This window comes from Trichoplusia ni, chromosome 13, assembly GCF_003590095.1.
Source record: "Trichoplusia ni isolate ovarian cell line Hi5 chromosome 13, tn1, whole genome shotgun sequence".
Classification (NCBI taxonomy): Eukaryota; Metazoa; Arthropoda; class Insecta; order Lepidoptera; family Noctuidae; genus Trichoplusia; species Trichoplusia ni.
In genome coordinates, this window is record NC_039490.1 from 10057195 (window position 1) to 10201373 (window position 144179).

A 144179-nucleotide genomic window follows, 5' to 3' on the forward strand; every position below is an offset into this window, starting at 1 on the left:
CGATGAATTTTTTGATGCTTTGATTTAATAAATTTAATTATTTTTTATTTTTTGTTTTTTAACTTGTAAATATTTAACTCTATAAAATTGTAAATAAATCATTCTTCCCCAGACAACGTCTATAATAGGTGACTATACATTTTATTTTTGTCATGAATACATTTAAAAATAGTTTCCTTGGTCTATCAATAAAAGCCGCTCATCAAATGTATTTGGTCATACATACTTTTATCTACTAATATGACGTTTCATTTAATTATAAATAATATTGATTCTTTCCTTCTAATAAAAAAATTTTGACATTGACAAAAAATGATTAATAATTGTAATGATGAATGATTAATAAGCCATCTAATACTAAAGCGATTCTTAATTTTAAATGTCTAGATTTCGCTAATTTGCGCCTTGAAGTGATAGACACTTTAAGGCGACTTCTGATTGACGAATAGGATAGGAATCAGTCTTCAAAATGTTAAGTTTAATAAAACATCCTAAAAAATCTTTTAATGATATGTTTTTGACTTTCTTTATTTTTATAATAGTTAAAAAAATGCCTAGATAAATAGGTAGAGGTATTAAAGTTAATTTCGAAGTATCTAAATGAAAAAGATATGAAATAGGTAATTAAGTATGTGAATTAACGAAGAAATATTCTCGCCATATTTAATTAATTTGACGTCAGAATAATAATACTGAAAGCCGACACCGAAATAGTGATTTTTTAAAACCACTTTTCGTATTTAATTACCCCAAATAACTTCGTATCATAAATTATACGAAAACAAAATTATAATTACGAAAAACTGTCAACCAGAGACAAACCCCAAATACTTTCCACTTTTATAACCAAAACACACTTCCGAGAACAGCCAAAAATATTTTTTTCCAATCCAGAGACAAGAAAATGCACATTTTACTAATTAAACCCACCCATTGCTTACAATATGGACGCAAGATTGTCCTATCACAAAAACTCATACAATTAAGACGCGAAAAATCACGATTTCAATACATCGACGAATAAACAGACAGACATTACAATATAATAAACTACCGACTAAATATAATAAAAGCAAGAAAGTATAAATAGGAAAAAAATTACTCCACGCCCCGCCCAGTGGTGGGCTTGGCGAGACCACGCCTCGGAGAGGGGGGCTGCCAGAGCCATTTGCCAGTTCTGTTCGATTCGCGCAAAGAGCCGGCGTACGAAACGTTAAAACCTTTAATGAAAAATTCAATTATCTGTCAAAAATATTTTTAATCTGCATTTTTCGTGAGAGTCGTTTAGGCGCGCGTTTTTGACATTTTTATTAAAGTTTTTTCGTATTTAACGCGTTCGGTTTGTGAGTGCTGTGTGTGTGTTGTTTTTCGGATATATGTATATATATGATATTATGAAGGATTGTTTTCTTGTTTCTAGTGGGATTTTATAGAAACGTAAGTATTTGATTTTTTTTTTCGTAAATTTTAAGTCACGAAAACGACTTTCAAAAAAAAAACCAATGTGATCTAATTTTTTTTTAATTTCATCTTTTACGAAAATAATGCAATAGTTTTTACACAAATATTTAATAAATAAAACAAACCTAAACTAAATATTTCTTGAAAACAAGATTAATGCTCCTTTTGAATACCTCGATAATTCACAGCCGTAACATTCGCCGCGTTAATTAATTTATTGCATTTTAAATATAAACTGTCATATTGTGTGGGAACATGATTTATTATGTTTTTAATTTTGTATTAAATCATGTGTAATGTTCGTCGCAAGATTTAGAATGTATTAAAATATAGCAAAGGTAATATTTTGATTTATTTTCATCATTATTCTTGTAAATGGACGATTCTAAATACTATTTGTAGTGTTTGCGCCCCAGATGATCAAATAAAGCATAAACTGACTATGTTTTATTAAATAACTTATATACCATAAATTATATCCAATTAGCCTCTACGTCCCACATTCGAATATTAAAACAAAAACTATTGTTTATGATACAAACATGGCAGGGTCAAAAAATAAATAATCTAAAAAATAATTAAGATGTATTTTATAGAAAATGCATTTATTTAAAATAAAATGCGAGTTAAAAGGCGTTAAAATATATGTAAAAAATGTATTTATGTATTTTTATTCAAATTAGTTATTTTTGTATTCAACAAAAACCAGTTTTTTTATAGAGATGAGCGCGTGAAATTTATACAGTTAATTGTCGAAATAATATTATTTGTTCTGATCTGTTTTTTTATGTTACCTTTGGTTTTTAATTATTAATTATTCAATGATGAATTAAACGCGGTGTTAACGGCAGTTTACAGATTTTAAAAACACTTATCCCTTGCTAATCCCACGGGAAGTCATATTTTTTCGGAATAAATGTTATACGGTTATTAATAGTATCAGCTATGTCCAGTCAATTAAATCCAAATCGGTACAGCAGTTTAAAAGTTAAGAAATAACAAACGTAGGTACTCTCAAAAAATCGCTTTTTTAATATGTAGTGTGCATTAATCATAGGTCCCGTATTTACGCGACGCTAAATTTAACTTCATGATAACGATTTCTAAATATATGAATTATGTTCGTTACAAGATACTGTAGCCCACTGTTGGGAATAAGCTTTTCCCAATTTCTCCCAAAACACCCGCTTTTTCCGTATATGTCATAAATACTTGTCCTGAGTCTGGGTGTCTTTGTGCATATGACTTGAATGCTTGTGAAAATTTCCGCGGCACAAGATCTAAATTCCTTAGTGCGGGAGTTTAATTTAAGCCGAAAAATGTATTTTATATGTAATAATCTTTCATAATAATTTTGAATGTTTTCTTAATTATTCTAAGGCACCACTGACAAACGGTAAAGGAAAAAATCGTGATGAAAATTAAATTCCAATAAAATAAATCCGGAATAATTTGAAATAAGCTAGCGTGGTGATCAATGGTCAATACTTGTACTTCTTTGTATGAGAAGACGTCTTTGCCCAGCAGTGGGATATATTCCGGCTACATAGTTATATTATTTTTATATTTTAGTTAACTTTAACTAAAGTTTAAATGCCCTTCTGACCGTTTTTCGGTTACAGCAACCTCTTTTAATGGGTGGCTTATTTTGCGGTTGTGCTGTTAGCCTATTTACAACTAAAAAGGGTTTTTCTCAATACCACACGGCTGGTCATAGTTAAAAGGGTTCTAATAGTTGCTAATTATGAAAAAAGCCTGAACATTTTCGGATTTTAACGAACACTTTTTCGGTAACTATTATAGTATATTTCTAAGTAGTTTTTGTCCGCGGCTTTTCCTATATGGGTGTAGCTATCACAGCGAAAAAAGCCTATGTCCTTTCGTAAAGATCAAGCTACCTTCGTTACAAATTGTATCAATATCGGTTCAGTGGTTTTGGAGATAAAAGTGTAACAAGCAGACTATTAGAATTTTATTAAAGCATTTTTGCTTCTGTTATAACCTGAAAATTAATCAACAAATGAACCAGTGAACCAGAACTGATGTTATAAATAAATTATCGCGTCAATTTTAATCTTTATAAATAAAATCGGACAATAAAATTTAAACAATGACCTGTTACATATACAAATACAATAAATAATTATATTAATAAAACATAATAATGTTTTTAAACAATTAATCATTTTAACACAATTATTAATGGTAATCGATCGTCATATTGTATATGTATGTATGTATGTTCAGCTGTTTAAATTGCATGTGTTTATACAGGCTGTTTCAAATGAGAATAGGAACGTCAAAAATAATTATGTCTGACACCTGTCAATTTTAGATCATTTATTTATTTACTATACACATACATTTTTTTAGGTTTTTTGGGGATAGTAGCGCTTATTATTAACAAATTTAATACCTAATAAAATATGATACAATAATTTTAAATTAAAATTATAATACATTTTTCAGTTTTTTATTTGTAATTGCGGAACTGTTTTGATAAAACATTTATTTCATTGTTAAGACATATGGTTTATAAGAAAAAAGTGTTTTAGCTCTTATAATGAATGTTATTTTGTTGTGTTTTTTGTACTTGCGATTCTTTCCGAGTTTTGTCCGCTCCTTGTGGTTATAGCGTGATGTTATATGGCCAATAGTCTTGCTTGATAAATGAATTATCTAAGGCATAATTTCTTGATGCGAACTAGAGTTGATGCGAAGTAGTTCCCGAGCTTAGCGCTTTAAACGAACCGAATAAACGAGTTCTTCGTCTGATTTATAACAGTAGATTATTTTTTCATTTAAGAAGAATGCTTATTACAAAAGCTTTTGAAAACAACATACCTTACTATAAAATCTAATTAAGAATGGTATACGAAACAGTGAAACATACACACAGACATAGTGTGAACACATAACACTTCTTTCTACCAATGTTTAAACATAAACAATACTATTTCTATTTTTTATGACAGCAATGGCGCCAAGACAATCCTATTCTCATTTGAATCGCATTATTCATACATTGTCACTTGTGAAGTAGGGTGTGGCGGCCTGTTGTCGGCCTCAGAATAATTTAATATTTAATGTTACTTACTCATAACTTTGTCTTGTAACTTAATATATTAATCTAGTGTAAATAGATATTGACTGCGGTGTTTATTTAGCGTTTATTTTTCTTAGTATATGAGGCGATGAAAGTCAACTTTATCTAACGGTCTATTACCACGTTTTAAAGCAATATTATTATGAAATGATGTAACGGTTTACTCACGCGTATTTATCGGGGTAGCCCGACTAGTTTCGGACCCAACCGGAGTCCTTAATCATGAGCAGACGCGGCGGGATCGCGAGTCGAACATTTAATAATGAATCAGTCTCACGATAGTTATTATAAAAATTTTATTATGGTTTTTTCTAACCTATAAGATATCAGAGCTTCGAAATCGGAATAAAAATTATCCTATGCGTTAATCCTATTTACAAACTGTCTGTGTACCAAATTTCATCAGAACCCGTTCAGTGGTTTTTGCGTGAAAGAGGAACAAACATCCATACATACAAACTTTCGCGTTTATAATATTAGGAGGATTATTGGGTGTTGAAGACTGTATTAACACTCGTAGAGGGCCAAAGGCATACTTATGTTGCTTCGTGTACTAAGGGCTTAGATCACAAGAACGAATGTGTAATTCTTGTATTTTATTAAAGGAAACAATTAAATTAATTGTTAAAGTATTTGTTATAGAGTAATTATTTCCTTAACTATAGTTATGGAAAGCGTTTAGATAATTACTGAATACTTTTATTATAGAAAACTATAGTTATCTTTATTAATAACAGCTTAAATATGTCTTAAGTGGTGTGGCAAAAACACATACAATCAGACAGGTAGAATTTGTCATATACTTAAATTACATCATATTTTAATGAAGTTAGGGGTATCGTGTCGCCCAGGTAACTGGGTTGAGGAGGTCAGATAGACAGTCGCTCTTTGTAAAACACTGGTACTTAGCTGAAACCGGTTGGACAGGTAGCCGACCCCAACATAGTTGGGAAAAGGCTAGGCCGATGATGATGATTTTAATGAAGTTAGTGTTTTTTTTACTTTGACATTACATTTGAAAGTCTCTTACCCAGGCGTGCGGATAGTTTAAGCATCCTTTAGTATTATTTGATGTGTAATTGTCATGTAATTTTTATAGGTTTTCGTGATTCACCCCATTTTACCAGTTACGAACCGGTCGCGCTGGAGAAATTATGGAGAGGCCTATGTCCAACAGTGGACTGCTATAGGCCGAGATGATGATGATGATGATGATTTTACCAGTTTCCAAAACACATCGGTCCTTATTCGCTATACCTGAATACTTAAACCTGTCTAACTCTTTTAATAGAATAAGTGTAAAATGATATGAAAAAAATCCTTCTCTATATGACAGCAATTTTCATACTGTACTGGCAATGACTAGAAAATGAGATTTTAATACCGTACTGGCGAAAGAACTTGCTTTAAGTTGTTAACTGTACCGCTCTGGGTTATAACTTTGTCTGCTCAAAAAGGGTTTAGTTGTGACATGACGAAGGCCTGTGTGTATAATATCGTGGTTTCCTTGCGGTTCTATGGATGAATTTGTGTGTATAAGGTGCAGATTCGGTCCCAAGGCAGGCAAAGTACATGACTTTTTCAAAGATATATATGTACTTTCTTAATGATTCTTAGACGACACTGAACGGTGAAGGAAAACGTCGTGAGGAAACCTTTATTACAAATATTTATTTATTTTATATTAGAATCTGAAATCGCCCGCAGTGAGCTAGCGTGGTGATCAATGCTCAAACCTTTCCCTATACGGGAAGAGGCCTGAGCCCAGCAGTGGGATGTATGTAGGCTGGTATTATAGACTCAGGTTCGTGGTTTCACTAGATTTTTACCTACTATCTCTAGTTATAAAGACTACGAGACTAATTTCAGACCCAACCGGAGTTATTGATCAAAAGTACTACAATTTCAAAAATTTCGATCGCAATTTGATCAATTGTTTATTACTTTAAGCATAAAGAACAAACATTTAGCATAAAGTATACAAATTTAATTTGTTTTCAACGCTCAAATTGTTAAAGGTGAAGTGAGGGAAGTGACTCATTTCACGTCGCGAATTGCATACAATTGTGTAAGTGCTAAGTGTGCGGTGCCGTTGTGGTTAACTGACCGAGTTATTGTAAAGGATGTAGGTTCAATCCATTTAGCAATATTTTTGTGGATACTTAAAGTGATATTTTTATTTAATTTGATGATTTTATAATGGTATATTTTGTTCATGCACGTTTTGGGATAGCTTAGGATAGAAATAAATGATACAAATTCGATAAAAAATTATAGAAAAACTGCTTTAATTTTCCACAGTTATTTATGCATGTTATATCATAATTATGCTAGATAATTTTGCACTGTTTCGAACATGCGTAGTTTACTCAAAACCTATGTTTGAATGACTTCACTTTTGCCTCTTTTCTTACCGTCATAGCATTTCTCCGCATAAAACTGAAATAATCGATAATATTGAATTTCCAAAATCAATAATAAATATACACGACCGCCGACAAACGTGCATTTTACCCTACTTAAATTTGTTAACACAATTGATTATAATTAAGTGTATAATATTAATGAATATGTCTTTAATTGTAGTCATTAACTTAATTTGGGTCGAATTTTATTTGGTTTCATTAAAGATTTTATCATTTTCATACACTTCTTGACTCATATTTGTAAATACGTTAATTCCTTTTACGAGAGAGACATTCTGTTACTTATCACTTGACTTGCATTGGTCAGTTTTGTATAAATGGATGTCTGGATGTTTGTTCCTCTTTCACGCAAAAACCACTGAACGGATTTAGACTAAACTTGGTAAACAGATAGTTTATACCCAGGATTAACACAAAGGATAGTTTTTATCCCGATTTTAAGTTCCCGTGGGATCATTTTCGATGCATTCCGCGGGCAACAACTAGTCCAATATATTTGAGAGATTTGGTTTACCTATGTTTGTAGAAGTATCACTGTTTTAGAAAACTGATAGGAAATATGAGGTATTAAGTAAGTATGAGAATCAATGCTCGTTCTCTGTATGAAAGGCCTGCAGTGGGACAGTTTCAGGCTGGTGTTATTAACAGCTTCGGTAATGGCGCCCCACCGTGGGACTCACAAGCATGGTGATCAATGGTCGTACTCTGTACAAGAGGCTTGCAATGATACAATTACATTTCTGACATTGCTATTTTAAATTTAATAACAATTTTGTATTGACAAGTCTTTGTTCTTTTAATTTCATTTAATAAAGCAAACGGTTTTATTGATTCAGCTGTTGAATTATATATAAGTGATATATGGGTGTCCTGTGTTGAATGATAAATTGTTTAATTTGCATAAGAATTGACATTAGTCATACCCTGTTATCAATTTAATATTCAATCTGTGTATTTTGATAGTTTTCTGTCAAACAAAAAATGGTTTGGGTCAAATCTTTTACAAGGCGGGCTTTTGGGATGATATCGCAGTTAAAAATGAAATTTTCCGTCGTCAAAAATTATTTTTGAAAACGATATCGCGGCTTTTTTCGTTTCTATAGTTATATTGTTACTGCTAAATACTAAGACTACGTATTTTTTAAGTCACAGTCACATGCTGTGTCTCTCCCTATACGTAATTAGAGACAAATAGAATTTTAAGTCAAATTTGTTTTAAAATTTCGTATGAATTAATCAGGATAACAATTGTGGGGTTATAATATTCATAATAGTGTACTAAACCTTTTAAAATAAATAAAGAAAAAAATATTGGGATTTAGTTCGTAGTTTACAGAGGGCGCTCAATAGATGGCGTTGTAAGCTAAGCGTTCAGTTTATCACAGCATCTTGGGTTGATATACCGAGTCGTGATTTAACACAGTTTAAATAAACGTTGTTCTTGTTTATTATTGTTTAACAATAGTGGGAAAGTATTGGATTTGTTTCTATTAGTAATAGATTATAGGTAGTTAAGTATAAAACCGAACCTGACCGTTTTAAGAGTAACCTTTTGACTGGTCGTAATATTGAACAGAAACGATTAAATTCGAGTCGATCGCTCGAAACCAAGGATTTCCTACAAATCGACTAAAGATAAATAATTTGACATGAACATTGGTTACCTACGCATCATTTTTTTGTCCGGACTTACTGTAGCTTAACCTTGATTTAGCAGAAACAATTCATCTGAGAAAACTTTAACAGTCTAGCTATCACCGATTTTGTACGGAACCCTGACAAAAAAAACCTACACAACTTACATTTAAAGTTGTATAACTATTTCCTAAGTTACATTAACGATTATTTTCATCCAAGTCTAAAATTTTCAAAAACAAAAAAATAATTAAAACCTTTATCCGTTAACATAAAATGGAAAAATCACAAAACGTAGCGTAACGTAAACGTAAACGTAGCCATAGCAACCCAAGATGGCTGCCAAACAGTTGAAATTCTAATTACACGACGAAAACATTCACGATAGCATAAATCAAGTTTTACAAACAATAAACAAACACACGAGATGTTTTTAACTACTTATAAATGTCTGTCTGTTTATCTGGTTCCTAATTTATATATTTTTGTTTGTGTTAAAATGCTTGTGTTGAAGTTATAACATATTTTCAACGGGTTTTTTTATGTTTTCTGACTGTTTCTTCAATTGTAACTAGATTTTTTTTTATCTGTGGAGTTTGTTGCGCTGTTTCTGGTATAGACTGATGATTTAGGAAGCGGTGAAGGTTGAGTTGTTGGGTCCTATCCAGTGTTATCTTGGAGTTCAAAAAGATTCATTTTCTAGAAGGTTTTTGCACAATAAAAACAACTCCCACATTACGTAAGAATACGTAAGAAAATTCTTGTGTCTCGGGGGGATTCGCAAACATTCAAGTCACATGCACAAAGACACCCAGACTCAGGACCCAGAAGCATTCGTAGTTCACACAAACGCTTGTCCTAAGTGGGATCTTATTCGCGACAAGTTTCAAGACATTCGTTCAGTGTGGTGACTTCAACCAATCGGCTATCCGTGTAGTACTTAGTAGCCTATTTTGAATAAATAGATTACATTATGATTTGACGGATTGATATCAAATCAAGACCATTTACACCTTTGTCAATCTGAAATTGTACCAATCATCATTATCAGCCTAGCTTTTTCCCAACTATGTTGGGGTCGGCTTCCAGTCTAACCGGACCCAGCTAAGTAGCAGTGTTTTACAAGGAGCGACTGCCTACGTGACCTCCTCAGCCAGAACAACACGATACCCCTTAGTTAGACTGTCAGACTTTCTAGCTTCTGACTACCTGTAACGACTGTCAAAGATGTATGTATAACAGCCGAGACTCACGATTTAACTTGCCTTGCAAAACACGGAGGATCTCGTTTTGACAAAGATGGTCACCCATCTACGAAAGTAAAATGTATAGAATAGTTTGTCTTTCTTTAAAACACAAGAGACCTGAGTCCATACATAACCAGCCATGCATGTTACTTGCATGAGCCCTCACCCCAATAGACTGTTGTTTTTATAAACTGTTTACAACGTAATATTTAAATATTACATGATATAAAATGCCTCATTGAGCAGGTTAAGAGCCGCGACATTATTTTTGTGGCCCTTTTTAGTTATTCAGAAGTTAATAAATACTTTTTTGTGAAAGGGTAAAAAAATGTGCTTCTGATAGAATGGGTTTTGGAAGACAGATAGGTATTTGTTTTGTGGAAATTAGTGTTTAGTTAAATCTAGGGAGACTGGAATTAAAAACCAAAGTAGCTTGGAAAAGGAGAGCAGAATTTAAATTCCATACAGAGAGGCCTTTTAAAAAAATACACATCAATTAATCACACAAGTAAATTTCGATGAGTTATTCCAGAATATCAGCCACCTCAATATCAAATTCTATCAAAATCAGTCAAGCGATTAAGCGTTCATAAACAACAAACATACAAACACTCACCGTTATATTAGTGACCAAGTTTGCGCCCTTGGCAGTACATTCCAATTAAATCATATTGCTATATTAAAAGCATATCTATCAATATTCCTATTCCTTATATGCCCGCGACTTCGTCCACGTGGGTAGAAGATATAAGTTATGATTTATAGCTGCCCTGTTTTTTTTCACATTTTCCATTGTATCTTCGCTCCTATTAGTCGCAGCGTGATGGTTTATAGCCTTCCTCGATGAATGGTCTATTCAACACAAAAATAATTTTTCAATTTGGACCAGTAGTTCCTGAGATTAGCGCGTTCAAACAAACAAACAAACTCTTCAGCTTTATATATTAGTATATTGATAGATAATAACAATCAGCTATGTAACAACGGTTTATAATTATTTGATTACTGTCAACAATATTGACTAGTTATCTATGATATGAATTGTTTTATGCGGAAATTGTCTTAGTAATTATAAAATACTAGTTTGAAAAGGACTCTTAGTAGTTTCGTTCGCTTGGAGACTTAAAGTTGTCCTCTATCGGAGAGTTTATTTGTCTTGTGTACGAAGGGCCTTAGATTAGGTAGTGTCGAAAAAACAAAAGATCAAAATCAAAAGTCTTTTTTTTTCCCTTGCCTACTGTGTCCCACTGCTGGGCAAAGGCCTCCCCCAAATCCTTCCACGACTCTCTATTCTGGGACTCATGGAACCAGCCTGCGCGGTAAGCGTTGAGGTCGTCTCGCCACCGCTTCCTAGGTCGCCCACGACGACGCCGTCCAAATCAAAAGTCATTTATTCAAATTATTGTACTACGTAGCACTTTTTGAAGGTCTAATTACATTGGACAGCACCCAGTTTCGCCCACCCTTCACCGCTTCCTAAGTGCTCTTGCTGTGAGGGAAGAATCAGCGCAACAAACTCCACAGCAGCACGCTGTCTTTCCGTTTACAATAGTGGGTGAAGACCAAGGCCCTGATCTGGAAACCTTAAGATTTTTTTATCTAGCCCACTGTATCCCAGCTTGGCAACGTTTAGTAAAGGAAACAAATACTGGCGAAGCTTAAGTTATCCAATTATTCCTACTTCGTTATTAAGTTCTTTTTTTCCGGGTGTCGCGGGAGGTTTCACAAACATTCAAGTCACATGCACATATCAATAAGACTCAGGACAAGCATTCGTGGATCACACAAACGCTTATCCTACGCTTAGATCAAACCCGCGACACTTCGCGCAAAGTCACCATGGCAAACCCGCCGTGGTGACCTCAACCAATCGGCATTTAGCATGGCTTAGCACCTATTTAGATAATAAAGATTAGATTTCCCACTTCATTTATTCTTTCAACAGATTAATAATGTAGTTAATCTGAGAGCTAGCTTTGACTACCAGATAACCAGACTTATCGGCGAGAGGACACAGCCAGCCAGGGCCCCGATTCTGCTATTTTACAATGGCCGATGAATGAATGGCAATTGAATTAAATTTGAAATTATTCCTATTCTATCTATCTATCTACTATCAAAATATTCCTATTCTCTTAAGCATTTTGTCAATACAATAATTGGAACTTAATTGTATTGACCTTGAGTTTAGCGTCCACACTGCATTTCCAATTATTGTGCAGAAAAAGGCTTAAGATAAAACGAAAATTGACATTTTAAGCTAAATTTCATTCATTCATCGGCCATTTTAAATAGCAGAATTGGGGCCCTGGTATAAAAACTAACTATAATAAGTTATTACTTTATTAAATGATGCAACTGTTTACTCGCGCGTATTCATCGGGATTGGCCGACTAGTTTCCGATCCACCGCCTCGTCAGCTCATGATTAAAGACTCTGGTTTTTTCTCTAGTATACGGAGTATACCGTTTTTTTTTCTCTAGCCCACTGTGTCCCACTGCTGGGCAAAGGCCAAAATCTCCTCCCCCAAATCCCTCCACGACTCTCTATTCTGGGCCGCATGAGTATACCGTTACATCATTTAATAATAAATCATTCTCACGGTAGTTACTATAAAAAAATGTTAGCAACGTTCACTTAGGACACCCCCTGTGGGGTTCGAACCTCGACTTAGTGCCGTACTACCTTTGTAAGGCAAGCGAGAGTAGCTGGATCTTAACTTAAACTCTAATTGATTCCATTAAAATACAAGTTTGGACTATTAAAGCCAGATGTATTTAGGAAACTAATCGATTCCTGAGACACACACAATTGGGTTGTCAAATGTTCTAGCTTTTGACTACCCTTAATATGAATAACAGCCGGGAGCTACACACATACATGGTCGACCATCCACGGACCGACCGTGTCAAGAGTAGCTTAACTTGTGCAGTTGTAGCTTATTCAACTCATCCTTGCTACAAAACCTAAAAACACACACACCAAGCGCCTTTAATATTTAATAACTAAAAAAACTCTCACACTCAAATAAAAATAAATAGTTTTACAACAAAATGATTCCTTATTGTTAAAGCTTTATTACAGTATAATAAAACTATAAAATCAATACTAATAATATAAATGCGAAAGTAACTCTGTCTGTCTGTCTGCCTGTCTGTCTGTTACGCTTTCACGTCTAAACCACTGAACTGATTTTAATGAAATTTGGTACAGACATAGAGTTGACCTTGAGAAAGAACATAGGATAGTTTTACCCCAGACTTTTGAAGAGTTCTCTTGGAAACGCGATATAACCGACATCGACGCGGGCGAAGCCGCGGGCGAAGAGCTAGTTATATAATAAAATGATTCACAGACTCGATGGTTCAATTAAGAAGTTAAGTTGGTGTGAAAATTTTGATATTTCTTGCATAATTTGTGTTGATACTCATCAGATACGGTTTGTCGTGGACTAACGGGTTAGGAACCGGAATCGTGTGTACAAGGTTGTGGGTTCAAAACCTAGTTATGTGTCTTTTTGTTTTTTGGATTTTATTTTGTTTATAATTACTGATGGGCTGACAAGAAAGGTAGCTAAAGGTAGTCTGGACGTGGAAGGCGGAGGGTGTTGCGGCGCAGCATATAATCATCCTAGCTTTTTCCCAACTATGTTGGGGTCGGCTTCCAGTATAACGGATTCAGCAAAGTACCAGTGTTTGACAAGGAGCGACTGCCTATCTGACCTCCTCAACCCAATTACCTGGGCAACACGATACCCCATAGTTAGACTGGTTCTCAAACTTTGTAGCTTCTGACTACCTGTTACGACTGTCAACGATAATTTAACGTGCCTTCCGAAACACGGAGGAGCTCGAATGACAAAGATGGTCACCCATCTACGGACTAACCCCGTCAAACGTAGCTTAACTTACTGACTTATGCAGTAATAGCTTAGCGATGAGCTCCGCGGCGTAACATAGGGAAGACTTTATCAAGCAGTGGACGTTGGAAAGTTACTGTTGGTCAGTTTTAACCAATTCTTCAGATCAAAGTTATCGAGTGATTAAATTTTAATATCTAAGGGGCGAATTCTCATGTATAAAGAGAGACTGCAGCAGAATTAGGAGAGAAATAGATTACTTTACTGCGTGTATTATTTTTCAAGATCTGGCTTATTAAGTTTTAAGTCACCGTCAAGTATTATGCCGTCTCTGTCCTTTTAAAGTCTAAAGTAGCGACAGATATTTTTATATTTTATTCCAATTAAGATGTGTTTTGGTAGGTATACTATTTCTTACAGTCTATGTTAACAGCTTTAAAAACATATCTATAATTTCGGTATTGCCATCTACTCAACAAAAACAATAGGTGATAGAATTTATTTACACATTGCACAGCAAACAACAAGCTGGTCTTAACTTATATTCAAATCAAGGAGTTTGTACTAAACTATTAGTCAGCAAAATGAATGCCTCAAGATCGAACTGACAGATAAGCATTGACAGAAACAAAAATGGCGGACATAGAAACAATTTTTTGCACATTAAACTTATGGACATACAGCTGATACAGTTTTATTTGCAAAAAAAATCATATTATTATAATTAACGTTCATATACAGACCATGTTTGATAATAATCAACTAGACGTAGGGCTGTATACGAATTCCTTTGCCTGTTTAACGTTTCCACTAAACATTATCGCGGTAAACGGAACGCGGCCGAGCTGACGCGAAAAAAAAGCTAACTGTCAAACTGACGTTTGCATTTTTCCCGCCAATTTAAACGACAGCGGAGGTCATAACAGTTAAGACCATTTTGAGTCGAGGTGTCGTGAAACGCTTATAAATGTTGGTGTGATTAAAATTTATGGTTTTTGACTTTATTTAATGTTTGTTTGCCCTTTTATGTCGAAGTTAATTCTAAGACAAATAAATAAATTCTGTATAAACGTGCTAAGACTTATAAATAAATAACTTTTTTGTTGGTCGACGGGCAAGTATACCTACAGTCTATTCTGTCATATGTACTCGTATAAAACTATTAGTGACGCCCCATAGTGCTACTCGCTCTTTGTTAGATAGTCTGTGCCTTGCTCATTTTTTTATCTAGCCCACTGTGTCCCACTGCTGGGCAAAGGAGTCCGATAAATCCTTCCACGATTCTCTATTCCAGCCGACATGGAACCAGCCTTTCTCACTTTCTCATACCACGGGAAATCATTTTTTTTTTATATCAACTCTAGCCTTTATGATATCCGTCTCAGTGGGAGAAACTGGCATCCAACCGCAGAGACTGGAGAAGCCGTGGAAAAGCCAATGTCTAAGACTTTGAAGCCCGTCGGCTTTCTGAGCTGGATGCCAAACGAGATGAGTTGAAAGCTCGACCACTCGTAGCTATCAACTACAACTTTGTGGCTGGTACCCTGACATGCCCGCAGTGTGCGCGGACTTTTACGCACAAAATTGGTTACTCCAGCCACATGAGAGCACACGCACGCCAATAGAGTCGAAGCAGTCGCCGTTACCGAAATCGGTGTGGAAGATTATTATTATGTTATATATGTAAATTCAGGTAGCTACCCCCGGGATCGTGATAGCTTCCACTGCGTTTAAGTTGTCTCTAGTAATAGGGATGGTTTAAGAACTCCGATGGTTGCCGGTAAGAGTCCCGATACCTCCGTCTTTCCCAGAGCGGAGAAAGGCTATGAGGATTCCCTTGGTTTAAAAAGGATGCCAGCTTCACCCATTCCAAACTGTATCAAAACATTTACAATCGTACATACACATATTATACCATACTTATTAATATGTCTTTAAATATAAGCGTATTTCGACATATTTTTTCTCACACTTTGTTTTCTCTTTCTCACAACAGTTTTCGCAGAAAATGTCAGACAACAAAACAAAGTATTCACTTTAAACAACTTTATAAGTTTCCATAAATAATAAAAACTATTTGTTTCTATTAAAAATTAAACGGTTTACTCAAAGTCTATGTAATATTATGCTTATCTATGCTCTATTTTGTGTAACATTTGTAACTTAGTATACGTATTTTGAAAATTAGTGAAAAACATCCATATTTTATAACCTCACAAGTAAAATTAATATTGTTTTATAAAAACTAGACGAACTGGCAAAGGGTTCCGTAGCAATAATTATAGAAACAGCGAAAAAGTCATGCTAGTATAAATGATGTTAATATTTTATTCTGATTTTAACCAGGAGGACGTTATCAATTCGTCGGTTTTTTTAATAACCCGAACTTTAGGTTGGTTGAACCGATTTTCTCGATTCTTATTTCATTTAACATGAAGTAGCTGTTACTTTATGAAATTATATGGTATATATATTATATGGGACCAATATAAATTTCATCAAGTTTGACTTAGTAGATTCTTTTTAAAGTCATTTATAAGTTTTTGTTGTAAAAAAATATTATTTCGTATTAATTGTTTAAACGGCACCAAAAATCTGTCGAAATGTCAACTTTGACCATCACGTTTTTTTTTACTACAGCTCATTGAAAGCCTTAGAAAAAACGACAACCTTTTAGTGACGGAACCCTAATCGTTAAGGAATAGCGTGTTAAAACACCATTCTGTAATAATGAACATGTTAGTATCGTTTAACAAAAACTGCAAAATGACAGTCGCCATTTTGAAATGTTGAGTGCAAATTATTGGAGTGTCAAGTGCTAATGTGTCAAATGAATAATTACAAGATGGCTACCTGGTTATTGGTTTATTATAATTATCACCTTTAGTTAATAACACTTATGGATTTTATTTATGAAGAAGTTTAACTCCGATTAACTATTACGTAAAGCAGTCAAACGTTAGTCGTTATCGCGTCGCTGGGGTTCCGTACAAAGATAATTTTGAAAATCAAAATAATTGCTATTGGAATAATTGGTAACGGATCAAATTGAAAACCGTATCGCATACCTTTCACCGCTTCCTAAGTTTTCTCGCTGTAAAAAAGAAACAGCGCAACAAACTCTGCAACATATATTATACACTTACACATATGAAAAACATAGGGTGGGGCAAAACTATAAGTATGGTATACTTAATGAACTACCAAGAACCAAATCAGCAGACCGACCAACCACCGCAAGCAGCACCCGTTCACGAGCATGACGCAAGGGTCAGCCATCACCTCCCTCGCCATTACAGAGGGAAGGAGGTGACCCGACCCAAGACGCCACCGCAAGCAGTGGCAACTAAGGGAGCATGACGCAACTGCTGCCAATATTAAAAAAAATATAAAAAGAAAAGAATAATAAATAATAATAAATGCGGACAACATCACATACATTGTTCTGAACCCAAAGTAAGTTGCTAAAGCACTTGTGTTATGGAATTCAGATCCAACGAAGGTACCACAAACACCCAGACCCAAGACAATGTAGAAATAAGAATTTTTACATTGACCCGACCGGGGATCGAACCCGGGACCTCAGAGCTAGCGACACCTTGAAACCGGTGCGTACGCCACTCGACCACGGAGGTCGTCGTAGAAATTGTTGCTAGCTTTCCTGTTTAATTTTCATCATTTGTTGCTATAGTGTCAATTGAAATACATTAGGTATCTGTGAAAGCTTCAAATAAAGCTATCATGGATTATAATATTATTATTTTATTCGTATAAATATGTTAATAACCCAATTTGAAATGAAACTGCACTAAATTGACATGACGCGTATATTTTTGCACTTTTTATCCTGAATCGTAAAAAGAGAGTTCATTCAAACATCTTTATTATTTTTTATTGCATTTTAATATGAATTCGATTTAAATTATTATCGTTATATTGCTCTATTAGAATGTTTAATAATATTGCAGAGCCTTTCTCTTTTATTGAATCCTACTATTATATTATAAACGCGAAAGTTTGTAATTATGGATGGATGTCTGTTATTCTATCGCGCAAAAACCACTGAACGAATTTGGACGAAATTTGGCGCAGAAATAGTTTATAAAGGTATTATAACGAATTTTGGTCTCGTGGGATTATTTTTGAAGTTTAGGGCGTTTAGTCATTGGCCACAGCTAGTAAATTAAATTTGTAATAATGTTACTTATTGTCAGACCTTACATCTTTGATTTGAAATTGCAAAATCCCGGTAGGCCAAGGGTGTGATAAGCACTATAAGCAGACAATGATTAAACCGATAGTCTGTTCCTAATCAATAAAAACTAAACTAGACCACTAAGGATCCGCTGTCAATACGTTTGTTACCACGCTGAATCTCACGAACTAGCTAAACGATTGAAATCTTCACGGATTATGTATTTCTGTGGTGATCTTTTTTTTTTGTTGCATATTTGTCTTAATATAGCCAATTGTACGGAATCGTTAGTGTCGCGAGCCCGACTCGCTCCTGACCGGTTGATTAGACTCACCGGTTACTTAAAATTGACAGACATTTCATTTAGCTATTAGCCGCTAAATGCGAATGGATCTCAAGTATTTACTGGTGAAACATAAAGTTTAACTGTTAATTTATAACTATTACAGTTAACTAAAGTAGTAAATGAAATTAAATTTAACGCTTATTTATTAGAAATTAAATTGATTCTAAATAATTAGTACCTACTTATTGCTCTTCGAATTAGGTATTTAATTTAGGAATTATTGCTAGTGTTATATTTGTTAAAGTTAATCTGTCTATTACGCTGTTACACGAAAACTGCTGAACCAATTTTTTATGAAAGAGACATTTTTACATACATATAAGCTTCTTGTCTGTTTTACACAGATCAACACAGGTGCTAAGACAGTGTACTAAATTTTGATTCCAAAACCTTTCGCTTTAACTGATGTTATAAGTAAAGCTACGTTAATCCGGGTTGTTTTATGGATGGGTCCAACATAAAATCCTTATTATTCGTCTTCATAAGTTTTTGACCAAATAATGTAGGTTGTGGAGGTCAGATAGACAGTCGCTCTCTTGTACGATGAATATACGATGTTTATCTGTATCCGATGAGACTTGAAGCCAACACCAACATAACTTGGGGAAAGAGAGTGGTTGAGGTCACCATACCAAACCCACTGGCCAGATATGACGCGGTTTCGTTCCCGAGTAGGACAAGCATTTGTGTGATCGACGAATGCTTGTTCTGAGTCTGGGTGTCTTCGTGCATGTGACTTGAATGTTTGTGAAACTCACAGCGATATAAGGATCCAATTGCTTACTGCGAGAGTCGTTTCTTTTAAATAAAACGCAAGCTGATAAAATAGCCTATTACCAATCTCCGTATTTTATTTGCAAGTAATATTATGGGTACATATTCTGCGGTTGATTCTCTCTACGTTACCCTAACTTATAATTTTCGAGTTAGGATTAAAACTTTTATACTGATTTTCAATAAACACCTTTAAATTGCGAAGTCGTGGTTCGAAAATAAAAATATAAGACAATTCGCTACACCTTAAGCACGTAATGATTTACAAAAACTTTCTTGCGGTTTACATATACTGTAGTCTTATACAAATAAGGCTTAGAATCGTTTAAATTACGCTCGAGAATAACGTGGTATCGTCTTCTTGTTGTACAAAGATGGTTTTGCGGTCGCGTAAATGCATAATTCAGGTGAAGTCCCCACAGAAGTGGCACGTCTAACCGCAAATGTAACTTTGTGGTCGGATTAAACGAAATATCTGCTCTGCGCATGCGTCGTGTGTGGTCCGGCGACGATGCGATGGGAAAGTGGCTCTACATGAATTTAGTTTGCTGTTTTAGTAGGATATAATTGGACATGTATATTGTATATTTAGTTATTTTTTGTTGATACACTGTTTAATATTAATTTTGTGTAGTTTCACACAAAAGTAGGAGTGTTTAATTTGATTTGTAAATACATTAGCACTTATAGGTGTTCCAGTTAGCTCATTAGTTAAGCGATCAGTTTCTCTTGATTGCAGTTTAGGTTTGATTACCGACGGTTTTTATTAGATTTTCTAGTGTTCTTGTGAATGTTGCTTTATATTTATGTTAATGATTTGTAAATACGGCTATTTTTGTTGAAAATACTTGAATGCTTACCATTTTAGACACAATTACGTTACTTCATTAATTTGAAGGAATTTCAATCTTTCTTATCCAACATTTTTTTGCATTTATTGATATTCTATCTTTCTTTGATATTTTATCGATTCTCTATCGTTTTCGGAACCAATAGGTGTCCCTTATCGTATACCCAACAGTTATTTCTCACTACATAAAAATAACAATACCGCATCCCTAACAATGATTACTATCTACTTCAATTTTTTTTCCAACTGTAATTATTTTAGTAACATACAAAAACACAAGTAGAGCAACTTACCGCCCGCATCGCATTCAGTAACATGCCTGTGTGTGAGCCCCCGTCACAACAGTTAGTCCACCTTTATTTGCGTTAACTGTAGGTTATATAGACAGTAGTTAGTGTTTGATTAGCTAACTATGAACCCATTAAACCCAGTTCAAAATTTAACCCGTTAGTTAGGAATTAACTGGAGTTTAGTTAAATGTTGTTAAGTAGTGCAACTTCGGTTTAGAGGAATTAATTGAAGTAGTATCCTATTTTAGTTAAAAGCTTTCAAAATGAGCGTGGATAAACAAAATCAGACTTTTATAAACTTTTAAAAGCTTGAGATTAAAAAAAAATCTCCCATCAGTTTCCAAACCTCACCAATCGCTGCTTAACTTGTAAGACAACACAAAACGTGAAGCCACCTCACGCAAGCACACTTGTCTCTCATTACATACCATATCACGAGTGTGTTGTTAGCCTGTTAATATAATATTCCTGGTGAATGGAAAACATTCCTTCATAGCTAGAAATAATAACAGAATGTTGTATTTTGAGCAATTTTCTAAAATACCTGAAGAGGCTTACAGTTCGGTCTTAATCTGAGACTTGGGTGGTATGTACTATCTGCCTAGACAAGAGTAGAAAGGAATAGAATATTCTATATTGCACACCACAAAAGTGCTGGATTCCACAACGATAAATGGTTACATGGTGCTACAATGGAAGGTTGACAAATTTCTGCAACCGTTAATGCTCATTGAATTGCTCAAATGCATTTATGAAAAGAAATGTTATTATCATATCCTTAATTCTGGAAATAGGTCGATTTTGTTTAACTCCCATTTTTATAACCTAAAAATATACATTTCCAAAGATACGAGTATACTTATCCTGAAAAGATAAAATAGTTTTGTTTTTTTCGACAGTCATTTTGTTGGACATAGTTTGAACTTTTAACATAATACTGTTTAGCTCAGTGAATAATGATGTAACTATTTTTCAACAGATGGCGTAAACTTCCCAATCCAATATGGCTGCTGTATCGTCAGCCCACCTTCAAAACTCCAGGATTAAGATACAAGAGCACAGCGATGACGAGCCATACTCCCCCAACACCAGAGACACAACCAGTCCTGAGTACCACGATGAGGAGAAGCAGGAAGAAAGACCAGTCCTGTCATCCTCCTTCGCCATACACAACGTCTTAAAGAAGGAGCGAGACAGCCATAGTCCAGAAAACGTCTTCTCAACCGACAAACTCTTACAAAACACACCTCATTATGAAGATCTTAGAGAGGTGAACGAAAATTCGCGCCATTCTGACAATATCGACGATGAAGACGATCGAACGAATGAATCGAGAGCGGAAATAGACGATAACTCCTGCTGTAGCGATGACACGGTCCTCTCAGTCGGGAACGAAGCGCCTCCGAGCTTCGAGGACAAAGGTCCAGAAACGTCACAGAACCTCACCTCATTCAAACACATACAGACGCACCTAAACGCCATATCTCAGTTAAACCAAAACATCAACATGAACCAGCCCCTCCTATTACGACCTAGTCCTATCACCCCAAATCCTTTAATGTTCCTAAACCAACCTTTACTGTTCCAAAACCCTCTAATCAACCAAGTAGATCTAAAATCAGGCCTCCAAAATCGAATGCCTGTCCCACAAAGCAATTTGAACCTAAACTCGCAGCCTTTCGGGCTAAATTTCGGTTTGAGGATGAAATCTCAAAACCAGGACTTGCGAAGAACGGACGAAAATAGGAGAATGAATTATCCATCTCCAAAATCACCGGAAAACGAGTCCGGTCGAGATTTTATAAACCAGAATTGTTTAAAGTTCAGTATTGATAATATTTTAAAGGCTGATTTCGGGAGAAGGATTACTGATCCGCTCAATAAGAGGAAAGTGAAGAGTAGGGTTGAGGCTAAGATGTCGCCAGTGAAGGAGGTGTCTCCTTCCAAGAGTGAGGAGTCGAGGGTCCCGGACGTGAAGCCGGGGGAGAAGAGCGGAGCCATCGATCTGTCGAAAGGAGAGGACAGTGGAAGCAGTCAGAGTTCCGCTACTGGTGAGTAATGGGGTTCAATGCTTTTTAACTTTTACTCATAATACAAGCTTTGCTTAGTTTGAGACTAGATGGCGTTGTCTGAAAGTAGTGCAATATTATCATTTTTATCTCTCTATTATCATGGGATAACTTTATGACAAGAGCCCCATTCCAATTTAAAGCCGTGTACGTTGACATAAGTCCAACATGTAGAGGCCTTATTGAGAACCTTAGTTCTGATAGGGTATCTGTAAGGGCCCAAATTCCGCTATTTACAAATTTGACAATATTCATATTTTAATAAGCTATTAAATTTGTCAACACAATTATTGAAAATTAATTGTATTGACCGTGTGCGTTCCACCCTGAACTGAATTTCCAATTATTGTGTTGGACAAATGCTAAGGAGAATACTAATAGTGTCATTCTAATCCTATTTCTTAAATTCATAAACTTAAAATCATAACCTGGGTATCTCCAATGATGCTTAGATATTAGTTTCGTATTTCATGACCTCTATGTTACAAGTAGTCCATGTTGCAGGCACGACGATGGCAGACGGGGCCATGGTGTGGCCAGCGTGGGTGTACTGCACGCGTTACAGCGATCGACCCAGTTCCGGTGAGTTACCTTTATAAAACCAATAACTTTCTAAGTATTTGTGAGATATAAGGTGAGATAGACTAGGTGTAAGATCGAAGGATTATATAATAATAAATGCGGACAACAACACGTACATTGTTCTGAACCCAAAGTTAGTTGCTAAAGCACTTGTGTTATGGAATTCAGATACAACGAAGGTACCACAAACACCCAGACCCGAGAAAATGTAGAAATGTGAGTTTTTACATTAGCCCGACCGTATATAATATTTTTTGGAAATATGTCTGACGGACTAAACAAATTTTTATTATTAGATTCAGTCAAATACCCTATTACATTAGTGTAAAATCTAAAGAAAATTAAATAAAACTGCTTCTAATCCACAAAACAGTAAGCAAAATCTTAGAAAAAAAAAAATCATGTAGCAAGAAAACCACCCCTCACAATTTTCTTAAAACGAAATGCTTAAACGATTTTTACACTCAGTTAATAAAATTACCCCAATGTTATCCAGTGTTACCCCAACACAGTGTTACCCCTTATCTAAAGCAACATACCCCAGGGGGTACTTATCACATTATTTGATGGTAGTACCAATTTTGCGGTGTGGGGATAAACTGTCAACATTTCGGTAAGCTTATAATGTGGTCGAGATTTGACAGATCATGTTGAATCTGTATTGTTATTATGAGGTAACGTTTGGAGGGCTGTGAGGTTGTGGGGGTAATCTCAAAATCAATTAAACTGAGAATCATGAGTGTTATAATCTATTTATACTAAAAAAAGACCAATTAAAATGATGCAATTGTTTACTTACGGGCATTTCGCGTCTTCGTCGCCGCGTCAGCTCATGATTAAGGAGTCCGGTTGGGGCCGAAACTAGTCCAGGTCAAATGACGATGGCGATGGCTTTGTGAAATACAGTATTTAGTTAAATCCAGAAATACTGGAAGCTTGGGAATAAGTAATAAGTAATTTCATTAAATATAGTCATTATTTAGTTACCAGTAAACAAAATACTATAATTATTTCAAAACATTTGCCTGACTTAATCTAAGAGAGAATAAAACAAACATAAGGGTACAGAAAGTAATAGAATTAGGGTTCATTAAGCATGGTGTAAAACTCCCGATAAATATGTATACGGAACACTTGAGGGGGAAAGCAAAAATTGTTTTTTAGTGATGGGGTCTTGTCGATAAATTGTTTATTTTGCTGTCGACATTTCTTTTTAGATTCCTTTGCAAGTTACACGCATCGCAATGGTTTTTGCAGTTATGTATCGCTAATTTGTTACTGAATAAAAACATTTAAAGTCAATAAGAAAGTAATTTAAAAGAATTTAATGCTTCTACTTTCTTTTCTAAATCTATGTATTTTTGAGAATGAAGAATTTTGTAAAACGATTTCGTCCGTTTGAAGATATTTCATTATCTGTCACATGCAGAGAGAAATCTAGACAGTAAACAAGCATTGGTGAATCATACAATTACATGTCCTACGCAGATATCAAACCCGAGACAATCAAGCACAGTGACTTTGGCTTGGTAGCTCATACCACTCGTCTATCCGTCAGTCTTAAAGTCGAATATTTTGTCTGTTTATGCATATATTGTAACCTAATTGCTATCCAAGACCCTCATAGCAACACTATTATTATCGTCTATACGAATACTCAAATGTCACTTAACTTCAAGCCCTTCTCAAGCCTATTTGACGGTTCAAAGTGACAGGCGCAGTATGACATTTGGTGACTCAAAAGTCAAAATTATGTAAGTAAGTCTTTATGCTAAAAACTTTTTGGTTTTAACTGACAGACACTTTCTCGATTAATACTAAAAAACAATGGTGCTAGAAAGTTTTTGAATAAACTAAAAACATTTCCTTATGACCCCAAGTTACCCGGAGGCAGCAAATTACCTAATCTAATGAATCAGGAAAAAAATATATAAAATAATGTCCATATGACTTGTCTATTAGTTTCAACTAACAAAACAAGCTATTCGATACGGTAATCGATTAAGATACGAATCGATTATTCACACTAAGGATGTGTGTTGTGTTTGGTCGTATCCGAAAGTTTCGGATATTGATAGTAATGTGTATCCGAAACCGATATATTTTGATAATCTAAAAAATTCGCAATAGTCAAAGGTTCGTGTAAAATCAGTCTACATATAATAATCATTAAGTATATTTATTAGAAATTGTTTGCCTTTTAAAACTGCAAGAAAACGAAATCTTTCTAAACCTTCAATAGAAGTATTTTCTAAATGCTGCATTAATTTTAAATTCATATCCGAAACCAGCAAAACACTTCACGTATCCGAATCCGTATCTTAACAACGACATCCCTAGTTCAATTGATTGTATCTCTTATAAATGTTATTGTTTATAATGGGCTTTGTTATTTAATAAAGTAAATACGTGACAATTGGCATGGATGTATCGAACAACGAATTCTTTATGATTCACAAAATAGCCCATACATGCTAGAGTTTTTGTGATAACTTATGATGAACAGAGGAAAGTGCTTGTCAATTTTAGTGGCGAACCTGAAATCGTTTGAACAGACGTTACTTATTATTGATCGGGCCCAGTGTATCATGGTAGAAGCTAGTGCCAAGCACTGGACATCCGCAGGGTGTAAAAATGTTAGTATGTATCAAAATAGGTTTTAATGTCTTGTAGTTATGTAATCTAAGTTTGTCTCTGTTGATTGTCAAATATAGTTCAAGGAAAATATCCAACGTGTTTTAATAAAAATGAGAATAAAAACTTAACACTTTTGACTACGATTTCTTTTATTTATTTCCTTTAGCTGTTACCTTGGACCATTCTTAATTTTTTTGTAGCAGGTAGAGTACAGAATTGTTACAATTTTAAGCAAAAATAGCTCATTAGTTCATAAATACACATGTTTAGCGAATAAACTTCAAACACACTTCTTAATTAATGACAAAAACAGCTAGTGTTATTTCCTTCATTAAAAATACCGAGAAATCTCACCATAATCGACATATAAGGTTTAAATAACAAGCTCAAAACCACATCTTTAAAATCACATAAATTACAAAAAAAGAAACATACGGAACTTGTAATGTTAGCTAGAATTCGCGCTTCACTGATCACGACATTCGAAATTCAAAGTTGAATTCTCAGCTCTATTTTAAACGCATAGAGGTGGGGCCTAATGGTGTTAGTCGATTTTCTAGAGTAAATCGATTGAAAATGTTGCTAATTAGTCGATGTAATTATCTTGACGTTTAATTATATCGTGTAAAGATAATTAGTTGAAGCTTAAGATGTAGGCATGTTTTTACTGATGTTTTTGCTAAGAACTAGGTTTTGTGAGTTCATTAGTTCTAGATTTATTAACTTTGATGCTGGGTACTGATACTAATGTGGTAAATGCGAAAACTGTTTGTAATCTAGCTATTTATAATATAATATGTTCAGAAAAATGTGGATTTTGTTGCATCCATTTATTACACCACTGATTTAACAAGGACTATTTTGCATGTAAAGCAATTTATTATGCTAATAATACCTAATAAAAGCAATAGGCTTTCTAAATGGTAAAATGTAAATTTTATATGAATTAAATTTCTAGAAATATGGCGAAAAAATAGAAAGCAGTAATTGTTTGATATTCGAATTCTATTTTATTTATTTTTTCAATAAAAAATGTAGTTGGTGCATTAAAAAATATACATTTAGTTGAAACGGCATCAACGATTTAAATGAAAATTTTATATGCAGATTTATTTGGTTCGAGAATCTACTCTTTTTATAGAAACTATACTTTTTATTCCTATTTAATGTATTTTATCGCAAAACTTAGTACTTAGAATTAATTAATATGGAAAAACAACATTTGTTAGGTCTGCTAGAAGAACTATAAATATTTTTGATACTTGATTGCAAATCAAGCAACAAAAAATTACAATCGAAAAACATCGATATCTTGTAATCTATTTGTCCCCGCACTATGAACTATCACCCTTAAACATATGTTTTCACGCTCAAACTAAAGATTGCTCTTAACTTATTGACTGTAACTCGCAGCCTCCCCCATCTTATATTGAATTAGTCAAACAAAGGGCTTCTCGAATAAGGGGTCCAACATTTACTGGTTTATTAAATTTGTCTTAAGTATTGTTCATTTGAATGAGTATAGTATAGGCCAGTAGATGGCGGTGTAGAAACATGCATACAACTTGATGACTTAAAGATCACATTTGCTAAATAGGAATGATGAGCGTTTTTTTTCAGTGTCGGTATGTAGTTTAATGCATAATAATGGATAACATAAATTGATCAATTTTCAATAGCAGTAGTTATTACGACAATAAAATTTCGAGTAGTAGGTAGGCAGCGGTGTAGGTGGGGTTGGGTTTTATTCGACAGGTAGTCTACTAATTCAGAAAAAAAAAAATTGACATTAGACTATTTTAGGAATTATGACTTTTGGTCGCCTAAATCGTGAAAATCTACCTATGTTCGCTGCGTCGCTTATTTTATCGTAATAAAAAATAAACGACGTGATGACGGGATAAAAACACATTCAAGTCACTTGCACAGACATCCAGACTCAGAACAAGCATTCGTAGATCACACAAATGCTTGTCCTACGCGGGGATTGAAACCACGATATGTCGCGCTCAGTGGGTTTGGCGTGTTATCCTCAACCACTCGGCTATCCGTTGGGTCCTCTAACTACATTGTAACCACGCCCGTATTAAATGTAGTTATTACAAAATTAAATTAAATGTCCTCGTAATGTCAGCGTATGATAAGCATCATCAAGTTAATGATTTAAATACAGTCCAGGAATGGGCTTTTATAAAAGTACAGTTAAGACAAGAAATATATTGAAGCATAGTTTTATATAATTACTACTTATGCTACTTCGTTTACGTGGAAAGTTGACTTCGGGAATTATTTTTTGGCATTAACAAATTGGCACAGCGTTTTCATTTTTGTGAGACAATCGCAATTGATTGATTAATTGTAATATTTCAAGCAAAGTACCAAGATCAAATATTTGCAGTCAAAATATTGGATCGTAGTGGATTTCTAAAGCTTCTAAGGGTGTTTTGTCAAACAGGGCGTTGCGTTATAAAATCAATGGTCCGTAGGGAAATTGACGTCATAAAATAATTGTATTAGGGAGCAATAATATCTTCCCAAGTGATACTGAAATCAGCGCTAGTGCCAAAAAATAAAAACAAATACGGCCGTCATTTCAATCATCTGTCATAGATCTCAATGATTTGTTAAATTTAATAAGTAGTTATAATTACCGACATTATGTATTTTTTTCATGGGATTAAAATAGATCGAGAGTCAATCCTTTTTTTCGGACCTCCGAAATATAAGCTTTAATTTCCTCATGTCTTATTACTTATACTAACTTAAATTGCCAATCGAATAAATAATTTATCGTTAACAAATATAATTACCAACAAAAACTTTATGCTGCGCAATAGACTCCCCTCTCTAAATTACCCGACTGTATTTATATTTATCGATAGCTAAGTGTCCCAACACTAAACATTATATCCGAAACATTAAGTCGCGATGTCTTTAGATTTTTTTCTTTTCAATTTATCTGCAACAACCGTGAAAATAGTTCGGGAAATCGCTTTTCACACTCCCAGAGTCGAAAGCATCGCTTTTCGTCTAATGCGTTTTTAATGTTTTCGAAGATCCGTTTAAATTGGTTTGTGTGTTGTTGCAACTTGTTTTATGTAAATGAGAACTTTATTTTGTTGTAAGATTTTGTGGGATCTTTAAAGTCCCATATTAAACAACTTTCTCACAACGCCATCTAGTCTTAAACTAAGCAAGGCACTTGACAACTGATAGAAATACTTAAATATTAATTTCTAAATGCATACATTATATAGGTAAATTACACCCAGACACAGATCAAAAGATCGTGCTCATCACACAAACATTTGTCCTGGGTGGGAACAGAACCACGACTCAATCAACCTATACTAATATATAAAGCTGAAGAGTTTGTTTATTTGTTTGAACGCGCTAATCTCAGGAACGAATGATTCAAATTGAAAAATTATTTTTGTGTTGAATAGACCATTTATCAAGGAAGGCTATAGGCTATATACCATCACGCTGCTAATAGGAGCGAAGATACAATGGAAAATATGGCAAAAACGGGGAAAAATATTCATCTTCGAGGGCTTCCGTTCAAAAATTCCTCACTTATCTATCTTCTAACCACGCGGACGAAGTCGGGGCAACAGCTAGTACTTAATATCACATGTCTACCAGTTGTAACATATCTTCAATTAACAAGCTTTTTAATAAGATTATTAGTTCAAAAAGGCCTCTTTTTCACACAATCACTGTGTTATTACAACGAGTGCTAATTAGTGATAATTGTATACTAGTATTAATTAGACGTGCTCAGAGTGATTGTAGTTCATTATCGTAATTGTTGGTTGTTTCGAAGGTGTGAAGTGTGAGCCGACACCTGTATGTACATATATACATACAGGTACTATATATGTATGTATATAAAATGGGAGTGTCTGTTTGTAATGAAGTAACTGTTTATGATACGTAAGTAGCATTTTTTTTTCAATTTTAATTTTTACGTGTTTGTCTAGGCTAATCTCTGTAATGGCTGGATCGATTTCGACGGGACTTTTATTGGCAGGTACTTAGGCTTTTTCACGGACGAAGTCCCGGGTGTAGCTACTCTGAGTATAAATTGTGTATTATTTTGTAGCCTGGCCACATGTAATCATAAAATATATCGTGTCGATAGCTTCAATTGTACAGGAATTATATTCCTTTTCAAAAAGTGATGTGACTTTAATTTCTCAGAAGATTTGAAAAACCATAAGAAAAAAGAAATGAAAAAAAGACTATCTGTTGTCATAATACAAGCTTAGCTAAGTTTGTAACTAGATGGCGTTGTGTGAAAATTGTAGCATATTATTATTATATGTATAATCCAACCCTCTTCTCGTGTATAACACTGACAACTATACCAAATTCTTGGCATCCAATAAAATAAGCCGAAACATTAACATTTCTAATTACTTTCATCGCTTTATTAAGCTCCGGGCGACGTTTGACTGACTCTTAATTGGCAAACTTGCGCCAATTGAAATTTCACAGCGAGGGTGGGTTGAGTAGGGCCATGAAGTTAGCGAGGTGATGTACTGAGCGGGGTTGAAAGAACTGAATCAGTAGGTATGTTGTTCTATGCAATAAAATGAGATAGATAAAACATTTATTCAGTACAAACCCAAGGAAATTAAGAAATAGAAATAGGTGGGTACACAATACAAATTGCCACAACATTCAAAATAAAAACGGAAGGATATTATAAAATTTGCCACGTCGTTCGATCCCCGTGTAGGACAAGTGTGATCCACGCATGCTTGTCCTGAATCTGGGTGTCTTTGTGCATGTGACTTGAATGTTTGTGAAAGTATCGACATAAGGATTAAATTCATTAGCGAGGGAGTCGCTTTGAAAATATTTAGGTAAAATTGTCTAACTACAATTTTTTTGCAAGTAAAGAATAACTATATTTAGTCTCAAACTAACCAAAGCTTGTATACTTATATATTTCTAAACTAGCTGTTGCCCGCGACTTCGTCCCCGTGGGTAGAAGATAAAAGTTATGATATACCTGCCCTGTTTTATTCACATTTTCCATTTTATCTTCGCTCCTATTAGTCGCAGCGTGATGGTTGGTAGCCTAAAGCCTTCCTCGATGAATAGTCTATTCAACATAAGAATTTTTCAATGTGGACCAGTAGTTCCTGAGATTAGCGCGTTCAAACAAACAAACAAACTCTTCAGCTTTATATATTAGTATAGATATGTAAATACTGACACAGAACCAATGATCGTCATCACACAAAAATTTGGCCAGGGTGGGAATCGAACCAACGACCTACAATGTAGCAGTCAGGGTCACTTACCACTAGACCAGTGTGCCAGTCTTAGTAGTATGTCTGCATATTACTCTTTTAATCACAATTGAGTAAAAAGCCTTTTTTAACATTAGCACATACTTTAGTCAAAACATTTAAAAGTCGAAGTTAAAGTCAATCAGTCCCGGTTGTCAACTGTCAAGTAGATTGGCGGGAACTGGCAGAAACTATTTTAATTATTTTTTGGTTTTGTCTGGAGAAGTTTTCGACCGTTACACTTTTAAAAGTTAATTAATGGTTTAATTACTAGATAATCTATAGTAATGTTATAAAGAGGGAACGTATTTTTAGAGGTTAATTCTAATGTATAAAATTCTCGCGTCATGGTGTACGTATTTCAACTCCTCCGAAACGGCACGACCGATTCTCGTGAAATTTCGTGTTTAATATTGGGTAGGTCATTGTTCATTTATTTATGTATTGTTAGAAACAGCATTTTAACGTAGTCGAGACAAGATTATCACATTGCTAATTACAAGTAAAATTATACTTTTTCAAAGTTACCTGTATGTGCTGTTTTAATATTCCAAGATACTAATAAAATGGTGAAGGAAATACATAATATATTAAATAAAACAAATATTGGGAGTATGAAAACTTAAATTCTTGTGAATCATAGACTATTGCTGTGATTTACATATACATGATTATATGGTATTTCCTCTGATGTTATGTACAAATAATACAAAATCCAGGTAAAGGCATGTTTGTCCGGTCAAAACATTGATGGGAGACCATTTTTTTTTCTTTACCCTTTTGTATGGAGCCCTTGAAGTTTCATATTTTAATGCATTTTACCACTATAGTTGCAGGCAAAGTCGCGCTTCCAAGTAAGTTATAAATGATGCAAAATTTCCAGTCAAATCAAGATTTTCCCGCGCATATCATAAACGTTTCGCAACGTTATAATCAGTTAAGTTAACTCGTAGTTAAGTTTGTTAAGTTAACTGCAATGGAGATTGGATCTAACTATCAGATCCGAGTTAATGTGTGGGTGGTTTAGCACAACGTATGGTTACAATGATTCTTTGATTCAAGCCGAAACTATCTTAAGCTGCATTGTATGAAAGGTGATGATGATAAATAATAATAATAATACTTGGTACATACTTTTCCTAACTAGTAAAATAAAGAGGACAAAGAATCGTGGAAGGATTCGGGACAGGCCTTTGCCTATCAACCCCGCGGTCGGTGTATGAAGGATTGCAACGCATTGCCATACACCGACACAAAAACGCGACACACATTATATCTTCGCTCCTATTAGTCGCAGCGTGATGGTTTATAGCCTAAAACCTTCCTCGATGAATGGTCTATTGAAAACAAAAAGAATTTTTCAATTTGGACCAGTAGTTCCTGAGATTAGAGCGTTCAAACAAACAAACTCTTCAGCTTTATATATTCGTATATATATAGATTGTGGAGTTTAAATAAAGTATCTTATCTCCAAAGACAATTGAATCGCAAGTCTTAATTCAATTTGGTTGTTAGTCTTTCATCCACCTAATAATTTAACATTGCATTCGACAGTCAAGATTGATCAGGTTTTGTAATACTGTCGTTAAAGACTGCCTTTTTGAGTTCTATGAAATAGAATAGTATAAAAACAGGTTCTTAGCTAGACAGACAGACAATAACTTAATTTCTAAGGTTTTTTTACATTAAGGAATAGAAATACAGCGTGCTGCTGGGGAGTTTGTTGCTCTGTTTCTTCTCTCGCAGCACAAGCACTTAGGAAGCGGTGAAGGGTGGGCGAAACTGGGTGCTGTCCAATTTAATTTGTCATTCAAAAAGTTCTACTTAAATCACATTCTTATAAAAACCGTACTGGTAAGTGACGTCACACGAGATTTTAAATCACTATATCCTCTTTATTTAGTTTACGAAATAAAAGTCAAAATACGTATCAAATATTTTTTGGAAATCTGTCTGACAGACTACACAGATTGACTATATCTATACTTAATATATAAAGCTGAAGAGTTTGTTTGTTTGTTTGAACGCGCTAATCTCAGGAATTACTGGTTCAAATTGAAAAAATATTTTTGTGTTGAATAGAGCATTTATTGAGAAAGGTTTTAGGCTATAAACCATCACCCTGCGACTAATAGGAGTGCAGATACAATGGAAAATGTTAAAAAAACAGGGCAGGTATAAATCCTAACTTATATCTTCTAACCACGAGGACGAAGTCGCGGGCAACAGCTAGTACAATATAATGTAGTGTGTAACAAAGTATATTCTATTCTATTATACAGTGTCGAAGTGTAAGCTAAGCTTTAGACAATAACTTCATTCGTTTAAGTCGATACTGAAGTAAACAGCGCATAATTAAGGGGTCGCCATCTTTAGCTAACCTTACCGACCGCATTCACACCGTTGTGTAACAGGAGATAGCGGATGTTACTAGCATTTGTATGTATGTATAAAGTTTATTGTTCTTAAGATTATCTTTAATAGTTAAGTGTTGTTGTTTTATAAACTTAGCTTTTGTTCGCGACTTCGTTTGCTAGTATGCTGGTTATAGATGCAAAATACTACTATGTAATATATTTTTTTGAATATGATTGTATAATGTAATGATAATTTTTCTCCTGAAATTTATCTATAAAATATTTATACATCCTTTCGCGGCTCCAATTTTGGCCTATATTTGTTGTTTTTGTTAGTTTATAACAAAAACAATGTTCACCAGTAATGGTAGAATACAAGGTACTCGTTATAATATGTAAAACCGTAATGCACTGTTTTCTAACAAATAAATTTATATTTATCTTTATCTTTATCTTTAAAAATATTGCTCTCCTTTATTGACGTCGGATTAAAGTAGCTTGTGTTGATGTATAGTGGTAGTTATCTCCATTTCAAATTTCAACGAAATCGGTCTAGCGGTTTTGGTGTTACGAGATGACAAACAAACACAAATATAAACACACTAATATACTTTCGCATTTTTAATGTTAGGTTGATATGTTAACTATATGTAATTAAACGGAGAGGTTCTTCTTACTAGTGAACTACTAGTAGTTTTGGTAACGACTAGTATCTACTATACTATAGGTACTTTGGTTTCGATTAGTTTCTGACTAAAAAAGAGTCTTATAATGAACTAAGTAGAGCTGAAAGGAAACACGCGTGAATTACTTAGTTTTAGGAATCGAATCCACGAAAGCTATCACGATACTTACATATTGAGTACTAGCTTTTCGCCCGCGGCTTCGCCCGCGTCGATGTCGGTTATATAGCGTTTCCAAGAGAACTCTTCAAAAGTCCTGGATAAAAACTATCCTATGTTCTTTCTCAGTGTCAACTCTATCTCTGTACCAAATTTCATTTCCAAATCAGTTCAGTGGTTTAGACGTGAAAGCGTAACAGACAGATACAGAGACAGACAGAGTTACTTTCGCATTTATAATATTAGTAGGGATAATAATATGTTCTTTCTGAATAAATAGTCATTGTATTTAATTGCTTGTTTTGATCTCAAGTTATGTGAACTGGTTAAATATCTATTCACTAGATGTATTTTACTTCTTTTATGTAAATTAACACAAGGTGTTTAAATACCTACCTTTCTCCAAAATCAATATTAATTTATTCAGATTAGGTCAATAAGTAACACTTTCTGGAGGTCAAACAAATTAGAATTAACAAACATTATAATTTAAATAACCTAAATCAGGTATTTTCTCTGCTTTGAGAAAATATTAAAATATGTAAGTTATTTAATTTGCTTTCTACGATAGTAAAACTGCAGGATTTCTAGTTTTTCATCTTTCGCCATTCGCTCCATAGATTATACCAATTATTTAAGTACTTTATAACCATTAACAGACACAAAAGCTTACTACAAAGTACATTCAAAAACCACCTGCCCATATTTTCTAGAACGCTAAATGTGCTAAAACAATTGCCTACTCTTTCCCACTCATTCAAACCACATACACCCATCTCGCACCAACAAAAAACGCGCGGCTACAACACAAGATTAAAAGCATTAAGGGATACCATTTACCAAATATATTTCTTCACGTTTATCTCAAAAAGGATAAGGGACAATTTTAATTATTTTAAATACGTTGATACGCGTTATTGTGAAGGTATTCGTCTTAAGACGGTTGACTAATCGCTCCAGTAATTATCTCTGGATATTGGCAAGGGCCGCCGAACCAAGATGGCCGCCTGTCAAATTTGACGTTTACAAGTTTCGCGCCGTTTGCGTTTGTAAGTTTTATCGAGATTATGGTTAACGCGTGTTAAGATTTAACTATATTAGTTTACAAGTTAATATAGTTATGAGAAAATTGTTTGAGACGGGTTCGAAAGGATTATTAAACGGTTTCGTTGCGTTTCGTTTTGATAATTTGCTCAGATTAATATTCAAGTGTCAACTGTTATTATTTTAGACATTTCTCGAATTCTTTAAGATGGAGTTGCATTTTCATAAGTTGACAGATGGCTTCAACAATACATGGCATTGGAATAGAAAACTCCAAATGAATAGGAATGACATGTGCATTGGAATGATTCGTACTAGCCTTTATACATTTTAGCGATAACATTAGCACTTCTAAAACAATCCAACATATTAAATTCTGGTTTAAGTACGTTAATAAACTCCTCCGAAACGGCTCGACCGATTCTCATGAAATTGATTTATACTATTAACAGTAATTTAAGTTCAGTCATACATATATTCTGGAAGCGATACGTGAGCTTGATACGCCATCTCGCTCAAACTCGTTAATTCAAAGGCTTCGAATAGACAAAGGTCATTGTAATATTTATATTAAAATAATTTCATAGTAATTACTGCAATTATTTTACAGAGCGTTAAACTGTGAAAATTTAATAAATTATAATATTTTAACTTCAAGTCTAGTTATTATTAGTACTGCTACGTTTTATTGTTTATTATAAGTTCCTTACATAATATCAACTACATTTAAAAAAAGCGACTTCCAGAATAAGTTTTTAACCCTTGTATTGCGGGGGTTTTTTTAAAATATTCATGTCACACACTCAAAGACACCCAGACTCAGGACAAAAATTCGTGGATCACACAAATGCTTGTCCTACACGGGGATCGATCTCGCGACACGTCGCACTCAGTGGGGTTTTCGCGGTGTCCTCAACCACTCGGCTATCCTTACAGTCAAATAAAAGCATATAAGCACCAAATCAATCCAACCAGTTTCTTCTAAACTTTTACTATTTAATTACGGAACTCCAAAAACCTAAAAAAAAACAACCTCAAAATCTGTACCAAACGAGGTTGTTATAATTAAATCAATTATAAATTAATGAAAGGCGTCTTGACACGACGTCGTGTTAAAATTACTGTCTCTGTAAACCGGTTTCGTATGTGTCGTAGTTTTTATCAAGTAATTAGTTCTTTGTTATAATTATACTTGTAGTGTGAAATGTTGCTTATGACTTATGAGTTATGTATTTTTATTTCTTACTAGCTTTCCGTCCGCGGCTTTGCCCGCGTCGAGATCGGTTATATCGCGTTGCCATGAGAACTCTTCAAAAGTCCGGGATAAAAGCTATCCTATATTCTTTCTCAAGGTCAACTCTATTTCTGTACCAAATTTCATTGAAATCAGTACAGTGGTTTAGACCTTAAAGCGTAACAGACAGACAGATAGAGTTACTTTCGCATTTATAATATTAGTAGGGATGTGTTAGATAGTGATCTGTAACTTGGTACGAGTTTTTAACCCCCGACGCAAAAACGACGGGGTTTATAAGTTTGACGTGTGTGTGTATGTGTCTGTCTGTGGCATCGTAGCTGCCAAACGGGTGATCCGATTTTAATGCAGTTTTTTTGGTTTGAAAGGAACTATTGAGCATGTCTGCTGTTAGGGCTCGAAGATAGGAGACGTAACCCTGGTCTTCCTTTTAGTAAACCCATCGATTTGGGCTCATTGAATTTGTCTTGACTAGTTCTCTGCATGTTTCTAATTTGGGTCGGGGGATTTTAAATTTTTCATGGATCATAGGTTATCAGGAAATCAAAGTCTAACAGCAAAGTCAGCTTGACCTATTGAGGAATTTTAATAAAATAGGCTATGGATAATATATGACACCATGGACTGCTATACTGCAGGTCTTGGGTTCGATTATCACGCATGACAAACGTTTGTGTAATGAGTACGATCATTTGTTCTGTGTTTTTATGAATATATCTATATTATGTATGTATTTAGAAATATTCAAGTATGTTTATCAGTTATCTTGTACTCATAATACAACCTTTGTTTAGATTAAAACTAGATGGCGTTGTGTGATAGCTGTTGTGAAATATTATAGGTATAATTATATTATTTTCAAAATGTTAAGTTCCCGTGGGAGAAACCAAGGAATCACACAAATATTAGAAGACTACAAAGCCAATTTACTGTCTAACATAAATCTGACGCTGATAGGAAAACACAAGTTCTCTCATAAATTATTTACACCGTAAAATTTTCTATTGCTCGGAAGAATTCACACATACTTCGTCTTGCCTCTTACGCAAATCAATACTCATATTAAAGCTGTTTGTTTATTTGAACGCGCTAATCTCAGAACTTACCATACTCATCATCATCCTAGCCTTTTCCCAACTATGTTGGGGTCGGCTTCCAGTCTAACCGGATTCAACTAAGTGCCAGTATTTAACAAGGAGCGACTGCCTATCTGACCTCCTCAACCCAGTTACCTGGGCAACACGATACCCCTTAGACAGACTGGTTGTAAGACTTTCTAGCTTTTGACTACCCATAACGACTGTCAAAGATGTGTTAAAAAAACAGCCATGATACACAATTTACCGTGCCTTTAGAACTTACTAGTCTGATTTCAAACGCCAAATATTGACCATAGATATTAACGAAGGCTATAGGATATATACTATTACGCTATGATAAATAGGAGCAGAGCAGTAATCAAATATGTAACAAAACGTTAAGAAGATTAATCCAATTTAAAAAGTCGCATGCAATAGCTAGTTAATTGAAAACTTGAACAAATAACATCGACTACTTTTATTTCTTTTACTTAAGTCGATCGATTTGGACACCCCTAGTGTTGTAGGTAGGGGTGTGAAAATGTATAATTCATGTGTATACCGTGACTGGGCAATTCGCAAGTGCGTTGCGAAGATACTGTGAATTGCTTTCCGAATCATTACTTAGCAGGGAGTGTAAAAGTTGGAGATAAATTTAATTGTTTGGCTTTATAGAGGTTCTGGTGGTGGGTGGCAGGGTTTAGAAGCAGAATGTGTAGGTTCGATCCCAACGCAGGTGAAGTACTAATGTGACTTTTTCCATGTAAATGTACTGTAATTATTGTCAAATACAACTGATAAACGGTGAAGGAAAACATCGTCAGGAAACCAGGATTGCAAATAGTCTCAGTGAGCTAGTGTGGTGATCAATGCTCAAATCTTCCCTTTATATGAAGAGGCCTGTGCCCAGCAGTGGGACTGGTAGTAGAGAAGGATTTAGAGTTCCGTTCATGTAAGGTAAAAACGGAACCAAATACTAATCTGTCAGTCCGTCCATTTGTCACCAGGCTGTAAATTAAGAACTGTGATGAGACAGCTGAAATTTTTGCAGATGTTTTATTTCTATTATCGCTAAAACAACCAACAACACAAATTGTGGTTAAAAACAGTTGTTATTGTCATAAATTTGTCAGATGGCAAAAAAAATGCGTAACCCCTGAAATTTATTTGTCACCCAACCGATTTATTTTGCTTCATACGTACGGAACCCTAAGTTTCTCGAGACGGACTCGCACATGACCGGGTACAGCAATAACACCCTAGTACAGGTGCAAACAACACGAATCAATATATTTTCTTCAATATTTTAAGTACTCTCCTGCATACTCCTTTGCCGTAGAGTAATTATCATAAACTATCTTTTCTAATAAAACTACAGTTTATTAAAAAAGGGATTTTGAACTGTCTTTTCATCTTACGCGCAACTTGTTCGCACGTTGTTCTACGTGTGAGCGAGAGGGGTGATGTTGGATAGTGTTGTCTCGCTCGCACGCCGCAGTTGGTTTTATTTTAGCTGCCATGGTATCGGATGCGACGGCCACCCAGATGTTGGCTAGGGTTGGCGGTCAGATGTCAAGTATTTGTTTATTTAAAACTATTTTTCTTTTATTTTTTTATTAAAGGGTGAGAAGTGAATTTATTAATGTTTTACTAATATTGATTATGAATCTTAATTTTAACTAGTATTGAACATTTATTTTTGCTACTTATAATCGTGAAAATTATTAGGTATTTTGTTCCTTGTGTATTTTTTTTTATTCATAAAATCTAGTTTTTTTAGTAACGCAACTGAATAAAATTAGTGCTTCGTGCTTTTTCTTCAATATAAGTGAGAAATAAAAATAGTTTTGAGTCGCTTTATTAACGTTTACAATTTAATTCACTCTATACTGACTACTTTTTAATCAAATGCAAATATTGTTTCGTCTACCCGTAATAGGTATTTTTGTAAGTTCGAGGTTCTCAAGTTAATTTAACTTCCTAATAATATTATACTTATAATCATATATTAATAATAATTTCTAAAAATATACTTTACTGCGTAAAACAAAACACATTATGACACTCGTAATTTTAAAATAAATAACACAAAGATTGGACGAGCCAACCCTAGCACAAAATATAATTATCGGTAAACTCTTGCGCAGAATTAATTTGTCAAAACATACGTCGGTTTCATTATTAATAAAACGACTAGAAAGGTCATTGTACATGTTTTATTTTCAACTGTTCGTTATTGTGAGCAAGAGAGTTATATATCGAATCGTAAAAGTCAAGCGCCGCTCACCGAGGATTGGATTTTGATGGGTGAACCTTTATGAGACAATTGAAGTTTATGCTTGAGGGAAAAAAGGATTGTTTGGTTTTTGAAGTTGAGCTACGGTTGTCAAGGTTTGAATATTGATGGCTGATTTTTTGTCGAGACAGTTGTAGTTTTCGCTTATGGGAAATTGTTTTTAAAAATAAGGTGTCTTTTTACTGAGGGAATATGTTTGTTTTAAAGTTAAGCGTTACTTGTTAAGGTTTAGATTTAGATGAGTAAGTGTTAATATGTTGAGATATAGGTAGTTGTGAGTTGAAAAGTTTATCTATTTAACTTAGTGAGTCTGTAACTATACGTATAACTCACTGAGTCTAGTACTATTTTATTTAATTTATTATTATTTATGGGTGACCAATCTATTTGTATAAAGTTTTGTCAAACGCTGTGTTTCGACAACCAGTCTTACTAAATATAATGAGAGCTGGGATCAGTATTATCTAATTTGCGGAAGCAGCAACATACTACCAAAATATGTAGATATTAATTTTGTAACTATGTGCCCCTGCAAATGCTGTTTTGCTATACAAATGAGTTGTAGGAGGGAAAAAGGTTTATGAAAAGTATATGTTGTCCAATTCTCAGATCGCACACTTAATTTCATGAGAATCGGTCAAGCCGTTTGGGAGATCAGTTACGTAGACCGTGACACGAGAATTTTATATATTAGATTTTTATGTAAACAAATTAAATGTATTCCTACGTTTTGTTTACATAAAGCGTAATATTTTGAATTATATCAATTTACGTCATTCTTTTGTTGCTGTGGTCTTTGTCGTGGTTGGCTTGCGGTTTTATGAAAGGATTTTTAAGCGCGTGGTCGCAGGTTCGAAACCGTTGCAGGAAGTTATTGTAAGAAAAAGAATGTTTTTATTTAAGTTATATTATGGAGTTGTTTAAATTCTGACTACACGCATAGACGAATGGTTGAGGTCACTACGACAAACCCATTGCGCGACGTGTTGCAGGTTCAATCTCCGCGTAGGACAAGCGTTTGAGTGATGCCCGAATGTTTGTCCCGAGTCTGCGTTTCTCTGTGTATGTGACTTGAATGTTTGTGAAACTGTGACACAAGGATTAAATACCTTAAAGGGAGAGCTTTTTTATTCAACAAAAATAAGTCTTAAAAATCTAGTATTAAAATAATAAGAACTGTTTGTGTCTGGCGAAACATGCGTGGGTGACCGCAGACTGAGTTTGTATCGGTTTTTAATACAGGGTGTTGTAAATGTGCGGTAATGTTCGATAAAACATGTGACATTGATTTTGGGTGCATGTATGTTAGTTATGTCACACCTCGTAAAGTTGACACGATTTTAAAGGTTGGATTTAACGAGATTTTGAATTGAAATCGAAATTGTAATGATTTTGAATGTTCGTATATTTATAATAGTTGTTTTTTTATATAAGATAGTTTTTATTCTTCTCTTTCTCAGTAGCTATTAGTGGTGTTTGGCTTTGTCAAGATAAAGCTTAATATTTTATGTTACGTGTTCCATTTTTACCATTATTTAGCTAAATAACTCATTGACTGGCCTGTCTAGTGGGTAGTGGCCCTGACTGCTATACCAGAAGTCGTGGATTTGGTTCTCACCGGTCAAATGTTTGTATTATGAGCATGATCATTTGTTATGTGTCCCGCGTAGCAAGAGTCATTACTACAACGTTTGAAAAGTCCCAGGAAAATAACTAAGTTATGAAAATATTTAAACTGTACGTGTGAAAAGGGCAATGATAGTAATGCGTATTATTCCTATTTTAAGAGTAACATGAGCTGATGGTAACTATCGTGAGAATGATTCTTTATTAATTGATGCAACGGTTTACTCACGCGTATTTATCGGGATTGCCCGACTAGTTTCGGACCCAACTGGAGTCCTTAAACTCTGGACCTTGGACTCTAAATGAGTCTTCAGCTCATGATTCGCTCCTCATTAAATTACACAAAAACATCTCGACCTAAATTCAAAATCTTCGATCTCTACATTTAAAATTAAAAAAAAACCACTATCATCACAGCTTCAATCACATAAAACCTCCTTTAATTACTTTTTATTAATTTGACGTAATTCTTGAACAATAATTAAAACATTTGTACACTATAAAGTCTTGTCAACACCCTCTAAAACCAGACACTGGATTGACATCTTATTCTCGACGTGTGAGGTCTATAAAGCCATTAAGGCCACTCCCACTCGTGGGCACAACTCACAAGGCTACACTCAACAAATTCATTTTATACACGCCTGGGAAAAATATCGAGGCTCTATTTTAGAGGATTAAAGGAACACTTTTATGTATTTGTTTAAGTTTATTTTTTTGTATTTTTTTTATGATACATCAATTTTGCATGAGTTGTGTTTAAAAGACAAGTGACGTGAAAATAATAGTTAATTGTATAATTGATTATCTATAGATATCTAATAATATAAATCTGTTTAATCCGTCAGACAGATTTCCAAAAATATATTGTCGTTTTTGCTACATTTTCCATTGTAACTTCGCTCCTATTAGTCGCAGCGTGATGGTATATAGCCTAAAACCTTCTTCGATGAATGGTATATTCAACACAAAAAGAAATTTGGACCAGAAGTTCCTGAGATTAGCGCGTTCAAACAAACAAACAAACTCTTCAGCTTTATATATTAGTATAGATTGAAGGGAAGATCAAAAGTACTTAAAAAAATGAAATGTATGGTAATGAGGGCTAGTAACCTCACTTGCTATTAAACAGTGTACTGGTAAGTGACGTCATAAAAGATTTCAAATCACTGTATCACCTTAATTTTTCTATGTTGTTTATTGATATCTGAAATTGTTTTAAAATTTAGCTTCGGGTAGCGAAATCAACTAGCGAAAAACTAGATACCTTTTTATTTTTTTTAAGATCCGGTAAAAAAGTGTAAATAATGACTAGAGATAGAATAAAACTAGAAAATAATTGTCAAATGTTAATATTAAGGAAATCTATTAAGCAATAAATTAGTATCGGAAGAAAAATGAGCTAAATACGCGACGTTGTTTTGAAGATAACATGAAAACGAATAGGTTTTTAAAATGCATAAGATAAATACAATTTGCTTTTTAAATGTCTTACCCCTATGTTTTTTGTATGGTTCCGTATCATTTTTAATATTATGTGATTCAAAATCACTAAATTTTTAAATAGGTTAAATATGTTTACGAATTTTGACACGAAGCAAGTCATTATTTGATCCCAAAAAAAATAAAAATAATAGTAATAAAATTGATTTTTGACCTTTTTTTTCTGCATTTGCCTTGCAATTATTCGTGGGTGTCAGTTATCACACGTTGATACAGCCGTTCTTGACATCTAAGCTAAGCCTTTTTAAAGTTTTATCCAAATTGGTTCAGTACTTTAGGCGCAAAAGCGCATCAGACAGTTAATTTAAGACTATTTTGCTGCGATACCTGCCATCTAGGCAGACTCGAATACATTGTATATTAACAATTGCCTAGAAAATCAAGTAAGAATATTTTCAATTTCTATCGTTCCAATATTTGCCAAAAGAACCCCAAAACGCATCTCGAAGAGCATTTATCTCTTTAGACTGATATTAATAGCCTGATAATTCATTAAACGTCACTTTTTAAACTTATCAACGAAAACTCCATGTTTTATAGATAAGAAAAAAAATACGTGATTTGTCAATGGTAGCTAAGTAGGCTGACAATTTTTTGCCTTCGCTTCGGAGTAATTAAAAAGTTAATTGGAATAGTTTTTGGTTGGCTGTTCTTTTTTTAATTCTTGATTTTTGATGGCTCTGGAATGTTGTTGGTTGATCGATTAGAGTTGATTGAGGTATTTTTATAACGCTGTAGGTCATTGGTTAGACGTATTGGGTTTTGTACGCGAGGATACAAATATAATTCCGTGTTGCAATTAGTATTGATATTCTTACTTACACTAAGCATTATACATATACGTACTAACTGACCCAGCAAACGTTGTTTTGCGCAATAAATTATTTCTAGTTGTATGTATTTTTAATGCCACATTATAAAAAAATAAAAACAGTAATTTTAGTGTAAGCAACCCTTATCACTTAGGGGTATGAAAAATAGATGTTAGCCGATTCTCAGACCTACTGAATACGCATATGAAATTTGGTAAAAATTGGTAAAGCCGTTTCGGAGGAGTACGGTAACTAACATCGTGACACGAGAATTTTATATATTAGAAGATGTATCAAAAAATGTTAAGTTGTGTTTCTCTTAAGACTAATTTTCAAAGTAATAATTTTAACGACTCCCGCATTAAGGAACTTAATCCCTGTATAGCGGAGGGTTTCACAAACATTCAAGTCACATGCACAAAGACACCCAGACTCAGAACAAGCATTCGTGGATCACACAAATGCTTGTCCTACGCGGGGATCGAAACCGCGACGCGTTGCGCTCAGTGGGTTTGGCGTGATGACCTCAACCACTCGGCTATCCGTGCTTTCAACCAGCAGAAGTAAAGTTAAACTAACTAAGTCCAGTTTGATCATCGTAATGATTAAGTACCTAAGTATTATGTTCAAAACACTTTTTCTAACTTTTTTACGTAACTAAGTACCTACTTACTCGTAATAAAAACTCTTACAAGCTCGAACTACTTAATTTTAACACTTAATTATGTTAGTTAACGAGGCGTGGAGGTGTCGCGGGTTCGATTCTCGGCCGTGGTAAAGTGAAGTCGAATAAAATAAAAGAAATAATGTTTTGTAGAACGGTGAAGTTGTTTAAGTCTGGCTTTCAGCAAAGGCTTTTTTATCCATTCCAAAATAAACTTTCAACTAAATGAGAGATAATAACAGTCTATAAAAATTTCACAGCTGGGCAAAAGGATCTGTTTACATATAGACAAGGATTAAGCTTCGATCACCACACAGCTCACTGCGGCCGATTTCAAAGGCCGATTTCAGATTCTGAAATCCAGGCTTTCAAAGCATTTTCAGTCATTACTTAGTTTAACATAATAAGACAGCCTGCACCAAGTTTGAACCCACAACGTAGTATTTGAAATTGCATTCAAAGAATCGCCAAGCCATCACATACTTTAAAAAATAAACTCTGTTGTTATCATTTTAATCCAAGCAGAGCGACTTTTATATCCAATGATTTTTAACCGACTTTAATGAGAAGGTTCTCAATGCGTCGTAGTTTTTATTTGAAGTCGGATGTATGATTTGGTTAAAAATAATACAGGTACTAAGTACATTGGTTGAATCCCACTCCATATTTGTCCCAGCATCTTATGTTTGAACTAAGCTTCATGCTAAGCGTCCATGTCATGTAACACCCTGAAGCGGCATGACAACGGCAGCCATTAAAATTATCATCACTTAAAACCAAAATCACTAATTTGTCATTAGCCTTAATTATCACGGGCTATCGCCGTCTCCTTCACACAACGATTTGTCGTTTACAGTATTTTAAGACGCATAAATATGTCGCTGGCAACATTAGTTTTGATGTAAAGAGGTTTTATTTAAATTTAGATGCGGTGTTGCCAGTTCTTTGTTTCTGGTCCTTTTGGGCGATTTATGGTTGTGACAAAAATTTTGGTTGGTTTTCTTAGAGTTGTTTTGTTATGTCATTAACAATTAATAAATGAATTTCTGCACAATTATTTAATTAATCGTTGCAATATTTCTAGTTGTAGCATTCGTTATACTTAGTTAATTAGTAAGAAAACAACAATAAATAATAATAAATAAATAATAAATAAATAATAATAAATAAATATTCCACAACTTTCACACAACGCCGTCTAGTCTCAAACTAAGCAGAGCTTGTATTATGAGTACTAGACAACTGATAAACATACTTATATATTTCTAAATACATACATAATATAGATAAATTACACCCAGACACAGAACAAATGATCGTGCTCATCACACATTCATTTGTCCTGGGTGGGAATCGAACCCACGACCTCCGGTATAGCAGTCAGGGTCACTAACCACTAGACCAACAGGCCAGTATATATAACATATATAAAACATAGCTTCCAAAACAGAATATTGTTGGAGAACAAATAATAACTAGGTAATCAAAAAACTCTCACTAATCAAAAAATACTTGTTAATTAATTACTTATAAAGTAGCAGTAGTTATTAATTTTAAACACCAAAATTATACAAGTAAACGTAAGTCAACTTTTGAGGCAAAAAAAGAGTATTTAATAAACAAACACGAAACATTTATTATTCGTTGAACTGGCAACACTAATTTGAAACGACGTGACAGTCAACCAGTGTCACACATGCAGATATGATTTGTGAGGAGACAACGTCGCTATAAATATTATATTAGGTATGTACACCAGTGTAAGACATGCTATAAAAGAATATATAAAATGTACCTAGTTCAAATTGTCATGTATTAATGTTGAAAAGGTTTTTGAAGTGATTTCAATTTCGCAGATTTTAATTGAAAATGTAGGTTTTCCAGACTTATAGCATAGCAGCTCTTCGACATTATAGCATAGCAGAGAACACAGTCATGTGAAGTTTAAGAATAGAAGAAGTTTAATAACTACCTTAATGATAGTGCTTGAAATTTTAAGAAACCTCAGAAATTTGCTTTTTGATAATTTATTGGTTATGAATAACGTCAATAGTTTTCAGAGTATTTAAGCGATTACGAAATTTTTATTTTTGAACTTTCAGTTCAGTCACACGTATTTATCGGGATTGCCCGACTAGTATTGGTCCCAACCGCAGTATTTAATCGAAACCCCTCCGTGTCAGCTCATAATTAAGAACTCACTCCGCTTGTGTTTGAAACTAGTCAGGCTATACTGATGAATCGTGTGAGAAAACCATAAAAAAATGCCCACTAAAATTGTTAAATTGAAGCAGTACTAGTAGGCACATAGCAAGGCCAAATATTCTTAAAACACTATCACACTTTTGCTGAGAACTTTAAAAAAAGGTCTCATGTAATAAACAAAAGCTATAAAATACATCTCATATCTTTCAGTGTACGAATACCTAGGTATAAAAATGTTTTATCTCAATATAATTTAATACGCTGGCCACACACGATACTGCTTCGGATAAATACGTTTTTTAGTGTTAATAGGACTTGAATTAGTCACAATTGTTTTTGACGTGGAATGAAGAGTTTCGTTTGACAGTTTGCGAGTGGTTCTAACTGACAGTGACCTTTTGTTTACTTAAAAAAAATCCCGTATTCAGGGCCGGATCTAGGGCCCAGGGGCCCTGAGGCCTCGAGGCAACAAAGGAGTGGGGGCCCCCTTGATTCAAGTTATTTTCTTTCAGTGAAAAATTTATCGAGCTTTTTTTTTAGATGGCTACTTTGGTGGTGGGCCCCTGGTCATAGTGGGCCCCTAGGCACTAGCCTAAAGTGGCTTTTGGATAATACGACACTGTCCGTATTAAAGTATGTAATCTTTAGGTTGTGAATTATTTTCTAAACATTCAATTGACATGTAGAAGACACCCAGACTCAGAGAAAGTGTTGGTCGTTCACATAAATGCTTGTCCTACACGGGGATAGAACCTAAGACACTTTAATTATACTGGGTTTGGAATTGGAATATATAAATGCGTTGGATTTCAAAAAAAATGGCTGATTTACACGTGTCTGTTTATGGCTGGGTGCTTTCCTATGAGTCGTCATATTACTCAATAAAAAAAAACGTATGAGCGAAAGCAGAAATTAGATTAACAGTAACCATCATACCATACCCAAGCCCAGCCTTTTCCCAACTATGTTGAGGTCGGCTTTTCCAGTCTAACCGGATTCAGCTAAGTACCAGTGTTTTACAAGGAGCGACTGCCTATCTGTCCTCAACCAAGTTTTCTGGCGCCGTTGTCTATCAAAAACATACTCTCGCGCACAAAAACCCTTAGATCATATAACAAACTAGCTGTTGCCCGCGACTTCGTCCCCGTGGGTAGAAGATATAAGTTATAATTTAGGTGTAACTGCCCGGTTTTTTTCACATTTTCCATTGTATCTTCGCTCCTATTATTCGCAGCGTGATGGTTTATAGCCTAAAGCCTTCCTCGATGAATGGTTTATTCAACACAAAAATATTTTTTCAATTTGGACCAGTAGTTCCTGAGATTAGCGCGTTCGTTCAAACAAACAAACAAACAAACTCTTCAGCTTTATATATTAGTATAGATAAACAAAGAAGACATTTACTTCTCGTCAACCAAAGCTACGGCGCATTGTTTTAAAACAAAGGTTTGTAATTATGAAACTGAGCCCAGTTTCGATATAAGCTAGACACATATACAGCCTATTTTGAAACCAGTCTCTTTGTATTTAACGGCTATATTTTGACTCGCAACAATGATTGTTTTATTGACTTATGGAGATAATAAACTTGACAATAGGACTCGTCCGCTGGTCTGTAGGTTATAATGAAAATGTGTGTTTGTTGATATCGTGTTTGTGTACAAATGAACGGTAGTATTAAGGTTCAGTCTGTTTGTGTGTCATCCGGCTGTATCTTATAAACTATGGCAGTTAGGAGGTTTAAATTAACACTGATTATGAAGATATTTTTTTATAAGATATTTCTGTTAGGTACTGCTATTGTTGCTTAAAATAAAGATCGAGGTTTCATTTCATTTGTTAAATGGCAGTTCAATTTGTGGGTACCCACCTTAAAATTTATTTGTTAGCCAACTGATTTGTTTTATTCTATTTGCGTGGAATCCTCGACCATTTCAGCTGATTTTCGCATAACTACCAATCACCAAGATACAACTATAAACTTCTAAAACTCCTAGCTTTGAAGATTCTGCGTGAAATTTTCGACCAGAAACTAGATCACTTTTTAATACAACCAACCTAGAACACAAAAATCTTCAACCCATGCTACCAATAACAAAAAAAATCATCAAATCGAATATTTTAAATACTTTCAGATCTCCAAAGTGTTAAAAAAAGTTAACAGTAGCACGCATGCTCGCTATTAACAACATTATGAACATCCATCATAGACTAAATGCTATTTTGACATCTGTCAAATTACGACAATATGGCCGCGCTCGTTTGACGTCCCGCGTTTGGTGCTACAGATAATAATACGATTCTTAATGGGTTAATGGTGTTGATATGGCTATTGTCTTTCCAGGGATAGGATAGATGGATTAAAAATAAATTTAAAATTGAAAGATTGTGAAATATTTCCTCTTTTGAAGAGTAAAGTTGAATTAAAGTTTATCATGTTTACAATTGGTCAAAAGTTAAGAGATGTCTTTAATGTCTTTAAACTTAATAATGGTCTAAGTATTATTTTTTTTTATTTGACCACAGTTTTTTTTGGATTGTTCCTAGTCATATTTTATCGAAATCGGATCATCCTTTTGCAATATATGGAATCTAGAGGCAGAGGATATTAAACTCGAATCCTCTTTTCAGACCTTACTTAAATTCTTTTAACCTTTACACTTGGATCAAATGTATTCAGTTAGCCGGAGCGGTAACATCAACTGCTTTACCGAACAATAAATTAGTCAAAACCAAAAACAAGACAGTTACTTGTCTTAAACCTAATCAATCATAGACAAAAATACTTTAAAAGATCCGAATCAAGATGATATCAGACTTAAAAAAATATAGAAAAATGTGAATAAAAAATCTCCAAGCCATTTATAATCATCAGTTTAAGATTTATCATTGCGCTATTAATTTAGGGGTAACAGCAAGTGTGAGGATTCCATACATCACGGTATAGAATTACAGGACGAGTACAGGGGCAGACGAGAGACGAATTTTTAGGAATGTCAAATTAGCTGTTAAATTTTGTTTTGAATATCGAAGAGTACATCATTGAAGTTTATTATTATTGAAAAAACGACTCCCACAGTAAGACATCTAATACTTGTGCCGCGCGGGGTTTCTCAAACTTTCTAGCCCCAGGACAAGCATTCGTGAATCACAAAAACGCTTATCTTAGGGATCGAAACCGCGACACATCGCGCGTAGCGTTTTAACGTCTCTAGTGGATTGGACTCAATTATTAATATTACCTATTGATAATTACTCACTCCCATCAAGAAAAGGAAGGAAGATTTTTTACGCAAATTGTAACAATTTCATAGACATTACATAAATATTATTGTCGAATTAATCATGACAGCTCTATTTTTCTAATACCTATCATCATCGGCCTAGCCTTTTCCCAACTATTTTGGGGTCGGCTTCCAGTCCAACCGGTTTCAGCTAAGTAACAGTGTTTTACAAGGAGCGACTGCCTATCTGACCTCCTCAACCCAGTTACCTGGGCAACACGACACCCCTTGGCTAGACTGGTTGTCAGACTTTTCAAGCTTCTGACTTCCTGTAACAACTGTCAAAGATGTAGGAATAACAGCCGGGACCCACAATTTAACGTGCCTTCCGAAACACGGAGGAACTCGTTATGACAAAGTTATTACATAATCAGGAAATACTTTTCAACATGTTTCTTCACAATGGTTTCTTTTATTCACTTACCTAATCCCTTTCTAATCCAAGTTTCATGTGTCGTCAGTATGTCGTTCGGGTGTACAGTGTCCGGTTACCGCTGGTTCTAAAAATTAAGTCATCACTCACAACATTCTGTTAGTCTCTGGTTTTTTTTGTAAATGCCACGACGGACGATGTTATGTGGGATATCAAGATATTAAGTAATTTAATTAGACATTTTTTAAGAAAACTGACGCAAAAAGTGGTGATGTTATAAAAGTTTAATGAACCTGTCTGTTTGTGGCATCATAGCTCCCGAACGGATAGTTCGATTTCGATGTAGTTTGTTTTAGATTAAAGTTAATACTAAGGATGACTTACAATTAAAAAAATCTTACTCTATACCTACTATATTTAATTTAGATTTTAGAATTGTATTTACAGACAGACAAAATTTATTAAGACTAGGGTCGGGTAGGGTAGGTAAAATCAATTCGCAATACATTTTTGCAATTGGCAATATCAAACGGCAATAAATAGTAAGTATTCTATTTATCTATCTATTTTGAATAAGCATGAAAATGATTTATAAACTTAAATTAAGTTATATATCTTTCGATTGTAAGTCCTAATTTTCACTGCAATCCTTCTCATCCAAAAATTTCATACAAAAATCAATCAACTTTAGCATAAACCCATCCAAATGTCTTTTATAATCCTTATTTTGACAGCGAACTCTTCAATGGAGAAAAAAACGAGCGTGTGACCGAGACAACGCTATTTGATAGACAGAGAAAGCACTACCCCACTCTTTGGGTGGTAAAATGACTCACGCGGATGATAGCAAATGGATTATTATTTTCTTTTTTAAACCACGTGTCAGCTTAATGGTCAAGTGGGTAACTAGTGAAAAAGTTGTTTGTGTATGTTAAGTAGCGGCTGCCGAGGTTTAGAAAGGGATGGGTGTGAAGTCATTGTTTGCGTTGTGGTTTTGAGACGATTGTTTGGTTAGTTTTTTGTTGCTAGGTAATGGAGTTTTTGTTGTAAATTATGGTGTCATTCGTATTTATATATTTGATTTAGTAAAAATCTGTTTACTATATAGAAATACTAGCTGACCCAGCAAACGTTGTTTTGCAGATTTTTTTTCTAGTTGTATGTATTTTTAATGCCACATTATAAAAAAATAAAAACTTAATATTTTAACTAATATTTTTTTAGTGTGAGCAACCCTTATCAATTAGGGGTATGAAAAATAGATGTTGTTCTATTCTCAGACCTACTGAATACGCATATAAAATTTGGTAAAAATCGGTTAAGCCGTTTTGGAGGAGTACGGTAACTAACATCGTGACACGGGAATTTTATATAGTAGAAGATACTGTTTTAATAGTAAACTTCCGAATGAAGACCAACATTATTTCTTATAGCTCATTAACACTTGAATAGGAACGTAAGAATTAACTTAAGTGTAATATTTTACTAGAATGTCCACAAATCTGGTCTTCTTGGATACTTAAAATTAAATAGGACACTTAAAATTTACTGAATCATAAACTTTTAACAAGTATAAAGCCCTATATAGAAAGTGTAAGTTGTCACGTCGAGAAAGAGACATATAATATTGCTGTCTCTGTTTGACGAAGTTAGTTGGTGTACTTTGATCTCGTTGCAACAAACTTTTATCTCTTTCTAAACCCAACGCAAAAGGAGGGTGTTATAAGTATGACGTGTCTGTCTGTCCATGGCACCGTAGCTAATGAACGGATTGACTGAATTCAATTTAGTTTATATTGTATTAAAGATGAATTAAGTGCGAGTATTCTTAGATATGCTTGATAAAAATCGGGAGACCCCTTCATAAGTTGTGGGGGATGAAAGTTTCTACTGCTGGTTTTAATTTTATTTTATCTGATCTGTGTCTTTTAAAGCAAGATTATTGTACTGTAGAGGGATGGCGCTCTACACCGCGGATAGCGGTATCACCCTTCCACAACCATTATTATCTTCTTCCTCTTCTTAGATATAGATAGATAGTAACTAGATAGATAGATATATATAAAAATGAATTGCTGTTCGTTAGCTTCGCTAAAACTCGAGAACGGCTGAACCGATTTTGCTTATTTTGGTCTTGAAATATTCGTAAAAGACCAGGACAGGTTCAAACGGTGGTAAACTATGGAAAATTTGCAAAAAAATACTATTTTTGTCTGCATTCTCATCATCGACTGTTAGGCGGTACGTAGTTCGCCGAGATAGCTAGTAAAACATAAAAAAAATCGTGGTAGGTGGGTAATGTGTTTGTAACAGGAAGTAAATCACCAATTTTAGAAATTATAGATAATATAATCTTTAAGCACGCACCGACATCACGTTTCAAACATCAAGCTTTTCAATCGTTATAGTTAAGGGTTTAATTTTATAGTTAAGTGGGTTTTAAACAGGGTTTATGAAAGTTAAGAGATGAAATGTTAATACAAGTTGAACACCTGGGTAAAGATCATTTGTTATGAGTTTTAGTACGACTTGTAATGTCTCGCAATCTATTGTTTTATAATCTTTTGAAGATAAGATTGACACGTCATTTTGAATTAAAATCTTTACCTACACACCATTAGTAATACCTAGTATAGTTGTTAAAAAAAGAATCCCGCATTAAGGAATTAAAGTAGGGGTTTTCCAATCATTCAAGTCACATGCGCAAAGACACCCAGACTCAGAACAAGCATTCGTGGATCACACAAATGCTAGTCATACGCGGGGATTGAAACCGCGACACGTCGCGCTCAGTGGGTTTGCCGTGGTGACCTCAACCTGTCTATCTTCTCGTATAAGGAAGGTTTGAGCATTGATCACCACGCTAGCTCACTGCGGGTTGATGATTTCAGATTACAATCTTCGGTATCCAGGTTGCCTCACGAAGATTACCTTCACCGTTCTTTCAATAGTGTCGCGGAATAATTAGAAAGTAATTTTAAGAAGGTTAGATTGGTACTTTACCTACGTTGGGATTGAACTCGAACCTCGTTCATACAAATCTAGGACCGCTTGCCACCACGACAATAGTTTTCAATTTGAATCGTCTGAATTATCAATATTGTGACTTTAATATAATTATAATATCTTATGCCTCTGAAACGATCAGACCATTTGACTCAAAATCAAAAATATTTTGGTTTTTAGTTTTTGTCGATTAATATTTTGACCGTCTAAAGATTTTTTGAAACACGAGTAAAGCCAGGTAATTAAGTTAGTCATAACATAACAGTGTTGTAGTGAGTCATGTAATAACCTTATATTATATAGCATTTAGTCTGAGGTATCAGTAACTCAGTAGAAATTCTTTTGGTAGTCTGACGACTAATTCCAATTCGATTCACTGTGTGCTTAAATTTGATGATTCAATCTCAGTTCAGGGTACCGTGCATGGTTTTTGGTGAACGTAAAACCTTTTCTGTATTTGTTTTTAAGTTTTAATTAATTGTTTGTGTTTAAATTATGTGATTTTTTGTTGTGGAATCAAATTTTGTTTTCCAAAATTTAGTATTATTATGACACTACTCAGTAATTTAAAAATGGTTATCTGTTTCAACCTTTTTCTAGCCATTTATACCACATAGCCAGTAAATATTTTAAGCTCTATTGTAAAAGAATATCCCTTCTTTTTGGTAAGACGGTAAGCGTATACCTAGACTACGCTAATTTTAAAAAAAATCCGAGAAATTCAAAAGTATGTAATGGCGAAATACACCATCAACGTAACTAATTAACAAAATTCAAAATCTGACTTCATTGTAACCTCCTAGGTACCATCTCAAAATCTTTAAAAATAATGTTGAAATAAAATATCTCTCTGGTAACTGGTTCCGTACGATAAAGTTTTAAAGTCAAGTTAATTAAGCGCCGCTCACGGTATCCAAGTTTATGCATGACTAAACTATTGTTATTAGTGATTTTTTGTCTGTACGTACACCCCGTGACTAATGAACGCAAATTTTTATATTGCTATTAATTTGGCTAGGTTTTTTTTGTCTTTTTGTGTTGCTAACTTCATTATTTGTAATTATAGTGTAAAATATATTTAGATAGAAATATGGTTTTACTATGAGAACATGGAGTTGGGACAGACACTTGGCTACTAGCTCACGGGAACATGAATCGGGAGAAAATAAAACCTGTGATAATCCAAGTTATAAACTATCTGTATACCAAATTTCGTCCAATTCCATTCAGTGGTTTTCCCGTGAAAGAGTAACAACCATACTTACAAACAGACAAAGTATGTATGGTATTTTCATTCCCTGTATTTATCCATACTTATAATAAAGAGACTACAGTTTATGTATTTGTGACATTGTATTTTGCGAAGTTGACTCATAGTACACACCTTGAGCAAAATTGATGAAAAACGGTCTAGTAGTTTAGGAGTCCGCCGGGGACAAACAACGAGACGCGTAATTTTTTATTTAGTAAAATAATTAAACAAGCAAAACTAGATGTTTTGTTTATATTTTATTGTATTTTTTTCCTTATACACTCTCTGCTCTTTATTGACATTTTGAATTATTTGTAAACGGTTTTTTACGCAATAAGGAATGTGGGAAGCTATTTTTATAATAGTTGTAGTTTTATAATTACTGATATTTTGTGTTTATAGTCTCCCATCTATATTGGAGTTACTTATGGAGTTTCTTGCCGGTTCTACTCTATAAGAATGAAATTTTGGAACTGAACAACTAGAGTCGTTGAAATGAAATAATTTATTCTGTCAATAGAATATATCTCTATACATCTATATCTATATTACTAATATATAAAGCTGAAGAGTTTGTTTGTTTGAACGCGCTAATCTCAGTAACTACTGGTCCAAATTGAAAAATTCTTTTTGTGTTGAATAGACCATTCATCGAGGAAGGCTTTAGGCTATAAGCCATCACGCTGCGACTAATAGGAGCTAAGATACAATGGAAAATGTGAAAAAAACCGGTCAGTTATACCTAAATCATAACTTATATCTTCTACCCACGGGGACGAAGTAGCGGGCAACAGCTAGTCACTTATACACGTCTTTTTTGAGAACTCTTGAGTCGACATTTCCTATCTGAATATTATTGTAACGGTTTTAAGGCGCCTGGAAATCGGCCCACGTGAAATAAAAGCTTTGAATTTTAGGCCTCTAAGTGTGTTGCCTAACTTGGACTACTAATGTGCTCATTATTATCTTGTTGTTTAACGCATTTGTTAAAAGTCATGGTCTCCCATCTGTATTTTAGGCCTCGATGTTTATTGCTTATCGTTCACTATTAATACTCTAATCATTATCTTGGAGATTAAGACCTTGAGAACGAGAAATTGAGAGGTTGAGTAAACGATGAATTTCTGTCAAGAAATTAGATCATTTCTTTTTTCTCCTTCTTTTTCCAAACGCCTCTGTCTTTTACAATTTTCAATTTTGGTATGTAGGTAGTTGACACCTTGGATTAATTAACACATACGCTTTATTTTATCCGACTGCATTAAATGGTAATATTGTTAAAGCTAGGTATAACCTATGTACACGCGAACGAAGCCGTGAGAAAGAGCTAGTTACAAATATACAAAATAATATAATTAAAAGCTGTTCCAGCAATCGTTGTTTTGCCATACAGGGCAATTTCCGATTCCCAGGACTACCGTATACGTTGGTACACAAAATTTCATAAAAATCGGTTTAGTCGTTTCGGAGAAGTTCAATTTCGTACACAATGATACGGGAATTTTATTTATTTATGCTATTCAATTACTATTACTTCAACACCTTCTTACCCAGTAGTTAAATCAATGGGAATCGAACTTAGGACACGCAATCACAAAGGTCATTGGTTGCTAAGGTTAAGTAGAGACAGGTTGACCAACCTACACACAGACACACAAACAGACAGACAGACAAAAAGAAAACGGCGGAAGATATCTCAATTAGTTCTCACAAACATCTTCAAATAGATAACCTATTAACAAGCGAAAATATACCTTAAATCCCACGTCATAAGATACGAAACCTAATAAAGCAAGCCCACATATTAAAGCCAAGAATAAAATCCTTTCAAATCCCTCAAAAATAAAAATAAACTTTAACATCTTTCGAATAAAGTTGAAATTTGCTTGTACGGATTAACATAAAGAAGGCCCAGTAATATGTTATGCAAATACATGACTTATTAACATAGGAATAAAGTGTGTTTTGCCTTGTAATGATGCAAGTACGCGGGCAGTCGGGCTTGAAATGTTTTGGTGACATGAGCGAACGGCGATGGAACAGAAAGCTATGGAGACGTGTGATTTATTTTGGATACCTTATAAAATTCAAATATAGGGAAGGAAAGTGATCGTATTTTTTTTAAATAATTTTGAGTGGGTTATATTTATTAAGAGTTGTCTGTTAAGAGTACTTTTGTGTTTAAATATATTTAATGTAAGAAACGAGAACGAGCTTTATAAGAACACACTAACACATTTTTTTGTGATGACGAAATAATAATATGTTGCTTACTTTAAACGAAATTGCGCGTTTATTATGAAATACTAACACAGTCACCAAAAAAAAATCGCAAAAAGTTAATATTTGTGACACCTTTATACCTCACTTCCAAACTAGATCAAACTACTTATGATAATGATTTCTAATAATTTACAACTTTAAAACATTAAAATAAAATAAAACATCATAGCTACCTATCCAATAAACAACCCCGTCAAGAATTAACTTACTTTACTCATAGCTAAAAAAAGATTCAAATTTTTACACAAAAAAAAAATACCTTCCAGAATATTTAGCCCTATCACGTCTCCTTACCACCATCCCGTGGGTGGTCGGCCACCCAACGACTAGTGCTTTCGCGTTGTTTGTAAGCGCTTCAAATTAGGCGCTGCCATTCCTTATACCTAATTCTGGTAACATTCAAGCTAGTTAGAAAAGGAGGTGGGCAGACTAGGTGGTTAAGTGTAACTTAGATTTGAGTAGCCGTCACACTTCACAGCCTTCACTTATGAAGAGATATGAGAAGAAGTAAAATTAGTAGCCATCACTTAAGAAGAGATATTAATTAAAATTATTTCTTCATTGTCGTAAGATACCAGTGAAAAACGGTGAAGGAAAACATCGTGAGGAAACCTGGACTACAAATATTGGAATCTGAAATCGCCCGCAGTGAGCTAGCGTGGTGATCTATGCTCAGACCTTCCATATACGGGAAGAGGCCTATGCCCAGCAGTGGGACGTCTAATATAAAAGCCTGGTATTGAACTCAACGTCACACAATTTTATATTACATCATTCTTATTACCGATTTGACAGCCTCTCTAGCTGAATTTCATTTCTACAATCTAAAAATTAGATAACCCTCAAATATATGGAAATTGACATTAGTTTTCAATAAGTCACGCGACCTTGACCTGTCATATCCATACATACGAAATGTCACCTGTATCTAGAGAGATGTCATGATCATAACTTTCCAAAATCATCGTTATATGTTCAACAATTAACGCAGAATTGTTAAACAAACGCACACATATTGCAGTTAATAAGAGGGATATTTTAATAAGAGTATTGTACTATTTTTAACGGACCGCACCCAAAGCGGAAAGAGCTGAGTTTATTTTTAGAACCGTAAATTAATAACTATTGGTTTAACTGGCATAATTAAAAACAATATGCGTAGATTAAAATACTGTCATTTCAATTTACTGATCAATGCTCGTTCTCTGTATGAGAGGCCTGCAGTGGGACAGTTACAGGCTGGTTATTAACAGTTTCGGTAATGGCGCCCCACCGTGGGGCAGCTCACAAGCGTGGTGATCAATGCTCGTTTTCTGTATAACGTACACGGGTCAGATTAAGACTTTATAATTTTAACTTTATAGTTTACTTTAATATAAGCTTCCTAATGATCTGATATAGTGGTGAATTTCAAAAGTAAAATTTTTGCCATGCCTTTGTTAAAACAACATTTTTGTTAATTAAATAATTATTTAAAAACGGTACGGTATTGACTTTATTGGTACTGCACCTGGATTACTTGATTACTTTAATTTATTTAATTGCTTTTGTCGAAAGATGATAATTGGGGTTTTTACCTTATCGAAAATGAAGGACTAGCTCTTGCATGTGACTTCGTTTGCAAAGAATATATAGTAAAATAAATCATCGATAAATTTCGTAGACTATTTGTGTACTTACTACTTGAAAGATCTACATAACTATCACTATCATTGAAAAATAAGAAGACGCATCAGAATCGGTTCATGCGTTTAGTCACTACACAAGACATGGACACGAAAAACTCACAATAACCGTTTTTTCGCTCGAAATTAATGAGCACAATTTAAAATTTCATAAAAATGTTGCAGAAATAATCTTTGATTTAAACAAAAGCGGTCTTCATTACATTTTAAAGTTGTATAAATTCTTTCAAAACAAGTTTATTGTACAGTTTAATCGCAATATTCACGACTTTTAAATTTATTAGGGCGGCTTGTATTGCCGTGTAATTAAACAATATAACTTATTTATTAAAACGTTTTGGATACAAAGACTTTTTTGCGACGTTTATTGTAAGATGTTTTAATTTGGTATATTAAGGAAATATATTGTAGTTTTATTTAATATTTTTGAAAATGAATTGCTGTTCGTTAGTCTCGCTAAAACTCTAAAACGGCTAAACCGATTTGGTTTATTTTAGTCTTGAAATATTCGTGGAAATCCAGGGAAGAATTAAGTGCAACTTTTCCATATTTATAAAATATGGAAAAGTTGCAAAGAAAATGTATTTTGTTCTGCATGATTATCATCGACTGTTAGGCGGTACGTATTTAATAAATATTTCGAGTAAATGATGCAACGGTTCATGATTAAGGACTCCGGTTGGGTCCGAAACTAGTCGGGCAATCCCGATAAATACGCGTGAGTAAACCATTGCCTCATTAAGCAATCATTGTGTAAACTTAGCTGTTATAAAGCTCGCACAAATAACACCACTACCCTCCATTTCCTGCTTTTTTATAACATCCTTTAATTCTAACCTCTTTGCCTTAAATTGTATAAAACTCAAAAATGTAACTTAATCCAAATTAACATAATGAGTGAATAAGAAATAAAATTATTAATTGGTATAAAAAATCCAAAATGGCGACGTTTGATGAAGCAATTACTGTCAGTTCGTATAATTTATGATTACTCTGTTTTATAACATTTGCATATGGATGTGTTTTGATGTGTGGGATGTGTATGGTATGTTAGTATGGTAAACAGATTTGTTGGATGACGAAACGAATTATAAATGCTAAAGGTCTGTAGTGTTTGTATGTATGTTGCTCTTTTGCGCTGAACAAGTTGACCGAATTTGATGAAATTTGGTATGGAGGTAGATGAGACTGTCGATTTAAGGTTTTGAAAGTAGCTTATAAAATGACATCATATGAATGTCTGGTTCGGCACAGGCCTCTTGTTATAAAAATAAGAATACTATCAACAAACCCACAGCCCGCAATGTGTAGCACCTTCGACCCCGTGCAGGACAATCATTTGTGTGATCCACGAATGCTTGTTCTGAGTCTCGGTGTCTTTGTGCATGTGACTTGAACGTTTGTGAAACTCCAGCGACACAAGGATTTAATTCCTTAGTGCGGGAGTCGTTTTTCTTATATTGGGCAACATAGTTCCCTATTTCCTCTCTTCAACCAAGTATCCAAGAATGGTTTCTCATCAAACCAAGCTTTTCCCGCCACCATTTAGTTCTCCATTCCGTTTGTCTGTATGTCACACCTACTATTTAACCGAAATTCATCAAAATCAGCATAAAGTCGCCATTAAAGAGGCTAATTAAAATTTTATAGTTTTAAATGTTCTACCGGCTCTGTCATTGGTCGCATATTTAACATTTTTTTACTAATTATAATGTACAATGTGGATATACGAAGATAGATTATAATGATGGAATAGTTTGCATATTAATTAAGAATTTTAATTACTTATTTTATAATTTTTGGCCTATTTTTAAGATTTTTTTATCATAAGAATTGAATTGAATAAGAAATGAAGGTATCACTTAGTTTTTCAGCAACCCAATATTTAAATTCTTGCTAACTGGCGTCTTAAAGATTTAAATAGGCTGAAAAGCTCAATACTCAATTATTTATTGCGTTCCACAATGTACATCAAAGCCTTAAAATCTAATAATACAGAACCATTATCGACCCTGTCGACCACACCAATATCTTAGCTTCAAAATATTTGAATAATAACAATAAATAGATCCGTATTAGAATAAAATGATTGGAACCAAAAGAACCGATAAAATAATATTAGCATTTATCATCCCACTGTTGGGCAAAGGCCTCTTCTCCTACAGGAACAAACTTAGTCCACCATATGAACTAACTAAACGCGATTTAAATATTAACTTTTCCTCTACAATTTGTCACAAATCAAAAACCGCAATAAATAACTATACCAATTAATCGAAATTATTAATTACAATACAAAAGCATATTTGACGAACAATGAAAGGGCTTCCAACCTAAAAATCAAACGAAAAAAATCTACTGAACCACATATTGTGACCCCTACTGGGTTCTTAACATGCCGCCACCAACGTTGACTTGTAATTAAGACATTTTGTTCAATAAAATGTTGCTTACTGTATTATCAATGATAAACAACCTTGTTTGATTGAGCAAACTAAATTAGACCTTAATTACTTAAATTTAAGACTTTTATTTGGTTTTTGCACAGATTTTTTTGGAACGAAAATTAAAGTATAAGATAATTAGTGCATTAATAAAATCAAATGAATGCTAATATATAAAAATTGTTTCTTTGTTTGTCTTTTAAGGGCTTAAATGTTTGATCAGTGCGTTTAGGCAACCACTCAAATGTATTGAACTGACAAGTCAAAGTCACGTCACTTGTCGAAGAGGAATTTCATTCACATACATTTTGAAGTTTTCTATTCTAATGCAATTTTCTTTTGTAATGTAATGTACGGAAACTCCAAATAAGTACATGGAATTAAATACAATAAATATCAAAATTGAATATTTCAATTAAACTATTTTTTATTAGTGTAAAACGAAAATCTACATGGGATTTTAAAGTTACAAAACGTGTTAAATTATGTCATTTATCGCTAAAGCAACAGAAAATACTTCATCTTTTTACATTACTACTGTCATTCGCGGTTCATGATAAACAGTCCGGTATCAGACAAACAAACAGACAGGACAGCGAAGTTCGAACATTATCCTAATTTAACTATTAGATACCTCAACCTTCAACGATACAACACACCAAACCAATAAACGCTTAATCAAGAAAATAATTGTCATATAAAAAGTTAACGGATAAACTTGAAGATTATTCGCGTCTTGAGAGATATCACGAGATTAACGATCGACAATAATTTGATGTCTTAATTAAAGCATAAAGACAGCCTGGGTGGCCACATCCGCTGCGAACGAAACATATACCTAAACGACTTATAAAAAGACAGATGTTTCTAAAAATACATCAACTTTAATCGTATTTATTTTAAATGTATATTTAATTAACAATTTTTATTGCAGTAATTGGTAATTGCAGTTTCGAGTTGATTTTTGTTAAGTAATTGAATTTATCGTAATTTTTTGTTTGTTCAATTTTTTTCTGCAGTTTTATTCGTTGGTTTAATGAGTGGTTATTATAAATTAATGTCGCTTTTGTTAGTTTTACAGTATAATTACTTTCAATATAACGACATTAATTTTTTGGTTTAAGAACAGATTACGGTCGTATTCTTATCGGTACGGCCCGACTAGCAGTGGCTCTACTCGCGAGTTATTGCTAGTCGCATAACTGGGTTGAGGAGGTCAGAGGCAGTCGCTCCTTGTAAAACACTGGTGCTAAACTGCATCTGATTAGACTGGAAGCCGATGCCAACATAGTTGGGAAAAGAAATGGATGATGATCATTAAAATTATAACTATAAATACGGGTGAATAAGATTCACAATCCCATTGATATAATTTCTTAATTCACCGCCAAATTGGCAACGGATGACACGCAAAAATGAACAAATCCTGTTTACCAAATTGCCTTTGTATACACCATACGATACAAAACAAGAATGTCAACAATTATATTAAAACTCATTGTCAATGTAATTGCAGTAACCAATTGTGTTCTGCAGAAATTGCAGTGAATAATTGAACCAATTATGGATTCGGATCCTACACATGAATATGTAACCAACCTTTAAAATGGTCTGTAGTGTATTTGTTGCTGAGAAGAGAGATATCATGAGAGTTGATGAAGACTTTTTGACGTTTCAGTATTGATTACACGGATAGTCGAGTGTCGTGCCGTGTGGATTTGATCCCCGCGTGGGAAAAGCATTTGTGTGATCCACGAATGTTCGTTCTAAGTCTAAAGTATGTGAAACTCCCCGAGAAAGAATTACACTCCATTAGAGCAAAAGTCGGTTAAAAATATCGATATTGGTGTTCAAAAAGTGCCACTTGGTACTTGGTAGCCAAAAGTTGAATAACTACAACATTTCTTTCCGAAACGACCCTTGAATTTTTTAAACGACGTTTCCTCTACTCATTACTACATTTTTTGTTTATTTCCGATATGGCTTTTTTCTTGCTATATTCGAAATATCGTCGGAATATAAACACGTAACAAATATAGTCAAAAACTAAACAAAACGCCGCTTTCCTTAGTAACTCAAAAAACAATAAAGTGTGACGCGTGATCAACATCCCAAGTACTTGCAAATAGAACTTATACTAATTAGTAATGCTTAACTGAACTAATTACTTATATTCCACTTAATTATGCGTTCGAATTGCTTAGTTAATGAGACAAGCGTTTTGTTTAATTACCCTAAGAAAGCTATGGGATAATGAGATTGATGGATTGGAGAATAAGTGGCTCAAGATTGCCTTTTTTCTTGTGTAAGGAGAATCTTCTTGGTGCTAACCTCTTTTGGCGAGGAAATGGGTAGTGTCAGACTCTTAATTTTTTTACGACTCCCGCGGAAAGGATTTTGCTCCTTGTGTCGCGGGGGTTTTACAAACATACAAATCACATGCACAAAGACACCCAGACTTAGAACAAGCATTCGTCGATCACACAAATGCTTGTCTTATGCGGGGATCGATCCCGCGCCACGTCGCGTACGGTTTGGGTTTGGCGTGGTGACCTTAACCACTCGTCTATCCATGCCGACTTACTGATTAAACATGAACCGATATTATGGTTGATCGTGGCAACGCATAGCATATTCATCATGCACAAATAATAGTCAAGATCTTTCACCACCAATGACTAGGATTTGATGTAAAATAAGTAAGGCTGCCGCTGTACGTTCATCTGTCACAAGGCTTTATGAACTGAGATAGCTAGATAATTCAAATTTTCACGAATGCATTTCGGTTGTATAGTACTTATAAGGCAAGCAACAATCAAAATCAAGGGTTCTCTTTTTTTTACAAATTTGTTTTTTTTTGTCCCACTTGTGCGAAAGTGTCGCGAGAATACATAAATATAGATTGTTTTTTTATTTTGCAGCTAAATTGATTAAATATTAATATCCCATACTGGTCGATAATGTTTATTGTAATATCAAATATTGTTTATTTATTTTTGCATTTAATATGTGTTTGTATTAATTATGCTTTTTCTTTTGTTTTAGGAAGAAGTAAGTACGGGACCCGCTCACGGCAACCACGTGAGAAAATTCCATTTATTTTTATAAAAAAAAACAATATTTTTCATATATTATATTATTTTCGTATTATTCAAGCAAAGTTTAATTACAGAAAAAAAGAATGTAAACTTATTGCCACGATTCTACAACAAATAAAATTATTAAATAGGTATTGAAAATAATATATTTATCTCAATTTTATTAATTTCATTATATTATAAATGTTTAATATAAAAAACGAAAGCACGAAAAAGTATTCAAGTTACGCAAATTAAGGACATACCTAATACGGTAATATTTCTTGTGTATTATAAATTAACAGCTTATTTCATTAATCTAAAATAATAGGTTGACCAACAGTTTCATCACCTGTATTTCATTATTTTCTTGAATAATATATTAATTTCGGTCACTTAATTTCTACTCCATCTTGGTTAGACACGATAGTACTATTTGACGGCCGACTATAGATCAAAAATTAAAACCAAAAAAACAGATCAAAGCCAGTATCTTAATAAGCCCATTCTAATAATTTTAGTCGCAAACTCTACATAGATAATTATTTTTTGTCGTGATAATTTAAATTAATTCTTTCTTGTATCCGCTAACGAAAGTTATATTGTAATAAAGTTTAGCGTAATAAGAACAGGTTGTCGGCTAACTTTCTATGGAGAAAACGGTTGATTACTTTAAAATGACGTTAATATATCATCTACATAATACCACGTTTAGAATAAAACTATGGCTGATGTGGAAGCGAGATAGTGCACTTCACATAGAACGCTGTCTCTTTCACAACTTTGAATGCACGGATAGCCGAGTGGTCGAAGTCATCTCGACAAAACCGCTGTGCATGATGTGTCGCGAGTTCAATCCCCGCGTACTATACTTAGTTATTTCTAAATACATACATAATGTAGATAAATTACACCCAGGCACAGAACAAATATGATTCGCAATTATGATCGCACAAACATTTGTGGTTGGGACCACTAGACCAACATCCAACATCATCATAGTATTCTATTTGGCTTTCACAAAGACTGATGCAGATTTAGAAAAGAGACAGTCATCAGTGCCGTATTATCCATAAGGCACTCTAGGCCAGTGCCTAGCAGCCCACTATGACCAGGGGCCCACCACCAGAGAAGGTATCTTAAAAAAAGCTCGATAAATTTCACTTAATGAACGACAACACTTTAACTTGAACCAAGGGGGCTCCCACTCCCTTATTGCCTCAGGGCCCCGGGCCTCTAGATCCAGCCCTGACAGTCATATGCTGTGTAGTACGCTATCTTGCTTTCACAACTCCAAGATTATTACTTCAAGAGATGTTGATTCTCTGTCTTACGTGCCGAATAAACGGTTGGTTGAATAGTTACTTTAGAATGTAAAAAGGTAAAAATCTTAATTTGATTGTCACCGACCGATTGTAAAAACGAAAAAAAATGTGTAAGAAGCCATCGATTTTTGTTAACTACGAAAAAACAACAAAAAATCTAAGTCGTGACGGTTTTAAATTGATTATTTACGCGTAAATTACGAATACGTGAGGTTGTATTCGTATTTTAGTTTAAAATAGACCTATTGTTAATACTAATAGGTAATTGTGAGGCCTACGTTCAAGAATTTCGTTTTTTATTGATTAAACTGTCAAAGTAAAGTTTAATTTGCAGTTTTTTTGAGATAGTGGTCAATATAACGCAAATTACCCCAAATACCATCTCTAGTTCATTTTGGGGTAAGAATAGTAAAAATATAATTTTAGTCCGCTGGTGTGAGGAAAAAGTAGTCATCGGCCTAGCCTTTTCCCAACTATGTTGGGGTCGGCTACCAGTCCAACCAGTTTCAGCTAAGTACCAGTGTTTAACAAGGAGCGACTGCCTATCTGACCTCCTCAACCCAGTTACCTGGGCAACACGACACCCCTTGGTTAGACTGGCTGTCAGACTTTTAAGCTTCTGACTACCTGTAACGACTGTCAAAGATGTAGGAATAATAGCCGGGACCCACAATTTAACGTGCCTTCCGAAACACGAAGGAACTCGCTATGACAAAGATGGTCACCCATCTACGGACCTACCGCGTCAAGCATAGCTTAACCTGTGATCGAATCGCCTTTGCGGTTATAGCTTAGCCACGAGCTCCACCCTAGTGAGGGAAAAATAGTATAGGTATATAAAGGCTTTTTAAAAAAGGGTTCTCTTAGGTACAACTGACGATTAAAACTTGGATATTAATTAAATGCATGTATACTCGCACATATTGGTTGAAACGTAACTGCTATTATAATAAATTAACTTGTTTTGTTTAAAAGCGTTTAATCTCTGAAATATTGACCTTTAACTTGGACAAAATGGAATGACATCGCTTGTCAAACGTTGTTTCTGCCCAGGAAGATAGAAAGGTTAGTAGGTTACTTACAGAATTGAAAAAAACACCTCCGCTGATCAAATTAAGTACGGATTGTTTTCTTTTGGACAGTATTTTTTAATTTGGCAGAAGCAATGTTTCATATATAGCCAAGTTTTTCCACATTATATTTCAGATATTATACGCCTGCATGCTCATTTTATTTTCTAACAATGTTATGTTTTTTAGCAAAATTACCCCAATTTTTTAAAAGCTGATCGTTGCAAAAATTCTTTGTCTATTAAATAGTCTGTGTGTTAGCCTTATGGTTATTATACAATTACAGGTAGATAAGCTGATTTGACAACAGGTCATATAGATCAACTTTCTAGAAATCTGGGGTAATTCGTGTTTTTGTGTGTATTACGCATGTTTTAAACTATTTGTTGTTAATAACTATAGTCACATCATTTGTAAGTTTTTATGATGGCTTGTAATTTTTTTAAAGAATAAGACATTTTTTTAATTTCATTCAGTGCAATAGATTTTCTTAGATGACAAAATAGATACAGCTAAGAAATAGCTTAGATTTTTTTTGTTTTTATCAAAAACTGTTTATCTTAGAAATCAAAACTTCGGATTGGATGAACCGATTTTGTTGTTTTTTTATGGACCCATAAGAATTTTCATACACTTTAGCTCAGTTGTTTATATTTAAAATCGGTAATATGTTTTTTGTTGTTAAAACAATATTATTATAGTTTTCCGTTTAGTTTATTTTTAACTATTATTTTCACAATCTTTCAATATTTTGACTTCTATCAGCGCCAGTTAGCGATCACTAGGCCAGCATAAAACAGAGGTTATGCTGAATAACAGCTTTTAAAGTAAGTCTGTAACAGTTGTGGGAGAGAGACAGCTCATTACACGGCCTAAAGCGATATTATCTCTTTCTTACAACTGTAAATAAAATTGAGTTTTTTCCTAGTTTTTAAGCATATTACAGTTTTACCAGAAGACATCAAGTTTGAGTGCAGTTTGAAGACAAACCCGTCAGGCGGTCGGTGAAATATTTTGACCAATTTTATATATATGAGGTTCTATGCTCGGTTGAGTAAAAACTGAATTGGTTAAGATATTGCATCGTCTGCTTGATCCGGGAATCTCATCGGGGGAACAGAAGCTTGTCTTGCAACATGTTTGTTTGTCTGTGTGTGTTTGTGCTTGTCTTGTGTTGTGTTTTTGTGTTTGTTTGATTGTAAAATGCGTTGCGTTTCAACTGATATGTAGCTTTAGGTATAACTAAAGAAAAAAATATGCAGCAAAGGTTGTTTTGCCACATAAATGAGCTCTAGGGAAAAATAAAGGGTATGAAAATATATGTTTTCCAATTATCGGACCAGCTAGCTCATACGTCTAATACGCACACGAAATTTCATGAGTAATTCAGTTTTCGGAGGAATTCAGTTACGTACACTGTTATGCGAGAATTTTATATATTAGATAAGAAAGGCAAATTGAATCAGAAATAAAACGGCAAAAATGAAGAGCATTTAAAACGCATTAGACACAAAATTAAAACAATTTATGTACTTTGAAATCAAAATAAAGCTATTTCTATACGGTATAATAATTAAAATTTCTAATACCACATTTAATAAACCTTGGTTAACGATCTCTATATAAAAGAACTACAACCAATTCTGTCATAAAATGCGCAAAAAGTATACAATTATTTGTGCAGAAAATTAAAGTTATTGAAATCATGATTAGTGCTAAACTTTATGAACGTTTAAAGCTGTTATTTATCTGTTAATTAAGTTTATGATTTTATTAGTTTGAGACAGGATTTCCTCAAATCAACTACTTTACTTAATTCTAGTGTAAGTTAATTGAAATTAAACCGTTAGGCCGCGGTGAAATCAAAGACATAATAATAAACTATCTTCTTCCTACCGTATGACTGTAAAACCTTGTGACAGAGTTTAAACCATCCATAGACCTCTACAAATCTATACTTATATATGAAGCTGAAGAGTTTGTTTGAACGCGCTAATCTCAGGAACTACTGGTTCAAATTGAAAAAATATTTTTGTATTGAATAGACCATTCGTCGAGGAAAGTTTTAGGCTATATACCATCACGTATACGTACGAGCGAAGATAAAATGGAAAATGTGGAAAAAATAGGGCAGATAACAATCATAACTTATATCTTCTAACCACGCGGACGAAGTCGCGGGCAACAACTAGTAAAAAATAAAGTGAAAATGTGTATAAGACACATGCAGAAACAATAGATATTACATAATTATAGTAATAGCTAACATGGAATATTAATGGAAAACATAATAGGGATGATGACTGGGTATAAAAAGAAAAAATCTCATTAGTCCCTCAGTTAGATAATTGAGAAAAACTAGAATTGACAAAGAGAATCTGCTTTAAAGTTTAGGAGAGGGGGCTTGTGACGTAACGATAGAGTAAAATTTATACTCAATCGTGACGTCACGCGTAAGTTACATTCACTGTAATTTGGTCAATTTATGTTTGCGGGACAAATTAAAAAATACGTATCCATTATTATACAAAAAACTACAAGACGGACACTGCAAACAAAAAATTGTCGTCATCCCTATTGTGCTTTTGTTTTCATTGATTATAACAAACCCTATGATACTTTTAAGCCCTCAAATAAAATGTTTTGCAAAGTTTGATAACGATCGGTTCAGTATTTTTGGCGTGAAAGCGTAACAAACAAACTTACAATCTCATTAATATATTACTAGAATACTATTTTACAATATTACTAGGTTTCAAATCCTTGCTTATAGGTGGACTTCCAAAAGAAGAATAGGTTTTATTCTCCCTCTTCTTACTCTATCTAGATATAAGTCCTCCATTTTAGTATGTTTGTGACCAGGTCCCAGAACGAGGCGCCCCAAGAAGCCGCCGGGGGAGGCCAGCGTGCCGGATGAGAAGAGACCTCGCACCGCCTTCTCTGGACCACAACTAGCCAGGCTCAAGGTACTAAAGCATCTTCTAGGATAATCTAGAAGTTTACTTTAGCCTTAGACGAAAATTTAGACGTTAATTTCGATATAAAATATTTTAGATTTTCAGTTAGTAAACACAGTTCCACATCTTAATCATTATTTATTTCCCCAGACCTTATTAAAGCTGTGTAACAATCATTCTCCTCCTAAAATAACTTGATATATCGGATAGAAATAATATTTTCTTACACATGGACTTTGATCGAAAGTAACCAACCAATTACAGTGACATTCATGTAACCCTTAGCATCTCATCAATACAAGTTCATAGCAAGACTCGCTTATCAATGTACTTGTCTCCCTCTAGCACGAGTTCGCGGAGAACCGCTACCTGACGGAGCGGCGGCGCCAGAGCCTGGCCGCGGAGCTGGGGCTGGCCGAGGCCCAGATCAAGATCTGGTTCCAGAACAAGCGGGCCAAGATCAAGAAGGCGTCGGGCCAGAGGAACCCGCTGGCGCTGCAGCTCATGGCGCAGGGACTCTACAACCACAGCACGGTACCATTAACGAAGGAGGAAGAGGAATTGGAAATGAAGGCTAGGGAGAGAGAGCAGCAGTTACAGAATAGAGTGTAAGAGAAGATAAGAGAACTTCTTTCTTAGATCTTGAAGGGACACTTACAAGTTAGATCAGGGATGACGGCTGGATATGACAGGCAAAAACCTTGCAAGCCCGTCAGAAGAAGAAAAAATATGAAATACGTAGATATTTTTGCCAATAAAATTTGACAAAGATAAATTGATTTAAAGTTCAGGAGACGGAGCTTGTGATGTAACGATTTTGTATGTAAACGCAATCGTGACGTCATGAATAAGTTCCATTTGATAGAATTTTATAAATTTATTTTTGAGAGACAAAAGAAAAATACGTATCTATTATTGTGTATTAAACTATAAGATGGACATTGAAAAAGGAAAATAGTCATCATCCCTATTCCTGACTGTCAGCGATTAATTCTTTGTTCAGGTACAAGTTACATATAATTTCAAGTAACTTTCATAAGCATATTAATTATACTTAAATGATGCAACGGTTGACCTCCGGTTGGACCTGAAACTAGTCGGGCAATCTCGAACTCGCGGAGTAAACCTTTGTATCATTTAAGTCACATTTTTCAGCGTTTACACTAACGAATCACTCAAATGTATTGAACTGACAAGTCAAAGTCACGTCACTTGTCGAAGAGGAATGTCATTCCGTACATTTGAAGTTTTTTGTCTAATACGATATTGCATTGTAAAGGACTTTTGATCGTACTTGGGAAGGATAGAAATGTATTCCAACAGATGGTTAATTATCTTTATTGTTTAAAGAAGCTCTTATAGAAGCACAAGTATTAGAACCAATGATTAATATCAATGGTAATAACATAATAGGATTTGAAAACTTAAGTTTCATCAGTTGTCAGTACTTATAATAAAAGCTTTGCTAAGTTTGAGACTAGACGGCAATGTGTGAAAGTAATTAGTTTGCCATTTTCATACACCTTTAATAAGATGATGGGCTGATGATGATGGACATCATCATCATCGTCAGCCCATATTCGTCCACTGCTGGACATAGGCCTCTCCAATTGCACGCATGAGAAGATGATATATTCTTTTAATACCTTTTCTTTCTCCTTCTTTAATAATTTCATTTTATCTTCATCTGTTATAAGTGTCATTTAAAGCTAAATGCGGACAACATCACATATATTGTTCTGAACCCAAAGTAAGTTGCTAAAGCACTTGTGTTACGGAATTCAGATACAACGAAGGTATCACAAACACCCAGACCCGAGACAATGTAGAAAATGTGAATTTTTACATTGACCCGACCGGGGATCGAACCCGGGACCTCAGAGCTCGCGACACCTTGAAACCGGTGCGTACGCCACTCGACCACGGAGGTCTATATCTGGATACTATACCTCTACAAAAGAATAATGTTTGTGGAAGCGTAACAGAGCATTACACGGGGTAGAGCGTCGTCTCTCTCCCACACTTAATATAATAGAAAGTGACGACCGACCCCTTACGTCGCACGCATATAATTGCTATTTCTTCACTTGAAAAGAATGTCAAATTACCATTTTAAAAGCTTTTTTACGAAGTCAAAAACTGTGTTTAATTAAAAAATACCTCGTCTCACTTTTTTTTTCAATTAATTTGAGTAGTTACAGAGAGGTGAATAATTTAAAAGGAGCTCTTTTTGTCTCTTTCTTTCATTGATAAATGTTGCTAGAGGGAAAAGGTTAGCGGTCATAAAATTATTTTTAGGAGTTATAGTGTTTTTTTACTTACTTTCTTGTAGTATTTTCCAAAATATTTCTTTTGATTTTTACACAACCCCTAGTCTGAAACTAAGGACAGCTTGCATTATTGAAATCAAACATTTTAAACGTCATAATAATGTCTCTAGGTTCACGGTTTCAAAGTGCCATTCTTATGGAGAAGAACCGGCAAGAATCTCCATAAACTACTCTTTTACAAATATAATATTATAGTAACAATGTAAGTTTTCTATACAAAAGCTGTCAAAACGTTAAACATATTCGTCAGATAAAAGTTATCTGGCGGATCGCACCTTAATGAAAAAGAAAGAGAAAACTACTAACACTGGAATCTTTGTTGTTATTCATATTAAAACATGGATTTCACTCTAAACCCTGAGGTCACTTATGTTGTTCATTTAAAGGTACGATGGTCAAACCGTTTGACTAAAACACTAAGGTTTGATTCAGTCTAAAATGTTGGCTTTGTTGGTCTGACTCAAAACATTTACGTGTAAGATCCAAGCTGTTTGTTTGAGTCAAACTTGCATTTGAATGATCAAACAGTTTGATCGAATTAAGGGTTCTTTACAATGTTAATATCATAGTCAGTAACTAAAAACTTTGCATTTCTATCTGTACAGTAGTAACTACGAAAATGAATCTCATGCCCTTGTTATAAAGTCGCTTTTAATTTAAAAGTAACACTTTGTTTGACTGTCCAATGTAAAAATCTAAAATTAAGTACAATGTTATTAAATCGTGTTTCAAAATGGCTGATACATTTACCTTATATTTCTAAATACATGCATAATATATATAAATTACAATCAGACACAGAAAAAATGATAATGCTTATCACACAAACATCTGTCTTGGTTGGGAATCGAACCCACGACCTCCGGTATAGCAGTCAAAGTTAGTAACCACTAGACCAACAGGCCAGCCAATATGCATAAATTCTTTCTCTGGTTAAAATAACTGAAATCTAAATTGCCTTTAGTTTTTCACATCAACATTAATAACATAACGCATAAACATAATGTACAGATTAAAAATGTTTGAATTAAAAAAAAGTGTTTTGTAAAAATCTTAGTCGTAAATTGCCCACTTGATATGTAAATTTAAAAAGAAAAGTGTAAATAAAACTATTTTTAAGGACTTTAATTAACAAATTAATGTTAAGTTATTTATTGTGCAATGTAGCAGTATTAGTTATTGGTTATATTTTGACAACACTTTGACAGATTGGCACGACAAGTGCTGTCAAAATGGTTTCACTCAAAATTTTTAGTTTTCTCCCTCAAATTGTTGTTGAAATATAAATGTATGAAAAGTAGCGATTTATAGACAAATCTTATTAAAAGAAGTTAAATTAATTTGGTTGTTTTTTTAATTCTGTATACCAATCATCATCATCATCAGCCCATATTCCTCCTCTGCTGGACATAGGCCTCCCCAATTGCACGCCATCGAGATCTATCTTCGGCTGCTCGCATCCAGCTCCTGTCATCCTGCGCAGACCATCACCCATTTTCTTATACGATTGAAATGTATGAGAGATTATTCAGTAATCTATTCTAAATCATGAGGCATGGCAGTGAGGTGGAACGAGATATTGAAATGGTAAGCATTTTTAAGAAACGACGCAAAATAGCGGTTTTGTAAGTTTTACCTGATGATTTGATGAGTGAACTGATTTCGCAGTTCCTAATCGTAGTTTTTTATTTTAGCCTAGTTTCAGGTATTAACCTATCAAAACTTAGTACTTTAGATTAAAGTGTGATATCAGACGTATTTTTTAAAAAGCACATACACAAGACAATTTGTGTCTCAAAACCAATTGTCAAATTGAAAATGACTGTGGTTTTTTGACTATTAACAAACACAGCATTTAGCAACTCTGGTTCGCATATTTTTATATTGATTAGCATTATTAAAGTCATTAAGATACTTAAGAATCGCATTTCCTCAGCTATGTTCAAGACAACAAAGCTTTGATACAATTACCTTCCCTCCAACACAGACGTGTTAAAGAAAAAAAACATTTAATCCAAAAAAAATAACATTACTCTACTCAAGCGAGGGAGTTAAAAATGCAATAAAAAAGACAACCGAAATTAAAGTTCAGAGCTCGGAATCGAACCCGCATTCCCGATTCGTCCTGCCGCAAGTATTTCAATAAAATCAACCCCTGACAGTTGATTCAGAAGACAGCAAATTAAAGGGGTGAGTTTAAGAAGTGTGGGGTGAGTGATAAAAAGGGGATGAAAAATATTTGTTTGCTATTGTTCTTGAACTGACTTTTTAAAAGAAGGAATTTGGTAAATATTATTGGAAAGATAAGCCTATATTTTAGACAATTTTCAATTGCTTCTTTCTTCTTCTTTGTTTTACAATCTTTGAGAAAATTAGAAAATGTTTTGGTGAATATTCAATTGTTATTTTATTGGCTTTTAAAAGAAGATTCATTTTTAATTTGCTATTAGATTAGATAGATAGATTAATTAAACCTTTGGGAAAATTACACTCCCGATAAATACGCGTGAGTAAACCGTTGCATCATTTAGTAAAACACCATTGTATTGTTCAAAATGTAATCTTTCATTGACCTACTTTATTCCTCAAAATCTTTACAGCTGCAAATAATATTTTTATTAGGTAACTACTGATAATCTGCGACACAAGTTTTACCTGAAAGAAACACCAGTCTCTATCTGTTACTCAATAAGTTTTTTGTATAATAATGGATACGTATTTTTTAATTTGTCCCGCAAACATAAATGGACCAAATTACAGTGAATGAAACTTACGCGTGACGTCACGATTGAGTATAAATTTTACTCTATCGTTACGTCACAAGCCCCCTCTCTTAAACTTTAAAGCAGTTAATCTTTGTTTATTCTAGTTTTTCTGAAAAAGGAAAAAATACGTGTCTCATACTTTTCAATTATCTAACTGAGGGACTAATGAGATTTTTTCTTTTTATACCCAGTTGTCATCCCTATTGAGTAACAAGTACCCAAAACACTAAGCGTTTACCTATATTTCTGATAGAAACGGCTTTAGGTAGCTATGTCATCAATTTTCATCATATTTGTTCTGCATCCTGCAATAAAGATGATTTACATTTTCGTTTTGGAGAATGGGCTTTAAAAGGATAAGTAAGGAAAGTATCTATGCAAGATTAACAGATCATGTTCATGTCTCAAAAAATATCTTTACCTTAGTTAAGCGAAACAATCAAAGTCTAAGCGCAGACCAATTCCATGCCAGCGGGATAGGAAGGGTTACCGTGCCCCGGTACACCAATGGCTAAGCAAGGAACATTGATGGGTTTCAGGCAGTAAAGCCTGACACTACCGCTCAACCCAAAGCGGGTAAGGTGATTAGATAATACAAGGTATGTATAAACATTACAACAACACTTTTTTCCAGTTCAAAGGTAGCCTATGTCCCAGGTATGGGAAAGGTCCCAGGCTCTATCTAGACTATCTATGGACCAAAGTTGATTTCAACCAGTTCAGTAGTTTTGGCGTGAAAAGGAGACAGACATCATTTATAATATCAGTATCTATAGATTTGATGACATATGATCCAAAAAAAATCGACTAACTGCACTGTTTTCACTTTATAAACATCGATTACACTGACAATAGTATTACACATCAACTTAATGCAAAACTCTATAATCGATTCTCTACAAGTTGAACAATGTTTGATAAAAAAGAAGTTAATTTTGGACACGCGTGCCTTTGAATAACGGTAGGCTCACATGGAGAAGAAAGGAATATAAAAAAGTACATCGAAAAAATAATAAGTATCTTGCAATTTACAGTAGATAATAGGTTTTGACGAATGGCCGTTTGATTGTCGAAATAGAGGACAGATGAAAAACTATAACATTTTTAGTTTTTAAGCGACTTGTTTTTTTTTCCGGGGTGTAATTTTGATTCGGCTTTCAATTATGCGTTTCAAAGATGAAATTATCAAAGACATTTTTCAATCGCAAGCTAGTTAGTTAATTTTAACGTCACAACGTCATCGCCTCTGTCTTTATGTAATACATAGAATTCTACTATACGTACGTGAAATGTGAACTCTACAGTACGTTTGTCACTGAATTACTCCTAAACGGCTGGACTAATTTGAATGATTTTTTATTTTCGTTAAGTTGACGCACTGGATGGGTTAGATACACAAAAAAATAGCTTCCAAATTAAAATACTCTCTGCTCCTCATTACACAGGAGAACATCTGCCAGACCCAATACTATTACTATAAATAAATTACACTCTCTCACACAAACTCTATTTCATCTCGTCTCCATACAACCCAACCCTTACCAGGGTGTTTCGATTCTCCACAGTTTGGGGGGGGGGGAGGCACCCCATCCTACTCATGATAACAGTCGCCAGTTCATTTTTAACAACACCCCTCTTTTTATACTGTCGGTACACTGTGATATGTCTTATTGAGAATGTTGAAGAGTCGACTTGAAAAGTAGTCAAGTGTGAGTCAGACTTGCGAGGCTGAGGGTTCCGTTAAAGAGGGTTTTTATTCGACAGAATTATAAATGTGTCAAATTAATATTGGTAAGTATTCAAGAGGTAATAATAATACTAGCCTAGACATAGGCCTCTTCTTATATAGGAATCCAGGTTTAATTAGGTACCATTTTTTCCTTTACCCTTGGCTAGTGGTGGCAAAGCATAATCAAAAAAATCATAGAACTTTGAAAACGACACTTGCCAGCGCTGGAATCGAAACAACACCTCGTGCATAGAAACTCATTCATAAAACTGCAAGCACCACAATCATATTAACAGTATTCAACATCAGTCTATAAATAGGGATGATGACTGGGTATAAAGAAAAAATCTCATTAGTCCCTCAGTTAGGTAATTGAAAAGTATGAGACACGTATTTTTTCCTTTTTCAGAAAAACTAGAATTGACAAAGATTAACTGCTTTAAAGTTTAGGAGAGGGGGCTTGTGACGTAACGATAGAGTAAAATTTATACTCAATCGTGACGTCACGCGTAAGTTTCATTCACTGTAATTTGGTCAATTTATGTTTGCGGGAGAAATTAAAAAATACGTATCCATTATTATACAGAAAACTACAAGACGGACACTGCAAAAAAACTTGTCATCATCCCTATTCCAATAAAAAATAATGCACAGTTTTCTACGATATGAAAAAAACAAACTGATTATTATGCTAAAGTAATTTAAATGCACTAAAAACTATAATATTCTTCATGTTTTAAACTCAAAATAAAAACAAAATATGACAAAGCAAGTTATGGTTAAATTATGTAACGATTTTACGTAAATCATAAATTTTTGACCTGAATACCTATTACCTCATATTACTGTTGAAGTTTTTTTTATTGCGTTAAAAATACTTAATTATCTGGTACTCAACTCAATAGTCTATCTTAATATATATAAATGTTGTGTCACGATGTTTGTCCTCAATGGACTCCTAAACCACTTAACCGATTATAATAAAATTCGCACACCATGTGCAGTTCGATCCAACTTGAGAGATAGGATAGTTTAAATCTCAAGTTAAAGTCGCAATTTCTTCTAACCACGCGGACGAAGTCGCGGGCAACAGCTAGTTTAAATATAATTTTGAATATCTAGCTATTGAAACAGCCCCGGCAGAATACAACTGGCTGTCAACACAATACGTAAACCTACACAATTAAAAAAAAAGTAAAGGTTTATAACCTAAAATATGTCAAAGTGTAACATTATATTCAAATACACATAATAACTCGGTTTTCTACCTCAAACAACTAATTAAACTATCAATTTGTCAATGTTAAAACAGCTATTTATCAAATAAAAAACGAAACGACAAAAAAACTCGAAAATATCACACACAGGTGTCAAAATTTAATCGGACGGAGTTCAATGACCTTTTGACGTCAGTATAAAAATTACAGACCACCCACGGCGAACGCATTGCACTAAGCCACTTCGCGACATTATTTTCCATCTCGCTCTTACGCAGAACATTTGTGCCATCAACCAGTAGAAGGGAAAGAGATGGCACAAGTTTCACACTTCGGTATTGCGTTCGAATGTCGTTCGAAAATATCAAACGTAAGTTGAGCTGTCTTAGTGAACAATTATTTAAGTATATGGGGTCTTTAATTTTGGTTATTGTCTAGTATAACTTGATCTATGTTCTTGAGTGTTGTTAAGGCTAGTAGGAGTCTTTATAAATGGAAACAATCCATTATAACTTGAGCTGAGAGTTAGATCAATCAACAAGAGACGAAAGGTCTTGTTATTTGGTTCCTTATGCAAATTGATTTGCTTGGCTATCTTTCTTTCCTTATAACTTGTAGGATTGTATTCAAGCTATCGAATAGTCCTGGATTCGATTTCGGATTGAATAATCGATCGATTTGAAAGGAATTTGTTATTTATATCGATTTCAAATTGATGTCTTATGTCAAAATAGGCTGTTTAAGAAACTATTCAGATATTATAAAATGAGGCAGAAAATAGGTGACAAATATCATTGGACTGGTCTTTCCCTTTAAAAAATTTATTTCAGTTGAATACAATCTCAAACGATTTTTTACCGAGTAAATTTTTCTTATTTCTGGGGTATTTTGGCTTTTTTAATAAATAATTTCTCCATAATATTATGAAAAACTTCGATTTAACTATTATCAAGTCTATTTCCAAAAATTCTATACCAAAGTTTAATAGCAGGATAGTAATACTGTAAGGAGGAAGACCAATCTCCGAAAAAGCTGGAACGATATTCATTCATTTTTACAAATTTATAGACCTAAAATTTTAAACTTACTAAAAATCCAAAAATAACAGGACATCGACTTATTTAATAATCTCCTATAATAATTATTATCGTAGTAGATCAAGTAATATTACATACATTTATAAAATTATTTAATTTTATGCTAAATAAGTGTGGGAAAATACTATTGTAAATATATATGATAATAAATTATTAAGACTTGCACTATCAATGCAAAGAATTTTTGTAAAAGCGATACTCAAGCGCCAATCAACGGTTAGGGTTGCCACTTAACAAAAATTTTTTGTTCTATGTTGGTTTTTAAACCCCAGACGCAAAAGGAGTGTGTTATAAGTATGACGTGTCTTCCTGTCTGTGGCATTATAGGTCCCGTACGGATTGAGTATTTAAATTTAGTTAGTTTTGTATTAAAAATGCTTGATAAGGAACGGTCAAGCCATATAAAAGTTGTGGGAGCGAAAGTTTTTAATTTCGAGATTTTCTAGAATCCTATCTTGTTTCAAACAATGTAGCATAAGTTTTAATCCAAGGTATTAGCTACCTCCATACCAAATTTCATAAAAATCGATCCAGTTGACATGACAATGATCACGACGATCGATGTGAAGATCTAACAAACAAACAAACACACACATTTACAATATTAATGTCATTGAGTACCTACATACCTACAAATTGTGGTTTGACAAATACTACACACCACTGCAAAACGAAAGGACAAAAGTTACTAAAAACATTTGCACCGAACAAAATAATATTCGGAATAAATTCGTGCCAACCCTACTGGACCGACCAATCAGCTTCACGGGTCCCGATCTATCACCGCGCGCGGCGCACGCGCAACCAAAATAAAAGCAAACGGCGCGCGGTCTGGGTGGCCCACAACTTATATATCAATTCTGTATGCTTGTTTTAATCAGACGAACGTACAGACGCGTAAATTAATGTAATGATTAAAAATAACGTCTTTCTCAAGGTTTTTTTTTAGTAACTGTTAAGGTTAAGCTACGCTTGTTGCGGTCGGTTCTTGGATGGGTGATAATCTATGTCTAGATAGAGGTTATTGACGGTTAAGTTGGCTATGGGTTTTGTGAGTTGGTTAAGCAACGCTTGGTTAGGTCGGTCCGTGGATTTGTGATGGGTGATATATGTCGTAAAATTTTTTTGATGGAAATAACGTATTACTCCTATTTATTGACAGTTATTTGAGGGAGGACGAAGCAACACTTGGTACGGTCAGTCCGTGGATTGGATCATTTATGTCAAAAAAAAAACGTGTATCGAAAGACAGGACTAAATGTAGGTCTAGACTCATTTCCGTACCTCTTTGACAGTCGTTACGGGTAGTCAGAAGCTAGAAAGTCTGACAACTATACTAAGTATTGTGTTGCCCAGGTTGTTGAGGAGGTCAGATGGACAGTCGCCCCTTGTAAAACACTGGTACTTAGCTGCATCCAGTTAGACTGGAAGCCGACCTCAACATAGTTGGTAAAACGAAGTCGCCGCGTCAGTTCATGATTAAGGACTCCGGTTGGGTCCGAAACTAGTCGGGCTAACCCGATAAATACGCGTGAGTAAACCGTTGCATCATTTAACAACAATTTGCTATGTCGTGTTACTTAAATCTGTAGATTAAAGTTAAACCTATGTTTTTATGTTTTTTAAGATGTCTTCCTTCATTTAGGGACTTAATCTTGTGTCCAGGAATTTCACGAACATTCAAGTCACATGCAAAAAGACACCCAGACTCATTACAAGCAGTTGTGGACCACACAAAAATTATATTATATTTCATAGTTTTAAAAAAAGAGAAATGTCTAAGAATCGGCAACAATTGAGAAAACGTGACAACGCCATGCACGGCGGCATCTGTTTTCCACGCAGGTGATAAAAAAGTCCACCGTACTCAAGTCAAACTTTTTCTAAAATTTCTGCTACAAATCATTAATTTTTAACAAATTCAACACAATCCCAGTTACATTCCATTCTTGGATATAAACACCTATATCTGAGGTTAATCAATAAATATTTACAAGCACAAGGATTGCCATAGAATATGAGTTCTTTATAAAGCAAACGAGCAGGCTTAAATAGAACATTTCTGACCATTCAATGGTACAAGGCGATGTTACACTGTCAGATATACTATATATCTTAATAGGTTTTCGCCCGCGGCTTCGCCCGCGTCGAGGTCGGTTATATCGCGTTTCCAAGAGAACTCTTCAAAAGTCCGGGATAAAAACTATCCTATATTCTTTCTCAAGGTCGACTCTATTTCTGTACGAATTTCATTAAAATCAGCTCAGTGGTTTAGGAAGCGTAACAGACAGACAGACAGAGTTACTCTCACATTTATAATATTAATATTAGTAAGAAAGTAAAGATTAGCTAGTTGAACAGTGCAAGAGCAAAGCATTCGTGGATCACACAAAAGTTGTCTTACGCGGGGATCGAACCCGTGACACGTCGTGGTAAAATCAACCACTCGGCTATCCGTGTAGTCCATCAAGATTGCATGTAGTGGTATCTTTTAATAATAAAGAAAGTATTTACACATATTGGTACTCGCTTACCATAAGGTACAACAAACACCTAGACCCGAGACAATGTAGAAATGTGAATTTTTGCATTGACCCGACCGGGGATCGAACCCGGGACCTCAGATTTAGCGACACCTTGAAACCGGTGCGTACGCCACTCGACCTCGGGGTCGTCGATAAAAAAGCTTCAAGTTTTTCAAAAGCTATTTTTATAGCTTCATATATCTATAGCTTAGCTCTCACTGCCATCACAACCCAACCCAAGATCTTATCACCACTTCAGATCAATTAGATCGATACCACCACATTTGACAGCCGCCATATTTGACAGTTTTGACAGTTCTGACAAGTTTGACAAGTGTCGTGACAAGCGCGCGTGAGCATGTAAGCAATTAATGTTGGATGTTTTGTATCTTTATCTGATGGTAAGTGACTGTTTCTAAGGCTTGGATTTAGATTGGTGACCGGGTTAAGTTAATGTTACGATTTAAATTTGATGGTAATTCTATGTACATATAAACATGGTTTATAAAGATTATTCAAACTTACATGCATAACTTGTACAGGAAGGTATTAATTTCGTTTGTTTGCTAACTCAAATGTGAATTAAAAATAATTTGGGGAATTACTATTAAGATTCATCAAACAGTTTTGGATACCCAAAAATTTTGCCCATAAGTGGGCAAACGTGGCAATTAATGCTCATCCTCTGTAAGAGAAGCCTTTGTGTGTCCTATGTGAAAACTGACCTCTTGACAAAATATAAGACCGTATAACATAACAGGCATGGCTTTGATCGAGCAAAATGTGTTAGACAGTCTGGACTCCTTTTATATGAAACTCCAATCTGAACCGATTTCGATGGCGAGCAATTTTGGAGGTATATTATCTAGCAGTGGAAGAATATGGCTGATGATGATGATGGTAAAAACAGAACCCTGTTACTAAGGTTTTGCTGTCTATCCGTCTGTGTTTCATGAACCGTGGTACCCAGACAGCTCAATTTTTATTGGTGAAACGCTCGTATTTTTCTTGCCGATACTATAAATTGTTTTCTATTAAATGGCTTTTTAAATTAATTTAGTGTTAATAAACGGTGTTAAAGAATGTTGTTTTTTTTGCTTTTATCAATACTTTTAATTAAATTCCCATTGTCAAGTTACGACTAAACATTATTAATTGATAAAATATTTATGAAAAAAATTGTGTGTGTGAAATGCAGATTTCAAGAAGAATCTTGATTTCTGTGTTAATATTGAAATATTGAATATTGTCAGAACTTTTTTACTGAATAAAATAATGCTCTAAATTTTGTGTCAAGAAAATTCGCCACTACGGAATCGTATCACGAGAGAAAAAGACAAAAAAACTTTCTTCTTAATAAGAAAGGGACGGCAAATCGCAGAGGTCATAGGTGGACGCGTGAGATAGCAACATGGGAGTTTAATTGGTGTGAAAAGGATGGAATCGCATTGGAAATGATCGTGAAAATGCAAAGAGTATTTCACGACAGACTGGATTTGGTTCAGTTAGCATTTTTGGATTATTTCAGTGAGACTGTGGTAATTTGTATTCTTGTTTCACGTATTATTAAACGATTTTAAAAATTAGGAGGTTCTTAATTCGTCTGTATTTTTCTTTTTATCTTTACTAACTCCGAAATTCGGATTGGATGAATCAATTTTGTTGATATTTTTTTACTGAACGTAAAAAAGCTGGCGAGCAATCTCATCACGTTTTGTTTAATATTTTTTTATTTGTTGTAGGTTTTTGTTGGTAAAATAATAATATTTAGTCTCTGTATATATATTTTAGTCAACATGTCCGAGTATCTATACTATTTATTTATTCATGGTATTCAATTACAATGATTAACTACTCAAATCTTTCATTTACTGGAAGAGGTACGTGCCCAGCAGTGGGACGTATATAGGTAGGTACAAATCTATTGTTTATTAATTAATATTAAAATCAAACCAATAATTTGAAATACAAAATAATGGCAGGCTTCAAGGGTCGCTTTACTCTACTAAGAAAACTAATGACTGCTAAAAAATATTATTTTTCTAACTAGACTACTAATCGCAGAGATAGGCACCCTAAAGCAAATAATTTTCTAACGTTTTCATAAAGAATCGATTCTCAATTCGGCTGCCATATTATGCAAATTAAAAAATACAGCAACTTTACTTAAGACATTAAGATCAAAATCGAAACTATAATCCAAATAATATTCACATTACAAGAAAAAAAAAACATTAAAAAAATTCTAATTACTAATCTCAAGATTGCACAAATTAGCGGATCTCATTCTTAATAATCTGTGGTAGCCGAACTTCACGACAGAGCGAGATGGCAATATACGAGAATGCTGATGTAAGAGCGAGAGAGTGCACGAGTTTAGACCACCCAAGTCGTTGCTTGGCATTCAACAAACTATTTAGCTTGGATGGAATAGTCTTGATACTTGCTTTTTGTATTTTTTTCGTGTTTGTGTATTTTGATTTGCAATTATAGTCCGATTTTTAATTCGAGGCAGTAAAATGACATTTCCAGTGTGGCAGGTTTTTAATTCCAAATAAATAGTGATGTGTTAGAATCGACTTATTACAAACAAAAGTTAGTCGAGCTTACATTTTTTATTCAGATATCAAATTAGCTCTGTATAAAAAAATATATTTACGACAATTAGTCAAAAGATAATATTATGCACGGTGACTGTTTTTAAATGTAAAAAAAAAATATTAATTTAAATTTATAAAATTAAAGCCAAATGCGGTGCTGGTATAAGATGAAGCACCTTACCATGCAAGAAAAGTCGAGCGCATCCAACTCCAAACTGGATGAATTCTAACATTATGCAGTGGTTGGATGAAAAACAAATTTAACATCAACTTACAATTATAAAAGCTCAATTAATAGAAATAGTAATTTTTGATACATAATAAAATAAAGCATGACTAAATGTCATCGTCGTAGTAAGATTTCCAAACATCACTATTGTAGCGGGTCACCCTTTTTTGTATAAATGACAGTTGCAATTGTCATTTTACTGCCTCGAATTAAAAATCGGACTATAGTAGTTAACGAGTATGTTTAGGTTAATTAGAGTTATTATAAGAATTGCAATGTATTTTATTGATTGTTTACAAAGTTTTGTACTAAAATAAGATAGTTTTAGTTATTTTCCCAACACTTTTAGAGGTCGTTCTATTGGTTTTACCTAATTTAAGTGAATATGCGACATATGACAATCTGACCTCCTTAAACCATATAAGTCTTTAACACAGTTTCCCATGGTTAGATTATAATGGTTTGATTGTCAAAGATCGTAGCGATCGATCGTAATTTTATGACAGTTGGGAAAAATTATCAAAAAGTCATTATGTATTGTACTAATGGTCACCCATCTTCCGACTAACCGCGTCTAGAGTTGCTTAACTATAACTCTAGTGTAACATTTAGCCACGACTCCATACGACTCCACGAATATACATATAAAATAATAATAATAATAATAATAATGTCATAGTTCTCCGAATCATTTTAAGGAACTGGTCCACTTAACATGTCTCATTTATATAATAGCCTATTTAGTTTTACATACATATTGCAATAGTTTTGCATCTACTTTGGATTCTTCATCTCTGTTCTCCCATAGAGCGGAGGTGAATTATCCCTAGTAGATGCCCCATCACATTGTATATTAAAGTTCTCAAGAAGGCCTCTGTGCGTTGGACCTGTGTCCCCGTTCAAGCCTTTAAAAAGGACCGGGTCTCTTCTCATGAAGTTAGCCCGTGAATGAAAAGAGATACAAATAATAATAATATCATGGGACAACTCACACACGGTTATCTGATCCCAAGCTAAGCAGAGCTTGTGTTATGGTAACCAGACAACTGATAAACTTACTTATATATTTCTAAATACATACATATTATAGATAAATTACACCCAGACACCAGAACAAATGATCATGCTCATCACACAACATTTGTCCTGGGCGGGAATCGAACCCACGACCTCCGGTATAGCAGTCAGAGTCACTAACCACTAGACCAACAGGCCCGTCAATCAATTATTTCGATTATAAATTTAAATTAATCACGAGTCAAATAGATTACCTAACTCCATTTGACGAATAAATTATTTTAATAATATTTTAAATCAAGTATCAAAACGGTTCAGTCGCAGTAAGCTGATTGTAATAGTCCAGAGGTTTGCACCAATACGTTTTTTGATCTCAACGAATGATTGTGCTTGTACAGAACGATTTAGTATGGAAACACACGGGTTTGATTCCTGGGCTGGCCAGGGACCTATTAGTAATCGTAACAGAGGCTGTTGTACTTGTGGAAAAGAGATGACGCTTTGTATTGGGATGTTGGCGTCTTGCTTTCACACAATGATTGGGATTTTTTTTTTAATATTTAGTATTTTGTTGTTTAAAATAAATGTTTAGTTTAATAACGTGTTTGAAATAATGTCAATTAAACAGAAATTAAACTACATTTACTTTTTTATCAATAATAAGAAGCAATATTTTGTAAACGAAGTTAAAATACGTAACAATTAGTTTTAATAATAATTCGAAAAGCGTTCTCAACAAAGACATGTAAAAGTTATGATACATCTTAATTACAGAATAAATGATTTCATATCACAATTTTTTAACATTAATATTATATTCAACAACGACATTATTTAGATACATATATAATATAATCTCAAAAACAAAACGCCAGCGTTTCAACCGCCGCGTTCGCGCCGCCAACCAAAGCCCATACATTCCTAACCTCAATGTTTGCTTAGCGCCTCTTCAAAACATTTTTAATCGTGACTACATCGATAAGTGATTGATGTGGCGATCTATTAGTAATTATAATACGTTAACATCCGCCAAACACACAAACAAACGAACAAGCACGTTAAAAAACACACAAACATACTTAAAACTTCAGAAGAAAGAATTTCGTGTTTAAGTGGCTACCGTTTGTTGTTAAGCGGCGCTTGATGAGGTCTATTTATAGATGGGTGACCGCTGCAAACGGTATGCGGTGTTGTTAAGGTTATTTATGATTGAAGTTTAATATGAATGAGGTTTTTTTGAAGATTGACTGTTCAGGAGTTATTAATAAGGATATTTTTATGAGTTACCACAAAATTTGAGAAGCTCGTGGTTACATTAAACTGCGCACGTTGGTCGATCACAGGTTAAGCTACACTTGACACGGTCAGTTTTTTGATGGGTGGCCATCTATATCATAACGAGTTCCTCTGTGCTTCGCAAGGCACGTTAAATTGTGGGACCCAGCTGTTATTTATACATCTTTGAGAATCCTTACGGGTTAAGGGGTGTTGCCTAGGTAACTGGGTTGAGGAGGTCAGATAGAGCTGCGTCCAGGTAGACTGGAATATATTTGGGAAACGGCTAGGGTAATGATGATGACCGCTCGGAAACCGAGAGACTCGTGTGGTGAAACATTTCTAGAAAATTTCAGCTCTATCTCAGCAGACCGGGAAGTGGGTCACATTTATGGGATTTTCTATTAATTGCTGTGTAAAGTTTATAAAATCCAATCTTGATCGATTAGAATCCGCGACACAAAATGTAACGTAAAAATTAAATATAACATGCTCAAAAAAAGAAATTTGCAACAAAAATATACATGATCTTCTTTGTGGCCGTAGCATCCGTTGCTTTACCTTTATGTTCGCTTTCATTTGTTGTTATAGCGGCAACAGTACAAAGACATCATCTGTGAAAACATCAACTGTGTAGCTATCACGATTCTTGAGATAAAGCCTGGTATTAAACAGTGGTACAGCAGTAGTAAGGTCCTATTTCCCGTTTAGGTATGGAACCCCAAAAAACGATTCTTCAATACACACGAAGTACTTCAATCAATCGGCTAGCTGACTGCACTGAGTGGTTGAGGTCACCACGCCAAACCCACTGAGCGCGACGTGTCGCGAGATCGATCCCCACGGCCAAGCATTTCTGTGATCCACGAATGCTTGTCCTGAGTCTGGGTGTCTTTGTGCATGTGACTTGAATGTTTGTGAAACGAAATACAAGGATTTAATTCCCTAGTTCGTTAGTCGTTGAAAAGCTAACGGTAGTTTTGTACAAGTCGTAGAAGTCTAATTTTATTTTTATGAGAGGTAAATAGTTTCTTTGAAGATTATACCTAGTTAATTATATGAAAGTTAACTTAAATACTAAACTGGTTGTTACATTGTAACACTAATAGTTCCAGTAAAGTCACTTGGCTTAGCGAGGCAAAATTGTAGCTAAAATTACACTTTTAGTACCCTTTGAAGGACCTGTCGATTAGTAAGAACATTTACTCGAAATTAATGGCCACCTATCTATTTCTAGTGTTTGGCAAAGGCGGTTTAACCTGTAAATAACTTTATGTTTTCATGTTTTAGTTACAATAATGTGTATTTTTTAGTTTAATTTATTATGTGATTTATGTACTTGGCTTCAACCCGTGTAAATTATTAAATAAATTGACTCAGAACACACATACTATTCATAACCATTACAAAACAATAGTAAATGGTAACCTATCCTTTTCTAAGCTTCAATAATGACAACTTACCATCACTTAAAAACAACCACAGCACCAAATTATTTCATCGCCTCCCACCCATCCAAATCCAAACCTCAACATAAGTTGCTTAACTTCAAAAACACAACTTCACACAATCACCAATCAGTTACCATTCACTCCGAACTTAAAACCATCTAATAATCTCACCTACCTCCCACCCATCCAAATCCAAACCTCAACAACAGTCACTTAACTTCAAAACCCAACTTCACACAATCACCAATCAGTTCATTGAGAAAGCTCTCGAAAGCTCTTAATCCGTTAATCACCAACTAATCACCGGCTGGTGATTAATCCCGGGAGGCAGTAGGTATAATGTGTCCGTCCGTTGTGTAGACTTTATTATTGTTATTAATACTGTTCGTTTATTGCTCCTGGACTATGAAGGCGGAGGCACGTACGTGAGGTGATGTGGATATGACCGGGATTCAAAATGAAATTATTATTTTAAGTTTGATTTTTTTCATTTTTGTTTGAAGAAATTGTTGAAAGTCAATGTTTTTTTTTGCTTCGAGTAATGTTTGGACATATTTTTTATGGATTTTGTCCTTTTTCTTTGCGATAAGGATTGGGAGTTGTATTAGCTATTAGCAAAGACAATTTATCCTTGCAAAATTGATAGCCAAATTAATCATTTAAAACTAAAAAAATCACCTATAGAGATATTATGTTGAAAGGTTGAAATTAAGAAGATATCAAATGTTGTTGATTGGTCTTGATTTAAGAAAATGAGTATAGTATCAGTTTTAGTTTCGTATGCCATTTTTTCCCATATTTCTTCAGCAAAACAATATTGAACCCTATTTTATAATATATAAACAAATCAATTCAAACATTTCAATGTACCACCAATTTCAATACCGATATAATCTTCAAAGATTTTTAACACAACTATCATTAGAGGACAACACATGATTGCATATTTTTTTATAACTTAATACTTGAAAGGTATAAATACTAATATAATAAATTTAACAATTTGGCATGAAAGAGGAACTATAGCGCACTTTAAACCGAAGTCGCTTTCTACAGCAAGTATAAAATAAAAAGGTTTTAACACCTTTCCTCAATAATTAATAATAATAATATATAATAATAAAAAATGTTTATTTCTCATTATCACACAATGTTACAATACTTATTAACTTAAAAGTTACGATAATACATGCATGTCTTATCCACGTTTCGCTTTCGCAGTACCGGCGCGCGCGGCGGGCGCGACGTGTGTGGTCTGACGCGGTATGCAACATGCTCTACCAAGATATAAGTTTTCCATAGAATTTCTATATTTGGGAAAAATTATGTTATTCTTGTAGGAGTCTTGTTGGAAATTATATTTGTTTTAGATCTAAAGGACGTATAGATGTAGTTTACTATTTTTATTTTTGTTTCTTAGTTTTTTTTAATACGTTTTTTTAATTATTTAATCAGACTGTGTTGTGACATTTAGAATTTTTAACAAATGTCTTAATGAGTCGATATTATAATTTCTCTACGTATTATATAAAAAATTTCTTCTTAATTCCCACTCTAAAGTATTTTAATAATTTGTACTCATACAAATACATACGGGTTTGATACATAAACCTCTTTTATGCTTCGCCTGAGTTGGGTTAGACGAATTGGTAAGAAGAATTGAATAAAGTATAATAAATATTAATATTATAAACGTGTACACTTGGTTTAGATGGTTACTCTTTCACGCAAAAACCACTGAACGGATTTTGACGAAATTTAGTACACAGATAGTTTGTTACCTAGATTAACACGTATGATAGTTTTTATCCCGATTTCATATTCCCGTGGGATTATTTTTTTTGATTTGCAGCGGGCGGAGAAGCTGACAACAGCAAGTATTAAAAATCTAATACTAATTATTATTTTTAATGCTTAAATAACTTATATTGTCTGTGACTATATTAAACTACCTTAAAAAAGGCTAAAAAACCCGTTGACCAAAATTGACAGGATGTCAAAATATAATTTTGCAATATAATACGCAAGGAGCTTGTATGGTTTGACAAAAAATGAGTTTTGGTTTCGATGTATTTATATCGTCAATGTAATTAGTAATAGAGTGTGTTGGTTGCGTTCCTGAGTTGGGTTTGATTCTAGATTGATGAAGGATAACTATAAGATTTTTTTTTTTGTGTTAAACAGTAGAAATTTTGATTTTTGGTAAAAGAGAGGTTGTTATGACAAATGTAATAACATCGTTTTTTGTGTCAGACTTATGGTCTATAAAACGAATTGGTGACCCATAATTTTTTTTATTTGTCTAGCAAACATAAATTGTCCAATTTATAGAGAATAAAACTTACGCGTGACGTCACGATTGAGTAAATTTTGACTTGACTTTGAGTAAACTCCTAAACTTTGACGCAGATAATCTTTGTCATTTTAAATTTTCTAAAAAAGGAAATAAACCGTTTCTAATACTTTTCAATTATCTAACTGAGGGACTAATCTATACTAATATATAAAGCTGAAGAGTTTGTTTGTTTGTTTGAACGCGCTAATCTCAGGAACTACTGGTCCAAATTGAAAAAATATTTTTGTCTTGAATAGCCCATTCATCAAGGAAGGCTTTAGGCTATAAACCATCACGCTGCGACTAATAGAAGCAAAGATACAATGGAAAATGTGAAGAAAACAGGGCAGGTATAAATCATAGCATATATTTTCTACCCACGGGGACGAAGTCGCGGGCAACAGCTAGTTAGATTTATTTTTATACCCAGTCATCATCCTTATTCCATATTACATGCCAGGTTACATTCAGCGAAACGTATGCGGCCACCTCCTAAACTAATTAAAAAAAAAGAAATCTTTACATTTAAACATTTAAAATTATTTCTATATTTATCGGAAGTTAGCATAATTAAACGTTCTCACGTCGCTTTTGAAAGGAAATACCCACAAAAGTAATAAAGATTTCAGACAGATAATGAGATTAGATTTAGAAAATATTTCTATGTGAAAATTAATTGTGAATAATTTTTATTAGCGGCCATATATTTTGTCACTTCCGAAATAGACTTAATCTTATGTATCGGTTGTTCTCACAAGGGATCGGTAATTACGAAGACTTAATATAATGTAGTGATAGCCGAGTGGTATACAGTTGGACTGCCAAACCAAAGGCTTTAAGATCAAATCCCAGTAAAAGGTGTTAGACTGTTATTCCTACATCTCTGACAGTCGTTACAGGTAGTCAGAAGCTTGAAAGTCTGACAACCAGTCTAACTAAGGGGTATCGTGTTGCCCAGGCAACTGGGTTGAGGAGGTCAGATAGGCAGTCGCTCCTTGTAATACACTGGTACTTAGCTGAATCTGGTTGGACTGGAAGCCGACCCCAACATAGTTGGGAAAAGGCTAGGCTGATGATGAAATCTCAGTAAACAGCATTGTCTTTTTTAATTTATCACATTCATCATCATCTTAGCCTTTTCCTAACTATGTTGGAGACGGCGTTCAGCCAGTTTCAGTGTTTAGATAACTCATTAGATTAATCTCAAGAACTGCTGAACCGTATTTGAAAATTCTTGCAAATTAAAAGCTTCGTTATTTAATTTTGTGAGTGTCATGGGTTATTAAAATAGAAAATACGGTCCAAATAAATTTGATTGCGTGACCTAGTGTAACATAAAAATGATCTAAATAACGTTATAAATAGTAGTATACCTACACTAAAAATAAATATCAAACATCCCTTTCTAATAAGCACTCCTTAGGAAAGGTATTCCTATTATTTTTTAATAGCAATAATTAAAAAACAAACCAGCATTGCTACAGTTTCACAATTAACACCAATTTATAATTGTTTGCCGATGAAAGCCGATGTTTGCCGAAGGCACCCGATGTTTGCCGAGCGCGCCCGAAGTTTAACGATCATGATCGACTTAAGAAACAGTTTCAATATTTACGCATTTCATGTTTATCATCCGACAAAGTTATGTTTACAGTTTGACTTCGAACAAAATGTTCTGTGTGTAGAACAAAAGCAACCGCAAATTTAAGTTTGTATTTTTGTATGACGGGTACAAAGTTATACTTGCAGTTGGGTTAAGTACTTTCGCTAATAAAATGTATGGTGGTTGTAGTTTTTGGACCGCAAAGTTATCTTTGTTTTGTGTATTCCTGTCCCAATATTGGGATTTGTTATCACCACGCATTGTAGTGGTGATTATGGTCCTTAGGAAGAGAAAACGTGAGACAATATTTGGGTTATACTTTTTTGAATTTTGTTCACGATGTGTTCTACAAATCAGGAGCAAAGGCAAATATTATACTGCCTTAACTGTCAAAATTAAAAAATAATAATCGAAAATTAGGTTTTTCCTGATGTTTTCCCAACCAGTAACTTTTCTCTAAAAGACACCTTAGAAAGTCAAATGGCACTTATTACAGCCAGGACAAAACATTCTTTTATCCCTTGGAAAATCATAACCACTCACGTCTCACCCGTCCAAAGACCAAACTTTAAAAACACAGCTTAACTTTACACAATCATAGCCGCAAAATATTCACAAATAAAACTAAAAAGACCTCAAACATACATTTTATTGTCTTAACTATTATTTAAGTACACAAATCTAATACATGCGCACGCGCAGCAAATAGTGAATCATAAATATCTTCGCGCTCTCCGCATGACAGATGGGTTGGACTGACAGATTTACACTCGTAGTACATCATCAAATCGTTTTATAATATATACTAGTCTTTTTTCTCGGTTTTACTTGAGTTTTTTTGTCATTTTGTGGATGAAAACTAAAATCCTTGTAACACTAATTAATAAGTTTGTCTTGTAATATAATAATTTATGATGTTATTTGATATTTTTCCGTGAGATTTTATTTATGTGTAATAAAAATAAATGGTTTAAAATTCTTCAAGCAAATTACATTATTGGAATATCTTTAGAATAAGATAGAGTTTGTTGGTGTCAGCTTGAAAAAGATTCTCGTTCTTTGGTAAGAACCAGAGAACGTCGTGGTGGTCTTTTGGTCCTAGTAACTAACTTTTAAGCAGGTAGTTACAGGTTCCAATCCAGAGCAGACAAGTAACTGTAAAAGTTATACGTTAGATTTTTTTCTAGATTTATTTTCTGAGGTAATCTGAATTCTGAACATAAGAATCTGTATTCACCCGCAGTGAGCTGTGACCAATGTTCAAAAGTTGCAAAGATTTGCCAAGGAATGGGATGATTAGCCTGGGATAAGTCTTATTTGAATAGAAAGAGTAGTTGAGAAGAAAGTTAATTATTTACGACTTCAACTGTCGCGTAACATACGCGAGCGACATTTGCAGGCAACATTTAGAAAAGTATTCCCACTACACTGTTTGTAAGTTTGTGAGAACATTTATTTTCAAAATTTACAGACGGACAAACCAACAATATTAATATTAGTGAAAAGGAATAACGGAATGTATTTTTAATACATTATTTTAGTGGTCGCATCGACAGAACGTTTCAGACGCGTGTCTCGTGACGGTTTATTTTTAAATCAATTACTCATGAATATGTTTTAAAAGGGAGTTTTTAAAGGGGTGGTTTTTGAAGCCGCATTTTTAAATCATCGTTTTTAAGAGTCTATGTATATTGTATCTTAGTGGTGGTATGGATGTTTTTGTCTAAACGAGATTTGCAGGTTTGCACCTAGGCAAGTAGGTATCAATCTAAAAAAACTGGAATAAAGTTAGTAGTATTTTCCTAGCTGTGGGGTAATGAGAAGTCTGGGCCCCAATTCCGCATTTTACAATGGCCGATGAATAAATGGCTTCATCATCCTAGCCTTTTCCCAACTATGTTGTGGTCGGATTCTAGTCTAACCGGATTCAGCCAAGTACCAGTGTTTTACAAGGAGCAACTGTCTATCTGACCTCCTCAACCTAGTTACCTGGGCAACACGATACCCATTAATCAGAGTGGTTGTCAAACATTCTAGATTCTGCTTACTCGTAACGACTGTCAAAAATGTTGGAATAACAGCCGGGATCAACAATTTAACGTGCCTGCCGAAATCCAAAGAACTCGTTAAGACATAGAATCTAAGTCATAACGAGTTCTTTGGGTCTTCAACTATGTCATAGATGGTCACCCATCCAGGGACAAGCGTAGCTTAACCTGTGATCGATCAACTTGTGCAGTTATAGCTTAGCCACGAGCTCCTACACATTTTAACCGTCGGTAAAGATGAAATAACTATGACTCGCACTAATTGGGCACAGTCTAATTGCCGGTTATTAGACACAAGTACAGACCGTTTAAGGATACCGCTGTGATGGCGTTTTGATTAAGATTTACTTATTTATTAGCGTAAACAAGATTGTGCAATGTTTTACGTACAGAGAGTATTATTTTTAAAGTAAAATTCTTGCTTTTATGAAGGTGAGATGAGGGTGTATATCGTGTAGTGCGCTGTCGCATTCACATAGTCAGTTTCTTCTTAAAGTGTTATACTCTGGGTTTTAGTCGGTTAAAGGCCGAGAGTCCCTCTCAACCCAAAGCTCGAGGAGTCATTTGACGATTTACTAACTTCTTACTAGACATATAAAAAAAATTGCTCTTCGTTAGTCTCGCTAAAACTCGAGAACGGCTGAATCGATTTGGCTTATTTTAGTCTTGAAATATTCGTGAAGGTCCAGGTAAATTTTGATAGTAATAAGGTCCAGGTAAAGTTTAAACAGTGATAAAATATGGAAACATTGCTAAAAAGTATATTTTTGTCTGCATTTTTATCGTTGACTCTTAGGCAGTAGGTACATAGTTCGCCGGGACATCAACCAATGTGCAATGTGTTCCATCCTCGCATATAACAAGCATTTGTATGATCCTCAAATACTTGTGCTGTCTGTGTGTCTTTGTGCATGTGAATTGAATGTTTGTGAAAACCGCCGCGACACGAGGATTAAATTCTACACTCACAGTGTAGTCAGATTTTAGCTGCAAAATTGCCACCCTTTAAATGATTCGGATCTAATTAGCCTGTGGAATCGTAAGTCACTAATTTGAATAAATAATTATTTGCCTTAGGCACTAAGTCTTTTTAATATTAAAATACTTATATTAAATATTAATATAAAACAGTTTTGTAACATCTTTTTAATATTAGTTTGCAAATAAACTTTTTGAATTTGACTGACACTTTTAAAAACTCATACTAGGCACAGACGGTCCATAATGAACAATATCTAAACTTTCTAAACAATATTCTCACACCCAATAACAAGCAAAAAGACACAAATTAGCCCTCATACATACAAATAAAGATTCTATTCCTGTCTCCAAAGATGTGAACGCAACATTTGCGGGTACTTATTAGTGACAAATGGTCGAATACCACACTAATTGGGGGCCAATTTCGTGTGTCATAGCATTTGATGAACGACCATTTAGTAGCTAAACTAATGTTGGTCTCTTCTCATGTTTCGATGTAACATTTCTGTGATTCTGTCATTTGTAAGATTTGAGTAGTCTGTTTTTGAAGTTTTGGATTTTTGATCTTTTTATTGGCGTGTTTTTTGTTGAGTTTTTATTTCGTTTTGTTATTTAAATACTAGGTTAAGTGCTAGACGCAGAAAAGATTCTGTACAATAAGTATAAGTCGATGGTTATTTTCTTTTGCTCAAAATCAAAATATTTTATTCAAATTAGGCTATAACAATAAAATTTTCAAATCGATGGTGACAAAATGGCATCGACCGTTCAGGTTAAAAGATTTAAATATGAAAAGGCTGCATTGCCCGCCTGGATATGTTAACTATGAGTATATCCAAGATGTCAGTTAGCTCGATACCACATTTCATCGAAATCGCTCCAGTAGTTGAAGTGCTAAGAGGAAAAAAACATACAAACACATGGCGCATTTATAAAGTTAAGGTCCCATTTTTTAATTATCAGTTAACTTCTATGAGGAATAATTATGGCTGTTTGACATATTTTCTATACAAAGGCTGTCAAAACGTCAAACATATTCGTCAAATAAAAGTTATCTGGCGATTGAAAACTCGGCTCTTAAGTATGATGAAATTTTTACACCGCCAAACCAACTTATACCCAAAAGTTAACTTGTACCAAATAACTGAACTACGCATATCAAAGTCTCGAGAAAAGATCAAAGTTAACATCTAAAGGTTCAGCGGTTAACAATTAGCGAGACATCCGCGGTTCGATTCCCGGTACAGGACATTTAAATCATACAGTTAGCAGTATTTCATTTTCCTTTTGATTTATGTGTATTAGTTTATTTTGTCCTTTTCATGACTCTGTATCAAAATGGCGTCACTTTCGCGGTATTTTAATGGAGGACGCGGTATTGTTTTTGCTATTTCTGTTAATTCAATAAATTATTATGTTGTTTTAGGAATTATGGTTGTATTTGTAGCAGATCAATTGCAATCAATTTTTATTTAAATTACGGTTAAGTACGAGTTGAAATCAAATTATTTAATGCGATGGGTTCTGTAGTAGGTAATTGTAGTTGTTTATACTTTTTTAAGCAAAGGTTTAAAAAGGGAATCTTTTTACTGTAGTACCGCTGTCTGTCTGTAAGTGCGTCTATCACTTGCATGTATCTCCTGAACTTAGCTAACATAGATGGCAGTCGAAATTTTTACCGATGTTGTAATAATTAAAATTAAGTGTGATGGGTAAATATTTTCTTTGTAATTGGTTTTCCTTTAGCCCATTTTACGGAACCCTTAGGATTTCGAGTCCAACTAACACTTAACGAGTTTCTTAACTTGATTGTGTTTAATAAATATTGTGATCTCTTTGCTTTTCACTTATTCGCTGATTTTCCTATCAATTTATGTGTATTATTAAATAAAAAACCATTGACCTTTATTTTTCCACTCAATACTTACCATTTCATGTACTCCTACACGATGGACCAAAATCAAAAGTCATTCATTCAAATTAGGCTACTAAGTAGCACTCTTTGAAGGTCAGATTATTGGACATATCATTACCATCATATCATTGGACAGCACCCAGTTTCGCCCACCCTTCACCGCTTCCTAAGTGCTTTTCTTGTGAGAGAAGAAACAGAGCAACAAACTCCCCAGCAGAAACCGATCGATGACCAACAGATTACCTAAATAGGCAACTAGCTTTGACTAGGTAGGCAGAGGACCAGGTGTTGAGGCGCAATTTTGAGAGGTCTATGCCCAACAGCAGCGGAGGCCTCACCCATTGCGAGGCTCCGGGCGGAAGGTCTTAACAAAATTATTTGCGTACTTGCTACTTCCCGAAGCGAATCGAACTTCGAAAAAAGTAATCAAGCTTTTTTTAGATAGTCTTAGTTAAGTAACTTTATTTTAATTTGCCGATACAAGTGTTAAATAAAATATAGTTCAAAAATTTTAGGGGCGCGAGGCCAGTGCAAGAGCGAGGCCCCGACTATTGCCCCGTTCGCCACCCCCTAAGGCCGCCACTGCCCAACAGTGGACTTATAGAAGGTTAGTTTATCAATTAATTGAATAAAAAAAAGAAATATAACTTTATAAACGTAATATAATTTATTTTATCATCTATAATTACATTAAAACACTAGCACAGTCACAAAAACTACCCGAATAATTAAATTTCTATAAATATTTACAAAAATAAAACAAAAGAAAAATGGAAGAAACGAAATGACTAAAAGACAGTTTTTTTTTCTAAAAATTAAATAAGAAATACCGAATTTATATTTACAGAACACATAAATAAATTATTATGCAATTAAGATTATTTATTTATACAATTATTATTTTACAATTTAATTTAATTGTGTAATAAAATGCCTTGTGTATACGAAATAATGCCCTTGAATGTAAACTTAGGGCATTATTTTGTATGAAACAAAATGCCTTGAAGCCTCTTTAATATGTTTTCTTAGGGCATTTTTTGTCTATCGCATTTCAGATACACGTTAAAGTCTAGACTATTTTCTTGTACAATGCCTCACCGAATTATTATATTATGAATAAAACTTATCAACTATTTGGTTACTATATCGCATCTAATAATCATTACTATTTATTTTAGAGAGAAGATTTGACAGGACGAATTTTAAATACTTTGTAAAAACTTGGACAAAATTATTTTAGGAAAAAAATGACTTCAAATTTAGTAAAACTATTGTTTTCAGTAGTATTTTTAGGTTTTTAAAATAACGACATTAAAATCTTAGCTAAAAAAGTACGGCAATATAAATCGGCGTGTCTGAAAACAGTCACAAGATATCGCCATCTCTTTCCAACCTTTGTGAAATATATTGGCATCGCTGTTTAATTTACCTTTTTTTTCTTTACTATAATTTAGCTGCCTTTAATGTCACTCAGACTGTCAACTGTCAGGTGCTCAAAAGAAAATATTTTTGATGGTATTTTTTTTAATAAAATAGTGGAAGCGAGACGGTACAGTACAAGTCGTAGAGCATTTTCTCTCTTACACAAATGCAACCTTCTTCAACTGATCAAGATGAAGTCAAAACCAACTTAATATGACTACAATTAACTCTCTCAAACTAATCGGCAATAAATACACTAATTTCTATATTTATAAGACTATCAGGAACATTTTTTTATTAATAAAATATTATACACCTAAACTATTATGTATTATTTACATTTGCACCGAAATACCAATTGCCAAAACCTTAAAAAAGGTTTTAAATCTGAGCGGATTTGATGATCATTTATTGTAAGAAATTGATTATGGAGAGTTCTAATCGTATGTGCGCGCGGCGCTATGTGTGCGTGCGATTGACAGCGACTGTTTACTATAGAAGCTTTAATGTGTGTGACAGTGACACATAAATGAAAGCTGTGTTAGTACACAACGTCACTGTGTGTCACAAGGGTTACACACACATGGGGCCGCGAGTAAAGATGAGTTAAACGAACGATTCCTTGTGCAAAATGAATCGAATTATTTCACATAACAACGCATTCTATCAACTATTTGATTTATTAGTAGTAATAGTTTAGTCTCAAAATGGCCTTAAAATTCATTTAACATATTCAGACTAATTAGACGCATTTTTCAAACATATTTACAAAGTCCTTTATGGCAAAGAACCAATTATTCGACTCAAAAAGTCAAGTTACTATTATACATACGGAAACATACTGTCTATGTTTCAAATTGACTTCTTACAAAGCACATTCTTCATTTACCATCACTTGTATTGTCCAAACCTCCTTAAAAGCATATCTAATATAATGCCCTTAAGATTCATCACTACTCGAAACAATCACTTAAATCGACCTCACAGGGCATTATGAAACATAACGCCTCCTTCTAATTCCTTCAATTCTAACAGCCGAAACCAGAAGGCATATTGACAACATATGCCCTATATTTTTATACAGGGCATTTTGAAACAGAATGCCCTATACTTATGTGACATTAATTTCCTCTTCTTCATCGCTCTCGTTAACAGTGCTGTGGTTGTAGAGTCCCTGCGCCATGAGCTGCAGCGCCAGCGGGTTCCTCTGGCCCGACGCCTTCTTGATCTTGGCCCGCTTGTTCTGGAACCAGATCTTGATCTGGGCCTCGGCCAGCCCCAGCTCCGCAGCCAGGCTCTGGCGCCGCCGCTCCGTCAGGTAGCGGTTCTCCGCGAACTCGTGCTGAGAGGAGGAAATAAATAGGTTAGAATATGGGTTGGAGAATGTAGTTTGAAAGATTTGAAGTCTTTTTTTAAATGATTTAATAATAAAATATTTACAAAGATTTTTTTTAATTAAAAGCAGAGTTGAAATGGTATATATTAAGATCGATCAACCTTCTTGGATTCATTAAACGATGCAACAAAAAACAGTTTATTAGTCGACACTCATTTTTCTCTCAATGAGGCTTTTATAATAGCCATTGTATCACTCTATAAAGAAACTCAATACTCAATACTCAATCATTTATTGCATTCCATATGTTACAGAGATGGTAGAAAATAAATAGCAGTTCAATATGGACCCTGTTGGGCACGCAAAAAATTTAGGAGAGAGGAAGAGGGCAGAATAATTGTATAATATTAATAATAGTTATTACTCTATATCTCAATAGTTGTTACTATCGTTATCTATCTTCTAACATTCAAGTCATAAAATTCAACTATATTATTGACAACATCCTATACAAATGTAAATACTTTTAAACAGCATCTTAACTTCAAAATTATGAAAAAGGTAACTGACATAAGAATGAAAAATTCTATCCCTACTAATATTATAAATGCCAAAGTAACTCTGTCTGTCTGTTACGCTTTCACGTCTAAATCACTGAACGGATTTTAATGAAATTTGGTACAGAGATAGAGTTGACCTTGAGAAAGAACATAGGATAGTTTTTATCCCGGACTTTTGAAGGGTTTTCTTGGAAACGCGATATAACCGACCTCGAAGCGGGCGAAGCCGCGGGCGAAAAGCTAGTCTAGTCTATAAATGTTTCTGAATTACCTTTAGTCTAGCAAGCTGGGCCGCGCTGAAGGCAGTTCTAGGTCTCTTTTCTTCTGGAGTGGCTCTCTTCTTCATCCTTCTACTTCTTGGACCTGTTGACAAGAGAAAGAGATCTTTAATAGCTGTCAATTTACCAACCATTATGGATTTTTAAGTAAAGAGTTATTGAAGAAAAACGGTCGGATTATTTTCTTTATCGTGTATTTTTTTACTTGCATCCACAAATCAATTTTTATGTTGGTTATAAAATAAAAATACTTTTTTAATTTTACGATTTGATTAAAAATATATATGTACTAGCTGTTGCTCGCGACTTCGCCCGCGTGGTTAGAAGATATAAGTTAGGAATTTTTAAACGGAAGCCCTCGAAGTTGAATATTTTCCCCCGTTTTTGCCACATTTTCCATTATATCTTCGCTCTTACTAGTCGCAGCGTGATGGTTTATAGCCTAAAACCTTCCTCGATGAATGATCTATTGAACACAAAAATATTTTTTCAATTTGAACCAGTAATTCCGGAGATTAGCGCGTTCAAACAAACAAACAAGGACTGAACTTTAACTTTTTAATCCAGTTAAAACGAATTTAAAGAGTAGTAACTGTAAAAATAACCCTAAATTCTAACTAAATTATCAATTTAACTAATAAATATCTGTCATAAGACCACCAAGTCACAAATTCAATACATTACTATTGTAATAAACCCACATATACCGAAATCATAAATAGAATAAAATTGGGCGTGGCAAGTTACCCCTTTCGTTGTACGCTTTTAATGAACCGTAATAATAGGGCTGGGCAATATTGTTTATCGATAAATAGTGATGTGACATTATAGTTACGGTTTTTTAATGTCACGTAATGAGGTTCTGTTTTCATAATTAAAAATGTAATTAGAGGTTATTATTGAATATTGTTTGGTTGTAATGGTTTAATAGTTATGAAAAATGTTTTAATAAGTTGTAATATGGGTACTTAAGATTAATAAAAAATATCCTTTTGTATTTTAAGCACGCCTTAACTTAAAAACATAATTTAAAAGACTAGGTGCCTTGTGCACGTGAAATAAAAGTTTTTGTAAATTCCTTAGTGCGGGAGTCGTTTAAAAAAAAGAAAAGATTTGAATTTGTCTAAAATAATTAGAACACCATTTCATAACTTCTCAAAAACATATCACTATAAAAGGGCTAACCATTCCAATTCCAACCCTTTAATACATTGGCTTAACTTTAACCACAGCACAACAATTGAAAATTCCTTAAAAATGATTTCCATAAACTAATTTCGTTCTTTATAAATTAACTGGCAAATCCAAGATGGCGTTGGAAGTGTTAACTGGGAATGTTTAACTGGCATTAACTGGCACTGGCGTCGACTGGCATGCCAGGCTATGATTTATATGCCAGTATTGTGCTACTTCGTAATTGGCAGAAAAATGCATATTTTAATTAGGTACTTTTACGACTGTATTGCTGGTTTTTCTTTTTTGGGATTGTTTTTGCATTATTTGCACGCTTAATGACAAAATTCTAAAAAGAATACTTTATTTTGGTAAAGAAAATTTTTAAAAATAGGTAATATAATTTTAGTATCAAAACGATTCATCATTCTATAAAAGAGTTAAACATTTAATATTATTATAAAATTTTGAATTATTATTAATCTAAATCTAAAATAAAAACAATTTAAAACATAACCTAAAAAACAAACAAAGGAAAACAAATACAATTACACACCCACGGCCATTTTAAAAAGACTCGCCATTTTGCCTTTTGGCTTACCAGCGTAAACTCGGCAATTCAGGCTGTACACTAAATTCCTTTGCCTAGCGTAAAAAACAGGAAGGCGACGAAGTGTTTATGGCTCCTGCCGCGATAGCACGGAATGTAATGGCGGACTACAGATCTATGATTGTAGATTTTATTCACTTTAAATAGTAATGAAGTGTTGATGCATTCTGCTGGCGAGGTTTAAATAAAGGGTTGGTTATTTACTTGGTGGCAATTGTTTTTTAATGGCCGCTACGTTATTGCGTTACGTATTTTTTAGGTTTGTATAGTAAACCCGTTTTTTTAATGGTTTTGTGTTTTTCTGTAGGTATTTCTTCATTCAGTTTTGAATTCCACCACAAAATAGTTGAGAAAGGCTAGGATGATGATGATTTCTACATTCAGTATAATTATGTCAAATGTTTTGTTTTTACTAACATACAGACAATTTTTTTGTTTTTACAAATTCTTATTAATAAAACAGTTCAAAGCAGCCATTTATAGACCAAACTGTTTTTTATGATCAAAAAACATTGTCGTGAATCAGTCATAAAAATCATTCTGAATTCAAAATTATGAAAATATTGACAATTTATTATTTCACACTACTTGGAATGTTGCCAGCGTTACAAATTAAATTTGCCTATTTTATTTATTTATTTAGTTCAAAGGCAAGCTTACAAAAATAATTTAATCGGTTCATTTATTTAATTTTTATGTGCGCAAATGTTCTAATCGTAAACAATAATAATATTATTATTTATTGAATGTTAAATGTATCGTCATGCTTGTTATTTAAAATAAACATGGCAACATTGTTGGCACTAACATGACTAGTTAGTGCCTTGCGGTTTCACTCGCCGAGATAAACTCAAAAGAATCGTAAAGTAATGAATGCCAGTAACTTAACATTTAAAACCTCTCAAAACTTTCCGAATAGGCTTTATAGTTCCAGAGATCAATGGGTACAAACGAAAAAGAATAGGCTTTACATATTGATAACTTAATATATGTAAGATTTATGCTTCTGTAATTTAAAGAATGTTTAAACTAAACAAGTCATAAGTTACGCAAACATATCACAGAACGAATCCACAACACCCGAAAAATCAAAAGAAAAAATCACTCAAATCGAAACAATAACACAGCAATCAAAATTGAATTTTATCGTCCTTAAAATAGAACCGGAAATCGTTAAACGGTAGTCTTCTAAAAGAATACAATTCTCAAACCACTGGAAAATGGGTTTAACTACTTAGAAAACAGAGTTTATTTTCGTTTTACAATTTAAAGGGCAATACATCAGGGCAATAAACGGTGCAAGTAAAATTTTTATTCGTATTTTTAATTAAACAACACAAAATGTTTTACATTTTCTGGTGCAGGCGAGACGCGGGAAAATTGCCGGTCACTTTAAAATACGGCGGCCATGTTTTATCTGGATATTATTGCATTTGCTAAATGTGTTGCGGTTTTATGTGGTCTGGCAATATTTTAGGTGAGTTTTATAGTTACTTAGTTTCGGCGTAGTTTCGTTTGTATTTACTAAGGTTTTTTTTTGCACTAGCTTTTGCTATCGGATTTACTCGTGGGAGAATAATAAAATCAGAATTGAAGCCTGTGTGCAATTTGGTCAGTTGCTATTCATCCAAAAGTGTTTAGGGGTTTACGTATAAAAGTACAAAATACAAACAGATTTCTTTTGTTAAGCGTAAGTAACTTTAGAATATACCCATACTTAAACAATTGTCAACCTTTATCTGTAAAACAAACAAAAATACATAATATTTATTGACAACCCCAAAAACTCAACCTCTTTTTCAACAATTGGTTAAAAATAACCCATTAGTTGACATATGAATAAATAGTACCGTTTGTCTTTGCTGTCGTGAAGGGTTGAGAGGCATTTTAATCACCCCCAACTTGTCTGGTACCATTGAAAGCCATCAGGGGGTCACAAATAATGTCTTTTAAGTACTTTATGTTAAATTGCAACACTTAGGGTTGATCTATGAGGTTGAAACGGGATGAAATCGGGTTTAAAGGGTTGAAATTGTCGTATCTACAAGAGTTTTAGTAATTGCGGTTGTAATTATTGTGTTTTGGTGAACTAACGATGTGTTTAAGTGTGGTTTGAATTAAGTGGTGCACTTGGTTAAGTATATAGGTGATGAATTGGTAAAATGAACCTTATGTGCTTATTATTATTATGTAATAAAAATATCTGCCTATACAGTCCAACCCACTGCTGGGCACAGGTCTCTTCCTGTATAAGGAAGGTTTGAGCATTGATCACCACGCTAGCTCACTGCGGGCCATTTCGGATTCCAATATTTGTAATGCAGGTTTCCTCACGATGTTTTTTTTCACCGTTAGTAGTGTCCTAGATATAGTTTTCAAAAAGTCAAATTTGTATTGTGCAAAAGAGCGTGGGAATCAGAACTAGATGCTTTTGCCCAGCAGTGGGATTTACAATTATGTTATTGTTTTATATTCGAAATAAGTTTTCAAACGCTATTCATCTTAATTAAGTTATTTATAAACTTGAACGGTTAAACAAGATAGTTAATAAACGTTGTCCAACCGGTTTTGTAAGAATGAAGTTAACTTAATCTTGGTCCTTGTTAAATACTTAACTGTGTATTTAAATAATGGTTATAATTAACACTAGCCTGTAACTGTCCCACTGCAGGCCTCTCATAAGGAGAATGAGCATTGATCACCACGCTTGTGAGATGCCCCACGGTGGGGCGCCATTATCGAAGCTGTTAATAACACCAGCCTGTAACTGTCCCACTGCAGGACTCTCATACAGAGAACGAGTATTGATAAAAAAAACTGCAGATTGGCGATTTAAGAAACAAATATATTTCGTCATATCTTCAATTCAATGTTTCTAAGACTAGTCAAAAGAGGGAAATCATTTTTTTCTTAGTTTTACTTTTAAAATAGTCCCTACCACAGAATATACATTTTGTTATTTGCTATATTGTAACTCTGCCCGCCCTCTGTGTGAATAAAGATTGAACATAGCATTTTAAATTCAGAACAGCATAGGGTAAGCATGGAGATTGATTTTTTAACATGGAGTAAAGATTTTTGGATGCGGCATTAATAGTTGAATGGAGGAACTATACGTGGGTAAATGACTTATTCAAATATCATTTTGTCTCTTCATTTTACTTGAAAATGATAAAGAAAACTTAATCAATACCAAAGAACAATATTATAATTTATTTGTGCGTCTGCTTAGCGTTGATCTTGATAGTGGCTGTCATTTTGCTGCATGATAAAAAAAAGTTGATGTTTACAAAGATTTTCAATTTATTAAACTCAAAAGTTATGATAGAGTGAGCATATCCGACTGCGACAAAACGAGATTATTGTGTTTACAATCTGGGGCCTGATTTTACCTTATAATGTATGGAGATATATATATTTTTTCTCGGTAATAATGTAACACAGTGTGTTATACATTCGTTTTAACACAGGTAATACTTAAAAATACAACTATTAATAATATTACTCGATTGCTTCAAAAAGAAGGTATTTATTTTCTTTAAACAATATGAAAACTATCTTATCCATTTCAATTCACACATCTCTGTTCCTATTACATATTCAATGCACGAGCTTAAACTGAACAAAGTACTGAGACCTTATTACAATGACATAAGAACTATTATTGCTTGTACGATTTTATCGCTTATTCTCCTCAAATGATTTTCGATCTTAGACTCATAGGTATAAAGTTGACTTTCCTTTAATATTTTTATAGATTTTTTTTGCTTTGATTTTTATAGGGGTGGTTTTAAGGGGTGTTGTATTACATAGTGACCTTTTAAAACACCCTCTAGGAAAAGGAAAAGATTGCGGATATTGTAAAAGGAAGCTTTCTTTTAAAAGAAAGGTATATTTTAAAATAAAAGGTTCGATTTCTAAGTGTTGCTTCTCGGATTTACATAAATTAAAAAGTCTTCTGTTAATCTCTATTTAAACAAGTGAAAGTGGTTGTTATTCTGATACCTACTAAACGACTGAACTGATTTTGATTAAATTAGATAAGTACGGATAAACTTTACTGAGAAGGAAAGCAATCATGCCTTAAGTTTAGTATTTAAAATATTTTGTTAAAAGTCTATTAAGTAAAGAACATAAAAATAGATATTAATTGACATAAAATACTATTTACATCTTTACTTAATGGCTAAAGCCCATTATCATAAATTTGCGTAAAAGTTTTTTCAATTTTGAATACCAGAAAAGATTACCAATTAAAAAAAAAAACAACATAGTTAGGTAAAAAATTCGTCAACTCAGAATCGAACCCCAATCCGCAATTACTAGCCATCTAACATTTCAACGCAACGATTACTTCTGCCTACTCGCAAAAGTTTATCCAGAACAATTCGTCTTTAAACGGTAGAAATCAAGTTATTAAGGAATTCTTGTGTTTCACAAAAACTCCTGCGCACGGTGGGCCGTTCTCGGTAACTAGGGATGGGATGATACAACAATGTATCGATCTATCGATATATTTTAGTGATGGGACATGTTGTTCGATAAAATATTGGTACATCACTAAATTGTTATGGTCTTAACGCAAGGTAAATTTTAGCGAATTTCAAATTAAATTGCTTTTTAGAACAGAGTATTTTTAGATAAATTTTATATGGCCTCATTCTAACATTAAACAAAAAGATATTTTGTCGATATAGCAAATGTATCTCTAAAGAATGCTAGTTCGAATTAATTAAACCTCCCCGCAATGTAAGAAACTATCCTTTTTAATTAGAAGCAAGTGAAACCACAGGATATTATAATTAACTAGCTGTTGCCCGCGACTTCGTCCCCTTGGGTAGAAGATATAAGATATGATTTAAGTACACCTGCCCGATTTTTTTCACACTTTCCATTATATCTTAGCTCCTATTAGTCGCAGCGTGATGGTTTATAGCCTAAAGCCTTCCTCGATTAATGGTCTCTTCAATACAAAAATAATTTTTCAATTTGGACCAGTAGTTCCTGGGATTAGCGCGTTCAAACAAACAAACTCTTCAGCTTTATATATTAGTATAGATTAGTATAGATTAGAAAGCAGAGCAGAGCCCAGTAAGAAAATTGAACTACCCACAAAACGAAAAGGCGTTAAGTAAACTCAGTGTTACCACAAACAACACATTAATTAACAAACCAATCGTAATTTATCGGTTTTCATACCCAAATTAGTAAAGAATACCGATTTTTTTTTACCTCAAAATGTAACCAAACCCGTAGCTCTTAAACTAGTCTAAAAAAATATTCAATACTCATTCTTAAGGCTGGCATTTGTTATTACCCCATAGAATACCGTAAAGGGTTGCCATTAAAAATAAAGACGTATTGTTGACTAGTGATGTGATTGGGTGTCGATAAGATTATATCGATGTTTTTCAATGGTCACTTATTTATTCATATTTTGTGTTTAGTGTGGTATTTTAAAGTTTAAATAAGTTTGTAATGTAAAATCTCGCTTCCACAAATGAAGTCTTTTGAAAATTGATTTAAACAGTAATTACATTTGTTTTGATTTCACGATAAATAAAGCAAATATCCAAATGTGCGAAACGTGTCGCAGGTTCAATCCTCCCGTAGCACAAGCATTTGTGTGATCCACGAATGCTTGTTCTGAGTCTGGGTGTCTTTGTGCATGTGACTTGAATGTTTGCGAAACCCCTGCGACACAAGGACATAATACTTTAAAAATCGTTACTGTAATAAAAAACATGTCTATATGAATAAGAAATAGAGAAGTGTGGAAGAGTAAGGGGGAGGCCTTTGCCCAGCAGTGGGATCTAAAACAGGCTACATAAAAAAAAAAATATGAATAAGAACTGAAAACATTACGTTTATTTTCAGTCATGTGAAAAAGCCATTCAAATGAACAAAAATAACTTACTCAAGAAAATAAACGGTCTCCTATGTAATTTGATATAAGCACTTGGAAACACAGTTTACAGAAAATTACAGTTTTGCTTCAAAAGATACTTTTGTTATTAAATAGTTAAACAAAACTACGTAATTGTATTATTAAGCAATTTCGTGATTAACTGTTGGGAATAATAGTTAAATATTAAGTTAATTTTACGGTTTGGTATGTAATAAAAATAATACTAGCTTAGCATAACTCTCTTTCAGTGCCAGAGCATTGATCACCACGCTTGCGAGCTCCCCACGGTGGGGCGCCATTAACGCTTAATACAACGATCTTGTAAGTATTCTTCTGCCTCATAAAGAAAACTAGCATTGTTATCAACTTATAACACGCAATATATTATGACCAAAAAAGCAAAATTTTCATTTCTCAAAATTAAAATTATATTTTTCGGTAAGTGCAAGGTTGTGCTCGGAATTTATCGATATATCGATATTGATAGTTGAGCACATCACTGGTTTCCTTGTAATGCCAATTGTCACAGTAGCGGGAAGACTGGACTAATTAACAGAGATGGGTGGTAGTTAGTTAAGCAGTACAATCGGGTGATAAAGTTGTTAATCATTAATTCAATATTTTTAAAGAGAAAAATTAAAAAGAAACTAAAGAGTTTTATGTTAAGTTTAGGATGGAAGTATGCACCAGCAGAACTTGGGTACAAGCTATGATATAACACAGTTCTTTTGCACAGCATTTCAATTGAAAAAGTCGATACTTGTTCCCTTCATCATCATCGGCCTAGCCTTTCCCCAAATATCCAACATATTCGGTCGGCTCCCAGTCTAACCGAATTCAGCTAAGTACCAGTGTATTACAAGGAGCGACTGCCTATCTGCATTGGGCGTTAATGCGGTTTTTAATAATAAAAGTCTCAAAGCTAAATAATATTTATCATTGCCACGAAAATTCAAGACACACCCAGACTTAGAACAAGCATTTTTGCATAACACAAAAGCTTGGTCTAGACGAGTTTCGAACCCGCGATGCGTATTCTCTGCGCGTTTGTTAGGTGACGGGACTCACAAATAACGTGGCTTTTTATTCATAAATTACTTTCCAAAATATTTTTAGTAGTTACTCAGCTTATCCCTACACCAGCCGCGGTAGCTTCAATAGGAGACTGACCGACAGACTGACACTACATTTTAATATTGTTTATATGTAAATTGTTTGACGTTCTAAAGTGCCATATACTGGTGTAATAGAAATAAATAATTTGACTATGACCAGCACAAACTACCAAACTTTACCTCCTTATAATAAAGTTTAGATTATTTTTGTAAACACTTGTGTGTATAATTGTACCGTCATTTTTGACATATTGAACTCAAATTGGAGTATAAGTGAATACAATCTGAGTTTTTGTAGTTTGATCCGATGGGGCAACACCTTGGATATTACCACGCTTCTTATGGTTCGAGGTTTGGCAGAGTTATACAATTAAGACTAGGTTTGAAACCAGTATAGGCAGAATGTAAGGTTGTTGTACTTAGTTCGTAAAATAAATCTAAAGGCCCACGTTTTAATATCACGCCATTCAAATTTATCAAAATCGGTCCACCCCTACTCTAATTTCTAATTGAAAATTGCATTGTCATCGGGTTTGAAGCTACTCTGAAAATTTCAGCCTGTTACCTTATCGGGAAATGCCTCAAAATTGAGTTACAAAAATCCAACCGGAACGACAGAAAAAAACGGGGGAAAAAAATAAAAAAAGCATAAGTATTTAATTTTGATTGCATTCAGTTACTAGACTTTAAAACAATAAAAAAGTATTCATAAGTAAAAATGTAAAAAATTGGTCCAGAGCGAGGCGGTCTTTGTTAACACTCAAAGTATTTGCAAAATATACTGGTCACCTATCAAATGTTTGACTGTACCAACAGTTGCTTAACCCCGATATTGTTTGTTTTTTTGATGTCGCAACAACAAAAAAACATTATATGTCTAATTGTTTTTTATCAAAAAGAACTTGTATAAACATATAAAAATCATACAACGTTTTATCCCAGCGTATCCCATCCTATCCCATCCCAGCCTATTAAACCAATCCCATACAAACCCAACCTGTCTTTGTTCGTTCATACGCTATTATCCAGAAAACTAAAGGTTATTAAGTGGCAACACTGGTAGAATGAGTTCGTTACCGATTTGGGCATAGACAACGGTTATGGTTCAATGGGTAATTATAATTAACTCGCTTTTCGCAGTTAACGATTTTAGAGTTCCGCAAAAAGTTTATAAAACCATTCTGTTACATACCTTTTATTTTTTTAGCTGTATCAGTAAATTTTAGGAAGTACATCGTTCTCTTTTTAATTTCAATTATAATTTGTCAAAGTCTAATTATTTGTAGAACCCTATGACCAGGAGTGTGCAATAAACTGAGATAAAAAATAAAATTTTATTATATATGCAATCTGAATTTTTGATGGTTTGATATGTTTTTTTTTGTATATAGCAAATGATTGTACTGTAAATACTTAACTCTGTAAAATTGTAAATAAATTATGTAAAATAACAGCAAAGAATAAGTTACGAACTAATCCACTGAACATTTCTTTGCCATATAAATTAAACTTAAGAGCACAAAAACAGACATACAAACATCAAATAGACACATAATCGTAATTCCCAAAAACAAAACATTATTTTTTAACTAACCAAAATAGTTTCCAACAAAACATTCATTTCTCCACTGAAAAATATCGTTTATATTCAGACAAAGTCGTCCATAATGAAAAATAATTACTTAAATATTATACGGAACCTTACATTTACCAGGCGATCACGCCCATCAGTATCGCAAACAATACTCGATACACGTTTGAATGATTTCTAAGAAAACTAAACGAAACGCAAAAACCATTGCGTTGTGTGTTAATTGATTAATTGCTCCCGTGTGTGTATATGTGCTTGTCTGCTTGTCTGTGTGTGTTTAAGGTGAGTATTCACTATGAACGTAATAGAAAGATTAAAAAAAGACTCCCACATTAAGGAATTCAATTCACGTGTCCTGTGTCGCAGTGTGCTTCACAAACATTCAAGTCACATGCACAAAGACACCCAGACTCAGGACAAGCATTCGTAAATCACACAAAATATGTTTGTCCTACACGGGAATCAAACTTGCGACACGAGTCTTTTCAATGACTATAATCAGATAGTAACACCCGACGCAAAAAGGAACGGTGGTATACGTTTCACGTGTCTATCTGTGGCATCATAGCTCCCGAACTAATTGAATTAAAGTTGAATTATGTGCGAGTATTCCCAGACATGTTGGATAAAAATCGGTCTAGCCATTAAAAGCTTTCAAAGTTTTCTATTCTATCTTGTTATCACACCTATAACTGCTTACACCAAGACCCCATTATTCCAATCCCATTAATCTTTCATCCAATTTCGCAGAAAAAAAAAACCATAAATACTTTAACATTTTCAATGCATAAATAATCCGCACAATTCACACCTTTACGTAAGTAAAAATCAATTTACCAAAGCCATATTTAAAAAAAATAATTGCATTCGGAATCGGGCCTTAACCGCTACTGGGCGTGCCGCTGTACTTATTGCAAGATGGCCGCTTCAAAAAAAATAATAATTGCACTAAATAATTGTTTCATTACCTACTTCACCTGCTAATCAACAAAGTTAAATCAACAGCTAGTTTAAAACTATCAATCGATTCTCTATCTTGTTACGACATATTAAGAGTTAATTTCATCGCTCCCCTTTTCAATAACTGTAAATATAAAATTGTCTAGGTTTAAAAGTCGGTGCGAATGTGTTAAGGGTCCGCGATTCGCGACGTAATTGCGAAAATACACTTTATCATTCAAATAATAAAGTGAATAATCGGGAAATCGTTGTTTTTTTGTAATCGTTCAACTGTAATTATGTTGTCTTGGGATTTTTTGAAATAATGAGCTTTTAGTAGCGGGCGATGAAAGAATAAGACCGGTTCACTTGTATAGCTAAGGCGAGTGATTATTAAATTTTTCTACAATTTTTTCGCGGCCATTAAAACGTAGTACGACATATCTCTGGTTGGCAAGATGGCCGCTGTGACGGGCTAATGATCTTAATGACTTTTATTTATATTTTCGAGATTTTCAGCTAGAGGTATTTTTACTAAGAAGCCTTGTAGAAAAAAAATGTCTTCTTCAATCTTATAGATTTCTTGTTCATCAGATTCTAATGTGATAAGTTTTCTTCTTGCAAATCTGCATCTAATAGGAAAAAATATTGTTTTCTAATCACATTTTCCTTAATCTGTCATTGTAATAAGAATTTAAATGACTAATTGCAATTAAACCTTTTTACTGTTTAACACTAGTTACGATAAAATTGGTCTGATAAGATAAAATGTCCGACGGAAGAAAAAAAAATATCTTGCGTCTCTTAACTCGTAAAAAAACAAATAGTGGACAGAATACCACTTAGCTCGTGGCTAAGCTATAACCGCGTAATTGATTCGATCACAGGTTAAGCTATGCTTGACGCGGTTGGTCCGTAGATGGGTGACCATCTTTGTCATAACGAGTTCCTCTGTGTTTCGGAAGGCACGTTAAATTGTTGGTCCCAGCTGTTATTTCTACATCTTTGACAGTCGTTACAGGTAGTCAGAAGCTTGAAAAAGTCTGACAGCCAGTCTAACCAAGGGGTATCGTGTTGCCCAGGTAACTGGGTTGAGGAGGTCAGATAGGCAGTCGCTCCTTGTAAAACACTGGTACTTAGCTGAAACCGGTTGGACTGGTAGCCGAGCCCAACATAGTTGGGAAAAGGCTAGGCCAATGATGAAAAAATGATAGCACTACTCTTAATAGCATTAGTATTATCATTAAGTATTTTCGTATTCAATTTCGTGAGGAATTCATACTTACATGAATTTTCTTGAGTATGATCCGTACTTAAATAATACAACGGTTTACTCACGCGTACCTATCGGAGTCGCCCGAATAGTTACGGAACCAAAAAGCTCATGATTAAGGACTCCGGTGTGGTCCGTAACTAGTCGGACGATCCCGTTGCATATGATTATTTTTGTAATCATTAAGTTCATAAATTAAGAAAGTATTTAACCACCTTCAAACTTACTTATAAGACTGCCTATTAAAATCTTAAAACCAATTTACATTTAACAGAAAAAGAACAGCATAAACGCATTAAAAACTAACACAATGTCTATTACTATTGTCGTCTACATTATAAAACCTACATTTGTAAATCCCGCATCATTTTCCCGCGCTACCAGCTGTCAACGTGACAGCTGTAACGCCGCCATTTGCTGACATCTAATGTCAGCGCTTCATTGTGTAGTATTCACAATAAATTGCCGTTTTCCTTGAAATAAGTAAATAATGAGTTGATGTCGTCAAGTGTGCTTTGATTTGAAATGTTTGTTTTTAATTTAGTATTATTTTTGTTTTTGCAAGCGTTAGTTTTGCTCTGCGACCAAGAGGAAAATGGTATAGGATGGGATAGAATGACATGCAAGTACTTAAGAAAATGGCGTTTAAAAACAAATAATCAATCTGACAACTTGGCAAAAAAGGTTACCAATAATTATACTTATATGAATCTTCGTAGCTAATTGTAAATGTGTTTAATTGGAATCTATTAAGAACTAGCTGTTGCCCGCGACTTCGTCCCCGTGGGTAGAAGATATAAGTTATGATTTATACCTGCCCTGTTTTTTTACACATTTGCCATTTAATCTTCGCTCCTATTAGTCGCAGCTTGACGGTTTATAGCCTAAAGCCTTCCTCGATGAATGGTCTATTCAACACAAACGGAATTTTTCAATTCGGACCAGTAGTTTCTGAGATTAGCGCGTTCAAACAAACAATCAAACAAACAAACTCTTCAGCTTTATATATTAGTATCGATATAGATTTAATCATTTACCTAATATCTTTGATTCTTCAAGGAATCCGGATAATGTATATATTATGCCTTTTTCATTATAATATTTTAATTTATTTTTTACTATCTGTTACCTTTTGACCCGCCCGCTACGAATCGGTTGAAAAATAATCCCACGGGAGCATAAAATCAGGCTAAAAACTATTCCATGCATTAATCCTAGTTACAAACTATATGTTTACCAAGTTTCATCTAAATCTGTTCAGTGGTTTGTGAGTGAAAATGGAACAAACATCCATACATAAAAACTTTCACGTTTGTAACATGAAGTGGGATTCCGCGACCTCTTAAATTATGTCCTATACTTGCAATAACATTGTCCTACATTCTAAAATAAATACTCAATACATCCCCACTTTTAAACAAGCGAAACCTAATATAAATTCATAAAATTTACATACAATAACAACAAAAACAATGTGTGTTAAACACGGCGACACACGCTGACAATGTTTGAATATATTAGCGAGAAATATTAATACATACTTATTTAAAAAGAAAATTTACACACCTCATATTTTGTCTAAGTACGTACTGAGAAATGAAACTTTACACTTAGGTTATATTCTTGACAGAGTGTAGAAAATAGTTATGGTAAATGACCGGTAGCGGTATTAAATCAAAGCTAAGGCAAATATGACGATAGCGCGGAGAAAATAGTCAGTGTTCTAAGTTTTAAGTAAAGATAATGTTTTGTCTTCTGTGAGTTAGATTATTTGATTATTTTCTATAATCCTGTCAGTCACATTTAAAAATTCTTGGTCTATTCCTAATAATTTTGGTGTATTTCTATACCTTTTGTACTTATTTTTGTGTTCTATGCAAACAGCCTTATAAGTCAGTTTTTAATCGTTTCATTTGACTAATTAGCCTCCAGCCTAGATATGTTTTAATTAATATTCAAATTTTGATAAGCTGTCAATGATGTACACCTATTCCCTAACTCCTCTCTCACTCAAAAAATAACATTAGTAACACTAGTATTTTAAGTCGTATACCTCTTGAAGAACAAACTCGATATCTAAGTTCAAAAACCTCATTCAAAACATTAAGTAATATAATACCTAAAAAAACAAAAATCACTGTCATTTAAAACTGTCAGATTTCAAAGAGAATTATTTTCGTCAATGTTTCAACAAGTTTAAATTTGACCTAACAAGTCAAGGGTCATGTGCACATATTGTTAGGGAAACGGAATATTATGAAATATTGAAATTTTAAAAGATTTCTTTTTAAGTCTTGAAGCTTTTTTGCAGTCGTCATTGTAACATAATAACGTAAAGAAAAAAAGAAAATTTAATCTTAAAATGGAACTCTTTAAAAAAGCAATATATGCGTAGATCAAAAGAAATTATAGTAATCATAATGTATCTAATCATATCCTAGTGATGTAGGCCTAAAAGGGTGCGACTGAAAAAATATTAATTGTAATAAAAAACAAACTCAAATAAAAAAGGACAAAATCTCTGTTATAAGCCATATTTTCTTTATTATATGTGTCAACTATTATTCAACATAATCTATGTTAAATAGCACTCTTTAATTATTTATCTAAAAGCCAAATAATGAACAGTAATTAATATTAAAACGTTTTATATTTCTATCTTTCACACCTTCTCGCTTTAAGAGAGAGACAGCATGAGATATAACGACAACTTATAACTGAATGACGTTTCCGTATCGTAGTATAGAACCTCATTTTGTAGTCAAAACAGGTTTTATTTATTCCTAAATCTCTTTATTTCTAAATGGCCTATCAAAAGTATAATTATCAAATTCCAAAATTTAAGATAAGTTGTACTTTAAAACCAATCTTTAAAACAAACAAAAATAAAATTTTAAAACGAAACGAGGCATTAATAAAGATGTGTCATTTTAAAAGGAGGCCGCATATTCAGAATTAATTCAAAAACAAAAAAAAAGTATCCTAGTAGAAACATTTGTTCCGAAGTGTCAACATCTTGTGACATGGTCTAGTTCATTTTATATTCAAAGAAACACAGCACAGTGGGATCATTGTCAAAATGTTTATGTATGTCACTTTTTGTTCCAAAAGAATATTTATGAAGACTTGTTTTAAAAGAATCGCTTTACATCTGATACAACGTAAGTCTAAAAAGGTTTACACAAAAAATCAATCATAATATTACCAATGAGATCTAAAACAAACAAATAAATACTTATCAAAGCTACCGCTTAAAGAAACCAGTTTCCGATAAAAAAAAAAAACAAAAAAAAAACTGTCTTACCGGAACTGGGTCGATCGCTGTATCTGGTGCAATACACCCACGCGGGCCAAAGCTGGCCGTTCCCAGACTGGCTATTGGTGTCAGTACTTCCACATGTCGATAGCGCCCCACTTGAGGTCGAGGAGACCACAGAACTGGCAGAATCAGGCCTCTTTTGGGCCTCAATCACCTTCGGCAGCTCCCGTTCTTTAGCCACTTGAGAAACAGTCTCTCCAATTTGGGATACCGTTTGCCTCAGCCCTCCTAGAGGCGGCATAGATGTAAATTCAGACTCTTTCGACTTTAAATAGTCGAAACTGTATTTTTGGTAGTCATTTTGAGGCTTAGATAGGTCATAAGGTTTGTAGAGAATACTGTGGTTCGGGCCTACTGGTTTCGGACCCTCAATTTTGCTAGTTTTCCTGATCGCGTTCAAACCAAATTCTGGATGCAGGATGTTGCTTATCGAGAATGCTATGGGTACCGACGGCTGTGCTCTCTGGTTTCTTAGTTTGTCTTCGAATCTGTCTTCTGGGTTTATTTGAGGTTTCACATCTGGAGTTTCAGGTCTAAAGTAGTTCTGGAAGTTGTCCATTTCTTGGTGCCCTGGGCTTGGAGGTGGCGAGTTTGGTTGCACTTTGATTATCGTCATGTTTGGAGAACTCCTCTCGTACCTGGATTCTATGGTGGTGCAGGTGTACTGGCTTTGTGGGGTATAGTTCATGGGGCTGTCAGGATGTGGGGCTGGTACTCTGCCAGCGACTGGACCAGGACTGTTCGCCTGGTTCGGACTGCAACGATCTTCAAACGCCATCTCACTGTTCACTTCACAAAGTTCGAGTCAATTCACGTTAAGCACCGATTGGCATGTTTTTTGTCTTGTTAGTACGACACGGCTGTCAGATTGAAATGTCAAGAGAGGTTGACGCGGGCACTGCTCCCGACGGCGGTGGCCGAGCGACTGCGCCTCGCCTCGTCTCGAGACCACGCCTCCGGACAAACAAGCTTTTTCACCCTTCCCCGTTCGTTTAGTAGGCGTTAACCGGCCGCTTTTCATTGCTAAACAACATCTTTTGTAGACTCCATCTCTGTTTAACTTAGGGGGATTGTGGGTGTCGGAGAGAGATGGTAGTATGACAATTGATTTGACCCTTGTGTGTATTTAGTCGCGGCCAGATTTGTAATTCAGTTGTAAATTGCCCGTATGGCTCTTTTGCACGATCATAATGTATCAATACCGGCATTCTCTTTGTGTGGAATTTCAATTAAACTTTGACAGAATTATTATATTGATAGATATCCGCCATGTTGAATTATTGATCGAGTATCGCCGTAGTGGGATTTTTTTAAGAAATTATAACATAATATGTTTGTAATTAAGTTGTAGTTTTAATAAGATTGATAAGATCTACTATTGTTGCTGTTTTATTGTTGTATTTAATTATTTGTTAGGGTTCCGTAGATAGATTTTTGCAAATATTACTTTTGAGAACTTTTTTCGAGATGAAATTTTGTCGTAAATTAAAATGAAGAATAGTGTAATTTTCTTTATTGTTCACAAATTATAAATATGTTCCATTTTTTTTATTTAATCATGATGCAATAAAACTAGAATTATTAATATAATGCATCCTTGCTAAAATAAGATACCGACGGCATTTTTCGAAATTTCACCCTTATATTCTGTACAAAAGAATTCATATTTTACTTAAAAATAAGCCTCTACTATTTCTACGAGAAATGTTTATTAATATCAAATATTCAGACATTTGTAAAAAAAAGACCTTCCATGTTAAATCAAAATTCCGCGATTTTTATACATTCTATGGAAAAAAAATATTTTCTCCTTCCTTTAAATTGTCTACTATTCCTATTTATAATTATGACGTAAATGTTAAAAAAAAGAAGACATTATTAGACGTGATAGCATGCAGTTCAATGTATAGATTCGTTTACGAGAGGTGCCAGTTCGATGCCGTCGCATGCAAATACCTTTGTGACCTTCTCAAAGTTATGTGTACTTTTTTAATTATTCTAAGACACCACTGACAAACGGTGAAGGAAAACATCGTGAGGAAACCTGGACTACAAATATTGGAATCTGAAATTGCCCGCAGTGAGCTAGCGTGGACGCGAGTTGTGATAAATGCTCCTATCTTCCGTATGTATTGGAAGAGGCCTATGCTCAACAGTGGGCCTTGGCTGTTTTTATATCATTAGCTGTTGCCCGCGACTTCGTCCGCGTGGTTAGAAGATATAAGATTTATACCTGCCCTATTTTCTTTCCACATTTTCCATTGTATCTTCGCTCCTATTAGTCGCAACGTTATGGTGTATAGCCTATAACCTTCCTCGATGAATGTTCTATTCAACACAATAATTTTTCAATTCGAACCAGTAGTTCCTGAGATTAGCGCGTTCAAACAAACAAACTCTTCAGCTTTATATATTAGTCTATATACGGAACAAAAACTAATAAACAACGATCACAATTCACTTTAAGGTTACGTAGAAAACTAATTTCATTTTATATTTGAAGTAATTTAATTATTTTTAATGCCTTATTTCACACTAAGTTTTACGATTTTCAATTACCAAAGATCATTAAAAGTAGGTATGCTTAATAACCGTGACAATTTGACAAACTTAATAATTATTATTTTTAATTATGATTACGATTGCTGGCAATAGTTTAAATTATTTAATAATTTTTCTCTTTTTCAATTAAACGTTTATCAGTCTTTAATTAGCGAATAATTTTGTTACGTTGATTAAGTGCGTTTTAATTGGTTTTCTAACACTTTTTTCTTAATTAATTTGTAATGATTTATAGGATGTAACAAATTATATTGTGTAGTAATCATTTACTCGTAAGATACTGGATTAATAAGATTTAGGGCACTTTTTTTCTATTACACCACTTTGTGGTTCACTAGACAAAATATAATTGTTCTTTTTGTTTTCAATATATACTTAAATGCCAAATATTGAAACTACAATTGCTAAGACTCCGTTGTCTATCCGTCTGTTCCCCTGTCTGACACACACTATAAGCTGTATAGTTTTTTTTTTACAGATGATATACAAAATCGTGTCTATGACATCAAATATTAAAAACATTTTCTTAAGAGTTGCTTTCAGCCTATATTTTGAACAGGTCCTTTAATAACGCGAGTCTGACTCGCTCTTGTCCGGATTATTTGGGTTATATACCTAGATTATCTGTCTTGTATTTTTAAAGATCTCTACCTAGAGGATCTGACTGTCTGTTCTTTTCTCCTTAGAACTTTTTCTCTTTAAGAAGTATTTTTGGTACTGTTCGAAGCGACTTTCAAAGTGGGTCGCTAAAATAATTAGCTAGTACGAATAGTGAGTTGATTTATCGACTGAAATCCATTTATCAGCTACAACTTCCTAAGGTGCTCCTGAAATTCCTGGAAGTCTGGGTTTTAAGGAAATACAAAAATAGTTTTTGTGAAGTTTTTTGGTACTTTTTATTATGCATCTTTTATAACTAAACCAATTTTAAAATTAGTACCTTTAACACATTTAATTAATTTCGAAATTATTAGTAATTACTTACTTTACAATATGATAGTTTTATTCAATTTTGATATGACGCTGTATATCTGTCTATTAACAGGCTGTATCCCTGAAACGTGATAGCTATTGCAATCGTCGAAAGGAGTTATCAAGCGTAGTCATCAATGCAAGTAGTAATAGTAGAACATTTACGGGCTGGTTATTATAATAGTGACAATACTCCTTCTGCGGTCGGTGTATGAAGGATTACAACGCATTGCTATACACCGACACAAAAACGCGGATGACGTAGCACGGCGGTTCAGGTGTAGACAGTAAGAGTCTGACACTACTCATTTCCTAGCCCGAGGGAGTGGGTATCCATGAGGATTCCTCCGCTTTAACAAAAAAAGGGACAATACCTACTCCTGAAATTATCGTTTTCAGTTTTAACAATAATTAAAGAACACATTTCTTTCAACATAGTCATCATTCTAACTCCATAGTGTATTTTTTTTTACAAAAAAGTTTTTCCCAAATCACTTTTCCATGTTTTTTATGAATACAAAATAAGCGAATAAATCATAATTTTCTAAAATAAACCAGTATGGATCATAACATGAAGTTTAGTGGCGTCTCGCGTCTGTTTCCTCAACGTGTGTGGTCCGAGTATGCGCCGGCGCAGTTAAGGGGAAGTTGTATAGAGAGGTGTATTTTTAGGTTGACTTTTTATGTTGCTGTTTTTTTTTATTTTTATTATTGTAGTTGGAAGATTAGTGTTTCAGTCATTTGATGTGATAGTGATTTTCTAAATTTAATTAAAGCTCTTCAGCGTAGGATACTTATATTTTGTGCATTGTTAGATATTTTTCATATAACTCGCGACGTCATTGCACTTAATAAGCTTCCTCTCCTAAAACTTCTTATTTGCTGTGCCCGACATGATGTAATGATGAGAGTAATGTAAAAAACTCCATGTAATGATCTAAGTATTACCACCTAAGAATACATATGGAATGCAATAAAAGTATTGAGTATTGACATCTCATTGTTTAAAAAGGCATGGATTTCATGGATAGCCGAGTGGTTGAGGTTACCACGTTAAACCAACTATGCGCGACGTGTCGCTGGTTTGACCCCTTGAGTCTTGAATCTGATTATCTTTGTGCATGTGACGAGTATGTCTGTAAAACCTCCAGCGACACAAGGATTAAATTATTTAGTGCGGGAGTTTCTTTTAAAAAAAGAAATGTAATATTAACACTCTGAAAGGAGACAGGCAATACTAAAAATATTCAGATTATAGATTCATAGCTTTAAAATGAAACGCGTCACGTCAAAAAATCATTCCCAACCGTCGATTGCAATATTAGAATCGGCTTACAGTTATTCCACTCACATTTAAGATACCTAATACATGAACAAATTTTAATGAATCCTAATTATTTAATGATACACAAACCGTAACAAAATACTGTCGAACAAAGTTTACAAAACACTAAAAAAAACAGTAAAAATTATACTCGAACGCAACTTCCCCTTAAACGAACGCGCTCTTACAAACAGCCTGTATCGTGTTCACGGCTACTATACGCCGGTGATATAATACTGTCAATAGCCGCCAATAGCCGGTCATAGCCGATAGCCGGCCGTAGCCGATAGCCAGTCTGAATAGCCGACACAAAACATACCTTTTGTTGATGACCTCGTTGGTGATAAAAAAACGTTTGGATGAATAGAAATGCCTATGCCTTGCAGATACTTTAAAAAAGTGTTAACTGACTGGGTATAGGAGGAAATTCTATTACTTAACATTTTGTGAACTGGCTTGTTGGTCCAGTGGTAAATAGTTCTGACTGATATACCAGGTCGTGGGTTTGATTCCCACCCAGGATAAATGTTTGTGTGTTGAGCACGATCATTTGTACTGTGTCTGGGTGTTATTTATCTATATTATGTATTTATTTAGAAATATATAAATATGTTTATCAGTTGTCTAGTACTCATAATACAAGCTTCGCTTAGTTTGAGACTAGATGGCGTTGTGTGAAAGTTGTGGAATATTATTTAAATTTTTCTTCTGTTTGCTGGTCCAGCGAGGCTCAGAATAATTAGTTGGTAGTAAATTTTCGAAGTTTTAGAAAAGACGTGGCCAGCAGTGAGACTATACTGCACAGTGTATGCAGGAAAGAAGCTAGGATAATAACCGGTCAAGCGCGAGCCGGAATCGCAAATGTGATTATTCGGAAAGAAAAGCAAATCATATTTTCACCGTAACAATCGTTGCTTAACCCCTATCTTACTAATATATAAAGCTGAAGAGTTTGTTTGAACGCGCTAATCTCAGGAACTACTGGTTCGAAAATTATTTTTGTGTTGAATAGACCATTCATGGAGGAAGGGTTTAGAATATATAACATCACGCTGCGACTAATAGGAGCGAAGATACAATGGAAAATGTGAAAAAAACAGAGCAGGTATAAATCATAACGTATATCTCTAACCATGCGGACGAAGTGGCGGGGAAACAGCTAGTTAGGTATAAATTGTTTTAGTTGTAACAGAAATACTTCAACTGCCAAGCTATCTCGGTTCACGAAATACAGCCTAGTGGTGCACAGGCAGACAGACAGACAAAGTTGCCTTATTAATAGTGTTTAATTTCCATCCTTTGGGTAATAAACATAAAAGTGCGCACACGCATGTGTACTATAACACTGTATTATACATAGTCCCGTGAAGCTTGATGGGGACGTTGGGGTCTAGCTTCAGCTATCATGGCCGAAAATCAGTCTAGACATTATATGGTAGTATTTAGTACTAGCTGTTGCCCGCAAGCCTGCCCGCGATAAATTGAAAATGATCCCACGGTAACATAACATCGGGATAAAAACTATCCTATGTATTAATCCAAGTTTTAAATTATCTGTATACCAAGTTTCGTCTAAATCCGTTCAGTGGTTTTTGCGTGAGAGTCACAAACATCCATACATACAAACTTTCGCGTTTATAATATTAGTAGGATTATGTTGAAAGCCTTATAAAAAATACTTATAACCGATTATGTATTACACAAAATCGTAAATATTTCTCTTTGATATCAAGGCCTTATATTTAATTTAAACGTTTTCTTAGTATTCGTAAATAATGTCACAAGGTCCACACGTTGTCACAACAAGGAATCGAACTTGAATTATTAAGTCGTATCGATGTAGCTACTCAACTAGGGTGGCTATGATTTATGGAATACTAATTTTAAAAATTCATACCCACTCTTAGTCATTTGACATTGACTTGTCAAGCGCTTTCATTTGATGCTTAACCTCGTTCTTGTTGAAAACTTAACTACAAACATTTCAACATATTTTTTCACAAAATGACTTAATGTTTTAAAGCTGAAAGCCGCTGAAAAACGACGCACAAGAAAATGTGGTCAAGAGCTACCTGAAATAGAATATAGAAATATAGTAAAACACAAAATAGAGCTTCACTTAGCTCAGTTTTTTTTTTGTTTTGAAAATACTCCTTCAGTTAGGTCAGTAATTCCTACCTTATATCGCGAGGGATTTCAAGAACATACTTATCATATGCACAAGGACTCAGCACAAGCATTCGTGGATCACACAAATGCTTGTCCTTAGCGGGGATCGAACCCGCGACACGTCGCGCTTAGCGCAGACGAAGTAAGTTAACATTATTCAGTATCCCATAGTAAGACAGGCTGTCATTTTAATGACTTAACGACTGTCAAAGATCTACACATATCAATCGAAAACAATAGAGGCAAATGTTTGTCTTTAATTGTCACCCATCAACAATCTAACCGTGAGAAACGCAACTCATCTTTCACTTTAAAGTATCTACTATCTTCAAAAAATAATATCAAAATGAATAATTCTGTTCAAAATACATGGTTACCATACAAAATGACATGTTACGGCTGTGAATCGTTGAAAGCACTTAAGAGTAATGGCAAAGTTAATAAAACAAAGCTGGTTAACTCGCTAAATGGTGCTGAGCTAACTGCCAGTTAGGCAGTGTTGTAGCCAACTTATATGTATGGACTAGCTGTTGCCCGCGACTTCGTCCCCGTGGGTAGAAGAGATAAGTTATGATTTATACCTGCCCTGCTTTTTTCACATTTTCCATTGTATCTCGCTCCTATTAGTTGCAGCGTGATGGTATATAGCCTAAAGCCTTCCTCGAATGGTCTATTCAACACAAAAAGAATTTTTCAATTTGGACCAGTAGTTCCTGAGATTAGCGCGTTCAAACAAACAAACTCTTCAGCTTTATATATTAGTATGATAACTAGCTGTTGTCCCCGACTTCGCTTGCGTTAATATCCGTTCAACTGCAACAATATAACCGTCCTTAAATTAGGATAAAAGTATCCTAATGGCAACACATACACCGACACAAAAACGCGGATGACGTAGCACGGGGGTTCAGGTTTAGTCAATAACAGTCTGACACTACCCATTTCCTCCCCCGATGGAGCGGTTCTCCATGAGGATTCCCCCGCCTTACCAAAAAACAAAAAAATGATAAAAGTAGCCTATATGTTAATCCAAGATATCAGCTACCACCATACCAAATATCATCGAACTCGGTCCAGCTGTTTAGGCGTGAAGCGGTAACAAGCGTACACACGCACAAACACAACTATAAAAACAGCTGGGCCTATTTCGATAGAATTTGAATGGTGTGACAATTAAATTATCTTAATATATATAAATCTCGTGTCAGAATGTTTGTTGTTAAACCACTTAACCGATTATAATAAAATTCGCACACCATGTGCAGTTCGATCCAACTTGAGAGATAGGATAGTTTAAATCTCAAGTTATAGTCGCAATTTCTTCTAATCACGCGGACGAAGTCGCGGGCAACAGCTAGTCTATTATATAAAATTCGCGTGTCACGATGTTAGTTACCGTACTCCTCCGAAACGACTTAACCGATTTTTTCCCAATTTTATATGCGTATTCAGTAGGTCTGAGAATCGACTAACATCTATTTTTCATACCCCTAAATGATAATGGTTGAAAACACTAAAAAAAATATTTTATTTTTTGGACAAGATTGTTTGTTTTTCTTTTATAATGTGGCACTAAAAATACATACAACTAGAAAAAAAATATAGGCAAAACAACGTTTGCTGGGTCAGCTAGTAGAATATAAAAATCACTAGCTACTCCAAAATATTATGCAACTCGTTGAAACTAGAAAATAACCTACTATAACAGAACTAGAAAAGTTACCCAGAAGAATAAATTTGACCGCGAAGAATTGTATTTATCTATCGTCATACCAATTATAGAGGTTCTATCATTATCATCCTAGCCTTTTCCCAACTATGTTAGGGTCGGCTTCCAGTCTAACCTCATTCAGCTAAGTACCAGTTTACAAGGAGCGACTGCCTATCTGACCTCCTCAACACGATACCTCTTAGTTAGACTGGTTGTCAGAGATATAGAGGTTCCACCATCCGAGGATATAGGAGACAAGAGTTGTGTTGTGTATAAACAGCCTAACAATATCGTATCGACGCGTCAAAAGGTACTTAATTCACACTTCGTTTTAACTGTTTGAGTGACAGATAAACAAATATTTAAAGTTAAGTGCGAGTTAGAATTATGGTGAGGTTCTGTAGTTTATTGTAACTGCTTTAATGAACTTCTGCCTTTTATTACTAGTTGTTTCCCGCGACTCCGTCTGCGTGTACTTCAGTTTACAGCGTTCAGTGGTCCCCGTTTCCATGGAAATAGACCTCCATAGTGATCTTATAGCTTTTACACGCCTTTTCAATTTTCCCTCGGGAACTATTTCGAAAATCGGGATAAAAGGTAGCCCATGTTCTTTTCCATATCAATGGCTATACCTATGCATAATTTAATCCAAATAAACGTTCAAACATCCACACCTTCACATTTATAATGTTAGTAGGGATGAATGCACATTATGTTTATAGCCCAATATAATAGTGGCTTAGTACAATTTTATCATAAATAGGTTATTCATTCACATACTAGCTGTAGCCCGGGGCCCTGGAACAAAAAATCGCGATACAAACGATCGCTAATCCTGGTTATAAACTATTTGTGTACCAAATTTCGTCTAAATCCGTTCAGTGGTTTTTGCGTGAAAGAGGAACAAACATCGATGCACACAAACTTTCGCGTTTAAATTATTAGAAGGAAGTAGCATAAACTAAGTTTGAAATTAAAAAGAAGATTAACATTTCTACTATCATAGAAACATTGTAAAAAAACTGTTTGATCTAAAACTACATCTTTCACATTCACATTCAAGGCTCCAATATTTTCCAACGGTACCCAAAACCATCACTTAACTCACTCTCATCAAATGTCAAACTTGTCATTCATATTGAAAAGAGATGACACGACATAGATTGTATAGCTCTATCTCTTTCGCACTTACATGTCGGGTTAACACTTTGAATGACATTTGACCTGATAATTACAATTTCTTGTTAGTCGTTTCTATTTGTATGTGTGTGTGTATGTTATTTAAATATGTTTATATTTATTTTTTTATAGTATGAAATGGAAAGTGATGACGGACATATTGGTGTGAAAGGTTTTTGAGTAGATAAATAGATGGATGGATTATTTAAAATTGGTTTGTTAGTAATTTTTATTTTAATTCCGTATCTCGCATACGTTTAAAAACTTAACCTTCTTGGTAAGGCTCTTTCTTTTTTCCGTCCTTCCGACTGGGACCAGGCTGTTTCTCATAAACAGTAACAGTAGAAATTTTTGCAGATAACGAACTTTGTTACTGGCAAAACAAAATCTACGGAAAAAAAATTAAGTTGAGATGACGATAATTAATACGAAGAAAAACAAATACAAATACAAATCCACTTTATTGCACATCAAAAGAAAACATTTGATACAGTAAATAACATGTAAAATGTACAAATAACCGTTTTTTTCTTTAGACGCCATCGATCCGGTGAGGATCTATTAATGTTAATAGATTTCGTGTAAAAGACTGTATTCAGCTGAATTTGGTAACTTTAAAAACCTTCAGATTACTGTAAAATTTGTTGTTGTCCAAAAAAGACATTGATCAACTTTCCTCAAACCGCCATATTTCTTTACAACATGAAGCTTAGGTATAGAAACCAAGAAAAAAATCAAGACTTACCTACTTAATATTATAAAGCAACTCACTCAAAAACCATAAATAACGTTCCAATTTCAAAACCCTTTTACCATAAAGTAGACTCACTAAAACATGGCGATTCGCCGACAGTTGTCAGTTTTCCCGCGCTTCGGGCAATCATTTTCAATTTTCGAACCACTGGGTTTTCTGTAAATAGACGAAAGGTTACTAGGGGTGGGGTGATATCGCGTTTTGTTGTAATATCGAATTTTATCGATTATAATTTTTCATGTATTTTTAGGAGATTATTGCGCTGCTTCTTTTTTTACACGCAAGAAAATCTTGGAACGATGAATGAAATTTTGCACACGCTCTGAGTTCTGATGACAATAGACAATAGACAGAGAAACGTCTGAATGTAAGGGTTTGGTATCAGGAATACGAAAAAAATAGTCAAGGCCTGTTTTTTAGTTCTTTAAATTATTTAATTTTTATTAAGTATTAGGTTAGGTGGGGCATAGATTACTAGGTATAGATATAGATTTTTAGGTAACTATTTCTAATTTCATTTTAATTTGGACTTCATTCTAAATCTATGAGTTTTGAAGGCCCAATCAATTAGTATTGTCAAATCTCGTCACGACTGTAATTGATTAATTGCTAGATTTACAACTAATCACAGAGCTCAGCAGGAAACATGACAGACGTTAAATGAATTTTTAGCCTACGGGCGTTTAAAAACCAGGAAAAAGTAAATACTTTAATAGAAGAATTAAAATAAATTTGAGGTATTATTTTGCCATTTTGCTATTTTACCCCGTTCTTGCTCATTTTTCTATAAATACTGTATAAATGTATACTCACTTTTAAAAGAGTAACTCATGTAATTAATTGCCGATTATTCTCCATAGGACATGGTATGACATGACATTTTGAAACTGTGCACCTAGAGCCAGCACTGTAATAAAAAACAGCCTACTTAAAATTAAATCTTTTGCCTTTAATAACTCAATAATAGGTAAATCTCAAATAATCTCCAAATTTAATTATTTTTTGAGTTTATCGATTATAAATCACTCGATTGAAAACTCTCAAATCGCAACCCTATTTTGTCCTAAGCAGACTTACCTCTATACCTTTTGATAATAGACCTGCTTTGTTCCGAACACAAATATCATTCTAAATACAAACATTAGAACGTAACGTCATATGTGCCCTTAACATCAACACAAAGAGAACTTTAATGCTATGCTTTAAGATTGAATATTGAATAGCAATAGTCGAGTGTTAAAATGTTTCAGAATTTTGTAGAAAGATTTTGCGTGATTTACATTGTTGGTTCATTTTTGGCTAGTTAATGGAAAGGGCATAGACAAAAATTATTAATGTTTCAAACAAAATTGTGTTATTTTTTACTTAAAATGTATATAAAATTGTAATAGGATTTAGGATTTAGGACATTTGACATTTTAAAGTTAATTAAACCATTCTATATTAGTATTGATAAATTATTACTACTATTTACTACAAATATTGATTGAGGAGTAAGAACTAAATTATTACAGTACAGGCAGGCACAGAGTTAATATTAATCTAGTTAATGGGTTGAGTACTGCCCTCCTAGATAGGCTACAAAATAGCCTGTGTTTAGAAAAGACAGTAGTTAGTTAATTAGTTAGTAGTAATTAGTTCATTATTTTTTAAAAGAGTACCTAACTTATGGAGCTTTTGCGAGTTCTTCTCTATAGAAAAGAAATAATAGGACCGTGCAACTAGAAATTTAAAAAAGCTCGAAAGAGGGCATGACGCTTTCAATTTTAATTTTGAAAAAGGAAAACTTCAGTAATCCATGCCGCGCCAGCTAAGCACAGTCGCATATGATAACGAAGACTACACCAAGATGACTATAACTACTAAAAATCAAAAAATATTTCTAATTGGTAAATAACTTCGTAAAAAATATTCGCTACAACTTTATCGCGTTTTTTACCTATAATACCTATTTTAGCCTCAGACAGAATCCTCACCACTAACAAAATGAATAAACATTTTTAATTAGTTCGGAACAACATTTATACGTCATATAACAAATACATAAAGGTTCTGATGTCAATAAATAACGCGCACAAAGCGACCGCGGCCGGGAGGCGTAGCGCAGCGCGCTATTGTGGGCACACCTGGCTTCTCCCAGTAGTAGGGGCGCCATGAGGTGGGAGGCACTCGGATAAATATTGTGTAAATGTGTAAAAGTGTAATAAATGCTATAGAAAAAAGATATAGATTTAAAATAAACATTGGACAGGTATTTTCGTATTTTGCAAGGCAACATTATGAAGAACACTAGCTGTTACCCGCGACTTCGTCCCCGTGGATAGAAGATATAACTTATGATTTATACCTGCCCTGTTTTTTTCCCATTTTCCATTGTACCTATCTTCGCTCCTATTAGTCGCAGCGTGATGGTTTATAGCCTAAAGCCTTCCTTGATGAAAGGTCTCTTCATGAGATTAGCGCGTTCAAACAAACAAACTCTTCAGCTTTATATATTAGTATAGATATAGATTATAATACAGGTTTCTATAATATAGGTATATTGAGATTATTTTCAGTCAAGCAGGTTAGACCTGAGTGTCAATCATGGGAACACTTTGCTGTAATTTTCAAACTGAATGTGCTTGCTGTACAGCTTTATTTGTTCGTACAACTGTAATATCTATTGTTAAGACTTAAATAAATACGCAAAAGTTTGTTTATAAACACATTTTATAAATATTCTATCCTCCTAGTCTTTTCCCAACTATGTCGGGGTCGGCTTCCAGTCTAACCGGATTCAACTAAGTGCCAGTATTTTACAAGGAGCGACTGCCTATCTGACCTCCTCAACCCAGTTACCTGGGCAAAACGATACCCCTTAGTTAGACTGGTTGTCAGACTTTCTAGCTTCTGACTACCTGTAACGATTCTCAAAGATGTATGAATAACAGCCGGGACCTACAATACGTGTCCTCCGAAACACAGAGGAACTCGACATGACAAAGGTTGTCCCCATCTATGAACTGACCGCGTCAAGCGTAGCGTAACTTGTGATCTACCAACTTATGCAGTAATAGCTTATCCACGAGCTCCTCCGAATATTAATAAATATTGAATTCAATAATTGTATCAATCATGGCCACCCTACATCACCCCAAAATGGCGGAATCATATTCTGTAATCTGTTGAACATTTTTCTTAATCTATTTCCATCGGGTTTTGGGCGCGGTTCTAATGGCTATCATTATGTGTGTAGTCCATGTTTCCTATTCAACACACGCTAGTTTTTTTGATTTTAAGTGCACAGACAAAATTACTGGTTATAATAATATAAAGTTGTCTGTTCTATTTTTATTTTACACCTTTGTATTGATCCGCCATTTTTAAAAGAAAATTTCATATGGATTGAAAAGTCAATCAGTTTAAATTAAGTAGCATGTTGCTTTTGTTACTTTAGGGTGTAAGTTATTAGGTTGTTGCAGATACTACTTCAAAATTGTATCGAAATTTGAGGAAAAGGCTCTACTATGATAATTTCGCTTAAACTATTATTTCAGCTTTCTCGACTTTATATATCTCGACGGTATATTGAATAGATAATATTCAATATTAATAGGTAGGCAAAATGTTTTTAACATGACGATTGCGTTCGAAATAATTATTTAAATAATTTTCAATTAAAGCTTATATCAATTTTACATTGATTGTACTTGAAATCATGATACACCTGAATAAAATGCTCATTAAAAAATCCAATTAGTAAAATGGCGGCTAAAATCGGCCAATGTTCACAAATTCACATGTATTCAGAATACCTATGTACTTAAGTATTTTATCACTACCGTTTCCCTCCAAAATCAACGCCGCATAAACCGATTATCACCGAAATTACCAAAACATATTATTATAAACGAAAATATTATAATTTTCAACCGAAAACATAAAAAATATACTTAAAATTTGAGCATAAACAACATATCAGAGAAAAATATGAGTCGATTAATAAATACATTAAGCATTGATGCGGTTTGTCTCTTTCTAACATGTAGCTTCATCTCTTTTTAAGGTCATTTCGAAAATCGAACGCGGCATGAGTGCTTGGAATTAGTGCCCCTCTGTGTTTCCCGCCGCGTCGGATTTGAATTTTTATATTATTTTTTTTATTGGAAGGACGACGCCATGTTGGTTGTTTTTTTTTTAAATTATCAAATGCTCTGAAACATACGTTTTGGGTTTTTATGTAGAAGTCGGTAGTGTCATTTGGGGCTGATTGCTGTATCTACAGGGGGTTGTATTTTTGACGTATGATAACTCATTTTATTAACCGAGTTTTACCTAAAATTTAGAGAATTTTGTTATTGAAGCAGAATTTTACGAGATAGATTTTGAAGTTATAATTATTAGTATCTAATTTTCAAACAACTGTATTTTATACATACATCACGTTACTCGTAAGGGCACAGCGAACGTATGTACGCTATAGCTTACAGCTTGGAGTTATATAAGACCTTAATGCCTAACTCTACAATTATTAATATTCTCAGAAAACCAAACACACACACATCCAAACTAACTCCATCAAATACTTAAATTGTTTGCCAAATAGGTAGCACGATGCTTTAATAAATCAAGATAGCAAATTTTTATTTATTTTTTAAAATGAATTTACTTCTACAAATAATCTTGTAAAACGCAACACCCTGTATCTAAACCATAACGATTCAAAAAATCCTCTTTCCTCCAGAATGTTGTTATTAAGTTTTTCTAGTTTGAAATTCGACAGATGGTTGCCATGTTTTTTTCCTAGTTCTAGAGTATTAATTACTCTCTGCCCAACCATAGATTCAAATCTTTATTTTTATAGATTTTTAATACGTTTTCTAGTTTGTTTAGTGATTAAATTTTAAAGCTTTTATGTGAAGATGCAGCTGCTGTTGCTTATTTAACTTTGGCTAATAGAATCTTAATTATATTTACAAAAAACAAATTGAAATTAAAAACGAATTATGTATTCTTTAATTATGAATAAAAATTTACGTCATTATTTGTATCAAAAACGGAAGTCTGAAATAACAAGTCAACTTATCTTGTAATTATTTCAAGAGCGATCTAACTATACTTAGATACTGTTTAGACTTTGCCTAAGCTATGTCTGTGGATTTCAGTCTATTTCGTATAATATAAACCGACTGCCCGGACCTTCACAATTAACTTCACTTGGTGTCATTGTGTTACTCAGTCAATCCAGGATAATAATTAACCCATTCGCTGCCGATCTAAAGAGTAACAATATTACCCAGTTGCCGCCATACTGTACTATGCAGCCCGCCCATCGGCGGTCCCGGCATCTTAATTATGTATTTTTGCCCGCCCATTGGCGTTTTCGGCATGAAGCTGCAGATTCCGACATGAATCGTTTGATATCGCATCCAAAAAAATCCTAGAAAATGCTATTAATTTGACTTAAGATAACGCGAACGCATAATATATGCCTTCATTGCTTTTATCAGCCAGCCCTTTGTTTTGGCCCGGCCGACCGGCAGAAGTGCCGGCCGGCTGTCTGGGACGTTTTAGGCCAAAATAAACCCTGCCGAAGGGTTTTTTTTAAGTAAGAGGCGTTCCAAATGTTTTTTCTTAGTATTTTTTCACAACTTAATCAGAACTTTCTGTTGATCAATGTTTCGAAGGTTTTACACCTTTATGTGAAATAGATGATAACACTTTATTTTTATACACGAAATTCATGCTTAAGAAGTAGCGAGCAGAGAAGTTTTTACATAACTTAATAATAGCCGTTAGTCGTACTAAAATTTACAAAAGTTTAGGACCTCTGATATAAAATCTTGCCTTTTTTCAAAACTTCAAATATCAGCAGGCCATTTGAGTTGCAAATCAATATTAATAAAACAAATCATTACACATTATCTCATTACTTTCTGACGTTATTTCGTAAAGTTATTGCAGTTTAAAATCAAACCGCCCATGGGCGGTCTCGGCGTGAAAGTTAAAAAAATTTGCCCGCCGATGGGCGGGCTCGGCACTGAATGGGTTAAGTAAATAAACTTACTAACAAGTATTAATAATATAAACAAATGTAGAAGTAACCGTCGTTTACGCTTAATAACCTAAACTACTCAACCGATTTCGCTAAAATTCTCCATAGCGATAGATGGTACTCCAAAATAGATGCACACGTTATATTTCCCATTAAAACACAGACAAAACCGCGTACAAAGACTACTACTAAAAATACATATCACAACGACCACATTCAAAAGCCATTTAGTCCCTAAAACAAGCTAACGACGAAAGAAATTAAGTTTTTAAACCACCTCAAACCAAGATGGCGTCGTCGAATGAAACCTTTTTTGTTAACACCTTAATTGTAGGAGGCTTGGCTGATAGGCGTGCATATACAGGATTCAAAAAACTTGGCTTTCAATTTTGATTTTGATTTTAAGGTTTAAGAAGTTTTGTAGAGTCTTAGTAGACTCTATGTGGTGTTTGGTTTCTAATCTATACTTCTATACTAACATATAAAGCTGAAGAGTTTGTTTGTTTGTTTGAACGGGCTAATCTCAGGAACTACTGGTCCAAATTGAAAAATTCTGAAGTTAATTCTGAAAAATTCTCTGTGTTGAATAGACCATTTATCGAGGAACGCTTTAGGCTATAAACCATCACGCTGCGACTAATAGGAGCGAAGATACAATGGAAAATGTGGCAAAAAACGGGGAAAAATATTCAACTTCGAGGGCTTTCGTTAATACCTTATATCTTCTAACCACGCGGGCGAAGTCGCGGGCAACAGCTAGTTTTTATTATAAACGAAAGAAATAATCTGAGAAACTTATATTAAGAACTAAACTAGGGTATTTTGCTGTAGAATATTCTAAAGCTTACAAATATATAATATATTATAAACGCGAAAGTTTGTTAATCATTCACGCAAAAACCACTGGACGGATTTAGACAGAATTTGATACATGATAGTACACAGACTTTTATTGTCAGGTAGCTGATATAATAAGGAGTTACTAAGGATACTTTTATTTAAGAAAAATAAAGTAATTTCTGTCAAATTCCACGCAAACGAAGCCGCGGGTACAGCTAGTTAAGTATAAACTTATTTCATGAATTTGACTGATTGTGTTAACGTCGAAATCGTCTCGCTGTCACATTTAAAATGTATCTCATAATTTTAAAACATTATTAAGATGAAACACCTAAAATCTTCAAACAAAAAACTAAGAAATAAAACTAGAAAAACATAAAAGAGCATAAATAAAAAAATAAAACGAGTTTTTATTGAAATTCTCTGCTCTATTTCAAGAATGAGGGCGAATTCATTAAAATTTATTTCTTGGCAACCCTGCTTATGTTTAAAGATGTATTGTTTGTTTGTGTGTGTTTATACGTGTTTGGTTCCGTATAGTTTAGATAATATATTATTTATTTATAACAAATATACTTGGTAATGTGGAGATTGTTGCGCTGTTTCTTCTCCACAACTTCTTTAGCGGTGTAGAGTCGGCGAATTTGGGTGATTTCTTTACTTTGCCATTCACAAAGTGCTATTTGATAAAATAACTAAATAAAAGCCCTTATTTATGGGAAGGTGGGGTAAGACGGGGTAGCGAGGTAAGATGGGGACCCTCCAAAAATATATAATACAGTATTAATTGAAAAGTTATTTTGACGCCATCTAGTCGTATTTATCAGTACTTGTTAGAGTCGCAAAAAGTTTGTTCGAAGGAGCGCACGATTCTTCATGGTAAGTACATTTTTAAAATTTGAAGTGGTTTTATCTAATTATTGAAGCATATAAAGTGCATGACTGTTATAATGTATGATAAACATAATGTGTGACATATTTTTTTTGTTAATTTGTATTTATTTTACTATTGTAAACTCATTAATTCATGCCGGTTTCTTTTGATTTATAACCTCTAAAAATTCAATACAACTTTTAAGTCCAGTTTGGGAAAGATGGGACACTTATGTGGGGCAAGACGGGGTAGGTACCCGATCTTATCCGCTGAGTTGTTATTCAGTTTGTATTGAGATTGCATTCAACATTAACTATTTTTTTATAGTACAGTTCCAAAAACAGTAATGTTGTCATTTCCTGATGCTTAAATGGCTACACCGCCGTAAATCATTTAGCAAACTCTCCACCTCCACCAACTGCTTCAACCTCATGTCTCAAGCAGGCAACAGTAAATGATTATATAGATAATGATGCATTCCATCTGGTTAGCCCGAAAAAGTTAATGCCTTATTCGCGATTCGCCGAAAAAAGACCAAGACAAGTTCGAAGAAGGGGAAAAGCAGCTATTATTACTGCTTTTCTATATAAAAAAGAATGAGAGGAAAACTAAAATAGGTAGAAACTAAAACCACATGTAACAAACAAAAAGTAAATGACAAAAATAACAATAAAGAGAACTTGAAAAACCGAAAAAGCGAAAAGGCACAGAAGAAGAAGATACAGAATGTCTATACTGTCGCGGCTTGTATTCCGATTATCATACTTGTATCACTTATCGTACTTGAGGCAAGTGAGCGCATTGTGTCTGTGCAGGAGTGGAAGACAGCGATGACGAAGCTGAACATATCTGCCCGGTTTGTGAAGATGACGGCGCTTAAATAGTCTATACCCCATCTTACCCCAGGGGTATACCCCATCTTACCCTATAGGTGGGGTAAGATGGGGTGATTCAGTTATTTTTTAAAAGTTTATATTTTTATGAGAAGAACTTATTTTTTTTTGTTTTGACTGATTGTTATTAAAAGAAGAAAGACTGATTATTTAATTAATAAAAGTTCCTACGTTGTGCAATTAAAAAAGATGGGTTTTATTTATGAAATACCTTAAGGTCCCCGTCTTACCCCACCTTCCCCTAGACCTCTTCTAGGGCATGAAATTCCTCTCTATCACAAGATTTTCTCATCTAAAGTTGTCTAGCCACTTGCACTTTATTGTCTCTACTATTTGACAACTTAATTTAAATAAATGACTTTAGAATTTGATTTGACATTACAATTATGTAGATGACAATTTAACTCCATATTTTTGTGTATTTGTCTATAAGTCTATTACTTTTCCACTAGTAAACCGTTAGTCAAATTCTAAGGAAATCTAATAAAGATACAACTTAAATACCACGAAAGGATAGAGGTTAGTTTTTGTCGCGAAAGCCACGGAATTACACCTAGTTAAATAAAAAAACATTATCTGATAACTCAGTGTGTTTATAAAGGTTTTTATTAATGATTTAAGAGAATTCTTTAGCCTTATTTCGGTTTAAAATTATATAGTCGGCTGCTAATTTGATACCAAATTCTATTTAAATACATATGTTATTAGTAGTAAGTATTTACTTAACGACTTCTCTATATTTTACACGGACTTACCGTTTCATACACTTTAGCTAATTTTTGATCTAAGGAACCGATGTCAGCTGTGAATCCAACAATTAATAAAAATATTCATTGCTATAGAAAACAGGAGCTCGTGGCTAAGCTATAACTGCAGAAGTTGATCGATCACAGGTTAAGCTACGCATGATACGGTCGGTACGTCGACGTCATATCGAGTTCCTCCGTGTTTCGGAAGGCACGTTAAATTGTGTGTCCCGGCTGTTATGCATATATCTTTGACAGTCCGTACGGGTAGTCAGAAGCTAGAATGTTTGGCCACCATTCTGATTAAGGGGTATCGTGTTGCCCAGGTAATTGGGTTGAGGAGGTCAGATAGGCAGTCGCTCCTTGTGAAACACTGGTACTTAGCTGCATTCAGTTAGATTGGTAGCTAGAAATTCTGAATATCAGTCTTATCTGGTACTTAGCTACATCCGCTTAGACTTTGCCGAGCCGAACATAGTTAGAAAAAGGCTAGGACAATGATGATTATCATAGAAAGAGGGGACGGGAAAGCTAGACTGAACTTCAGTCAACCTGGATAATATTAAATCGCATCAGAATAGAAAACTTCAAATGTATAGAATGGCATTCCTCTTCGACAAGTGACGTGACTTTGACTTGTCTGTTCAATACATTTGAGTGATTCGTCAGCGTTAGCGAGAGGAGTCATGTAACTTGTCAACAAGATCTGTAATAGTATTTATATTTATATTACAGAAGTAATTTTTTTTATAAAAATAAGAATAATACTATGTATATAATAGTTTCGCTCTGCAATTTATTTCCAATTTCTCTTATCAAAAGCCATAAAGCATTACCAACCCAATTTAAAATTTATAGAAAAAGTTCAAATAGAACATGGTGTAGAAGGTGTTAAATACAAAATACTATTATAAAGGCGAAAATTTGTAAGTATGGATGTATGGATGTTTGTTACTCTTTCACGTAAAAACTACTGAATGGATTTGAATGAAACTTTACCACAATATAGCTTATACCTACATCAGAATAACACATAGGCTAACAATTTTTGAGGTTTCTAATGTGTCCTGAAGTCCACGCGAACAAAGTCGCGGGCAAAAGCTAGTAATGAATATTTGTAAAAAGGTTTTATTTCCCAGAAAATCGTTAAAAGCAAATAGAATTCATTATACATGCTGATTAGTTCAGCTATTAGGTAATACCAAGAAAACTAGCTTTTAAGGTTATACGACGTTTTCAATTGAATTAAAAATACAACCTCTAACTAACCATCAATTTGATTTTAAAAATCAAAATGTGTATGGTCTAAAAAAATCCTACCTCTGATTTGAATTTTAATACGTTGCTAGTACCTATAATGATAAATAATATCAGCTCGAAATGTCCCACTGCTGGGCACAAGTCTCGTCCCGTATAGGGAAGGTTTGAGCATTGCTCACCGCGCTAGCTCACTGCGGGCGATTTCAGATTCCAATATTTGTAATCCAGGTTTCCTCACGATGTTTTTTTTTCTTTGCTGCCAGTATTCAAGTGTATTATAGTTTTTTTTTATTGAGTCTACTTTTTTATGTAGTGGTCTATACATCCAAAAAAAAAAACAATAATTTAACGTTACTGAATTATTTATATCAATAAACCAAATAATATTTAAAGAAAACAGAGATGTAATCTGTGCACGTAATATTATAAAGATTATAATTAAAATCTGAATCTTATCTAAAAGAATACATTAAAATTCTAGGTTAAATACCGTATAATGTTATTTGTTAATTGAGTCATAACTAAAAATTCTATTTAGCATTGCAACGAAGAATAATATTGAAATGATAATATCAAAAACAGCAGCGAATAAGTAAGATGTTATGTGATGAATAAATACATAAATAAATAAAAATAAGTTGTACAAACTGATTTATAATTGTAATTTGTATATTTTGTATTTCAGACTTTATTAGATCATGAAAGTATTTTAAATAACATTTCATGAAACCAAAAACCGTTTAGATGCGAGTGAACCCTAAATTTTACCAATTCCCTATAATCAAAGCCAGTGATTAAAAAAACAAATCCCCGCGCATAAATTAATAACGTCCTCCCGTCCGTAATATTCATTACCTTTAAAAATAGAACGATCCTTAAACAAAGACAGGAACACTCGATCGATCTACCGCTTACGGCGTTCTAACGCGTCAGAAAGAGACGACAATACTTCTCGTGGTTGTATAAGAATAGAGCAGGTTACGCGTCATTGGTTGATATTTCCCGCGCGCAGGGCGTCACCGTTTTCCCGCCATAAATTGAGTTGTTGACACATCGATAATGAGGTTATGTTTTAATATTAAGCTTGTTTTTTTGGTTGACGCGAAATTGTAAACTGGGGGGAAATGATTATTGTTACGATTCGTATTTTAATGAGCTACGTGTGTGGTCCGAGTTCAGGTTGCTTGCAAGTAATTAAAGTGGCTCGCTTTGCCTGCCATATAAAAGTCGGTACTATTGGACGCTTAGAAGCTTTTCTGAATTTTATTTGCGCGGCAAAATAACTATTCACATCCAGTTTGTTGTATGTTTTGTGTCAACATTTTGTTTAAATGCGTTTACGATGATTGTGTAGGCTTTAGTGGGTATTAAAAAGTTGAGTTTGTCGGTCTATGGGCTGTTGGTCTCTCTTTGAAATATTGAAAAGAGGCCGCTGTTCAGTTAAGTTCATGTAATTTACAGTTTGTTAAAAATATAGATTATTTTTAAATGTTTTAAACAAACTACTAGTACCTAGGTATCTAATAATTGTTACTGAATGTGTAAACTATATCTAGTCTATTAAGGTAATATTGTGTGTTTTTGCTAACACCTCCTAAACCGCTTAATGATTTTTGATACGGTTTACGGATACAAATTAGCGCGTGATAAAGAAGCTTGTAATCATGTTTATTTAAAGATTTTAGACTATTTATTAAAAAATATATCCGATTACGAAATAATTATTGCATCAACAAAATTCGTATTAAAGGGGATGTTGCTTTTAGGCTGCGATTCCACCAGAGATATGCGACAGAAGCGTGTCGTGAGAGAATGTCCGCTGTGTCGTGTCCACCAGAGCTGTGCTGACCGAGGCGAGGTGAATGAAGCGATTCTATTGGTTCTATACAAACACATCTCTTGCTACGCATCCTCGCACATCTCTGGTGGAAACGCAGCCTTATTCGTGACGCTAGACCTTTATTAGACTAGAAAGAGACACGGCTCATTATCTCAAAAAAAATATTTTCGAAAATTTTTACATTTGCCTACTATTAAATGATGTAGGTAACGGTTTACTCACACGTATTTATCGGGGTAGCCCGACTTTCGGACCCAACCGGAGTCCTTAATCATGAGCAGACGCGGCGGGATCGCGGGTCGAACTGGCGAGTCGAGCGAGCTACATCATTTAATAATGAATCAGTCTCACGATAGTTATTTGCCTACTAATAAATAGCGTGATGTCTTTTTGTATGTAGATTTACTGTACTAATACTTTTTACTAAAATTACCAACGTTAAAAGCCATAGAAAGCATCACCCTCCCTAAAGCAAACCTCAAAGGCAAAAAAAAAAACAAATCTGAATCTGAATCGGAAAACAGGAGCCAAGCTTAACGCAAAACAATAAGTCCGATAGGAAATATGAATCCATGTATAATTTTCATTATTACAATTGTAAAATGAACAGCAGAAATCAAGAACACGTTACAGCAAAAGCAACCTTAAAACCTTGGTTTAAGAGCGTTTTTCGTAAAAATTTGTGAGTTTCAAAGTGTTTTCCTGACTTGATTTTCGGTGAAGCATGAAATAAATAACCTTTCAAACCACTTGATAACTATAATATCGGCTTACGTTAGATTTTATTGCTTTTCGCTTTGCATTTGTTATTGTACGGAGTTAAAAACGTGGCGGTTTTGTACAGGGGCGGATTTGGTAGTTTAACTGAGCGGGTTACGGAAGAATAAAGCGTCATACTCGTTGTAAAGGATCAATAAGTGGTTAAGCTGAGTTAAATTTCCGATATTGAGGGTCTCGTGTAAATAGGCTGAAAAAGACAAATCGTTGGGAGAAAAGTTGTTGATAGCAAATTGCGGAGTTGGTATCTCAAAATGTACTTGTCACACACTATTTTTTTTATCGTAATTCAACCTAGTTTAGTTACTATATTTGTTGTTAAAGCGAGAACAGAAACAAAATCTTCAGTGAAAATTTTAACTGTCACTATCACGGTTCATGCGATACAGCTTGAAGGCAGACGGACGGACAGAAAGTCTTATCTTTATTAATAGACAATATAATTATAAACTATAACAAAGTAACTGCTATTGTTAATTGTAAAGGAAAGCGTAATTAATAATTGTCCGTAAAGCTATTTTCGTCCAACTAATATTATAATTGCGAGAGTTTGTATGGATGGATGTTTCATGGATGAAATCTGCTTTTTGACAAACAACCAAAGACGTAGCTAATAATCAAATCATCCAAAATTAAACATTAATAAAGAATTCCTTCGTCTCACTCAAACAAAGACACTATTCCTTTATCTAAAATCCTGTAAAGACGTACCTAAACAATAAACGAAATCACCTGTAACGGTCCAATATCCACACTTTACTAACAAAAGTATTAGAAATCAAATTTGGCACGCGTAACTCCTAACCCAGTAGTGAGAAAATACAATGACATCACAAAACGCACCTTAACAAGAAAACAACAAAAAAAGTTTCACACAAAAGAGGTTTATTCAAAACACGAATTCGCAACGGTGTAAACACGCCATTGTCTATGCCAGGTGACAGAGACAATTCGGGAGTTTTTTTTTAAACGAGCTGTCAAACTTAACGTCAATATTTTGGCGCGATTTGTGACGCTGTGGGTGTTGGATTTTGGATAGTTATGTCCTGTGGTAAAGTCTTAAGGGAATTTTTGTACCTTTTTATATTGTGTGAAGCGGAATGTTCAATTTTCACGGTTTTTATTTAATGAGTTTGAAGATGTTTCGTCAATTTCAACATTGTTGAGCATGACGTGGTTTCGCGACAATACTCCTTTGTACCAATGTCAAATGATTACAGACTTTAGTACTTAGGTACCTCTTAATAGGTAAATATTATAAGAGACTCCAATCAAATTAAAACCAAAAGTCATTTATTCAAATTAGGCTACTAAGTAACACTTTTTGAAGGTCTGATTACATTGACGACCTCCGCGGTCGAGTGGCGCACGCACCGGTTTCAAGGTGTCGCTAGCTCTGAGGTCCCGGGTTCGATCCCCGGCCGGGTCAATGTAAAAATTCACATTTCTACATTTTCTCGGGTCTCGGTGTTTGTGGTACCTTCGTTGTATCTGAATACCATAACACAAGTGCTTTAGCAACTTACTTTGGGTTCAGAACAATGTATGTGATGTTGTCCGCATTTATCCGCATTTATTGGACAGCACCCAGTTTTGCCCACCCTTCACCGCTTCCTAAGTGATTTTGCTGTGAGAGAAGAAACGGCGGCGTAACAATCCCAGCAGCACGCTGTCTTTCCATTTACAATATACATAAACACTTTCTTTCCCTAAGCTTAATACTCTAATTTCTTAAAAGACGCGATCAAAAGATTACAATGCTGTCTGGAAGGATACAAGATTGACTCTTGCCCGAAAAGAAAATAAAAAATAGAATCAGAATACCAAGACAAAACGTGGTTAATTTTATATCTAAAACTGACATTTATTATAACATATTACAAACGAAACCGCGAATAAAAGTTAGTTGAAGTTTAAATATACTTATCTATTAAAAATGCTTTCTCAATTCCAGGTTATAGTAATTTAAGTACACTATATTTGACAACAATTCAAAATAACCGCATTTGAACACGGAAATATGGCGTTTACCTTTAAATGTAGATCTTATTGTAAATTTTTTCGTGTATTCATATACCTAATAAGTCACGCTTGTCTCAAATAAAACAGATTTAAAACCCACGGCAGGTTTCTAAAACGCCATTGTTGTTTGAATACCAACTTACAAATGCAGCTGTCAAAATGGAAATGACAACGAAGGTCGAAGAATAACGAGTTTGTCGACCGCATTGAAAACTTTGTTACATATTTTAGCGTAAATTTTCGCGGTAAATTGATTATCAAAGAGTTTTGAAGTTTTTTTTTTGGTGTTTGTTGACGTTTTCGGTTCATGACTGATTGTGGTTTTTTATTCGAGACGAATTTTACGGTTAAGAAAAAGTATTTCTTTGTTGGTTTAAAGTCAACTCACAGTGTGACTAAATTACTGTGTGTTTAATTTTCAAAGTGAACTTTTTATTTTCTGGAGTCAACGATAATTTTGGACAATGAAGTGAAACTTAACGTTATTTAACGAATTTTGACACTATAATAATTTCTATCTTTATTAGCAATGGATAACAGCAATATTACCTCAAATATAGAAACAATTTTGGGCCGTTTTCCAGGCAATTTGAAAACGTTACATTATTGACTCTAGGTGCACGGTTCCAAAATGTCATTCTTATGGAGAAGAACCAGCAAGAAACTCCATAAGTTACTCTATTAACACATACTTACATGAACGAAAGCTGTGATACCTTTTTCTAAACCGTCATCACGCCAAACCCACTGTATGCGACGGTCTCAGGGTCGATCGCTGCGTAGGACAAGCGTTTGTGTGATCCACGATCGCTTGTCCTGAGTCTGGGTGTCTTTGTGCTTGTGACTTGAATGTTTGTGAAACCCCCCGAGACACAAAGATTAAATTCCTTAATGCTGAAGTCACTTTTTCAAAAAAGCACACAACATTCAAAAATTCGTTACGTAACTTGGGATCGAACTCGAGACGTTTGAAATGACAGTCCTATGTTCTTACCACTAGACTATCCAGGATTCCTTACAATGTTTTCCTTCAGCATTCGCGAGTCTTAGAATAATTAATCCCGTATTTTAATAGTCAGCGTTGATTACAGACTCATGTCGACTTCTTATTAAAGTGTATCAGGTTTGATACCCGATATGGGACATTTCTTCTATAAATTGCAATCTGTACTAATGGCATGTCACTTCCTTATTTGTTCCTAGTTAGTTATAAAACTAACACTCAAACTAGGATTATTTCTTGTGGGAAAGAGATGCCGCTATAAGCTGAATAGTGTTGTCTTGCTTACACCACTGTAACAGTCTTTTTTCAAGTTTAGATAACAGATATTTAATCAAAAGATTTAATATGGTAATGAATAAAAACATAATTAGTTAGTTTTAATAAAAACTTTTTAACTTTGTCTCAATGTTGATGCCCTCTGAGCAGTTGAAATGTACATAATTATTATTTCACTGAAATTTAAAAGTAATTGTTGGACGTTCACGTACCTGGTTTGAAAATGTTTAGTATTAGATGAATTTTATATGTGGTATAGCTTATTTTGCTCTTCTCTAACCATTTGGTTAGATGGTCTTTGTACTTTGCAAAACACGGTTGCAGCAACAATTTAATGTTTTGAAGAAACATTATTTAATTGGCTCAATAGCTTTCAGTTCTAAACATGATCATGCAGTCTAAAAAAATTGTCAAAGGCTACACACTACACTGCAAAGATCTGTTAAAAAAAATCAGAAAACCATTTTTCAATTTTAAAGTCAAAACAAAGACATCCCCATACAACAATCCCGTATTCAAATAAAGAACAATATGGCTGCGGCTGTAATTGAAAACGAAGTGCTCTCGTTTGACAGTCGAGAGCGTTCCTATTTCAAAAGACGCGCGAAATTGATTTCGGTCAAAGCAAAATTGTTGAGTTGAATTCTTTTTGTTTTTGATTTGAGTGTCTTGTAGGCAAGGGTGTGAGATTAACAGCCTTTCGTAGTATCCATTTATTTGCATAAATATTTGTATACATGGACACAATTTATACGTTAGGTGGCGATCAATAATTTTTGACTAAGAACTTTTAAATTTTTAAACCTAGAAAACAAGCTCGTGACAAACGTAGGTTAAAAAAATAGTTATGGGCACAAAGTTGTATCGCTAGTACGTACTCGTTGAGTTAGGCATGAGTACTTAATAATGAATAAGAATATGTGTAATTACAAATAGAATAAGTATGCTTACCAGCCTGCAAACATGATGCGTATTACTCCGAACACTAACACTGCCGAATCACTCAAATGTATTGAACTGACAAGTCAAAGTCACGTCACTTGTCGAAGAGGAATGTCGTTCACATACACATAAAGTTAT

General features: G+C 34.1%; 2 protein-coding genes across 2 annotated transcripts; one reads left to right on the forward strand and one right to left on the reverse strand.

Annotated features, from left to right (window-relative positions):
• Window positions 1–699: 699 nt before the first annotated feature.
• LOC113499976 (homeobox protein invected-like) lies at window positions 700–70978 on the forward strand. Its single transcript, XM_026880606.1, has 6 exons — window positions 700–1437; window positions 21169–22240; window positions 22763–22840; window positions 63836–63841; window positions 69125–69228; window positions 69565–70978. The coding sequence occupies exons 2-6, from the start codon at window positions 21193–21195 to the stop codon at window positions 69829–69831; spliced, it is 1503 nt and encodes a 500-aa protein (XP_026736407.1). The 5' UTR covers window positions 700–1437; window positions 21169–21192; the 3' UTR covers window positions 69832–70978.
• A 26677-nt stretch (window positions 70979–97655) lies between these two features.
• On the reverse strand, window positions 97656–117368 carry LOC113500115 (segmentation polarity homeobox protein engrailed-like). The gene is made up of 3 exons (XM_026880789.1): window positions 115846–117368; window positions 99926–100017; window positions 97656–99100 (listed from the first exon to the last, which is right to left on the reverse strand). Exons 1-3 carry the CDS (start codon window positions 116636–116638, stop codon window positions 98870–98872), a joined length of 1116 nt encoding a protein of 371 aa, XP_026736590.1. The 5' UTR covers window positions 116639–117368; the 3' UTR covers window positions 97656–98869.
• Window positions 117369–144179: the final 26811 nt, after the last annotated feature.

What these genes read in the sequence shown, in the direction of transcription:
- LOC113499976 (XM_026880606.1), top strand. Translation starts at nt 21,193, where the DNA reads ATGGCTGCTGTATCGTCAGCCCACCTTCAAAACTCCAGGATTAAGATA. An exon ending in CAGTCAGAGTTCCGCTACTG is followed by an intron (nt 22,241 to 22,762) that starts GTGAGTAATGGG and finishes TCCATGTTGCAG; the next exon opens with GCACGACGATGGCAGACGGG. An exon ending in CACAACTAGCCAGGCTCAAG is followed by an intron (nt 69,229 to 69,564) that starts GTACTAAAGCAT and finishes GTCTCCCTCTAG; the next exon opens with CACGAGTTCGCGGAGAACCG.
- LOC113500115 (XM_026880789.1), bottom strand. Translation starts at nt 116,638, where the DNA reads ATGGCGTTTGAAGATCGTTGCAGTCCGAACCAGGCGAACAGTCCTGGT. An exon ending in CAGCGATCGACCCAGTTCCG is followed by an intron (nt 100,018 to 115,845) that starts GTAAGACAGTTT and finishes TCTTGTCAACAG; the next exon opens with GTCCAAGAAGTAGAAGGATG. An exon ending in CCCAGCTTGCTAGACTAAAG is followed by an intron (nt 99,101 to 99,925) that starts GTAATTCAGAAA and finishes TCCTCCTCTCAG; the next exon opens with CACGAGTTCGCGGAGAACCG.